Consider the following 144179-nt stretch of genomic DNA (forward strand, 5'->3'; position numbering starts at 1 on the left):
GGGGTCAGAGGGACCTCCCAATATATAGGAGAGTGTGAGAGGGGGGGTTAGAGGGGTCTCCCCAGATACAGGAGCACAATTTGGATCCTGTATGAAGTATTCACATTGAACTCCACGATAATCAGAGGGACCTGTCCAGTTTTGTGGGATTTAAAAATGTCATCCTTTTATTGATTGTGGAAGTATCTGCCTGTCAGGAATGCACAGCATGCCCGAGTCCCGGGACCAGTATCTAATGGTCGGTCTTATGTTCACTCTTTAAGTAATGTGAGTAATTATCAGTTTACCAACCCTTCATTTGCTTCACTGTCAGTGGTCAGGTTATTTTGGGGTTTACATCTGTAAGAGAGAGGATGTGTCAGTGAGACACACAGCAGAACACGAAAAGCAGAAGTTGCATCAAGATTTGTGCTGATCCATGTAGAATTAGTTCAGTGATTTTCACAATGGGAACCATGACCTGATCAGTACTGGGCGCTCGATCCAGATTTTGAATCGGACCATGTATCTGTACCTCGTTCTCCTCACGCTGCCTGTCGTCTCTCTGGCAGGTAGGAATGTAACTTTTTACATTTTCATTCCATCTCGTCTTTCTCTTCACTCGTACCTTCCCCCAGCTCTGACCGATTGTCCACTTTCCATTGCTCTGTGTGTGGATGACAGTGCAACTCTCACAGCCTGGAGAGACTGGAGAAGCTGGGATTGTTCTCCTTAGAGCAGAGAAAGTTTAGGGGAGATTTGATCGAGGTGTTCAAAATCATGAGGGGTTTTGATAGAGTGAATAAGGAGAATCTGTTTCCAGTGGCAGGAGGGTCGGTAACCAGAGGACACAGATTTAAGGTAATTGGCAAAAGAACCAGAGGGGAGATGAGGAGAATTTTTTTTACGCAGCGAGTTGTTCTGATCTGGAATGCGCTGCCTGAAAGGGCGGTGGAAGCAGATTCAATAATAACTTTCAAAAGAGAATTGGATAATTGCAGGGAAATATTTGCAGGACTATGGGGAAAGAGCAGGGGAGTGGGAGCCGGCACAGGCACGATGGGCCGAATGGCCTCCTCCTGTGCTGAATCATTCAATGATTCTATGAGTCTCTCCCTCTCTGCCACTTTGCTTCTCATGAACAGCCCAGCTCGGCTCAGCTCCCAACCTCCCTCCTTCTCCCAGGATAAGTAACTGTTCCATTCTCAATCCCGCTACAGCCAGCTCCAGCTGTTGCAGGGAACGGACAGTCAGACCCTGCTGCTTTTCCCCACCCTCTGTGGTGCAATGCGTTACTGTAGCAAGATAGAATCATAGATATTTACCGCGAGAAAAGGCGACCATTCAGCCCATTGTGCCTCTCGAAGAGCTCTGCCCTCAGCCCCATTCCCCTGCCCTTTTCCCCATTTAACCCATCGCCCCTGTGACCCTCTCTCTCGAAGAGCTCTGCCCTCAGCCCCATTCCCCTGCCCTTTCCCCATTTAGCCCATCGCCCCTGTGCCCTCTCTCTCGAAGAGCTCTGCCCTCAGCCCCATTCCCCTACCCTTTCCCCATTTAGCCCATCGCCCCTGTTCTCTCTCTCTCTCTCAACGAGCTCTGCCCTCAGTCCCTTCCCCTACTTTTTTAAATTCTTGTTTTTCAAATATTTATCTATGTCACTTTTATTGTGGATTCTGTTTCCCTCACTCTTTCCGGTCGGACATTCCAAGTCCTGACTGCCCTCGGTGTAAAAATAAATTCTCCGAACCTCTCCCTTCGTCCTTTTGGTGATCTGAATTGAAGCCTAGTCACCATTCAGTGGAAATAGTTTGTTTTGATTCATCGTTTCAAAACCTGTCATTATTTTGAACGCACGCATCAGATCCACCTCTTCAAAAGCGAAATACTGCGGATGCTGGAAACCTGAAATAAAAACAGAAAATGCTGGAAATACTCAGTAGGTCGGGCAGCATCCGTGGAGAGAGAAACAGAGTTAACTTTTCAGGTCAATGTCCCTTCGTCAGAACTGGAAGAAGTTAGAGATTTAAAAGTTTTTAAGCAAGTACAGAGCCAGGGAAAGGGGGAGGAGAGAACAAAATGAAAGGTCGGTGATAGGGTGGGGGGCAGGAGTGATTAAATGACAAAAGGGATGATGGTGAAAGACAAGGAGGGTGGGAATGGGACAAGTAAAGAAACAAAAGATGGGTCTCGAGGAGGTGTCAATGGCAGCAGCAGAACCATTACACTCAGAACCACTGCTCCCATATTTTTGGACAGCAGGTGCCGGAATTGTATAACTAGGGCGGTAGAGAGGGCTTTAAACTAAATAGTGGGGGTGAGGGATCAAGTCAGGCAAGATGTGATAAATTAAAGAAAGAAAACAAGGCAAGAGAGCAAGGTAGCAATAAGGGAAATGATAATCAGAGGGTGGCGGGAAGGGACAGAGCGTGCAAACTGAAGAGTGTGCCAACAGATAAGGTTAGAGGTTGCAAAAATAGTAAAAAGACAGGACTAAAGGCTTTGTATCTGAATGCACGGAGCATTTGTAACAAAATGGATGAATTGACAGCTCAAATAGAAATAAATATGTACGATCTGAGAGCCATGACAGAGACACGGCTGCAAGATGACAAAGGCTGGAACCTGAATATTCAAGGGTACTTGACATTTCGGAAGGACAGGAAGCTAGGAAAAGGTGGAGGGGTCGCTCTGTTAATGAAGGACATGAGTATAATAGAGAGAAATGACCTTAGTTCTAAAGACCAAGATGTAGAATCAGTTTGGAGAGAGATAAGAAATAGTAACGGCAAGTAGTCACTTGTGGGAGTTGTTTATAGGCCCCCTAACAGTAACCACACTGTAGGACAGGGTATACAGGATGAAATAATGGGGGCTTGTGAGAAAGGGACAACGATAATCATGGGTGATTTTAATCTACATATAGATTGGAAGAATCTGATTGGCAAAGGTAGCCTGGAAGATGAGTTCATAGAGTGCTTTCGGGAAAGTTTCTTAGAGCAGCACGTTCTACAGCCAACCAGGCTATTCTAGATCTGGTAATGTTTAATGAGACAGGATTAATTAATGACCTCATTGTAAAGGAGCCTCTAGGTAGCAGTGATCACAATATGATTGAATTTCACATTCAGTTTGAGGGAGAGAAGAGTAAGTCTAAGACTAGTGTTTTAAACTTAAATAAGGGCAATTATGAGGGCATGAAGACAGAGTTGGCTAAAGTGAACTGGGAAATTAGGTTAAGGGATATGTCAGTAGAGATGCAGTGGCAGACATTTAATGATATATTTCATAAAACTCAGCAAAGATACATTCCACTGAGAAAGAAAGACTCTAGGGGAAGGACTTACCATCCGTGGCTAACTCAGGAAGTTAAAGATAGTATCAAATTGAAAGAAAAAGCATACAATTCCGCAAAGATTAGTGGCAGGTCAGAAGATTGGACAGAATATAAAAAGCAGCAAAGAATGACTAAAAGAATAATAAGGAGGGAGAAATTAGAGTACGAGAGTAAGCTAGCTGGAAATATAAAAACAGAAAGTAAGAGTTTCTACAGGTATTTAAAAAGTAAAAGAGTAAGTAAAGTGAGCGTTGGTCCTCCAGAGAGAGAGTCTGGGGAATTAATAATGGAGAATAAGGAAATGGCGGATGAATTGAACAGATATTTTGCGATGGTCTTCAACTGTGGAGGATACAAATAAAATGCCAGAAATAATTGTGAATCAAGAGGTGAAAGGGAGGGAGGAACTTAAAACATTTACAATCACCAGGGAAAGGGTTTTGAAAAGATTATTAGAACTAAAAGCTGACAAGTCCCCAGGTCCTGACAGACTTCATCCTCGGGTCTTAAAAGAAGTGGCTGCAGAGATAGTAGATGCATTGGTATTAATTTTCCAAAATTCCCGAGATTCTGGAAGGGTCCCATCAGATTGGAAAATAGCGAATGTAATTCCTCTATTCAAGAAAGGAGGGAGTCAGAAAGCAGGAAACTACAGGCCAGTTAGCTTAACATCTGTCATAGGGAAAATGCTAGAATCTATTATTAAGGAGGTTATAGCAGGGCACTTAGAAAATCTCAATACAATCAGGCAGAGTCAACACGGCTTTGTAAAAGGGAAATCGTGTTTGACTAATTTATTAGAGTTCTTTGAGGAAGTAACAAGCAATGTGGATAAAGGGGATCCTGTGGATGTGGTGTACTTGGATTTCCAGAAGGCTTTTGATAAGGTGCCACATCAAAGGCTACTTCACAAAATAAGAGCTCATGGTGTAGGGGGTAACATATTAGCATGGATAAAGGATTGGTTAGCGAACAGGAAACAGAGAGTAGGCATAAATGGGTCATTTTCCGGTTGGCAAGATGTAACAAGTGGAGTGTCACAGTGATCAGTGCTGGGGCCTCAACTATTTACAATCTATATCAATGACTTGGATGAAGGGACCGAATGTATGGTTGCTAAATTTGCTGATGACACAAAGGTAGGTGGGAAAGTAAGTTGTGAAGAGGACATAAGGAGTCTGCAGAGGGATATCGATAGGTTAAGTGAGTAGGCAAAAATTTGGCAGATGGAGTATAATGTGGGAAAATGTGAACTTGTCCACTTTGGCAGGAGGAATAGAAAAGCAGTATATTATTTAAATGGAGAGATTGCAGAACTCTGAGGTACAGAGGGATCTGGGTGTCCCAGTACATGAATCACAAAAAGTTAGTATGCAGGTACAGCAAGTGATTAGGAAGGCAAATGGAATGTTGTCATTTATTGCAAGGGGAATGGAATATAAAAGTCGAGATGTTTTGCTCCAGTTGTACTGGGCGTTGGTCAGACCACATCTGGAATACTGTGTGCAGTTTTGGTCTCCTTATTTAAGAAAGGACATAATTGCTTTAGAAGCAGTTCAGAGAAGGTTCACTCGACTGATTCCTGGGATGAGGGGGTTATCTTATGAGGAAAGGTTGGACAAGTTGGGCCTGTTCACACTGGAGTTTAGAAGAATGAGAGGTGATCTTATTGAAACATATAAGATCCTGAGGGGACTGGAAGGGGTAGATGCTGAGAGGATGTTTCCCCTTGTGGGAGAGACCAGAACTAGGAGCCACAGTTTATAAATAAGGGGTCTCCCATTTAAGACGGAGATGAGGAGAAATTTTTTCTCTGAGGGTCGTGAGTCTGTGGAACTCCCTTCCCCAGAGAGCGGTGGAGGCAGGGTCATTGAATATTTTTAAGGCTGAGTTAGATAGATTCCTGATTAACAAGGGAGTCAAAGGTTATAGTAGGTAGACGGGAAAGTAGGGTTGAGGTCGCAATCAGACTAGCCATGATCTTATCAAATAGCAGAGCAGACTCGAGGGGCCGAATGGCCTACTCCTGCTCTTAATTCGTATGTTTGTATGTTCAGACTGTTCATGCTCCTCTTAATCCTTTTCCTTCTAATGAAAAGATCCTCAGTTTCTCTCGTCTCTCCTCCTAACTAAAGCTTCTCGTCACTGGGATCATCTCAGTAAATCTTTTCAGCACCCTCTCCATCGCCTTGACATCAATCCTAAAGTAGACTAGACACACTATTCTAACGATGGCATAACCAATGATTCGTATAGGTAATGAATGGAAATGACATCACCGAAACAGGCCATTCGGCCCAACAAGTCCGTGTCGGCGTTTACCCTCCACCAGTGAAAATAGTTCTAATCACATCCCCCCTCCCTGTTTCCCAGATTCCTTTATCTCCTTTTCCTTCATCCCCCTATCCAGTCTAATTCTGAACGTTGACACGGTTTCTGCCTCAATCACCAATCCTGGGGGTGATTGCACCACTCTCTCTGTGAAGAAGGAACATACTGCAGACGCTGGAAATCTGAAATAAAAACAGAAAGTTTCTTACCCTGTCCCATTCCCACCCTCCTTGCCTTGCACCATCATCCCTTTTGTCATTTAATCACTCCTGCCCCCCACCCGATCACAGACCTCCCCCTCCCCCCTTCCCCTGACTCTGTATTTGCTGAAAAACTGTGAACTCTTTAACATCTCCCAGTTCTGACGAAAGGTCTTCGACCTGAAACGTTAACTCTGTTTCTCTCTCCACAGATGCTGCCTGACTCGCTGAGTGTTTCCAGCATTTTCTGTTTTTATCTTTCTGTGAAGAAGTGTCTCCTGCCCTCTGTTCTAAATCTCTTACATTTAATCTTGAATCCATGGCTCCTCATTCCAGACCCTCAACTACCAGAAACAGTCTGACTCTATTTACCCTGTCCCGTTCTTTCCTCATTTTAAACATTTTACACGGAATTACAGAGAATGTACAGCACAGAAACAGGCCATTCGGCCCAACTGGTCTATCCCGGTGTTTATGCTCCACACGAGCCTCCTCCCTCCCTACTTCATCTCACCCTATCAGCCGATCCTTCTATTCCTTTCTCCCTCATGTGTTTATCTAATTTCCCCTTAAATGTATCTATACTATTCGCCTCAACTTCTCCTTGTGGGAGCGAGTTCCACATTCTCACCACTCTCTGGGTAAAGAAGTTTCTCCTGAATTCCCTATTGGATTTATTAGTGACTATTTTATATTTATGGTGTGGAGATGCCGGTGATGGACTGGGGTTGACAATTGTAAACAATTTTACAACACCAAGTTATAGTCCAACAATTTTTATTTGAAATCTACAAGCTTTCGGAGGCTTCCTCCTTCGTCAGGTAAATGTTCAGGAGCTCCTCGAAGCCTACGCATTTATACATATAGAACAATACATGGTGTTTACAGACTGCCCCTGCAACTGCCCGTTGCCAAGGCAATCACCGTGTTCAGACAGAGAGGTGTCACCTACAGAACCCCCGAATACACATTCAACAAAAAAACAAACAGGAAAAAAAACAGAGAGAGGCAGAAACATCCGGAAGGCAGAGAAAGCCAGCAAATGACCCATTATATTAAAAACAGATAGCTTTTGTTCGCTGGTGGGGTAACGTGTAGCGTGACATGAACCCAAGATCCCGGTTGAGGCCGTCCTCATGGGTGCGGAACTTGGCTATCAATTTCTGCTCGACGATTTTGCGTTGTCGTGTGTCTCAAAGGCCGCCTTGGAGAACGCCTACCAGAAGATCGGTGACTGAATGTCCCTGACTGCTGAAGTGTTCCCCGACTGGGAGGGAACCCTCCTGACTGGCGATTGTTGCGCGGTGTCTGTTCATCCATTGTCGCAGTGTCTGCATGGCCTCTATTTATGGCCTCCAGTTCTGGTCTCCCCACAAGTGGAAACATCTTCTCTATGTCTACCCTATCAAACCCTTTCATTATCCGAAAGACCTCTATCAGGCCACCCCTCAGCCTTCTCTTTTCTCGAGAAAAGAGCCCCAGCCTGTTCAATCTTTCCTGATAGTTATAACCTCTCAGTTCTGGTATCACCGTAGTAAATCTTTCTTGCACTTTCTCCAGTGCCTCTATATCCTTTTTATAATATTCTATCATATTGTCCCATTTTCTGTGATGTTCGAATGAAGAAAGCTCCAATTTTTCAAGTCTTTTTCGTATTTGTATTTCCTCATATCAGGCAGCATAGAGCCATAAAACCATAGAAAAGATACAGCACAGAAGGGGGCCATTCGGCCCATCGTGTCTGCGCCGGCTCTAAGAACAACCAGGTGCCCATTCTAATCCCACCTTCCAGCACCCGGTCCGTAGCCCTGCAGCTTACAGCACTTTAGGTGCAGGTCCCGGTACTTTTTAAAAGAGTTGAGGGTCCCTGCCTCTACCACCAATTCGGGCAGCGAATTCCATACACCCACCACCCCCTGGGTAAAAAAGTTTTTCCTCATGTCCCCTCTAATCCTTCCGCCAATCAGCTTAAATCTATGTCCTCTAGTTCTTGAACTCTCCGCTAGGGGGAACAGGTACTTCCTGTCTACTCTATCTAGGCCCCTCATAATTTTCTACACCTCAATCAAGTCTCCCCTCAGCCTCCTCTGCTCCAAGGAAAACAACCCCAGCCTATCCAATCTCTCCTCGTAGCTGCAATTTTCAAGCCCTGGCAACATTCTTGTAAATCTTCTCTGCACTCTCTCCAGAACAATTCCGTCCTTCCTGTAATGTGGTGACCAGAACTGCGCACAATACTCCAGCTGTGGCCTTACCAGTGTTTTATACAGTTCCATCATTACATCCCTGCTTTTGTATTCTATACCTTGGCTAATAACGGAGAACATTCCGTATGCCTTCTTCACAACTTTATCTACCTGTACTGCCACCTTCAGGGACCTGTGCACATGCACTCCAAGGTCTCTCACTTCCTCTACCCTCTCAATATATTCCCGTTTACTGTGTATTCCCTTTTACTGTTTGCCCTCCCTAAGTGCATTACCTCACACTTCTCCGGGTTGAACTCCATTTGCCACTTTTCCGCCCACTCCACCAACCCATTGATATCTTCTTGGAGTCTACAGCTATCCTCTTCACTATCAACTACACGGACAATTTTTGTGTCGTCTGCAAATTTGCCAATCATGCCCCCTACATTCAAGTCCAAATCATTAATATATACCACAAACAGCAAGGGACCCAACACTGAGCCCTGTGGCACACCACTGGAAACGGATTTCCATTTACAAAGACATCCATCGACTTTTACCCTTTGTTTCCTGTTCCTGAGCCAATTTTGGATCCAATTCACCACATTTCCCTGTATCCCATGGGCTTTTAACTTTCTGACAAGTCTTCCATGAGGGACCTTGTCAAATGCCTTACTAAAATCCATGTAAACAACATCCACTGCACTACCCTCATCAATCCTCCTTGTCACTTCCTCAAAGAATTCAATCAGATTTGTAAGGCATGACCTTCCCTGAACAAATCCATGCTGACTATCCCTGATTAAACCATGCCTTTCCAAGTGACAGTTTATCCTATCTCTCAGTATTGATTCTAATAGTTTGCTCACCACCGAGGTAAGACTGACCGGCCTATAATTGTTCGGTCTTTCCCTTGTACCCTTTTTAAACAATGGTACTATGTTTGCAGTCTTCCAGTCCTCCGGTACCTCCCCTGTATCGAGTGAGGATTGGAAAATGATCCTCAGAGCATCCGCTATTTCCTCCCTGGCTTCCTTCAATAGTCTAGGAAACAATCCATCCGGCCCTGGTGACTTATCAACTTTCAAGGATTCCAGTCCCTCGAGTACTTCCTCTCTCGTTATGTTTACCTTATCCAATATTTCACACCTCTCCTCTTTAACTACTATGTCCAGATCATCCCTTTCCTTTGTGAATACGGAGACAAAATATTCATTTAAAACCCTACCCACATCCTCTGCTTCTACACACAAGTTACCCTGATCATCCCTGATAGGTCCCACCTTTTCCTTAGCTATCCTCTTGTTCTTAATGTACTGATAAAACATCTTTGGGTTTTCTTTAATCTTACTAGCTAATATTTTCTCATGCCCTCTCTTTGCTTTTCTTATTTCCTTTTTTATGTCATCCCTGTACTTTCTATATGCCTCTTGGCTTTCTGCAGTATTTAGTTTTCTGTGACAGTCATAAGCTTTCTTTTTCTGCTTTATCTTGCCCCGTATACTCCTACACAACCAGGGGGCTCTAGATTTGGCAGTGCCACCCTTTTTCTTTGAGGGGACGTGTCTGCATTGTACCCGTAGAATTTCACATTTTAATGCCTCCCACTGGCTTGCCACTGATTTCTCCTCAAGTCGTTGTGTCCAGTCCACTTCTGCCAAATCACCTCTTAGTTCTATAAAATTTGCCTTCCCCCAATTTAACTCTGTCCTTTTCCATAATAATGCTAAAACTAACTGAATTGTGGTCACTATCCCCAATATGGTCACCCACTGTCACTTCACCCACTTGCCCATCTTCATTTCCCAGGACTAAATCTAGAATTGCATCCCCTCTTGTTGGGCTTGTCACGTACTGGCTAAAAAAGTTCTCCTGGACACTGATCAAGAATTTTGCACCCTCTGTGCCCCTCACATTGTTTGAATCCCAGTTGATGTTCGGGAAGTTGAAGTCCCCCACTATTATTGCCCTCTTATTTTTGCACTCAGAAATTTGCCTACATATTTGTTCTTCTATCTCCCTTTCACTATTCGGGGGTCTATAGTTCACTCCTAGTAGTGTGACTGCCCCTTTTTTATTTCTTATGGCCTCGATTGATGATCCATTTAGCAGATCATCCCTTCTCACAACTGGAATTGATTCTTTAACCAATAATGCTACCCCCCTCCTCTTTTATCACCCACTCTATCCTGCCTGAAAACTCTATATCCAGGGATATTGAGCTGCCAATTATCCCCCTCTTTAAGCCAGGTTTCCGTTATAGCAATGATATCGTGCTGCCATGTGTCTATCTGTGCCCTTAGCTCATCTGCTTTGTTTGTAATACTCCTTGCATTGAAGTATATACCCTTTAACCCCGTCAAATTCCTGTGCTGAACACTATTTAACCTTTGCTTCTTCTGCCTTTCTGAGTCACTAACTACGTCACTAACTGCTTTTCTGCTTCCCGTTTCCTGGTCTGAATTTGTCCAATCTGTACCTGCCCTTTGGTTCCCATCCCCCTGCCATACTAGTTTAAACCCTCCCCAACAGAACGAGCAAATGCCCCCGCGAGGATATTGGTCCCAGTTCTGCTTGGGTGCAACCCGTCCAGCTTGTACAGGTCCCGCCTTTCCCAGAATCGGTCCCAATGCCTCAGGAATTTAAACCCCTCCCTCCGACACCATCTCTCAAGCCACACATTCATCTGGTCTGCTCTACCTGCCTAGTCCTTTTACTCTGCCTGGCGGTCACCCATTTCCTTTCTACCTGCGTAATCTTTACCTGCGGTGTGACCACCTCACTGAACGTGCTATCCACGATAATCTCAGCATCGCGGATGCTCCACAGTGAATCCACCCGCAGCTCCAGCTCCGAAATGTGGTTAGCCAGTAGCTGCAGCTGGACACACTTCCTGTACACATGGTCGCCGGGGACACTGGTCGTGTCCATGACTTCCCACATAGTGCAGGAGGAGCAGATCACGGGGGTGAGCTGTGCTTCCATGACTTGCCTTCGATTAAACTCGTTAGTTACTCCCTTTAAGGAGTTTACTCCTTTAAATTACTCTTCATTTAGAGAATGTTAATTACACCAGGGACCTTGATTCAGTAAAAAACACTACTTGCAATAACTAAATTAAGTTTAGTTTTTAAAAAATAATTTAGTTTTATTCTCGAAGTTCCTGAGCCCACAGTCCTCAGAAAGAAAAAAACAGAAGAGATTCTCCCCACCGACCACCGACCTGCCTCACCTGTGACCTCACACTGCAGTTTGGTGTTGTTGTTGCTGTGACCCGTCCTCGGTCCCCCCCTCCCCGTCCTCGGTCCCCCCTCCCCGTCCTCGGTCCCCCCCTCCCCGTCCTCGGTCCCCCCCTCCCCGTCCTCGGTCCCCCCTCCCCCCTCTCGGTCCCCCCCTCCCCGTCCTCGGTCCCCCCTCCCCGCTCTCGGTCCCCCCCTCCCCGTCCTCGGTCCCCCCTCCCCCCTCTCGGTCCCCCCCTCCCCGTCCTCGGTCCCCCCTCCCCGCTCTCGGTCCCCCCCTCCCCGTCCTCGGTCCCCCCTCCCCCCTCTCGGTCCCCCCCTCCCCGCTCTCGGTCCCCCCCTCCCCGTCCTCGGTCCCCCCTCCCCGCTCTCGGTCCCCCCTCCCCGTCCTCGGTCCCCCCCCTCTCCGCTCTCTGTACGCCCCTCCCCGCTCTCTGTACGCCCCTCCCCGCTCTCTGTACGCCCCTCCCCGCTCTCTGTACGCCCCTCCCCGCTCTCGGTCCCCCCCTCCCCGCTCTCTGTACGCCCCTCCCCGCTCTCTGTACGCCCCTCCCCGCTCTCTGTACGCCCCTCCCCGCTCTCTGTACGCCCCTCCCCGCTCTCGGTACGTCCCTCCCCGCTCTCTGTACGCCCCTCCCCGCTCTCGGTACGCCCCTCCCCGCTCTCTGTACGCCCCTCTCCGCTCTCTGTACGCCCCTCCCCGCTCTCTGTACGCCCCTCCCCGCTCTCGGTACGCCCCTCCCCGCTCTCTGTACGCCCCTCTCCGCTCTCGGTACGCCCCTCTCCGCTCTCTGTACGCCCCTCTCCGCTCTCTGTACGCCCCTCTCCGCTCTCTGTACGCCCCTCTCCGCTCTCTGTACGCCCCTCTCCGCTCTCTGTACGCCCCTCCCCGCTCTCTGTACGCCCCTCCCCGCTCTCGGTACGCCCCTCCCCGCTCTCTGTACGCCCCTCTCCGCTCTCGGTACGCCCCTCCCCGCTCTCTGTACGCCCCTCTCCGCTCTCGGTACGCCCCTCTCCGCTCTCGGTACGCCCCTCCCCGCTCTCTGTACGCCCCCTCTCCGCTCTCTGTACGCCCCCTCTCCGCTCTCTGTACGCCCCTCTCCGCTCTCTGTACGCCCCTCTCCGCTCTCTGTACGCCCCTCTCCGCTCTCTGTACGCCCCTCTCCGCTCTCTGTACGCCCCTCTCCGCTCTCTGTACGCCCCTCCCCGCTCTCTGTACGCCCCTCCCCGCTCTCGGTACGCCCCTCCCCGCTCTCTGTACGCCCCTCTCCGCTCTCGGTACGCCCCTCCCCGCTCTCGGTACGCCCCTCCCCGCTCTCTGTACGCCCTTCTCCGCTCTCGGTACGCCCCTCCCCGCTCTCTGTACGCCCCTCTCCGCTCTCTGTACGCCCCTCCCCGCTCTCTGTACGCCCCTCTCCGCTCTCTGTACGCCCCTCTCCGCTCTCTGTACGCCCCTCCCCCTCTCTGTACGCCCCTCTCCGCTCTCTGTACGCCCCTCCCCCCTCTCTGTACCCCTCTCCCCGCTCTCTGTACGCCCCTCCCCCCTCTCTGTACGCCCCTCCCCGCTCTCTGTACGCCCCTCCCCCCTCTCTGTACCCCTCTCCCCGCTCTCTGTACGCCCCTCCCCCCTCTCTGTACGCCCCTCTCCGCTCTCGGTACGCCCCCTCTCCGCTCTCTGTACGCCCCTCTCCGCTCTCTGTACGCCCCTCCCCGCTCTCTGTACGCCCCTCTCCGCTCTCTGTACGCCCCTCCCCGCTCTCTGTACGCCCCTCTCCGCTCTCTGTACGCCCCTCCCCGCTCTCTGTACGCCCCCTCCCCCCTCTCTGTACGCCCCTCCCCGCTCTCTGTACGCCCCTCCCCCCTCTCTGTACGCCCCCTCTCCGCTCTCTGTACGCCCCTCGCCCCTCTCTGTACGCCCCTCCCCGCTCTCTGTACGCCCCTCCCCGCTCTCTGTACGCCCCTCCCCGCTCTCTGTACGCCCCTCCCCGCTCTCTGTACGCCCCTCCCCGCTCTCTGTACGCCCCTCCCCGCTCTCTGTACGCCCCTCCCCGCTCTCTGTACGCCCCTCCCCGCTCTCTGTACGCCCCTCTCCGCTCTCTGTACGCCCCTCCCCCCTCTCTGTGCGCCCCTCCCCGCTCTCTGTACGCCTCTCCCCGCTCTCTGTACGCCCCTCCCCGCTCTCTGTACGCCCCTCTCCGCTCTCTGTACGCCCCACCCCGCTCTCTGTACGCCCCTCCCCGCTCTCTGTACGCCCCTCCCCGCTCTCTGTACGCCCCTCCCCGCTCTCTGTACGCCCCTCCCCGTTCTCTGTACGCCCCCTCTCCGCTCTCTGTACGCCCCTCGCCCCTCTCTGTACGCCCCTCCCCGCTCTCTGTACGCCCCTCCCCGCTCTCTGTACGCCCCTCCCCCCTCTCTGTACGCCCCCTCCCCGCTCTCTGTACGCCCCTCCCCCCTCTCTGTACGCCCCTCCCCGCTCTCTGTACGCCCCTCCCCCCTCTCTGTACGCCCCTCCCCGCTCTCTGTACGCCCCTCTCCGCTCTCTGTACGCCCCTCTCCGCTCTCTGTACGCCCCTCTCCGCTCTCTGTACGCCCCTCCCCGCTCTCTGTACGCCCCTCCCCGCTCTCTGTACGCCCCTCTCCGCTCTCTGTACGCCCCTCCCCGCTCTCTGTACGCCCCCTCTCCGCTCTCCGTATTACGCCCCCTCTCCGCTCTCCGTACGCCCCCCGTCCCCGCTCTCTGTACGCCTCCCCGCTCTTCTGTACGCCCCTCCCCGCTCTCTGTACGCCCCTCTCTCCGCTCTCTGTACGCCCCCTCTCCGCTCTCTGTACGCCCCCTCTCCGCTCTCTGTACGCCCCCTCCCCGCTCTCTGTACGCCCCTCCCGCTCTCTGTACGCCCCTCCCCGCTCTCTGTACGCCCCTCTCCGCTCTCTGTACGCCCCCTCCCCCGCTCTCTGTACGCCCCCTCCCCGCTCTCTGTACGCCCTCCCCGCTCTCTGTACGCCCCTCTCCGCTCTCTGTACGCCCCTCCCCGCTCTCTGTACGCCCCCTCTCCGCTCTCTGTACGCCCCTCCCCGCTCTCGGTACGCCCCTCTCCGCTCTCTGTACGCCCCCTCTCCGCTCTCTGTACGCCCCCTCCCCGCTCTCTGTACGCCCCTCTCCGCTCTCTGTACGCCCCTCCTCCGCTCTCTGTACGCCCCTCCCGCTCTCTGTACGCCCCCTCTCCGCTCTCTGTACGCCCCCTCTCCGCTCTCTGTACGCCCCCTCTCCGCTCTCTGTACGCCCCTCCCCGCTCTCGGTACGCCCCTCTCCGCTCTCTGTACGCCCCTCCCCGCTCTCTGTACGCCCCTCCCCGCTCTCTGTACGCCCCTCCCCGCTCTCTGTACGCCCCTCTCCGCTCTCTGTACGCCCCCTCTCCGCTCTCTGTACGCCCCCTCTCCCGCTCTCTGTACGCCCCTCCCCGCTCTCTGTACGCCCCTCCCGCTCCTGACGCCCCTCCCCTCTCGGTACGCCCCTCCTCCGCTCTCTGTACGCCCCCCCGCTCTCTGTACGCCCTCCCCGCTCTCTGTACGCCCCTCTCCGCTCTCTGTACGCCCCTCCCCGCTCTCTGTACGCCCCCTCCCAGCTCTCTGTACGCCCCCTCCCCGCTCTCTGTACGCCCCTCCCCGCTCTCTGTACGCCCCTCTCCGCTCTCTGTACGCCCCTCCCCGCTCTCTGTACGCCCCTCTCCGCTCTCTGTACGCCCCCTCTCCGCTCTCTGTACGCCCCTCCCCCGCTCTCTGTACGCCCCTCCCCGCTCTCAGTACGCCCCTCTCCGCTCTCTGTACGCCCCCTCTCCGCTCTCTGTACGCCCCCTCTCCGCTCTCTGTACGCCCCCTCTCCCGCTCTCTGTACGCCCCTCTCCGCTCTCTGTACGCCCCCTCTCCGCTCTCTGTACGCCCCTCCCCGCTCTCTGTACGCCCCCTCCGCTCTCTGTACGCCCCTCTCCCGCTCTCTGTACGCCCCCTCTCCGCTCTCTGTACGCCCCTCCCGCTCTCTGTACGCCCCCTCCTCCGCTCTCTGTACGCCCCTCTCCGCTCTCTGTACGCCCCCTCTCCCGCTCTCTGTACGCCCCTCCGCTATCTGTAGCCCTCCCGCTCTCTGTACGCCCCTCTCCGCTCTCTGTACGCCCCTCCCCGCTCTCTGTACGCCCCTCTCCGCTCTCTGTACGCCCCTCTCCGCTCTCTGTACGCCCCTCCCCGCTCTCTGTACGTCCCTCCCCGCTCTCTGTACGCCCCTCCCCGCTCTCGGTACGCCCCTCTCCGCTCTCTGTACGCCCCTCTCCGCTCTCTGTACGCCCCTCCCCGCTCTCTGTACGCCCCTCCCCGCTCTCTGTACGCCCCCTCTCCGCTCTCTGTACGCCCCTCCCCGCTCTCTGTACGCCCCCTCCCCGCTCTCTGTACGCCCCTCCCCGCTCTCTGTACGCCCCCTCTCCGCTCTCTGTACGCCCCTCTCCGCTCTCTGTACGCCCCTCCCCGCTCTCTGTACGCCCCTCCCCGCTCTCTGTACGCCCCTCCCCGCTCTCTGTACGCCCCTCCCCGCTCTCTGTACGCCCCTCTCCGCTCTCTGTACGCCCCTCTCCGCTCTCTGTACGCCCCTCCCCGCTCTCTGTACGCCCCTCTCCGCTCTCTGTACGCCCCTCCCCGCTCTCTGTACGCCCCTCTCCGCTCTCTGTACGCCCCTCTCCTCTCTCGGTACGCCCCTCTCCTCTCTCGGTACGCCCCTCCCCGCTCTCTGTACGCCCCTCTCCGCTCTCTGTACGCCCCCTCTCCGCTCTCTGTACGCCCCTCCCCCCTCTCTGTACGCCCCTCTCCGCTCTCGGTACGCCCCCTCTCCGCTCTCTGTACGCCCCCTCCCCCCTCTCTGTACGCCCCTCCCCGCTCTCTGTACGCCCCTCCCCGCTCTCTGTACGCCCCCTCCCCCCTCTCTGTACGCCCCTCCCCGCTCTCTGTACGCCCCTCCCCGCTCTCTGTACGCCCCTCTCCGCTCTCTGTACGCCCCTCCCCCCTCTCTGTGCGCCCCTCTCCGCTCTCTGTACGCCCCTCCCCGCTCTCTGTACGCCCCCTCTCCGCTCTCTGTACGCCCCCTCTCCGCTCTCTGTACGCCCCCTCTCCGCTCTCGGTCCCCCCCCTCCCCGCTCTCTGTACGCCCCTCTCCGCTCTCTGTACGCCCCCTCTCCGCTCTCTGTACGCCCCCTCTCCGCTCTCGGTCCCCCCCCTCTCCGCTCTCTGTACGCCCCCTCTCCGCTCTCTGTACGCCCCTCCCCGCTCTCTGTACGCCCCCTCTCCGCTCTCTGTACGCCCCTCCCCGCTCTCTGTACGCCCCTCTCCGCTCTCTGTACGCCCCTCCCCGCTCTCTGTACGCCCCCTCTCCGCTCTCTGTACGCCCCCTCTCCGCTCTCTGTACGCCCCCTCTCCGCTCTCTGTACGCCCCTCCCCGCTCTCTGTACGCCCCCTCTCCGCTCTCTGTACGCCCCCTCTCCGCTCTCTGTACGCCCCTCCCCGCTCTCTGTACGCCCCCTCTCCGCTCTCTGTACGCCCCCTCTCCGCTCTCTGTACGCCCCTCTCCGCTCTCGGTACGCCCCCTCTCCGCTCTCTGTACCCCCCTCTCCGCTCTCTGTACGCCCCTCTCCGCTCTCTGTACGCCCCTCCCCCGCTCTCTGTACGCCCCTCCCCGCTCTCTGTACGCCCCTCCCCGCTCTCTGTACGCCCCTCCCCCGCTCTCTGTACGCCCCTCCCCGCTCTCAGTACGCCCCTCTCTGCTCTCTGTACGCCCCTCCCCCGCTCTCTGTACGCCCCTCCCCGCTCTCTGTACGCCCCTCTCCGCTCTCTGTACGCCCCTCCCCGCTCTCTGTACGCCCCTCTCCGCTCTCTGTACGCCCCCTCTCCGCTCTCTGTACGCCCCCTCTCCGCTCTCTGTACGCCCCCTCTCCGCTCTCTGTACGCCCCCTCTCCGCTCTCTGTACGCCCCTCTCCGCTCTCTGTACGCCCCCTCTCCGCTCTCTGTACGCCCCTCTCCGCTCTCTGTACGCCCCCTCTCCGCTCTCTGTACGCCCCTCCCCGCTCTCTGTACGCCCCCTCTCCGCTCTCTGTACGCCCCTCCCCGCTCTCTGTACGCCCCTCTCCGCTGTCTGTACGCCCCCTCTCCGCTCTCTGTACGCCCCCTCTCCGCTCTCTGTACGCCCCCTCTCCGCTCTCTGTACGCCCCTCCCCGCTCTCTGTACGCCCCCTCCCCGCTCTCTGTACGCCCCTCCCCGCTCTCTGTACGCCCCTCCCCGCTCTCTGTACGCCCCCTCTCCGCTCTCTGTACGCCCCTCCCCGCTCTCTGTACGCCCCTCTCCGCTGTCTGTACGCCCCCTCTCCGCTCTCTGTACGCCCCCTCTCCGCTCTCTGTACGCCCCTCCCCCGCTCTCTGTACGCCCCTCCCCGCTCTCTGTACGCCCCTCCCCGCTCTCTGTACGCCCCTCCCCGCTCTCTGTACGCCCCCTCTCCGCTCTCTGTACGCCCCTCCCCGCTCTCTGTACGCCCCCTCCCCGCTCTCTGTACGCCCCTCTCCGCTGTCTGTACGCCCCCTCTCCGCTCTCTGTACGCCCCCTCTCCGCTCTCTGTACGCCCCTCCCCGCTCTCTGTACGCCCCTCTCCGCTCTCTGTACGCCCCTCCCCGCTCTCTGTACGCCCCTCCCCGCTCTCGGTACGCCCCCTCTCCGCTCTCTGTACGCCCCTCTCCGCTCTCTGTACGCCCCTCCCCGCTCTCTGTACGCCCCTCCCCGCTCTCTGTACGCCCCTCTCCGCTGTCTGTACGCCCCTCCCCGCTCTCTGTACGCCCCCTCTCCGCTCTCTGTACGCCCCTCCCCGCTCTCTGTACGCCCCTCCCCGCTCTCGGTACGCCCCTCTCCGCTCTCTGTACGCCCCTCCCCGCTCTCTGTACGCCCCTCCCCGCTCTCGGTACGCCCCCTCTCCGCTCTCTGTACGCCCCTCCCCGCTCTCTGTACGCCCCTCCCCGCTCTCTGTACGCCCCTCCCCGCTCTCGGTACGCCCCCTCTCCGCTCTCTGTACGCCCCTCTCCGCTCTCTGTACGCCCCTCTCCGCTCTCTGTACGCCCCTCCCCGCTCTCTGTACGCCCCTCTCCGCTCTCGGTACGCCCCCTCTCCGCTCTCTGTACGCCCCCTCTCCGCTCTCTGTACGCCCCTCCCCGCTCTCTGTACGCCCCTCTCCGCTCTCTGTACGCCCCTCCCCGCTCTCTGTACGCCCCTCTCCGCTCTCGGTACGCCCCCTCCCCGCTCTCTGTACGCCCCTCTCCGCTCTCGGTACGCCCCCTCTCCGCTCTCTGTACGCCCCTCTCCGCTCTCGGTACGCCCCTCCCCGCTCTCGGTACGCCCCTCCCCGCTCTCTGTACGCCCCTCCCCGCTCTCTGTACGCCCCTCCCCGCTCTCTGTACGCCCCCTCTCCGCTCTCTGTACGCCCCCTCTCCTCTCTCTGTACGCCCCTCCCCGCTCTCGGTACGCCCCTCCCCGCTCTCTGTACGCCCCTCCCCGCTCTCTGTACGCCCCTCTCCGCTCTCTGTACGCCCCTCTCCGCTCTCGGTACGCCCCTCCCCGCTCTCTGTACGCCCCTCCCCGCTCTCTGTACGCCCCTCCCCGCTCTCTGTACGCCCCTCCCCGCTCTCTGTACGCCCCTCCCCGCTCTCTGTACGCCCCTCCCCGCTCTCTGTACGCCCCTCTCCGCTCTCGGTACCCCCCCTCCCCGCTCTCTGTACGCCCCTCCCCGCTCTCTGTACGCCCCTCCCCGCTCTCGGTACGCCCCTCTCCGCTCTCTGTACGCCCCTCCCCGCTCTCTGTACGCCCCTCTCCGCTCTCTGTACGCCCCTCCCCGCTCTCTGTACGCCCCCTCTCCGCTCTCTGTACGCCCCTCCCCGCTCTCGGTACGCCCCTCTCCGCTCTCTGTACGCCCCCTCTCCGCTCTCTGTACGCCCCCTCTCCTCTCTCTGTACGCCCCTCCCCGCTCTCGGTACGCCCCTCCCCGCTCTCTGTACGCCCCTCCCCGCTCTCTGTACGCCCCCTCTCCGCTCTCTGTGCGCCCCTCTCCGCTCTCTGTACGCCCCTCTCCGCTCTCTGTACGCCCCTCTCCGCTCTCTGTACGCCCCTCCCCGCTCTCTGTACGCCCCTCCCCGCTCTCTGTACGCCCCTCCCCGCTCTCTGTACGCCCCCTCTCCGCTCTCTGTGCGCCCCTCTCCGCTCTCTGTACGCCCCTCCCCGCTCTCTGTACGCCCCTCCCCGCTCTCTGTACGCCCCTCCCCGCTCTCTGTACGCCCCTCTCCGCTCTCTGTACGCCCCTCTCCGCTCTCTGTACGCCCCTCCCCGCTCTCTGTACGCCCCTCCCCGCTCTCTGTACGCCCCCTCTCCGCTCTCTGTACGCCCCTCCCCGCTCTCTGTACGCCCCTCTCCGCTCTCGGTCCCCCCCCTCCCCGCTCTCTGTACGCCCCTCCCCGCTCTCTGTACGCCCCTCCCCGCTCTCTGTACGCCCCTCCCCGCTCTCTGTACGCCCCTCCCCGCTCTCTGTACGCCCCTCTCCGCTCTCTGTACGCCCCTCTCCGCTCTCTGTACGCCCCTCCCCGCTCTCGGTACGCCCCTCTCCGCTCTCTGTACGCCCCTCCCCGCTCTCTGTACGCCCCTCTCCGCTCTCTGTACGCCCCTCCCCGCTCTCTGTACGCCCCCTCTCCGCTCTCTGTACGCCCCTCCCCGCTCTCGGTACGCCCCTCTCCGCTCTCTGTACGCCCCCTCTCCGCTCTCTGTACGCCCCCTCTCCTCTCTCTGTACGCCCCTCCCCGCTCTCGGTACGCCCCTCCCCGCTCTCTGTACGCCCCTCCCCGCTCTCTGTACGCCCCCTCTCCGCTCTCTGTGCGCCCCTCTCCGCTCTCTGTACGCCCCTCTCCGCTCTCTGTACGCCCCTCTCCGCTCTCTGTACGCCCCTCTCCGCTCTCGGTACGCCCCTCCTCGCTCTCTGTACGCCCCTCCCCGCTCTCTGTACGCCCCTCCCCGCTCTCTGTACGCCCCTCCCCGCTCTCTGTACGCCCCTCCCCGCTCTCTGTACGCCCCTCCCCGCTCTCTGTACGCCCCTCCCCGCTCTCTGTACGCCCCTCCCCGCTCTCTGTACGCCCCTCCCCGCTCTCTGTACGCCCCTCCCCGCTCTCTGTACGCCCCCTCTCCGCTCTCTGTGCGCCCCTCCCCGCTCTCTGTACGCCCCTCTCCGCTCTCGGTCCCCCCCTCCCCGCTCTCGGTACGCCCCTCCCCGCTCTCGGTCCCCCCCTCCCCGTCCTCGGTCCCCCCCTCCCCGCTCTCGGTCCCCCCCTCCCCGTCCTCGGTCCCCCCCTCCCCGCTCTCTGTACGCCCCCTCTCCGCTCTCTGTACGCCCCTCTCCGCTCTCTGTACGCCCCCTCTCCGCACTCTGTACGCCCCCTCCCCGCTCTCTGTACGCCCCCTCTCCGCTCTCGGTACGCCCCTCCCCGCTCTCTGTACGCCCCTCTCCGCACTCGGTACGCCCCTCCCCGCTCTCTGTACGCCCCCTCTCCGCACTCGGTACGCCCCTCCCCGCTCTCTGTACGCCCCTCCCCGCTCTCTGTACGCCCCTCCCCGCTCTCTGTACGCCCCTCCCCGCTCTCTGTACGCCCCCTCTCCGCACTCTGTACGCCCCCTCCCCGCTCTCTGTACGCCCCCTCTCCGCTCTCGGTACGCCCCTCCCCGCTCTCTGTACGCCCCTCTCCGCACTCGGTACGCCCCTCCCCGCTCTCTGTACGCCCCCTCTCCGCACTCGGTACGCCCCTCCCCGCTCTCTGTACGCCCCTCCCCGCTCTCTGTACGCCCCTCCCCGCTCTCTGTACGCCCCCTCTCCGCACTCGGTACGCCCCTCCCCGCTCTCTGTACGCCCCTCCCCGCTCTCTGTACGCCCCTCTCCGCACTCTGTACGCCCCCTCCCCGCTCTCTGTACGCCCCCTCTCCGCTCTCGGTACGCCCCTCCCCGCTCTCTGTACGCCCCTCTCCGCTCTCTGTACGCCCCCTCTCCGCTCTCTGTACGCCCCCTCTCCGCTCTCGGTACGCCCCTCCCCGCTCTCTGTACGCCCCTCTCCGCTCTCTGTACGCCCCTCCCCGCTCTCTGTACGCCCCTCCCCGCTCTCTGTACGCCCCTCCCCGCTCTCTGTACGCCCCTCTCCGCTCTCTGTACGCCCCCTCTCCGCTCTCTGTACGCCCCTCCCCGCTCTCTGTACGCCCCTCCCCGCTCTCTGTACGCCCCTCCCCGCTCTCTGTACGCCCCTCCCCGCTCTCTGTACGCCCCCTCTCCGCTCTCTGTACGCCCCCTCTCCGCTCTCTGTACGCCCCTCCCCGCTCTCTGTACGCCCCTCCCCCCTCTCTGTACGCCCCTCTCCGCTCTCTGTACGCCCCTCCCCGCTCTCTGTACGCCCCTCCCCCCTCTCTGTACGCCCCCTCTCCGCTCTCTGTACGCCCCCTCTCCGCACTCGGTACGCCCCTCCCCGCTCTCGGTACGCCCCTCCCCGCTCTCTGTACGCCCCCTCCCCGCTCTCTGTACGCCCCTCCCCGCTCTCTGTACGCCCCTCCCCGCTCTCTGTACGCCCCTCCCCGCTCTCTGTACGCCCCTCCCCGCTCTCTGTACGCCCCTCCCCGCTCTCTGTACGCCCCTCCCCGCTCTCTGTACGCCCCTCCCCGCTCTCTGTACGCCCCTCCCCGCTCTCTGTACGCCCCTCTCCGCTCTCGGTACGCCCCTCTCCGCTCTCGGTACGCCCCTCCCCGCTCTCGGTACGCCCCTCTCCTCTCTCGGTACGCCCCTCTCCGCTCTCGGTACGCCCCTCTCCTCTCTCGGTACGCCCCTCCCCGCTCTCGGTACGCTCCTCTCCGCTCTCTGGATGCTCCTCCCCGCTCTCGGTACGCCCCTCCCCGCATTCGGTACGCTCCTCTCTGCTGTCTAAACAAATGCACCTCACCCCTCACTGCACTGAATCCCCTCACTCACCACATTCCAAGTTATAGACTTTGTTGAAACCAGACTCGGTCGATAGCTGCCACTCCGTGTTCCCTCACTCCGAGTGAATCTGTGCTGCACTGTCTCGAAAGCCTCAATATCCTTCCTGCAGTGTGCAGCCCAACTGCACAGTACTCTGAGGTCTTATTAAGGTTTTATGTGGGCTCATCATTACCTCTTGACTTTTATACTCCATGCCCCAGTTGATAAATCCTGGGATCCCCGAAGCTTTTTAACAGCTTCACCAACTCGTGATCGCAGTGTTAAAGGTACAGTAACTCTGGGGGTTTTCCAAATACTTATCCATCCTGGCCTCATGCTGACAGATGCACACAGGCACTTTCCGACAGCTGCCACTTGGAGAGAGATCAGAGATGGGAACCCTGGCTAATTTACCCCTCTCCCTAACCCAGAGGCACTCGAAGCAAAGCCATTGTATTTATTCCTAGTGCCTATCACTGAGGGAGGGAATGTCATTAACGCAAAATCATGAAGGGTTTTGATAGAGTAAATAAGGAGAAACTGTTTCCAGTGGCAGGAGGGTCGGTAACCAGAGGACACAGATTTAAGGTAATTGGCAAAAAAGCCAGGGGGAGATGAAGAGAATTTTTTTTTACGCAGCGAGTTGTTCTGATCTGGAATGCGCTGCCTGAAAGGGCGGTGGAAGCAGATTCAATAATAACTTTCAAGAGGGAATTGGATAAATACTTGAAAGGGCAAAATTTACAGGGCTATGGGGAAAGAACAGGGGAGTGGGACTAATTGGATAGCTCTTTCAAAGAGCCAGCACAGGCACGATGGGCCGAATGGCCTCCTCCTGTGCTGTAAGATTCAGTGATTCTACAAACACAGCAGACACAATCATTCTTAACTCAGCTACTCTGAGCTGAGTAACAATAATTAATCTCTGCTATTACTCTGCTTTTAGCTCCACTATCTGAACAGTAAAGTTCAGTTGTGAGAAGAAACATTGATATTTATACAGAGCCTTGTCCCATCACTCGAGTGTCTGGCAGAGTGAACGCACTGACTGTCACACAGTCAACGTTGTGTTCGCAAAATGTCACAGGCGAGCGTGAGGTGAACGAAGAGTTAACCTGTTTCTTGGTAATGTTGGTTGAGGGAGGAATATTGGCCGGGACCCCGGGGAGATCTCCCCTGCTCTCCTTTCAATAGAGTCCATGCAATCTTTAAGAACAGGCAGATGGGGCCTTGGTTGAACGTCTCATATGAAGGACTGACCCTCCGACAGTGCAGCACTCCCTCAGTACTGACCCTCCGACAGTGCAGCACTCCCTCAGTACTGACCCTCCGACAGTGCAGCACTCCCTCAGTACTGACCCTCCGACAGTGCAGCACTCCCTCAGTACTGACCCTCCGACAGTGCAGCACTCCCTCAGTACTGACCCTCCGACAGTGCAGCACTCCCTCAGTACTGACCCTCCGACAGTGCAGCGCTCCCTCAGTACTGACCCTCCGACAGTGCAGCGCTCCCTCAGTACTGACCCTCCGACAGTGCAGCGCTCCCTCAGTACTGACCCTCCGACAGTGCAGCGCTCCCTCAGTACTGACCCTCCGACAGTGCGGCGCTCCCTCAGTACTGACCCTCCGATAGTGCGGCGCTCCCTCAGTACTGACCCTCCGACAGTGCGGCGCTCCCTCAGTACTGACCCTCCGACAGTGCAGCGCTCCCTCAGTACTGACCCTCCGACAGTGCAGCGCTCCCTCAGTACTGACCCTCTGACAGTGCAGCGCTCTCTCAGTACTGACCCTCCGACAGTGCAGCGCTCCCTCAGTACTGACCCTCCGACAGTGCAGCGCTCCCTCAGTACTGACCCTCCGACAGTGCAGCACTCCCTCAGTACTGACCCTCCGACAGTGCAGCGCTCCCTCAGTACTGACCCTCCGACAGTGCAGCACTCCCTCAGTACTGACCCTCCGACAATGCAGCGCTCCCTCAGTACTGACCCTCCGACAGTGCAGCACTCCCTCAGTACTGACCCTCCGACAGTGCAGCGCTCCCTCAGTACTGACCCTTCGACAGTGCAGCACTCCCTCAGTACTGACCCTCCGACAGTGCAGCGCTCCCTCACTACTGACCCTCCGACAGTGCAGCACTCCCTCAGTACTGACCCTCCGACAGTGCAGCGCTCCCTCAGTACTGACCCTCCGACAGTGCGGCGCTCCCTCAGTACTGACCCTCCGACAGTGCAGCGCTCCCTCAGTACTGACCCTCTGACAGTGCAGCGCTCTCTCAGTACTGACCCTCCGACAGTGCAGCGCTCCCTCAGTACTGACCCTCTGACAGTGCAGCGCTCTCTCAGTACTGACCCTCCGACAGTGCAGCGCTCCCTCAGTACTGACCCTCCGACAGTGCAGCGCTCCCTCAGTACTGACCCTCCGACAGTGCAGCGCTCCCTCAGTACTGACCCTCCGACAGTGCAGCACTCCCTCAGTACTGACCCTCCGACAATGCAGCGCTCCCTCAGTACTGACCCTCCGACAGTGCAGCACTCCCTCAGTACTGACCCTCCGACAGTGCAGCGCTCCCTCAGTACTGACCCTCCGACAGTGCAGCGCTCCCTCAGTACTGACCCTCTGACAGTGCAGCGCTCCCTCAGTACTGACCCTCTGACAGTGCAGCGCTCCCTCAGTACTGACCCTCTGACAGTGCAGCACTCCCTCAGTACTGACCCTCTGACAGTGCAGCGCTCCCTCAGTACTGCACTGGACTGTCAGGTTGGATTTTGTGTTCGAATGAGGCCGATTACTGCAGTATCTCCAGATCATCTCACAGGGTGTAACATCTGCTCATGGTCTCCATTATCCAGTCCTTTTAGAATCCAAAAACAGCATTCACATCACCTCTCAACCTTCTCTTTTTCCAGTGAGAACATGTCTAATTTACATAATTGCTTCCCATAATCCCATCCCTCCATCCCCTCCATCATTCTGATTGCTCTCCTCTGTATCCTTTCACTGGCTGTAATATCCCTTTGTACTGTGGAGACCACATCACTCAACCATGTTTACGCCATTTTCTCCCGATGTTTTGAGACTCTTATGTTGGAACAGCGGGGTAGATCCCCATGGGAATTCAACCCCAATTAATTCTCGGGTGTGTTGTTCATCATCTCAATCCCCTCTCTGCCTCCCTCAGTGGCACCAGGCCCTCTCTCCCCGTGTCACAGTGACAGGGAGGATGCCGATCCTTTATGAATGAACCCTTAGGATTCTGGACTTCTGGGACAAATGGGAAATGATCCCTAATTATTTCAATATTAAAGCGAAAAGGCAACAAGAGCAGGAAATGTTTTATCTGAGGGATTGGTTGTTGAAAATTACTTGTTGTTCACGTGGGTTTATTTGATCAGGTCCCAAGTGAGATTACAGCCTCTAAAATCACCCTCACTGCCCCGATCTTCTCCACACTGCATGTCAACAGTGACATTGGTGATCATCTTCCAAAATCCTATAGACTCTGGAACAGTTCCTACAGATTGGAGGGTGGCAAATGTAACCCCACTATTTAAAAAAGGAGGGAGAGAAAAAACAGGGAATTACAGACCAGTTAGCCTAACATCAGTAGTGGCAAAAATGCTAGAGTCTATTATAAAAGATGTGATAACAGAACACTTGGAGGGCATTAACGGGATTGGACAAAGTCAGCATGGGTTTATGAAAGGGAAATCATGCATAACAAATATACTGGAGTTTTTTGAGGATGTAACTAGTAGAATAGATAGAGGAGAACCAGTGGATGTGGTGTATTTGGATTTTCAGATGGCTTTTGATAAGGTCCCACACAAGAGGTTAGTGTGCAAAATTAAAGCACATGGGATTGGGGGAAATATACTGGCAAGGATTGAGAATTGGTTGACAGACAGGAAACAGAGAGTAGCAATAAACGGGTCTTTTTCCGGGTGGCAGGCAGTGACGAGTGGGGTACCTCAGGGATCAGTGCTTGGGCCCCAGCTATTCACAATATATATCAATGATTTGGATGAGGGAACTAAATGTAACATTTCCAAGTTTGCAGACGACACAAAGCTGGGGTGGAATGTGAGCTGTGAAGAGGATGCAAAGAGGCTCCAATGTGATTTAGACAAGTTGGGTGATTTTTTTTTATTCGTTCATGGGATGTGGGCATCCCTAATTGCCCTTGAGAAGGTGGTGGTGAGCCCCCTTCTTGAACCGCTGCAGTCCGTGTGGTGACGGTTCTCCCACAGTGCTGCTAGGAAGGGAGTTCCAGGATTTTGACCCAGCGACGATGAAGGAACGGCAATATATTTCCAAGTCGGGATGGTGTGTGACTTGGAGGGGAACGTGCAGGTGGTGTTGTTCCCATGTGCCTGCTGCTCTTGTCCTTCTAGGTGGTAGAGGTCGCGGGTTTGGGAGGTGCAGCCGGAGAAGCTTTGGCAAGTTGCTGCAGTGCATCCTGTGGATGGTACACACTGCAGCCACTGTGCGCCGGTGGTGAAGGGAGTGAATATTTAGGGTGGTGGATGGGGTGCCAATCAAGCGGGCTGCTTTGTCCTGGATGGTGTTGAGCTTCTTGAGTGTTGTTGGAGCTGCACCCATCCAGGCAAGTGGAGAGTATTCCATCACACTCCTGACTTGTGCCTTGTAGATGGTGGAAAGGCTTTGGGGAGTCAGGAGGTGAGTCACTCGCCGCAGAATACCCAGCCTCTGACCTGCTCTCGTAGCCACAGTATTTATATGGCTGGTCCAGTTAAGTTTCTGGTCAATGGTGACTCCCAGGATGCTGATGGTGGGGGATTTGGCGATGGTAATGCAGTTGAATGTCAAGGGGAGGTGGTTAGACTCTCTCTTGTCTAGGGCTCCTTGGTGCCACACTCGGTCAAATGCTGCCTTGATGTCAAGGGCAGTCACTCTCACCTCACCTCTGGAATTCAGCTCTTTTGTCCATGTTTGGACCAAGACTGTAATGAGGTCTGGAGCCGAGTGGTCCTGGCGGAACCCAAACTGAGCATCGGTGAGCAGGTTATTGGTGAGTAAGTGCCGCTTGATAGCACTGTCGACGACACCTTCCATCACTTTGCTGATGATTGAGAGTAGACTGATGGGGCGGTAATTGGCCGGATTGGATTTGTCCTGCTTTTTGTGGACAGGACATACCTGGGCAATTTTCCACATTGTCGGGTAGATGCCAGTCTTGTAGCTGTACTGGAACAGTTTGGCTAGAGGCGCAGCTAGTTCTGGAGCACAAGGCTTCAGCACTACAGCCGAGTGAGTGGGCAAGAACATGGCAGATGCAGTATAACGTGGATAAATGTGAGGTTATCCACTTTGGTTGTAAAAACAGAAAGGCAGATTATCTGAATGGTGATAGATTGGGAAATGGGGAGGTGCAACGAGACCTGGGTGTCCTTGTAAATCAGTCACTGAAAGCGAGCATTCAGGTGCAGCAAGCAGTTAGGAAGGCGAATGGTATGTTGGCCTTCATTGCAAGCGGATTTGAGTACAGGAGCAGGGATGTCTTACTGAAATTATACAGGGCCTTGGTGCGACCACATCTGGAGTATTGTGTGCAGTTTTGGTCTCCTTATCTAAGGAAGGATGTCCTTGCCATGGAGGGAGTGCAACGAAGGTTTACCAGACTGATTCCTGGGATGGCAGGACTGACGTATGAGGAGAGATTGGGTCAACTAGGCCTATATTCACTCGAGTTTAGAAGAATGAGAGGTGATCTCATCGAAACATATACAATTCTAACAGGACTAGACAGACCAGATGCAGGGAGGATGTTCCCGATGGCTGGGGAGTCCAGAACCAGGGGTCACAGTCTCAGGATACGGGGTATGCCATTTAGAACCGAGATGAGGAGAAATTTCTTCACTCAGAGGGTGGTGAACCTGTGGAATTCTCTACCACAGAAGGCAGTGGAGGCCAAGTCATTAGATGTATTCAAGAAGGAGATAGATATATTTCTTAATGCTAAAGGGATCAAGGGATATGGGGAAAAAGCAGGAACAGGGTACTGAGTTAGACGATCAGCCATGATCATTTTGAATGGTGGAGCAGGCCCGAAGGGCCGAATGGCCGACTCTTGTTTCTATTTTCTATGTTTCTATGTTTTTATTTTCATTTTCTGGGCTAGTTGTATTTTTTTGACCTTCCTTTTATCTTTCAGTTTTATAAAAATGGAAGTGAGATTTGATGTTAATATTTGTAGCTTTCACTTTCAGATCAAGTTGTGTTTTAAAAATCAAAACCAGTTGAAAGACTTGTTGAACAGTAAATGTTTGATTATAATTAATTATGAAAACACTAACCCTGCAGGTTTCTTGCTTTACTGTAATGTTTCCTCAATCAATGTATTAAGGAAGTGACACTTTGATTGGTGCATCACATTAGATTGTACGAGTAAATTACATCGATGAATAAAAGTTTGCTTATAGACAAGTTGAGAGAGCGACTTCGAAAACTTGCTCCACAGTGCCAAGTACTGGCCAGAGCCTGCAACTACACCGTTACAGGCAACTGTTTACATACAACAGCAAAAATAAATTGCATTTATATAGCGCCTTTAACATAGTAAAATGTCCCAAGGTGCTTTATAGGAGCATAATCAGTTCCAATTTGACACCGAGCCACATAAGGAGATATTAGGACAGGTGACCAAAAGCTTGGTCAAAGAGGTAGGTTTTAAGTAGCGTCTTAAAGGAGGGGGAGAGAGGTAGAGAGAGGCGGAGAGGTTTAGGGAGGGAATTCCAGAGCTTAGGGCCTAGACAGCCGAAGGCACGGCCGCCAATGGTGGAGCGATGAAAATCGGGGATGCGCAAGAGGCCAGAATTGGAGGAGTGCAGAGATCTCGGAGGGTTGTAGGGCTGGAGGAGGTTAGAGAGATAGGGAGGGTCGAGGCCATGGAGGGATTTGAACACAAGGATGAGAATTTTTAAACTGTGGCACTGCTGGACCGGGAGTCAATGTAGGTCAGCGAGCACAGGGGCACGTAAACAGGACTTGGTGCGAGCTAGGATACGAGCAACAGAGTTTTGGATGAGCTCAAGTTTATAGAGGGTGGATTTAAATGTTTACATATGCAGTTTGAATGTTAAGTGTTGATATAGAAACGTGACGAAAACATCAGGACCATAGCAGCAAAAGGCTTTTTATAATATATTATAATTTAAAAGTATCTCAGCTGAATTCAGAGACAATCTGTTTCTTTTGTAAATCATTCCTTTCTACCTTCGCCTGTTCGCCCATCAATCCCATTCCCTGTCCCACTCTCCTCAATCCATTCCATGTCCAACTCTCCTCAATCCCATTCCCTGTCCCACTCTCCTCAATCCCATTCCCTGTCCCACTCTCCTCAATCCATTCCCTGTCCCACTCTCCTCAATCCCATTCCCTGTCCCATTCTCCATCAATCCCATTCCCTGTCCCATTTCTCCTCAATCCATTCCCTGTCACACTCTCCTCAATCCCATTCCCTGTCCCACTCTCCTCAATCCCATTCCCTGTCCCACTCTCCTCAATCCCATTCCCTGTCCCACTCTCCTCAATCCCATTCCCTGTCTCATTCTCCTCAATCCCATTCCCTGTCCCACTCTCCTCAATCCCATTCCCTGTCCCACTCTCCTCAATCCAGTCCCTGTCCCACTCTCCTCAATCCCATTCCCTGTCCCACTCTCCTCAATCCCATTCCCTGTCCCACTCTCCTCAATCCCATTCCCTGTCCCATTCTCCTCAATCCCATTCCCTGTCCCACTCTCCTCAATCCCATTCCCTGTCCCACTCTCCTCAATCCCATTCCCTGTCCCACTCTCCTCAATCCATTCCTTGTTCCACTCTCCTCAATCCATTCCCTGTCCCAGTCTCCTCAATCCCATTCCCAGTCCCATTCTCCATCAATCCCATTCCCTGTCCCACTCTCCTCAATCCATTCCCTGTCCCACTCTCCTCAATCCCATTCCCTGTCCCACTCTCCTCAATCCCATTCCCTGTCCCACTCTCCTCAATCCATTCCTTGTTCCACTCTCCTCAATCCATTCCCTGTCCCAGTCTCCTCAATCCCATTCCCAGTCCCATTCTCCATCAATCCCATTCCCTGTCCCACTCTCCTCAATCCATTCCCTGTCCCACTCTCCTCAATCCCATTCCCTGTCCCACTCTCCTAAATCCCATTCCCTGTCCCACTCTCCTCAATCCATTCCCTGTACCACTCTCCACAATACATTCCCCGTCCCACTCTCCTCAATCCCATTCCCTGTCCCATTTCTCCTCAATCCATTCCCTGTCACACTCTCCTCAATCCATTCCCTGTCCCACTCTCCTCAATCCATTCCTTGTCCCACTCTCCTCAATCCCATTCCCTGTCCCATTTCTCCTCAATCCATTCCCTGTCACACTCTCCTCAATCCATTCCCTGTCCCACTCTCCTCAATCCATTCCTTGTCCCACTCTCCTCAATCCCATTCCCTATCCCATTCTCCTCAATCCATTCCCTGTCCCATTCTCCTCAATCCCATACCCTGTCCCATTCTCCTCAATCCCATTCCTTGTCCCATTCTCCTCAAACCCATTCCTTGTTCCACTCTCTTCAATCTGCCGATTCAATAATAACTTTCAAAAGGGAATTGGATAAATACTTCAAAAAATTTACTGGGCTATGGGGAAAGAGCAGGGGAGTGGGACTAATTGGATAGCTCTTTCAAAGAGCCGGCACAGGCACGATGGGCTGAATGGCCTCCTTCTGTGCTGTATCATTCTATGATTCTAATCTGACCCCTGTTCAGCAGTACAGTAGTAGTAATATTACTGATAGTAGGTGCTAGTAGTAGGTCACTGGCGATGGGGATCGGTCACTGGCGATGGGGATCGGTCACTGGCGATGGGGATTGGTCACTGGCGATGGGGATTGGTCACTGGCAATGGGGATTGGTCACTGGCGATGGGGATTGGTCACTGGCGATGGGGATTGGTCACTGGCAATGGGGATTGGTCAGTGGTGATGGAGATCACTCACTGGTGATGGAGATCGGTCAGTGGTGATGGAGATCGGTCAGTGGTGTGGAGATTGGTCACTGGTGATGGAGATCGGTCAGTGGTGATGGAGATCGGTCAGTGGTGATGGAGATCGGTCAGTGGTGTGGAGATTGGTCAGTGGTGATGGAGATCGGTCAGTGGTGATGGAGATCGGTCAGTGGTGATGGAGATCGGTTAGTGGTGTGGAGATTGGTCACTGGTGATGGAGATCGGTCAGTGGTGATGGAGATCGGTCAGTGATGATGGGAATCGGTCAGTGGTGATGGAGATCAGTCACTGGTGATGGAGATCAGTCACTGGTGATGGAGATCGGTCAGTGGTGATGGGGATCGGTCAGTGGTGATGGGGATCGGTCAGTGGTGTGGAGATCGGTCAGTGGTGATGGGGATCGGTCAGTGGTGATGGAGATCGGTCAGTGGTGTGGAGATCGGTCAGTGGTGTGGAGATCGGTCAGTGGTGATGGAGATCGGTCAGTGGTGATGGGGATCGGTCAGTGGTGATGGGGATCGGTCAGTGGTGATGGGGATCGGTTAGTGGTGATGGAGATCGGTTAGTGGTGATGGAGATCGGTCACTGGTGATGGGGGCAGTGATAGTAAATTGAGGCGATGAATTAACAGGGTGAAATTCAACTACGACAGGGGTACGAAACAGGCGATAGCCAATTGGCCGCTTGTTATACACACTGCCTGATTTTGGAAAGGGAGGTCAGGCCGGGTGTGTAACGGGTGGACTATCCGCACCGCCTGTTTTGCACCCCCGCTAAAGGTGAATTTCATCCCTGATTGGGCACTACAAGCATGGTTGACTCATAGACAATAAAAAGGCAGCTTCCATAAGCAAACCTCTGTGTGAGCCGGGGCCCAGTGGGTCGCACTCTCACCTCTGTCAGAAGGTCGTGGGTTCAAGTCCCCACTCCAGAGACTTGAGCACAAAATCCAGGCCGACACTCCCAGTGCAGTACTGAGGGAGCGCTGCACTGTTGGAGGGTCAGTACTGAGGGAGCGCTGCACTGTCGGAGGGTCAGTACTGAGGGAGCGCTGCACTGTCGGAGGGTCAGTACTGAGGGGAGCGCTGCACTGTCGGAGGGTCAGTACTGAGGGAGTGCTGCACTGTCGGAGGGTCAGTACTGAGGGAGAGCTGCACTGTCGGAGGGTCAGTACTGAGGGGAGCGCTGCACTGTCGGAGGGTCAGTACTGAGGGAGCGCTGCACTGTCGGAGGGTCAGTACTGAGGGAGCGCTGCACTGTTGGAGGGTCAGTACTGAGGGGAGCGCTGCACTGTCGGAGGGTCAGTACTGAGGGGAGCGCTGCACTGTCGGAGGGTCAGTACTGAGGGGAGCGCTGCACTGTCGGAGGGTCAGTACTGAGGGAGCGCTGCACTGTCAGAGGGTCAGTACTGAGGGAGCGCTGCACTGTCGGAGGGTCAGTACTGAGGGAGCGCTGCACTGTCGGAGGGTCAGTACTGAGGGAGTGCTGCACTGTCGGAGGGTCAGTACTGAGGGAGTGCTGCACTGTCGGAGGGTCAGTACTGAGGGAGTGCTGCACTGTCGGAGGGTCAGTACTGAGGGAGAGCTGCACTGTCGGAGGGTCAGTACTGAGGGAGTGCTGCACTGTCGGAGGGTCAGTACTGAGGGAGCGCTGCACTGTCGGAGGGTCAGTACTGAGGGAGCGCTGCACTGTCGGAGGGTCAGTACTGAGGGAGCGCTGCACTGTCGGAGGGTCAGTACTGAGGGAGTGCTGCACTGTCGGAGGGTCAGTACTGAGGGAGCGCTGCACTGTCGGAGGGTCAGTACTGAGGGAGCGCTGCACTGTCGGAGGGTCAGTACTGAGGGAGTGCTGCACTGTCGGAGGGTCAGTACTGAGGGAGAGCTGCACTGTCGGAGGGTCAGTACTGAGGGAGTGCTGCACTGTCGGAGGGTCAGTACTGAGGGAGCGCTGCACTGTCGGAGGGTCAGTACTGAGGGAGCGCTGCACTGTCGGAGGGTCAGTACTGAGGGAGCGCTGCACTGTCGGAGGGTCAGTACTGAGGGAGTGCTGCACTGTCGGAGGGTCAGTACTGAGGGAGCGCTGCACTGTCGGAGGGTCAGTACTGAGGGAGCGCTGCACTGTCGGAGGGTCAGTACTGAGGGAGCGCTGCACTGTCGGAGGGTCAGTACTGAGGGAGCGCTGCACTGTCGGAGGGTCAGTACTGAGGGAGCGCTGCACTGTCGGAGGGTCAGTACTGAGGGAGTGCTGCACTGTCGGAGGGTCAGTACTGAGGGAGCGCTGCACTGTCGGAGGGTCAGTACTGAGGGAGTGCTGCACTGTCGGAGGGTCAGTACTGAGGGAGTGCTGCACTGTCGGAGGGTCAGTACTGAGGGAGTGCTGCACTGTCGGAGGGTCAGTACTGAGGGAGTGCTGCACTGTTGGAGGGTCAGTACTGAGGGAGCGCTGCACTGTCGGAGGGTCAGTACTGAGGGAGTGCTGCACTGTCGGAGGGTCAGTACTGAGGGAGTGCTGCACTGTCGGAGGGTCAGTACTGAGGGAGCGCTGCACTGTCGGAGGGTCAGTACTGAGGGAGCGCTGCACTGTCAGAGGGTCAGTACTGAGGGAGAGCTGCACTGTGGGAAGTGCCGTCTTTCAGATGAGACGTTAAACCGAGGCCCCGTCTACCCTCTCAGGTGGAGGTAAAATATCCCATGGCCACTATTTGAAGAGGTTCAGGGGAGTTCTCCCCAGTGTCCTGGTGAATATTTATCCATCAACCAACAACTAAAACAGAATATCTGGTCATTGCTGTTTGTGGGATCTTGCTCTGCGTAAATTGGCTCCTGCGTTTCCTACATTACAACAGTACACTTCAAAAGTACTTCATTGGCCGTAAAGCACTTCGGGAAATCCTGGGGTCATGAAAGGAAATATATAAATGCACAATCTTTCTTTCTTTCTATGTCTCCTATGAACTGAAACTTGCAATCTTTAGTTTGATGTGACTGGAATACCAACCCACGGGGCTCAGAGCCTCCCTTTGCTGCGATGTTATTGGGGAGTAAATGGGCTGCCTGAACCTCTCACCTGTCTATTCTCATAGGTGGTAAAAACCGCACTGTCAGACCATCATGTTAACAGGCTAACACAATGAGTCGAGTTTATTGACAAACAGGGATAATGAGCAGAAACTTGCAGCAACCAGTTAACAGCACAACACGAAACGAGCAAACAATAACAAGTGTGGAATCTTTAGAAATCCGTTCCAACGACTTTTGAGCTGAGTGCCTGAAAAAACATGATCTGAACAACCGCCACCGCAGAGACTTGCTCATCACTTCAATGTGGAAACAGGCAGTCGGAACAGGGAACTGGCATTCCAGGGGAAGCTTGTACCTCTCACTCTCCAAATAACTGGTGTCCTCTTGAAGATTAACCATGTACTTTCTGAATAATTTGGCACTCAGAATATCAATTTGGACTCTAGGGGAATCAAGGGATATGGGGATCGGGCGGGAAAGTGGAGTTGAGGTCGAAGATCAGCCATGATCTGATTGAATGGCGGAGCAGGCTCGAGGGGCCGAATGGCCGACTCCTGCTCCTATTTTTTATGTTCTTATGGTCTCCCACTGATGTAGCTAAAGGAGCTGATTTACTGAATTGAGAGCGAAGGAGGTTCCTGCCCAGATTACACACTGACGACCCTGATGTATTCATTGAGGTCAGGCATCATTATACATTCCCTGTGAGCTCCTGAGTGTCTCATTCATCAGTGACTGGGGGCTCACCGTTACAGGAATAGGATATCCCGTTTAAAGCAGGAGGTTTCTATTCATTCTCGGGATGTGGCTAGACCCCATTTATTGCCCATCCTTAGTTGACCGTGAGAAGGTGGTGGTGAGCCGCCTTCTTGAACCGCTGCAGTCCGTGTGGTGAAGGTTCTCCCACAATGCTGTTAGGAAGGGAGTTCCAGGATTTTGACCCAGCGACGATGAAGGAACGGCGATATATTTCCAAGTCGGAATGGTGTGTGACTTGGAGGGGAACGTGCAGGTGGTGTTGTTCCCATGTGCCTGCTGCCCTTGTCCTTCTAGGTGGTAGAGGTCGCGGGTTTGGGAGGTGCTGTCGAAGAAGCCTTGGCGAGTTGCTGCAGTGCATCCTGTGGATGGTGCACACTGCAGCCACAGTGCACCAGTGGTGAAGGGAGTAAGTATTGAATCCAGAGGCAGCAGCACCAGTCAAGTGGACTTCTTTGTCCTGAATAGCCCCTCCCTATCTCTGTAACCTCCTCCAGCCCTACAACCCTCCGAGATCTCTGCACTCCTCCAATTCTGGCCTCTTGCGCATCTCCGATTTCCTTCGTTCCACCATTGGCGGTGTGGAAAACCATAAAGGAATGCCTGACTAAAATTAACTTTCTAATACAAGATAACCGTTTCTTTGTTTGAATTGAAGACGTAGCCTCAACCTTTGCTTGAGGTGCTCTTCCCTTGTATACAAGCTTCTTGGTAATAAATTCTTACTAATCTGAAAATAAGTGTTTGAAGTTAATACATTGTGTATAATAGGTAATTAAGTTTTCGACAGCGGCCGTGCCTTCAGCTGTCTAGGCCCTAAGCTCTGGAATTCCCTCCCTAAACCTCTCCGCCTCTCTTTCCTCCTTTGAATCGCTCTTAAAACCTACCTTGAGGTTGAAGATCAGCCATGATCTTATTGACTGGCGGAGCAGGCTTGAGGGGCCATGTGGCCTACTCCTGCTCCTATTTCTTATGTTCTACCTTATTGGTCACCTGTCCTAATATCTCCTTATGTGGCTCGGTGTTAAATTTTGTTTGATAATCGCTCCTGTGAAGCGCCTTGGGACGTTTCACTATGTTAAACGCGCTGTATAAATGCAAGTTGTTGTTGAGATTATTGAGTGTTGTTCGAGCTGCCCCCTCCGAGGCAAATGGAGAGCATTCCATCATAATCCTGAATTGTGCCTTGTAGGGAGTGGAGAGGCTTCGAGGGGTGGCATTAATAGGTGACAAGAAGTTTAGCATCGCTTGCTGAGAGGCTCCAAGTGCGAGAAAGGAGACACAGTGCCTGACAACAGCAGTTTGATGTAACGGTGAAAGTGCTGCTAGAAGTGGGGCTTGGAAGGGTGGCACTGTGTCGCACCCTAGGGAAGCACCAAATCACAGGAGAGAAGGCCAGAGAGCCAGGCAGGAGGGACACTCCCATATCCAATGCTGCAATCATCACCCAGAGCACCTAGAGTCAAAATCAAGAAAAATAAATACCCAATAAGGGATTTGATTGGGTGGATACAGATTCCCTTTGTTGGGGGAGTCCAGAACAAGGGGGCAGAACCTTAAAATTAGAGCCAGGCCGTTCAGGGGTGATGTCAGGAAGCATTTTTTCACACAAAGGGGAGTGGAAATCTGGAACTCTCTCCCCCAATGGCTGTGGGTGCTGGGGGTCAATTGGAACTTTCAAGACTGAGATCGACAGATTTTTGTTGGGTGAGGGTATCGAGGGATATGGAGCAAAGGCGGGTAAATGGAGTTGAGGTACAGATCAGCCGTGATGTGATTGAATGGCGGAACAGGCTGGAGGGGCTGAATGGCCTCCTCCTGTTATAAAAACAGAAAATGCTGGAGAAGCTCAGCATTTCAGGCAGCATCTGTGGAGAAAGAAACAGAGTTAATGTTTCAGGTCGAAGACCTTTCGTCAGAACTGGGAGATGTTAAAGAGTTAAAGTTTTTAAGCAAATACAGTGCCAGGAAAAGGAGGAGAGGAGGAAAGAACAAAAGGGGAAGGGTCTGTGATAGGGTGGGGGGCAGGATTGATTAAATAACAAAAGGGATGATGGTGCAAGACAAGGAGGGTGGGAATGGGACAGGTAAAGAAACAAAAGATTGGTCAGGAGTAGCTGTAAATGGCAACAGCAGAACCATTCCCAGCACCTGCTGACCGAAAAAAATGGGAGCAGTGGTTCTGATCTGAAGTTATTGAAATCAGTGTTGAGTCCGGAAGGTTGTAAAGTGCCTAAACGAAAGATGAGGGGCTGTTCCTCGAGCTTCCATTGAGCTTCATTGGAACAGAGTAAGAGGCCGAGGACCGAGAGGTCAGAGTGGGAGTGGGACGGGGAATTAAAATGGCCAATGACCGGCAGGTCAGGGTCACACTTGCGGACAGAGCGGAGGTGTTCAGGAAAGTGATCGCCCAATCTCTGTTTGGTTTCCCCAATGTAGAGGAGACTGCACTGTGAGCAGTGAACACAGTACAGTAAATTGAGAGAAGTACAAGTAAATCACTGTTTCACCTGGAAGGAGTGTTTGGGACCCTGGACAGTGGGAAGGGAGGAGGTGAAAGGGCAGGTGTTGCATCTCCTGCGCTCGGATGGGAAGGTGCCGTGGGGAGGAGAGCGGGTGTTGGGGGTGATGGATGAGTGGACCAGGGTGTCGCGGAGGGAACGGTCCCTATGGAATGCTGAAAGGGGAGGGGAGGGGAAGATGTGTTTGGTGGTGGGATCGCGCTGGAGGTGGCGGAAATGGCGGAGGATGATCTGTTGAATGTGGAGGCTGGTGGGATGGAAAGTGAGGACAAGGGGGACCCTATCATGGTTCTGGGAGGGAAGGGAAGGGGTGAGGACAGAAGTGCGGGAAATAGGACGGACACGGTCGAGGGCCCTGTCAAGGGAATCCTTGGTTGAGGAAAAAGGAAGACATATTGGAAGCACTGGTGTGGAAGGTGGCATCATCAGAACAGATGCAACAGATATGGAGAAACTTGGAGAAAGGAATAGAGTCCTTACAGGAAGTGGGGTGGGAGGAAGTGTAATCAAGATAGCTGTGGGAGTCGGTGGGCTTATAATAGATATTGGTTGACAGCCTAGCCCCAGAAATGGAGATAGAGAAGTCGAGGAAGGGAAGGGAAGAGTTGGAGATGGACCATGTGAAGGTGAGGGAAGGGTGGAAATTGGAAGCAAAGTTGATGAAATTTTCCAGTTCGGGGCGAGAGCAGGAAACGGCCCCGATACAGTCATCAGTACAGGAAAAAAAGGTGAGGGAGGGGACCTGAGTAGGACTGGAACAAGGAATGTTCCATGTATCCCACAAAAAGACAGGCAGAGCTGGGACCCATACGGGTTCCCATAGCGACAAGGGGAGAAAAAATAGAGTCGAGATAGGAGGAAATAAGTTCCGTGGGGCAAGAACAGGCTGAAACGAGGGGTCTCCCGGGGCAGTCCTGTTTGTGGGTCTTGGGAAGGAGGTAGAAGCGGGCAGTGTGGGTTGGGGGCCATGAGGTTGGAAGCTGCGGAGGGAAGATCTCCGGGGGAGATGAGGTCAGTGACGGTCTGGGAAACTATGGCTTGATGTTTGGTGGTGGGGTCATGGTCCAGGGGGAGGTAGGAGGAGGTGTCGGGGAGTCGGCGTTCAGCCTCCGCAAGGTAGAAGTCTGTTCTCTCCTGTTCCTATGACAGGGCTGTGCTTCTGTCACAAAGAATGACACAAGCTACAGTGCACTGGGATTATTGTGATGATTCCCAGAGCACGAGGGAGAAGAGTCACCAATACAACAAATCTTCACGGTGACACTATCGATAATGAGCTGCAATGACCTGCTGAGGGGGGACACTGAAACAATGCTCTCCTCAGCATCACTCTAAAAAATGCTTTGAAATCAAAACAGAAAATGCTAGAAATACACAGAGGGACAGGACAGGGGTGTGAGCCTACTGTCAATATTTTTAAATTCATTCTGGGGATGTGGGCGTCGCTGGCAAGGCCGGCATTTATTGCCCATCCCTAGTTGCCCTGAGAAGGTGGTGCTGGGCCGTCTTCTTGAACCACTGGTAACGGGTTTGATACAAACTGAGTTTCTCGCTGGGCCATTTCAGAGGGCAGTTAAGAGTCAACCATGTTGGTGTGGGACTGGAGTCACCTATAGGCCCAGACCGGGTAAGGACGGCAGGTTTCCTTCCCTAAAGGACATCAGTGAACCAGTTGGGTTTTTACGACAATCCGACAGTTTCACGGTCACTTTCACTGAGACCAATCTGACCTTCAGTCATCAATGCAGAAAGTTAGTGGCGGAATCACAAGTTATTTACAAGATCAAAATGGAAAGTATAAACCTTTTATAAATATCAGGTATAGCTCATGAAACAGACTTTGTATCTGTGTATGAGTCTGTGTGTGAGATAAACTTCCCTTTATATAGAATTACATAGAATTTACAACACAGAAACAGGCCATTCGGCCCAACTGGTCTATCCCGGTGTTTATGCTCCACACGAGCCTCCTCCCTCCCTACTTCATCTCACCCTATCAGCAAATCCTTCCATTCCTTTCTCCCTCATGTGTTTATCCAGCTTCCCCTTAAACCCATCTATACTATTCACCTCAACTACTCCTTGTGGTAGCGAGTTCCACATTCTCACCACTCTCTGGGTAAATCATAATATCAAACTATCGTAGTACGGTACAGCACAGGAGGAGGCCATTCGGCCCATCGTGCCTGTGCTGGCTCTTTGAAAGATCTATCCAATTAGTCCCACTCCCCCGCTCTTTCCCTGTAGCCATGTAAATTTTTCACCTCAACTATTTATCCAATTCCCTTTGAAAAGTTATTATTGAATCTGCTTCCACCGCCCTTTCAGGCAGCACATTCCAGATCATCACAACTCGCTGCGTAAAAAATGTTTCCCCATCTCCCCTCTGGTTCTTTTGCCGATCACCCTAAATCTGTGTCCTCTGGTTACCGACCCTCCTGCCACTGGAAACAGTTTCTCCTTAATTATTCTATCAAAACCCTTCATGATTTTGAACACCTCTATTAAATCTCCCCTTAACCTTCTCTGCTCTAAGGAGAACAATCCCAGCTTCTCCAGTCTCTCCACATAACTGAAGTCCCTCATCCCTGGAACCATTCTAGTAAATCTCCTCTGCACCCTCTCCAAGGCCTTGACATCCTTCCTAAAGTGCGGTGCCCAGAATTGGACACAATACTCCAGCTGAGGTCTAACCAGTGTTTTATAAAGGTTCAACATAACTTCCTTGCTTTTGGACTCTGTGCCTCTATTAATAAAGCCCAGGATCCCGTATGCTTTTTTAACAGCCTTATCAACTTGTCCTGCCACCTTCAAAGATTTGTGTACATTCACCTCCAGGTCTCTCTGTTCCTGCACCCCCTTTAAAATTGTACCATTTAATTCATATTGCCTCTCCTCATTCTTCCTACCAAAATGCATCACTTCACACTTCTCTGTGTTAAATTTCATCTGCCGTGTGTCTGTCCATTTCACCAGTCTGTCTCTGTCCTCCTGAAGTCTGTTACTATCCTCCTCACTGTTCATTACATTTCCGAGTTTAGTGTCATCTGCAAACTTTGAAATTATACCCTCTATACCCAAGTCCAGGTCATTAATATATATTAAAAAGAGCAGTGATCCTAATACTGACCCCTGGGGAACACCACTGTATACTTCCCTCCAGTCTGAAAAACAACCGTTCACCACTACTCTCTGCTCTCTGTCCCTTAGCCAATTTTGTATCCACGCTGCCACTGTCCCTTTAATCCCACGGGCTTTAATTTTGCTAACAAGTCTATTATGTGACACTTTATCAAATGCCTTTTGAAAGTCCATATACATAACATCAACCGCACTCCCCTCATCAACCCTCTCCGTTACTTCATCAAAGAGGTAAAGAAGTTTCTCCTGAATTCTCTATTGGATTTATTAGTGACTATTTTATATTTATGACCCCTAGTTTTGATCTCCCCACAAGTGGAAACATCTTCTCTACGTCTACCCTATCAAACCCCTTCATAATTTTAAAGACCTCGATCAGGTCACCCCTCAGTCTTCTCTTTTCTAGCGAAAAGAGCCCCAGCCTGTTCAGTCTTTCCTGATAGGTATAACCTCTCAGCTTTGGTACCGTCCTTCTAAAAATGTTGCACCTTCTCCAGTGCCTCTATATCCATTTTAATAATATGGAGACCAGAACTGTTCATAATACTCCAAGTGTGGTCTAACCAAGGTTCTGTACAAGTTTAACACAACTTCTCTGCTTTTCAATTCTATCCCTCTAGAAATGAACCCCAGTGCCTGATTTGCCTTTTTTTATGGCCTTATTAACCTGTGTCGCTACTTTTAGTGATTTGTGTATCTGTTCCCCCAGATCCCTTTGCTCCTCTACCCCATTTAGACTCTTATTATCCAAGCAGTGTGTGGCCTCCTTATTCTTTCTACTGAAATGTACCACCTCACACTTATCTATATTGAAATTCATTTGCCAATTACACGCCCATTCTGCAAGTTTATTAATGTCTTCCTGTATTATTAATCAAGTTATTTTATTGATGTCGATGTCAGACACTATCCTGAGCCTTGGTTGGGATTGGACTCGAATGAAAGAACATAAGAACATAAGAAATAGGAGCAGGAGTAGGCCAAACGGCCCCTCAAGCCTGCTCCGCCATTCAATAAGATCATGGCTGATCTGAAAGGCAGGGCCAATTCGCGATTGGGAAACCTGGTAAACGAAAAAAGGAGAACGAGGACAAAATAATTTTATATTTAAAGAAAAATCAATATTTGAGCCAAGTGAGACTGACCTAGTGTCCTGCTGGACTCGAACTAGTCACATCAGGGAAAGGGGCTTTAGAGCAGGAATCTCCCAGAACCTCCATCTTCTCTCAGTTAAAGCTCTTGTGCTCCCTAACTCCCGAAAACCATCTCCTTTGGCCATCTTTGCCCTGTGTGAGGTCACTGCCCTTTCGATTTTGCTGTTGATTTCCTCTTTTGCCCTTCCCTCGGTTATTTTTTTTTTCAAAGACAAGCCACTTCCAGGTTCCTGCCAAATTCTTCTTAAATTGCAAAAAAACAAACCCAAAAGATGTGTGCATTACCTCAGACAGACTCGCATCTTTAAATACTTCAGGGCCCCGATCGAGCGCAGATGGGCAGACGTGGCAATGACCAAATGCTGGAATTGTGGTCCAGGAGACAATACGTCATCTTGGAGTCAGAGCTCTGAAGCAGAAGTGGGATTGAGAAATGAGAAATGAAATTGCCGATTTTTTTAGATGTGTTTTAGATCACGTTTGCCTCGACATCAGCTTCTTCCAGACTTTTCTTGTTTTGCAACTCTGACACACTTTCACACATCATAATATGGTACAGCACAGAAAGAGGCCACTCGGCCCATCGAGCCTGTGCCGGCTCTTTGAAAGAGCTATCCAATTAGTCCCACTCCCCCCGCTTTTTCCCCGTAGGGCTGCAATTTTTTTTCCCCTTCAAGTATTTATCCAATTCCCTTTTGAAAGTTATTATTGAATCTGCTTCCACCGCCCTTTCAGGCAGCGCATTCCAGATCAGAACAACTTGCTGCGTAAAAAAATGTTCTCATCTCCCCTCTAGTTCTTTTACCGATCACCATAAATCTGTGTCCTCTGGTTACCGACCCTCCTGCCACTGGAAACAGTTTCTCCTTGTTTACTCCATCAAAACCCTTCATGATTTTGAACACCTCTATCAAATCTCCCCCTTAACCTTCTCTGCCCTAAGGAACATAGGAACAGGAGTAGGCCATTCAGCCCCTCGTGCCTGCTCCGCCATTTGATAAGATCATGGCTGATCTGTGATCTAACTCCATATACCTGCCTTTGGCCCATATCCCTTAATACCTTTGGTTGCCAAAAAGCTATCTATCTCAGATTTAAATTTAGCAATTGAGCTAGTATCAATTGCCGTTTGCGGAAGAGAGTTCCAAACTTCTACCACCCTTTATGTGTAGAAATGTTTTCTAATCTCGCTCCTGAAAGGTCTGGCTCTAATTTTTAGACTGTGCCCCCTACGCCTAAAATCCCCAACCAGCAGAAATAGTTTCTCTCTATCCTCCCTATCTGTTCCCCTTAATATCTTATAAACTTCGATCAGATCACCCCTTAACCTTCGAAACTCCAGAGAATACAACCCCAATTTGTGTAATCTCTCCTCGTAACTTAACCCTTGAAGTCCGGGTATCATTCTAGTAAACCTACGCTGCACTCCCTCCAAATCCTTGCTGGCTCTCTCTGATTAACTGAAAATTCACAAGGTGTTCAGTCACCCTATCCTTAATTATAGACTCCAGCATTTTCCCCACAACAGATGTTAGGCTAACTGGTCTATAATTCCCTGGTTTCCCTCTCACTCCTTTCTTAAAAAGCGGAGTGACATGTGCAATTTTCCAATCTAGAGGGACAGTTCCTGAATCTAGAGAACTTTGAAAGATTATAGTTAGGGCATCTGCAATGTGCTCACCTACTTCCTTTAAAACCCTGGGATGGAAACCATCTGGTCCTGGGGATTTGTCACTCTTTAGTGCTATTATTTTCTTCATCACTGTTGCTTTACTTATATTAATTTTATCGAGTCCCTGTCCCCGATTCAATATTAGTTTTCTTGGGATTTCCGGCATGCTATCCTCTTTTTCTACTGTAAATACTGATGCAAAGTAATTGTTCAACATGTCCGCCATTTCCCCATTGCCAATTACAATATCCCCACTTTCAGTTTTTAAGGGGCCAACACTGCTCCTGACCACCCTCTTTTTCCTAATGTAACTATAAAAGTTCTTTGTATTGGTTTTGATATCCCTTGCAAGTTTCTTTTCATACTCTCTTTTTGTAGCTCTTACTATCTGTTTTGTGACCCTTTGTTGATCTTTGTATCTTTCCCATTCGCCAGGATCTGTGCCATTTTTTGCCTTTTTGTATGCCCTTTCCTTATGTCTTATATTGTCCCTTACCTCTTCAGTTGTCCATGGCTGTTTTTTTTGGCAAGTAGAGTTCTTGCCCCTCAGGGGTATAAACCAATTCTGTATCACGTTAAATGTTTCTTTAAACATTTCCCACTGATCATCAGTCATTTTACCCATTAACAGATTTGCTCAGTTTACTGTGGACAGTCTCTGTCTCATCCCATTGAAGTCGGCCTTGCCCAAGTCTAGAATCTTAGCAGCTGATTCACTTTTTTCCCTTTCAAACACTACATTGAACTCGATCATGTTATGATCGCTATTGGATAGATGTTCACGCACAGTTAAGCCGTTAACTAAATCTGGTTCATTACTCATTACTAAATCTAGTATGGCTTGCCCCCTTGTTGCCTCTAGGACATACTGCTGCAGAAAACTATCCCGGACACACTCAAGAAATTCACTACCTTTCTGACAGTTGCTAGTCTGCTTTTCCCAATCTATGTGAAGGTTAAAGTCCCCCATTAAGACCACTATGCCTTTCTTACACGCTTGTCTAATCTCTGCATTTATACAATCTAGCACTTCAGAGCTGCTGCCAGGGGTCCTATACACAACTCCCACTATAGTCTTAGATCCTTTCCTATTTCTCAATTTCAACCCATAAGGTCTCTGTTGGCTGCTTACCTCTCGTTATATCCTCCTTTATCATTGAATTGATTTCATCTCTAATCACTAAGGCTACTCCTCCTCCTCTTCTATTTTCCCTATCTCTCCCGTAGACCTTATAACCTGGTATATTTAGTTCCCAATCCTGACCATCCTGCAGCCATGTCTCAGTAATAGCTATCATGTCATACCCTCCAATTTGAATTTGAACCTGTAGTTCATTTAATTTATTCCTTCTACTCCGTGCATTTGTATATAGAACTCTTAGTTGGGCCACACACCCTAGCCTGACCTTCAGCTTTGATGCTGGGTTAATCGCTTTACGCCTTCTAGTTTTCACTTTATCTGTAGTGTCTAAAGTACACTTTCTTTCTGCTGCTCAGAACAATCCCAGCTTCTCCAGTCTCTCCACATAACTGAACTCCCTCATCCCTGAAACCATTGTAGTAAAAGGGGCAAGGGATAAAAAAAGATCAAAAAGGGGAGAGGGATAAACCCGGCAATTACAGGCCAGTCAACCGAACGTCGGTGGTGGGGAGACATTTAGAGACAATAATCTTAGACAAAATAAATTGGCCCTTGGAAAAGTCTGGGCTAATAAATGAAAGTCAGCACATTTTTGCTAAAGGAAAATCATGTTTGACTAACTTGATTGAGTTTTTTGATGAGGTAACAGAGAGGGTTGATGAGGGTAGTGTGGTTGATGTTGTGTATATGGACTTTCAAAAGGCATTTGATAAAGTGCCACATAATAGGCTTGTCAGCATATTAAAGCCCATGGGAATAAAGGGACATAGATTTAAGGTAATTGGCAAAAGAACCAAAGGTGACATGAGGACAAATTTTTTTACGCAGCGAGTTGTTATCATCTGGAATGCGCTGCCTGAAAGGGCGGTGGAAGCAGATTCAATAATAACTTTCAAGAGAGAATTGGATAAATAGTTGAAGTGGAAACATTTGCAGGGAGTGGGGCTAATTGGATAGCTCTTTCAAAGAGCCGGCATAGGCATGATGGGCTGAATGGCCTCTTCTTGTGTTGTACCTACTATGATACTATAACATTTCTTCTGCACCCTCTCTAAGGCCTTGACATCCTTCCTAAATTGTGGGGCCCAGAATTGGACACAATACTCCAGCTGAGGCCTAACCAGTGTTTATAAAGGTTTAGCAAAACTTCCTTGCTTTTGTACTCTATGCCTCTATTAATAAAGCCCAGGATCCCATTTGCTTTTTTAAAAGCCTTCTCAACTTGTTCTGCTATCATCAAAGATTTGTGTACATACACCCCCAGGTCTCTCTGTTCCTGCACCCCCTTTAAAATTGTACCATTTAGTTTATTTTGCCTCTCATTCTTCCTACCAAAATGCATCACTTCCCACTTCTCAGCATTAAATTCCACCTGCCATGTGTCTGCCCATTTCACCAGTCTGTCTCTGTCCTCCTGAAGTCTGTTACTATCCTCCACACTGTTTAATAATTTCCAAGTTTCATGTCATCTGCAAACTTTGAAATTGTATCCTCTATACTCAAGTCCAGGTCATTATTGTATATCAAAAAGAGCAGTGGTCCTAATACTGACCCCTGGGGAACACCACTGTAAACTTCCCTCCAGTTTGAAAAACAACCGTTCACCACTACTCTCTGTTTCCTGTCACTGATCCAATTTTGTATCCACGCTGCCACTGTCCCTTTAATCCCATGGGCTTTAATTTTGCAAACAAGTCTATTATGTGACACTTTATCAACGCCTTTTGAAAGTCCATATACACAACATCAACCGCACTGCCCTCATTGACCCTCTCCGTTACTTCACCTCCAGTTAACTTGAAGACAACATCTTTCACTTCCCCCCTGTGTCATTTTGGTACAGATTGGGATTGGTTTCATCGTGTGTGTTTGAGTCGTTCAGTGGTGAGGGAGGAAATGAGTGGGTCCAATTCACATTGCTCCAGTTAATCAACAACAACAACAGCTTGCATTTATATAGCGCCTTTAACACAGTAAAACATCCCAAGGTGCTTCACAGGAGCGATTGTCAAACAAAATTTGACACCGAGCCACATAAGGAGATATTAGGACGGGTGACCAAAAGCTTGGTCAAAGAGGTAGGTTTTAAGGAGCGTCTTAAAGGAGGAGAGAGAGGCGGAGAGGTTTAGGGAGGGAATTCCAGAGCTTAGGGCCGAGGCAGCTGAAGGCACGGCCGCCAATGGTGGAGCGATGGAAATCAGGGATGCGCAAGAGGCCAGAATTGGAGGAGTGCAGAGATCGGGGAGTGTTGTAGAGATTGAGGAGGTTACAGAGATAGGGAGGGGCGAGAGCCATGGAGGGATTTGAAAACAAGGATGAGAATTTTAAAATCCTGCTGAAGAACATCTGCTACGGCTCATTAGTGACGGCTCCTCCCTGATCCTTGAGCTGAGTTCACTGGATCAGTTGCACTGGGAATAGTGACACCGCAGTTGGCCTCAGTACGCCTCGGTTAGGGTGGAACAAAACGAGCCAGCGTCCCTGCTCCTGATCATCCACAGGATGCACTGCAGCAACTCGCCAAGGCTTCTTCGACAGCACCTCCCAAACCCGCGACCTCTACCACCTAGAAGGACAAGGGCAGCAGGCACGTGGGAACAACACCACCTGCACGTTCCCCTCCAAGTCACACACCATCCCGACTTGGAAATATATCGGCCATTCCTTCATCGTCGCTGGGTCAAAATCCTGGAACTCCCTTCCTAACAGCACTGTGGGAGAACCGTCACCACACGGACTGCAGCGGTTCAAGAAGGCGGCTCACCACCACCTTCTCAAGGGCAATTAGGGATGGGCAATAAATGCCGGCCTCGTCAGCGATGCCCACATCCCGTGAACGAATAAAAAAAAAAACCATCCTGGGCTGGAACAAGCCTGTGGGTGTTGGGTGGGAGAACACCAGACTCGGCTGTGATGCTCTCACAGTGGAGCAGCCTTGTAGTGTCAGCTTTGGCTCAGTGGGTTGCACTCTCACTTATGATTTAGAAGGTTATAGGTGCAAGTCCCACTCCAGAGACTTGAGCTCATAATCTAGTCTCATAGAAAAGATACAGCAGAGAAGGGGGCCTTTCGGCCCATTGTATCTGTGCCAGCCCAAAAACAACCAGGTACCCATTCTAATCCCACCTTCCAGCACCCGGTCCATAGCCCTGCAGCTTACAGCACTTTAGGTGCAGGTCCAGGTACTTTTTAAAAGAGTTGAGGGTCCCTGCCTCTACCACCAATTCGGGCAGCAAATTCCATACACCCACCACCCTCTGGTCCCCTCTAATCCTTCCGCCAATCAGCTTAAACCTATGTCCTCTAGTTCTTGAACTCTCCGCTAGGGGAAACAGGTACTTCCTGTCTACTCTATCTGGGCCCCTCGTAATTTTGTACACCTCAATCAAGTCTCCCCTCAGCCTCCTCTGCTCCAAGGAAAACAACCCCAGCCTATCCAATCTCTCCTCATAGCTGCAATTTTCAAGCCCTGGCAACATTCTTGTAAATCTTCTCTGCACTCTCTCCGGAGCAATTCCGTCCTTCCTGTAATGTGATGACCAGAACTGCGCACAATACTCCAGCTGTGGCCTTACCAGCGCTTTATGCAGTTCCGTCATTACATCCCTGCTTTTGTATTCTATACCTTGGCTAATAACGGAGAACATTCCGTATGCCTTCTTCACAACCTTATCTACCTTCAGGGACCTGTGCATATGAACTCCAAGGTCTCTCACTTCCTCTACCCCTCTCAATATATTCCTGTTTACTGTGTATTCCCTTTTACTGTTTGCCCTCCCTAAGTGCATTACCTCACACTTCTCCGGGTTGAACTCCATTTGCCACTTTTCCGCCCACTCCACCAACCCATTGATATTTTCTTGGAGTCGACAGCTATCCTCTTCACTATCAACTACACGGCCAATTTTTGTGTCGTCTGCAAATTTGCCAATCATGCCCCCTACATTCAAGTCCAAATCATTAATATATACCACAAACAGCAAGGGACCCAACACTGAGCCCTGTGGCACACCAATGGAAATGGATTTCCATTCGCAAAGACATCCATCGACTTTTACCCTTTGTTTCCTGTTACTGAGTCAATTTTGGATCCAATTCGCCACATTTCCCTGTATCCCATGGGCTTTTGCCTTTCTGACCAGTCTGATACTCCAGTGCCGGTACTGAGGCAGTGCTGCAGTGTCTGAAGTGCCATCTTTCTGGTGTGATGTTAAACTGAGGCCCTGTCCACCCCCTCATGCGGACATAAAAGATTCAATGGCCACTCTTTCAAAGAAGAGTAGTGGAGTTCTCCCCAGTGTCCTGGCTAAAGTTTATCCCTCAACAATCATCACTGAAAAAACAGTCCTTACCCCGAATGAAGAATTAATTTTAAGAGAAGATCAACTATCTCAGCCCATGCTGAGCTGGAGCTCGGTCTTTACCCAGTCTCGTGTGCCTCAGGTCCCACACGTTTACACACGGAGCTACTGCTGTTTTTCTTGTTGTAATCAGGCCAAACATGCTGGATGGTATTTCCCATCTTCTGACATCACAGTGGTCGATGGCAGTGTTGTCTGTGGTTGGAATTTACTGTCACAAAATCACGTCCTTGTAATATTTTTCATGGAATTGTAGTTTTACCCGTAGAACGCCAACAGATTGAGCGAAATTTCAGTCTCCCGGGGGGAACCATTTTTGTTTGTTTCCAGCTTGTAAATGCTGAAACAAACACTAATATTACAGCAATAAATTTACTCAAACATCAAGGACAGATGTGTTGCTGAAATATTAACACAAAATATCTAAATGAAAAACTAACCACACAATTTTACAGAGAACGGTGGTGGGGGGCGGGGGGTAGATTTTGATTTTGTGCGATGGTGTGGAACGAGTGTTCGCGAGTCAGCAGCCCGATTTATATCGTTCCCCATTTTTGTTTCCATTGATTTCAAAATTGATTATTAATCAGGTGTTTCAGTATTTCCCTCTCCTCAAAGGGAAAGGATAAATAAAGTTCCTATAAACCCAACGTCTACAGCTGCCCCAATCAATAGATGAAAAGTGGCCTCATAGAATCATAGAATGGTTACAGCACAGAAGGAGGCCGTTCAGCCCGTCGAGCTCATGCTGGCTCTCTGCAAGAGCAATCCAGCAAATCCCACACCCCCACCCCATTCCGGTAGCCCTGCAAATTTTTTCCCTTCAAGTACTTATCCAATTCCCTTTTGAAAGCCACGATTGAATCTGCCTCCACCACCCCCTCAGGCAGCGCATTCCAGATCCTAACCACTCGTTGTGTAAAAAAGTTTTTCTACATGTCATCTTTGGTTCTTTTGCCAATCACCTTAAATCTGTGTCCTCTGGTTCTCGACCCTTCCGCCAATGGGAACAGTTTATCTTTATCTACACTGTCTAGACCCCTCATGTGCTAATGTGTTACTAGCACTCCATTTTCCTGAGTCAGTCCATTCACTGATGATTTATCATACTGCTCCATTCTTCAAATTTTTTTTTTATTTGTTCATGGGATGTGGGCGTCGCTGGCCAGGCCGGCATTTATTGCCCATCCCTAAGAACATAAGAACATAAGAAATTGGAGCAGGAGTAGGCCAATCGGCCCCTCGAGCCTGCTCCGCCATTCAATAAGATCATGGCTGATCTGATCCCAACCACAAATCTAAAGAAAACAAGAAGTCGGAGCAGGACCCGGCCACATAGCCCCTGGGCCCTCTCCGCCACCCACAGGGCATTGACCGATCCGAACTCAGCTTCATGTCCAATTTCCTGCCTGCTCCCCATAACCCCTAATTCCGTTTACTTCTAGGAAACTGTCTATTTCTGTTTTAAATTTATCTAATGATGTAGCTTCCACAGCTTCCTGGGGCAGCAAATTCCACAGTCCTACCACCCTCTGAGTGAAGAAGTTTCTCCTCATCTCAGTTTTGAAAGAGCAGCCCCTTATTCTAAGATTATGCCCCCTAGTTCTAGTTTCACCCATCTTTGGGAACATCCTTACTGCATCCACCCGATCAAGACCCTTCACAATCTTATATGTTTCAATAAGATCGCCTCTCATTCTTCTGAACTCCAATGAGTAGAGTCCCAATCTACTCAACCTCTCCTCATATGTCCGCCCCCTCATCCCCGGGATTAACCGAGTGAACCTTCTTTGTACTGCCTCGAGAGCAAGTATGTCTTTTCTTAAGTATGGAGACCAAAACTGTATGCAGTATTCCAGGTGCGGTCTCACCAATACCTTATATAACTGCAGCAATACCTCCTTGTTTTTATATTCTATCCCCCTAGCAATAAAAGCCAACATTCCGTTGGCTTTCTTGATCACCTGCTGCACCTGCATACCAACTTTTTGATTTTCTTGCACTAGGACCCCCAGATCCCTTTGTACTGCAGTACTTTCCAGTCTCTCGCCATTAAGAAAATAACTTGCTCTCTGATTTTTCCTGCCAAAGTGCATAACCTCACATTTTCCAATATTATATTGCATCTGCCAAATCTCCGCCCACTCACCCAGCCTGTCTATATCCCCTTGCAGGTTTTTTATGTCCTCCTCACTCTCTACTTTCCCTCCCATCTTTGTATCATCTGCAAATTTTGATATGTTGCACTCGGTCCCCTCCTCCAAATCGTTAATATAGATTGTAAAGAGTTGGGGACCCAGCACCGACCCCTGTGGAACACCACTGGTTACTGGTTGCCAGTCCGAAAATGAACCATTTATCCCAACTCTCTGCTTCCTGTTCGATAACCAATCCTCCACCCATGCCAGAATATTACCCCCAATCCCGTGATTTTTTATCTTAAGTAATAATCTTTTATGTGGCACCTTGTCGAATGCCTTCTGGAAGTCTAAATACACTACGTCCACTGGTTCCCCTTTATCCACCCTATACGTTATATCCTCGAAGAACTCAAGCAAATTTGTCAGACATGACTTCCCCTTCATAAAGCCATGCTGACTTTGTCCTATTAAATTATGCTTATCTAAATGTTCCGTTACTGTCTCCTCAATAATAGACTCTAAAATTTTACCCACCACAGATGTTAAGCTAACTGGCCTATAATTTCCAGCCTTCTGCCTACTACCCTTTTTAAATAACGGTGTTACATTAGCAGTTTTCCAATCTGCCGGGACCTCTCCTGAGTCCAGGGAATTTTGGAAAACTATCACCAAAGCATCCACAATCCCTACTGCCACTTCCCTCAAGACCCTAGGATGGAAGCAATCAGGTCCAGGGGATTTATCCGCCTTGAGTCCCATTATTTTACTGAGTACCATCTCTTGAGTGATTTTAATCGTATTTAGCTCCTCCCCCCCGAGAGTCCCCTGTTTGTCCAGTGTTGGGATATTCTTAGTGTCCTCTACTGTAAAGACTGAAACAAAATATTTGTTCAGCATTTTTGCCATCTCCATGTTTCCCACCATTAATTTCCCGGTCTCATCCTCTAAGGGACCTATGTTTGCCTTAGCCACCCTTTTTCTTTTTGTATAACTATAGAAACTCTTGCTATCTGTTTTTATATTTTTTGCTAATTTCTTTTCATAATCTAACTTCCCTTTCTTAATCAATCCTTTAGTTACTTTTTGCTGTCTTTTGAAGAATTCCCAATCTTCTATCCTCCCACTAAGTTTGGCTACCTTATATGTCCTTGTTTTTAGTCGGATACTATCCTTGATTTCTTTACTTAGCCACGGGTGGCTGTCATTTCTTTTACACCCTTTTTTCCTCAGTGGAATATATTTATTTTGAAAGTTGTAAAATAACTCCCTAAATGAACACCACTGCTCATGTACCGTCTTACCCTTTAATCTATTTTCCCAGTCCACTTTAATCAATTCCGCTCTCATACCATCATAGTCTCCTTTATTCAAGCTCAGTACGCTTGTTTGAGAATCAACCTTCTCACCCTCTAATTGGATATGGAATTCAACCATGTTGTGGTCGCTCGTTCCAAGGGGATCCTTAACTAGGACATTATTAATTAATCCTGACTCATTACACAGGACCAGGTCCAAGGTTGCCTGCCCCCTTGTAGGATCAGTTACATACTGCTCAAGAAATCCATCCCTGATGCACTCAATGAACTCGTCCTCAAGGCTGCTCTGCCCAATTTGATTTGTCCAGTTAATATGATAATTAAAATCCCCCATAATTATGGCTGTTCCCTTATTACATGCCCCGACTATCTCCTGATTAATACTTCTTCCAGCAGAGTTGCAACTATTAGGAGGCCTATATACTACGCCCACTAATGTTTTTTTTCCCTTATTATTCCTTATCTCCACCCAAACTGTTTCATTATCTTGATGCTTTGTCCCAATATCATTTCTCTGTATTACAGTGATTTCTTCCTTTATTAACATAGCCACCCCACCTCCCCTTCCTTCCTGCCTGTCCTTCCTGATTGTTAAATACCCTGGCATATTTAATTCCCAGTCGTTGTCACCCTGCAGCCATGTTTCTGTAATGGCCACAAGATCATACCCATACGTAGTTATTTGTGCCGTTAACTCGTCCATTTTATTACGAATGCTACGTGCATTCAGATAAAGAACTTTCAAATCTGTTTTGTGACGCTTAGTTCCTGCTTTTTCCTTTTTTAACACTTTACCTATTACTCCATACCTTCTGTCCCTTCCTGTTACGCTTTCCTCTCTCTCCCTGCTCAGGTTCCCAACCCCCTGCCACTTTAGTTTAAACCCTCCCCAACAGCACTAGCAAACACTCCTCCTAGGACAGCGGTCCCGGCCCTGCCCAGGTGCAGACCGTCCGGTTTGTACTGGTCCCACCTCCCCCAGAACCGTTTCCAGTGTCCCAGGAATTTGAATCCCTCCCCCTTGCACCATTCCTCTAGCCACGTATTCATTTGAAATATCCTCCTATTTCTACTCTGACTAGCACGTGGCACTGGCAGCAATCCTGAGATTACTACCTTTGAGGTCCTATTTTTTAATTTACCTCCTAACTCCCTATATTCTGCTTTTAGGACCTCATCCCCTTTTTTACCTATATCGTTGGTGCCTATGTGCACCACGACAGCTGGCTGTTCGCCCTCCCCCTCCAAAATGTTCTGTAGCCGCTCCGAGACATCCTTGATCCTTGCACCAGGGAGGCAACACACCATCCTGGAGTCTCGGTTGCGGCCGCAGAAACGCCTGTCTATTCCCCTTACAATTGAGTCCCCTATCACTATAGCTCTGCCACTCTTTTTCCTCCCAGCCTGTGCAGCAGAGCTACCCGTGGTGCCAGGAAGTTGGCTGCTGCTGCCTTCCCCTGATAAGTCATCCCCCCCAACAGCATCCAAAGTGGCATATCTGTTTGAGAGGGGGATGGCCACAGGGGACCCCTGCACTACCTGCCTGCATCTCTTACTCTTCCTGGTGGTCACCCATTCACTTCCTGCCTGTATACCCTTTACCTGCGGTGTGACCAACTCGCTAAACGTGCTATCCACGAGTTTCTCTGCATCGCGGATGCTCCACAGTGAGTCCACCCGCAGCTCCAGCTCCGAGATACGATCGGTCAGTAGCTGCAGGTGGACACACTTCCCGCACACATGGTCGGCAGGGACACTGGTAGTGTCCATGACTTCCCACATCTTGCAGGAGGAGCATATCACGGGTGCGAGGTCTGCTGCCATGACTTGCCTTAGCTGAGTTACCCCTTTTAAATTACGTTGAAATTAGAAAATGTTAACTATACGAGGGACCTAGGTTCACTAAAAAAAAACACTATCTGCTATAAAACCTGCAGATCTTCCCTTTCTTATTACTTTACTTACAGTAAAATGGTAGAAATACTCACCTGAACCTACTCACCAATCAGCTGCCTCCCCTGTGCCGCGTCACTTTCTGACTGGTGACGTCACCCCGAACTGCCGCTGGTCTCAGAGTCTCGCTCTCAGAGTAAGCTCTGGTCTCGCTCTCTCCGCGCTGTTTTTATCCCCGCTCTGGTCTCGCTCTCTCCCGCCGCTCACCGCTCTCAGGTCCACTACCGCTCTGCAAGAAAAGCAAGGCAAAGCAGCACCTCCTTCCCCCACTTCACCTAACTCCCACACGTACCGAACTCTCAGCACACTGTGTAATTGCCCTTGAGAAGATGGTGGTGAGCCGTCTTCTTGAACCGCTGCAGTCCGTGTGGTGAAGGTTCTCCCACAGTGTTGTTAGGTAGGGAGTTCCAGGATTTTGACCCAGCGACGATGAAGGAACGGTCAATGGTGGCCTCCAGGATGTTGATGGTGGGGGATTCGGCGATGGTAATGCCGCTGAATGTCAAGGGGAGGTGGTTAGACTCTCTCTTGTTGGAGATGGTCATTGCCTGGCACTTGTCTGGCGTGATTGTTACTTGCCACTTATCAGCCCAAGCCTGGATGTTGTCCAGGTCTTGCTGCATGTGGGCACGGACTGCTTCATGCTATGCATCCTACTTTTCCATCCTAGTAGGTGCTACAGAGTTATATTTTTGTTGGGCGAGGGGTTTAGTGCAGAGTGCTGGGTTGAACTAATGCAGCAATGGATACAGGTCCTGGTTTCTATAAGGGACAGGAATAACAGGACCACGTGTGATATGGTCCATCTCGGATGACATGATGACATTTGAGGCACAAAGACCTTTGATAGGAACAGGGGAGCTGCCAGATGAAAAAAAACCAAGGTCCATCCAGTTCACCTTCTCCCATCCTGGGAGTCGCATGATACAACCATAATGGAGTTGTTGATTAATTATAGTAATCAATCTCCATCAATTAGTCTACAACAGACCCAGACATGAGGTGGAGAGTTTTGGGAACCAGAGGTCCAAAGTCACCTGTTCCTCCCGAGCCTGTTACACTCACCACACGTCATGTCTCAAATGGTAAACAAGGAAAGTAACCCATCTTTGCTTCATGTCAAAGAAACTAAAACTTGTATTTCTAAGGTGTGGCTAAGGCAAACGTAGGTCCCTTAGAGGATGAGACCGGGAAATTAATGGTGGGAAACATGGAGATGGCAAAAATGCTGAACAAATATTTTGTTTCAGTCTTTATGGTAGAGGACACTAAGAATATCCCAACACTGGACAAACAGGGGGCTCTAGGGGGGGAGGAGCTAAATACGATTAAAATCACTAAGGAATTGGTACTCAGTAAATTAATGGGACTCAAGGCGGATAAATCCCCTGGACCTGATGGCTTACATCCTAGGGTCTTGAGGGAAGTGGCAGTAGGGATTGTGGATGCTTTGGCAATAATTTTCCAAAATTCTCTGGACTCGGCAAAGGTCCCGGCAGATTGGAAAACTGCTAATGTAACACCCTTATTTAAAAAGGGTAGTAGGCAGAAGGCTGGAAATTATAGACCAGTTAGCCTAACATCTGTGGTGGGTAAAATTTTGGAGTCTATTATTAAGAAGACAGTAGCAGAACATTTGGATAAACATAATTTAATAGGACAAAGTCAGCATGGCTTTATGAAGGGGAAGTCATGTCTGACAAATTTGTTGACTTCTTTGAGGACATAACGTACAAGGTGGATAAAGGGGAACCAGTGGACGTAGTGTATTTAGACTTCCAGAAGGCATTCGACAAGGTGCCACATAAAAGATTATTGCTCAAGATAAAGAATCACTGGATTGGGGGTAATATTCTGGCATGGGTGGAGGATTGGTTATCTAACAGGAAGCCGAGAGTTGGGATAAATGGTTCATTCTCGGACTGGCAACCAGTAGCCAGTGGTGTTCCGCAGGGGTCGGTGCTGGGTCCCCAACTCTTTACAATCTATATTAACTATTTGGAGGAGGGGACCGAGTGTAACATATCAAAGTTTGCAGATGATACAAAAATGGGAGGGAAAGTAGAGAGTGAGGAGGACATAAAAAACCTACAAGGGGATATAGACAGGCTGGGTGAGTGGGCGGAGATTTGGCAGATGCAATACAATATGGGAAAATGTGAGGTTATGCACTTTGGCAGGAAAAATCAGAGAACAAGTCATTATCTTAATGGCGAGAAACTGGAAAGTACTGCAGTACAAAGGGATCTGGGGGTCCTAGTGCAAGAAAATCAAAAAGTTAGTATGCAGGTGCAGCAGGTGATCAAGAAGGCCAACGGAATGTTGGCGTTTATTGCTAGGGGGATAGAATATAAAAACAGGGAGGTATTGCTGCAGTTATATAAGGTATTGGTGAGACCGCACCTGGAATACTGCATACAAGTTTTGGTCTCCATACTTAAGAAAAGACATACTTGCTCTCGAGGCAGTACAAAGAAGGTTCACTCGGTTAATCCCGAGGATGAGGGGGTGGACATATGAGGAGAGGTTGAGTAGATTGGGACTCTACTCATTGGAGTTCAGAAGAATGAGAGGCGATCTTATTGAAACATATAAGATTGTGAAGGGGCTTGATCGGGTGGATGCGGTAAGGATGTTCCCAAGGATGGGTGAAACTAGAACTAGGGGGCATAATCTTAGAATGAGGGGCTGCTCTTTCAAAACTGAGATGAGGAGGAACTTTTTCACTCAGAGGGTAGTAGGTCTGTGGAATTTGCTGCCCCAGGAAGCTGTGGAAGCTACATCATTAAATAAATTTAAAACAGAAATCGACAGTTTCGTAGAAGTAAAGGGAATTAGGGGTTACGGGGAGCGGGCAGGAAATTGGACATGAATTTAGATTTGAGGTTAGGATCAGATCAGCCATGATCTTATTGAATGGCGGAGCAGACTTGAGGGGCCGATTGGCCTACTCCTGCTCCTATTTCTTATGTTCTTATGTTCTTATAGTGTCTTTCATGAACTCAGGATGTCCCAAAGCGCTTTATTCCCAATGAAGTCATTTTGAAGTGTAGTCACTGTTGTAATGTAGGAAACGGGGCAGCCAATTTGAGCACAGCAAGATCCCACAAACAGCAATGAGATAAATGACCAGATAATCTATTTTTTTTTAGTGATGTTGGTTGAGGGATAAATATTGGCCCCAGGACACCGGGGAGAACTCCCCTGCTTGTCTTCCACTTGTGGCTGTGGGATCTTTCACATCCACCTCAGAGGGCAGATGGGGTCTTGTTTGAGCGTTCGACACCTGGTAAGGTAAAATGAAAGTGGTCCTCCCCCCAAACAAGTGAAGACAGACACAAGTCCTGTGGAGCCTCGCTCACGTTTATTCTGAGTTGCTTGAGGAGACGGCCTGAAGAGCTGGCTCTCACCTCGCTGATCTTTTTTTGTACAGGAACTTTGTGAAGTGGAACTTTCTGCCTGCGTTCCGATTAAACAGTTAATCATTTAGAAACATAGAAACATAGAAAATAGGAGCAGGAGTAGGCCATTCGGCCCTTCGAGCCTGCTCCGCCATTCAATATGATCATGGCTGATCCTCTATCTCAATACCATATTCCCGCTCTCTCCCCATACCCCTTGATGCCTTTTGTGTCTAGAAATCTATCTCGCTCCTTCTTAAATATATTCAGTGACTTGGCCTCCACTGCCTTCTGTGGTAGAGAATTCCACAGGTTCACCACCCTCTGAGGGAAGAACTTTCTCCTCATCTCAGTCCTACCCCGTATCCTGAGACTGTGACCCCTCGTTCTGGACCTCCCCCCAGCCAGGGGAAACATCCTCCCTGCATCCAGTCTGTCTAGCCCTGTCAGAATTTTATATGTTTCAATGAGATCCCCTCTCATTCTTCTGAACTCGAGTGAATACAAGCCGAGTCGACCCAATCTCTCCTCATACGACAGTCCTGCTATCCCAGGAATCAGTCTGGTGAACCTTCGTTGCACTCCCTCTATGGCAAGTATATCCTTTCTTAGGTAAGGAGACCAAAACTGCACACAATACTCCAGGTGTGGTCTCACCAAGGCCCTGTATTACTGCAGTAAGACATCCTTGCTCCTGTACTCAAATCCTCTTGCACTGAAGGCCAACATACCATTTGCCTTCCTAACTGCTTGCTGCACCTGCATGTTTGCTTTCAGTGACTGGTGTACAAGGACACCCCGGTCCCTTTGTACATTAACATTCCCCAATCTATAACTATTTAAATAATACTTTGCCTTTCTGTTTTTCCTTCCGAAGTGGATAACTTCACATTTATCCACATTATACTGCATCTGCCATGTATTTGCCCACTCACTCAACTTGTCTAAATCTCCCTGAAGCCTCTTTGCATCCTCCTCACAACTCACAATCCCACCTAGTTTTGTGTCGTCAGCAAACTTGGAAATATCACATTTGGTTCCTTCATCCAAATCATTGATATATATTGTGAATAGCTGGGGCCCAAGCACTGATCCCTGCGGTACCCCACTAGTCACTGCCTGCCACCCGGAAAAAGACCCGTTTATTCCTACTCTCTGTTTCCTGTCTGTTAACCAATTCTCAATCCATGCCAGTATATTACCCCCAATCCCATGTGCTTTAATTTTGCACACTAACCTCTTATGTGGGATTTTATGAAAGGCCTTCTGAAAATCCAAATAACCCACATCTACTGGTTCTCCCTTATCTATTCTACCAGTTACATCCTCAAAAAACTCCAGTAGGTTTGTCAAACATGGTTTCCCTTTCATAAATCCATATTGACTTTGTCTAATCCCGTTGATATTTTCTAAGTGTCCTGTTATCACATCCTTTATAATAGACTCTAGCATTTTCCCCACTACTGATGTTAGGCTAACCGGTCTGTAATTCCCTGTTTTGTTTCTCCCTTTTTTAAATAGAGGGGTTACATTTGCCACCCTCCAATCTGCAGGAACTGTTCCATAATCTATAGAATTTTGGAAGATGACAACTAATGCATCCACTATTTCCATGGCTACCTCTTTTAGTGCTCTGGGATGCAGATTATCAGGTCCTGGGGATTTATCGGCTTTCAGTCCCATTAATTTCTCCAGCACTATTTTTTTACTAATACTAATTTCCTTTAATTCCTCCTTCTCACTAGTCCCTTGGTTCCCTAGCATTTCTGGGAAGTTATTTGTGTCCTCTTCCGTGAAGACAGAACCAAAGTATTTGTTTAATTGCTCTGCCATTTCCTTGTTCCCCATTATAAATTCTCCCATTTCTAACTGTAAGGGACCTACATTTGTCTTCACTAATCTTTCTCTTTTTACACTTGTAGAAGCTTTTACACTCCACTTCTATGTTCCTTGCATTTCTGACACGGGAGCAGGAATGTGCATGGGGCGGGATCAATCTGCCAGTCATAATGTTCCCAAAGTCCCATCCAATACTTAATCTCTCATTCCCCTCTCGTTCCTTTCCGCCACAAAGTGTCTATCCAGCTCACTGTTGAATTTGCTGACATCGTCCGCTCCCTCCAGGACAGGGTGTTCCCCCCCCTTCACCCAATTCCCCACCCTCTGCACAAAGTGACTGACTCGAAACAGATTCCCACTCCTGACCTTGAGCCCCTGACCCCTACTTACAGTCTGTGATTGTGTCCGATTTATTTGGAGTTCATTATATCGACACCCCTTAGAATCTCACCATGGTCCCTGCCTTTAGTTGAATGTTTAAACAGTGATGCATTTTGGTAGGAAGAACGAGGAGAGGCAATATAAACTAAATGGTACAATTTTAAAGGGGGTGCAGGAACAGAGAGACCTGGGGGTGAATGTACACAAATCTTTGAAGGTGGCAGAACAAGTTGAGAAAGCTGTTAAAAAGCATACAGGATCCTGGGTTTTATTAATAGAGGCAGAGAGTACACACGCAAGGAAGTTATGTTGAACCTTTATAAAACACTGGTTAGGCCTCAGCTGGAGTATTGTGTCCAATTCTGGGCACCGCACTTTAGGAAGGATGTGAAGGCCTTAGAGAGGGTGCAGAGGAGATTTACTAGAACGGTTCCAGTGATGAGGGACTTCAGTTATGTGGAGAGACTGGAGAAGCTGGGATTGTTCTCCTTAGAGCAGAGAAGGTTGAGAGGAGATTTAACAGGGGTTCAAAATCATGAAGGGGTTTCCAGTCGCAGGAGGGTCGGTAACCAGAGAACTCAGATTTAAGATAATTGACAAAAGAACCAGAGGTGAGATGAAGAGAATTATTTTTACGCAGCGAGTTGTGATGATCTGGAATGCGCTGCCTGAAAGGGCGGTGGAAGCAGATTCAATAATAACTTTCAAAAGGGAATTGGATAAATACCTGAAGGGGAGAAAATTTGCAGGGCTATGGGGAAAGAGCGGGGGAGTGGGATTAATTGGATAGATCTTTCAAAGAGCCGGCACAGGCACGATGGGCCGAATGGCCTCCTCCTGTGCTGTATGACTCTAAGATTCTAAGATTCTTTGTTCATTTTCAGGGTTGCAGCTGGACCTCGACACCAGAGAACACCATCGAGTGAGAGGCGAGTCCTTCGCCATTAACTGCACTGCACATTCTGAATCCCTGTTTCTGTCCGTGGATTGGGCCCGTCCCCCGGGCTCTGTGAGTTCATGATTTTCTCGCTTCTTTTTTTTTGCAGTTCTGTTTTATTTTACTTTGAGCTTGTTTTCACTCCTCTTCTCCGTCTGCTCGACCCAATTGCCGAATTGATCAATTGCACTTTGCGAGCGTTTTGGTTTCTGTAGCATGGGCGAGCTCGCCAAGGCCGAGCGGCCTCCTCACACCCCTGACTCGAGCTGTCGAGTCGCAGGACAGATTATGTGGGAGCAGTGGCACAGTCCCGCGGGGATGGTCGGTCAGGGGGGGGGTGCCGCGGAGGGAACAGGGTGTCAGCTGATATCCGGATACACCAGGCCCATGGCCATTCCTGGAGGGGTCTGTTTGGGCAGAACCTACCCAATCACCTTTCTGCTATAGCGCAGACAGAACACTGGGGTCAAACCTTGTCATCAAATCCCTCCATGGCCTCGCCCCCTCCCTATCTCTGTAACCTCCTCCAGCCCTACAACCCTCCGAGATCTCTGCACTCCTCCAATTCTGGCCTCTTGTCCATCCCCGATTTTAATCGCTCCACCATTGGCGGCCGTGCCTTCAGCTGCCTGGGCCCGAAGCTCTGGAATTCCCTCCCTAAACCTCTCAGCCTCTCTCTCCTCCTTTAAGACGCTCCTTAAAACCTAGCTCTCTGACCAAGCTTTTGGTCACCTGCCCTAATATCTCCTTATGTGGCCCGAGGTCAAATTTAGTCTGATAATCGCTCCTGTGAAGCGTCTCGGGATGTTTTACTGTGTTAAAGGCGCTATATAAATGCAAGTTGTTGTTGTTGAACCAGAAGCACCGGCCGATCGAATGGCATCTCAGCCTGGAGCCTGACCAAAATCAGTCATTGACCTGAAACGTTAACCCAACCTTTCCCTCTCCACAGACGCTGCCTGACCCGCTGAGTGTTTCCAGCATTTTCTGTTTTTATTCCCTATCCAAAATGGCAGCTTGACTTTCTCTAAAGGGGGCCGACAGGAGAGGGAAAGGAACTCTCATTGGCCTGGTGGGGACAGATGTGTCACGGGTGGCTGCCCAGAGCTGAATTTTTGTACTCATTATTCTGGCACCATCGGGAGTGAAGATTATTTTGGGGGGAGCCCCTCAGGGGCTGTTTCTTGAAATGAAATTTGGTGGGTGATTAGATAGTCCATGATAGGGGAGAGTGTACATGGGCTGTGGAAGGAGCTAGTTTGATAGGAAAAGTGGCATTTTCCTGTCCTGCAAGTGCTAATGAATTTAGTCATGATGTGGAGATGCCGGTGATGGACTGGGGTTGACAATTGTAAACAATTTTACAACACCAAGTTATAGTCCAGCAATTTTATTTTAAATTCACAAGCTTTCGGAGGCTTCCTCCTTCGTCAGGTAAATGTGTTAAAGGCGAGAGAGCTAGGTTTTAAGGAGCGTCTTAAAGGAGGAGAGAGAGGTGGAGAGGTTTAGGGAGGGAATTCCAGAGCTTAGGGCCTAGGCAGCTGAAGGCACGGCCGCCAATGGTGGAGCGATTAAAATCAGGGATGGACAAGAGGCCAGAATTGGAGGAGCGCAGAGATCTCGGAGGGTTGTAGGGCTGGAGGAGGTTTCAGAGATAGGGAGGGAGCGAGGCCATGGAGGGATTTGATGACGAGGTTTGACCCCATTTACCTGACGAAGGAGGAAGCCTCCGAAAGCTTGTGAATTTAAAATAAAATTGCTGGACTATAACTTGGTGTTGTAAAATTGTTTACAATGAATTTAGTGACAGTTTTAAAACCATTTCCAATGTTTTTCTCTCTCCAGAATGCCAGAGTTACTTTGAACCGTGGTATTGATGGCAACTCTTTCCAGATAATCGCCACACTGCAAATTCAGGCTGTGAAAGGAACCGATTCAGGAAACTTCACCTGTACCGCGAAAATAGATCAACACGGGAAGGAGGAGAACCAATCCGCTGTGACCTCATTGCGTGTTTTTGGTAATAACCGTGTGTCCTGCTTATAGCACCTCATGGGGGCCGGGGGAGAGGAGGGACGGGGAGTGGAGGGGGGAGTGGAGAGGGGAGTGGGGGGGAGAGGAGGGACGGGGAGTGGAGGGGGGAGTGGAGAGGGGAGTAAAGGGTAGGGAGTGGAGGGGCGGGAAGTGGAGGGGCAGGGATGGAGGGGGAGTGGAGGGACGGGGAATGGAGGGGGGAGTGGAGAGACGGGGAGTGGGGAGGGGAGTAGAGGGGAGCTTGGAGGGACATAGTGGTGGGACAGGGAGTGGAGGGGAAGCGGAGGGGGAGGGAGGGACGAGGAGTGGAGGGACAGAGTGGGGGGGGTGGGGAGCGAATGGAGGAGTGGAGGGTTGGAGTGGAGGGATGGAGGGGAGGGATGTGTGGAGTGGAGAGGGAGTGGAGGGGCGAGTAGAGTGGAGGGAGAGTGGAGGGGGGAGTGGAGGGAACATGTGTAGTCGGTAGTGACTGACCCTCAGTTCCACCCTCTAACTGTCTTCATTAATTGGATCTAAACTGTCTGAGGGCACAGGAAACTCTGCCAAGTCACTACAGACACGATGGGCCGAATGGCCTCTTTCTGTGCCATAAATTTCTCTGATTCTATGATTACGAAATGATAACAGGGATGAGGGACTTCAGTTATGTGGGACTAGGGAAGCTGGGATTGTTCTCCTTAGAGCAGCAACAACAACAACTACTTGCATTTATATAGCGCCTTTAATATAGGAAAACGTCCCAAGACGCCTCGCAGGCAGAGAAGGTTAAGGGGAGATGCAATCGAGGTGTTCAAATTCATGAAGAGTTTTGACAGAGTAAATAAGGAGAAACTGTTTCCAGTGTCAGGAGGGTCGGTAACCAGAGGACACAGATTTAAGGTAATTGGCAAAAGAGCCAGAGGGGAGATGAGGAGAATTTTTTTTACGCAGCGAGTTGTGATGATCTGGAATTCACTGCCTGAAAGGGCGGTGGAAGCAGATTCAATAATAACTTTCAAAAGGGAATTGGATAAATATTTGAAGGGGAAAATTTGCAGGACTATGGGAAAAGAGCAGGAGAGTGGGACTAATTGGATAGCTCTTTCAAAGAGCCGGCACAGGCACGATGGGCCGAATGGCCTCCTCCTGTGCTGTAAGATCCTATGAACCTATGATTGTCACCTGTTAAAATGCAACTTCAGGTATCTTCCCCCACCTTTGCAAATCTGCTGTTTCAAGTCTTTTTTGTGACAGACTTACCTCACTGATAGCAAAGGGTTAGTATTATAGAATCATGGAGTTTGAAGGTTGAGGCAGGAGTGCTGCCCTCGGCCATTGCTGGTGTTTCTCTCAGAGCGGGGCTGTCCCCTCCTATATAGCCCACACTTTTTGTTCCTTCTTGTTTCTCTTGCCGCTGTTTGGTTGTTTTGATCCCAGCTGGGGTTAAGGTCGTGCTTTGCTCGTGGGCTGGGTTCTATCTACATTTTGGGAGTTAGGTTTGCCCCTATTGGGATGGGGTATAGTGTCAGGAGTTGGGGTTAGGGGTGGGAATGGGGATATGTTTAAGGGGCAGGGCTTGGGGGTTCTGGGCTCGAGGCTAAGCCTTAGGGTTTGACCTTAGAAGTAGGACTTTGGTCTCAGATTTACGATCAGGATTTGAGTTTAGGGTCAGCATTTGGTTAGGATTAGGATCTCCTTCTCTCCATCGCTGAGAGAGAAAGGTTCATGTTTAGGTTCGGGTCTCTATCTCTCCATTGGTATCAGGAAGGGATTAAGGTTGGGGTTAAGGTTCGGGGTTAAAGGTTCGGGGTTAAGGTTCAGGGTTAAGGTTTGGGGTCAGGGTCTCCATCTCTCCATTTGTGTCCAGTTGAGCAGCCTCTGTGGTGGAGAGCTTCCATTGTTTCTAATGGACGCTGCAGCTTTGGGCTGGCCTGAGAACTGACGGGGAACCGACCGGCCCTGTGAAAACATCGCTCCGTCTGGTCACGCTATTCCATTGAGTGTTATCTCCCAGACAGCTTCCTTTGGACAGCCTCCCTGCCCAGTCTGAAGCTGTGACCCTCACTCAGATTTTCCCAGTTTTCTTTTTATTGTATCATTGTCAGGTATGGGATTAAGCTCACACCAATAAGGTTCCCCCTCTTGCTGGGCAAGAGAGGGGCAAAGAGCGGAGAGACAACCCCAATGGTAGGACAGGGGGGGAGACTGGAGATGCTGCTATCGTAGCGTCAGAAGGTGGACAACACAGAATATCGCACCAAGGCTCACGGGTCTTAGGGTCATCAAACTCAATAGGGAATTTTTAAAAATTCATTCTCGGGATGTGGGCATCGCTGGCCAGGCTGGCATTTATTGCCCATCCCTAATTGCCCTTGAGAAGGTGGTGGTGAGCCGCCTTCTTGAACCGCTGCAGTCCGTGTGGTGAAGGTTCTCCCACATTTCCGATAGGCAGGAATTTTCTTTGTCGCGCTTTTGATACGAACTGAGTTTCTCGCTGGGTCACTTCAGCGGGCAGCTAAGAGTCCACCACATTGGTGTGGGGACTGGAGTCACCTATAGGCCCGGACCGGGTAAGGACGGCAGGTTTCCTTCCCTAAAGGACATCAGTGAACCAGTTGGGGTTTTTAACGACAATCCGACAGCTTCACGGCGACTCCACCTTTTTATTCCCGGATTTTATATAAAGAACTGAATCCAAATTCTCAAACTGCCCAGAGTGGGATTTGAACTCATGTTCTCTGGATTATTAGTCCAGGCCCCTAGATTACTAGTCCACTGAGGGGATGGGACAGCGAATCCTGGAAACTTACCTGCCCTGCGCCCATCACAATTCCTGCGCTGGTAAAATTTTGTTCAGGAGGCAGGTTAACCCCCGGAATTCACTCGATTCCTTATCCTGTGTCGACAGACCGAGGTTACGTGCAAATCTTTACCAAACAGAAGACCACCCTGGAAGCAGACAGCGGGGTGAATCTACAACTCCACGTGAGAATCAAGGCCTATCCTAAACTGAGAGAGCATGGCTGGATCTACGACAGGAGGAACAACACCTCTGATCACAAGGCGACACTCACTGAGGGACACAATATGTAATGTATCAAAGAGGCTGTAACAAACAATATAAGGGGCAGACGGGGGCAGTGCCCGTCCGTGGTCTGAGCTCAGTTAGACCGTCTATTTTTATATTTGCTTTTGGCATGTTGGGCAATTTATTCAGCCGTAGCATTCCCACCTCTGAGTCGGAAGGTGCAGGGTTCAAACTCCACTCCAGATAGCGAGACTGCAGACCGGAGCTCCAGACAGTCCCGGGGAGTGGAGACCGGAGCTCCAGACAGTCCCGGGGAGTGGAGACCGGAGCTCCAGACAGTCCCGGGGAGTGGAGACCGGAGCTCCAGACAGTCCCGGGGAGTGGAGACCGGAGCTCCAGACAGTCCCGGGGAATGGAGACCGGAGCTCCAGACAGTCCCGGGGAGCGGAGACCGGAGCTCCAGACAGTCCCGGGGAGTGGAGACCGGAGCTCCAGACAGTCCCGGGGAGTGGAGACCGGAGCTCCAGACAGTCCCGGGGAGTGGAGACCGGAGCTCCAGACAGTCCCGGGGAATGGAGACCGGAGCTCCAGACAGTCCCGGGGAGCGGAGACCGGAGCTCCAGACAGTCCCGGGGAGTGGAGACCGGAGCTCCAGACAGTCCCGGGGAGTGGAGACCGGAGTTCCAGACAGTCCCGGGGAGTGGAGACCGGAGCTCCAGACAGTCCCGGGGAGCGGAGACCGGAGCGCCAGACAGTCCCGGGGAGCGGAGACCGGAGCTCCAGACAGTCCTGGGGAGTGGAGACCGGAGCTCCAGACAGTCCCGGGGAGCGGAGACCGGAGCTCCAGACAGTCCCGGGGAGTGGAGACCGGAGCTCCAGACAGTCCCGGGGAGTGGAGACCGGAGCTCCAGACAGTCCCGGGGAGTGGAGACCGGAGCTCCAGACAGTCCCGGGGAGTGGCGACCGGAGCTCCAGACAGTCCCGGGGAGTGGAGACCGGAGCTCCAGACAGTCCCGGGGAGCGGCGACCGGAGCTCCAGACGGTCCCGGGGAACGGAGACCGGAGCTCCAGACAGTCCCGGGGAGTGGAGACCGGAGCTCCAGACAGTCCCGGGGAGTGGAGACCGGAGCTCCAGACGGTCCTGGGGAGCGGAGACCGGAGCTCCAGACAGTCCCGGGGAGTGGCGACCGGAGCTCCAGACAGTCCCGGGGGGAGGAGACCGGAGCTCCAGACAGTCCCGGGGAGTGGCGACCGGAGCTCCAGACAGTCCCGGGGAGTGGAGACCGGAGCTCCAGACAGTCCCGGGGAGTGGAGACCGGAGCTCCAGACTGTCCCGGCCTATAGTTCTGTTGTTCTTTGGTTTAAATCACTCAGCACCTCCTATCCCCTCTGCACCTAATTCCCACACTCACCAAATTCCCAGTTGAATTTCCTCACTCTGTTGCTCTTCACTCTGTTACAGGTTCACTCTCTGTCATTCCCAACCTCTGTGCTCTGTTTTATATTCATGACCTCTAGTTTTGGTCTCCCCACAAGTGGAAACATTTTCTCTACGTCTACCCTATCAAACCCTTTCATAATCTTAAAGACCTCGATCAGGTCACCCCTCAGTCTTCTCTTTTCTAGAGAAAAGAGCCCCAGCCTGTTCAGCCTTTCCTGATAATTATATCCTCACATAGTTCTGGTGGTATCCTTGTGAATCTTTTTTGCACCTTCTCCAGTGCCTCTATATCCTTTCTATAATATGGAGACCAGAACTGTTCACAATACTCCAAGTGTGGTCTAACCAAGGTTCTGTACAAGTTTAACATAACTTCTCTGCTTTTCAATTCTATCCCTCTAGAAATGAACCCCAGTGCTTGGTTTGCCTTTTTTATGGCCTTATTAACCTGTGTCGCTACTTTTAGTGATTTGTGTATCTGTTCCCCCAGATCCCTTTGCTCCTCTATCCCATTTAGACTCTTATTATCCAAGCAGTATGTGGCCTCCTTATTCTTTCTACTGAAATGTACCACCTCACACTTAACTATATTGAAATTCATTTGCCAATTACACGCCCATTCTGCGAGTTTATTAATGTCCTCTTGTATTTTGACCCATTCTCCCTTTGTATTAACCACACCCCCCAATTTGGTGCCATCCGCAAATTTTGAAATTGTACTTCCGATTCCTGAGTCCAAATCATTGATGTAAATTGTGAACAACAGTGGTCCCAGCACCGATCCCTGTGGAACACCACTTCCCATCTTTTGCCAGTCTGAGTAACTACCCTTAACCCCTACTCTCTGTTTTCTGTTTTGTAGCCAGCTTGCTATCCATTCTGCTACCTGACCCCTGACTCCACACGCTCTGACCTTAGTCATGAGTCTACAATGCGATACCCTATCGAAGGTCTTTTGAAAATCCAAATATATTACATCTACTACATTACCCTTGTCTACTCTTTCTGTTACTTCTTCAAAGAATTTGATAAGTTTGGTCAGGTATGATCTTCCCTCCTGAAATCCGTGCTGACTATTCTTTATTATATTTTCATTCTCTCGATGTTTTTCCATTACATCTTTGAGTAAAGATTCCATTATCTTTTCTACCACGGACGTTAAGCTAACTGGTCTATAGTTCCCTGGACTGGTTCTATCTCCCTTTTTAAATATGGGAATCACATTATCTGTCCGCCAGTCCTCTGGCACTATTCCCTTTTCCAGTGAATTTTTATATATATGTAATAGTGCCTCTGCTATCTCTTCTCTGACTTCTTTTAAAATGTGCGGGTACAATCCATCCAGACCAGGGGTTTTATCCTCTCTAAGTTTGATTAGTTTTTCAATTATTTATTTATTTATTTTTTTTATTCGTTCACGGGATGTGGGCGTCGCTGGCGAGGCCGGCATTTATTGCCCATCCCTAATTGCCCTTGAGAAGGTGGTGGTGAGCCGCCTTCTTGAACCGCTGCAGTCCGTGTGGTGACGGTTCTCCCACAGTGCTGTTAGGAAGGGAGTTCCAGGATTTTGACCCAGCGACAATGAAGGAACGGCGATATATTTCCAAGTCGGGATGGTGTGTGACTTGGAGGGGAACGTGCAGGTGGTGTTGTTCCCATGCGCCTGCTGCCCTTGTCCTTCTAGGTGGTAGAGGTCACGGGTTTGGGAGGTGTTGTCGAAGAAGCCTTGGCGAGTTGCTGCAGTGCATCCTGTGGATGGTACACACTGCAGCCACAGTGCGCCGGTGGTGAAGGGAGTGAATGTTTAGGGTGGTGGATGGGGTGCCAATCAAGCGGGCTGCTTTATCTTGGATGGTGTCGAGCTTCTTGAGTGTTGTTGGAGCTGCACTCATCCAGGCAAGTGGAGAGTATTCCATCACACTCCTGACTTGTGCCTTGTAGATGGTGGAAAGGCTTTGGGGAGTCAGGAGGTGAGTCACTCGCCGCAGAATACCCAGCCTCTGACCTGCTCTCGTAGCCACAGTATTTATATGGCTGGTCCAGTTAAGTTTCTGGTCAATGGTGACCCCCAGGATGTTGATGGTGGGGGATTCGGCGATGGTAATGCCGTTGAATGTCAAGGGGAGGTGGTTAGACCCTCTCTTGTTGGAGATGGTCATTGCCTGGCACTTATCTGGCGCGAATGTTACTTGCCACTTATCAGCCCAAGCCTGGATGTTGTCCAGGTCTTGCTGCATGCAGGCACGGACTGCTTCATTATCTGAGGGGTTGCGAATGGAACTGAACACTGTGCAGTCATCAGCGAACATCCCCATTTCTGACCTTATGATGGAGGGAAGGTCATTGATGAAGCAGCTGAAGATGGTTGGGCCTAGGTCACTGCCCTGAGGAACTCCTGCAGCAATGCCCTGCGGCTGAGATGATTGGCCTCCAACAACCACTACCATCTTCCTTTGTGCTAAGTATGACTCCAGCCACTGGAGAGTTTTCCCCCTGATTCCCATTGACTTCAATTTTACTAGGGCTCCTTGGTGCCACACTCGGTCAAATGCTGCCTTGATGTCAAGGGCAGCCACTCTCACCTCACCTCTGGAATTCAGCTCTTTTGTCCATGTTTGGACCAAGGCTGTAATGAGGTCTGGAGCCGAGTGGTCCTGGCGGAACCCAAACTGAGCATCGGTGAGCAGGTTATTGGTGAGTAAGTGCCGCTTGATAGCACTGTCGACGCCACCTTCCATCACTTTGCTGATGATTGAGAGTAGACTGATGGGGCGGTAATTGGCCGGATTGGATTTGTCCTGCTTTTTGTGGACAGGACATACCTGGGCAATTTTCCACATTGTCGGGTGGATGCCAGTGTTGTAGCTGTACTGGAACAGCTTGGCGAGAGGCGCAGCTAGTTCTGGAGCACAAGTCTTCAGCACTACAGCTGGGATGTTGTCGGGGCCCATAGCCTTTGCTGTATCCAGTGCACTCAGCCGTTTCTTGATATCACGTGGAGTGAATCGAATTGGCCGAAGACTGGCTTCCGTGATGGTGGGGATATCGGGAGGAGGCTGAGATGGATTATCCACTCGGCACTTCTGGCTGAAGATGGTTGCAAACGCTTCAGCCTTGTCTTTTGCACTCACGTGCTGGACTCCGCCATCATTGAGAATGGGGATGTTTGCAGAGCCTCCTCCTCCCGTTAGTTGTTTAATTGTCCACCACCATTCACGACTGGATGTGGCAGGACTGCAGAGCTTTGATCTGATCCGTTGGTTGTGGAATTGCTTAGCTCTGTCTATAGCATGTTGCTTCCACTGTTTAGCATGCATGTAGTCCTGAGTTGTAGCTTCACCAGGTTGGCACCTCATTTTTAGGTACGCCCGGTGCTGCTCCTGGCATGCTCTTCTACACTCCTCATTGAACCAGGGTTGATCCCTTGGCTTGTTGGTAATGGTAGAGTGAGGAATATGCCGGGCCATGAGGTTACAGATTGTGCTGGAATACAATTCTGCTGCTGCTGATGGCCCACAGCGCCTCATGGATGCCCAGTTTTGAGCTGCTGGATCTGTTCTGAATCTATCCCATTTAGCACGGTGGTAGTGCCACACAACACGTTGGATGGTGTCCTCAGTGCGAAGACGGGATTTCATCTCCACGAGGACTGTGCGGTGGTCACTCCTACCAATACTGTCATGGACTGATGCATTTGCGACAGGTAGATTGGTGAGGACGAGGTCAAGTAAGTTTTTCCCTCGTGTTGGTTCGCTCACCACCTGCCACAGGCCCAGTCTAGCAGCTATGTCCTTCAGGACTCGGCCAGCTCGGTCAGTAGTGGTGCTACCGAGCCACTCTTGGTGATGGACATTGAAGTCCCCCACCCAGAGTACATTTTGTGCCCTTGCTACCCTCAGTGCTTCCTTCAAGTGGTGCTCAACATGGAGGAGGACTGATTCATCAGCTGAGGGAGGGCGGGAGGTGGTAATCAGCAGGAGGTTTCCTTGCTCATGTTTGACCTGATGCCATGAGATTTCATGGGGTCCAGAGTCAATGTTCAGGACTCCCAGGGCCACTCCCTCCTGACTGTATATCACTGTACCGCCACCTCTGGTGGGTCTGTCCTGCCGGTGGCACAGGACATCCCCAGGGATGGTGATGGAAGAGTCTGGGATGTTGGCTGAAAGATATGATTCTGTGAGTATGGCTATGACAGGCTGTTGCTTGACTGGTCTGTGGGACAGCTCTCCCAATTTTGGCACAAGTCCCCAGATGTTAGTAAGGAGGACCTTGCAGGGTCGACTGGGCTTGGTGTTTTGCCGTTGTCGTGTCCGATGCCTGGTGGTCCGATGCCGGGTGGTCCGTCCGGTTTTATTCTTATTATGACTTTTCGTAGTGAGATATTACAACTGAGTGGCTTGCTAGGCCATTTCAGAGGGCAATTAAGAATCAACCACATTGCTGTGGGTCTGGAGTCACATGTAGGCCAGACCGGGTAAGGACGGCAGGTTTCCTTCCCTAAAGGACATTAGTGAACCAGATGGGTTTTTACGACAATCCGGTAGTTTCATGGCCACCATTACTGATACTAGTATTTTAATTCCAGATTTTATTTTAATTAATTGAATTTAATTAATTAATTGAATTTAAATTCGCCATCTGCTGTGGCAGGATTTGAACTCATGACTCTGGATTTTAGTCCAGGCCTCTGGATTACTAGCCCAGTAACATAACCACTATGCTACCGTCCCCCCTTTCTATCGTAAATGTTTTATTATCTTTTTTGATCTCTTCCTCTAATGTCCTGCCCACCGTGTTAGTCTCCCCGGTAAATACTGCGACAAAGTAATGATTCAATATTTCTGCCATTTCGCTGTCATTCCCTGTGAGTTTATTGTGTGTATCCCTGAGTGGCCCAATCCCTATCCTGATTTTTCTTTTGTTATTTATGTGTCTTTAGGATACTTTACTATTTCTTTTTATATTCCTCGATAATTTAATCTCATAATTCCTCTTTGCTTTCCTAAATGTTTTTTGATTCTTTCTTAACCTCTCTGTATTCCCTTTAGTCATCCTCTCCTCTATTGTCTGTGCATTTAGTGAATGACGCAGTCTTAGTGGAGGGAGAGATCTCGGCTAGGACACCTCATTGCTCTTTTTAAATAGCGTCTTGGGATCATTAACACGCAGCTAAACCAATGGAACAGGCAGGCAGATTAACATCTCATCTAAAAGACGGCACCTCCGACAGTGCAGCACTCCTTCAGTATTGCAATGCGAGTGTCGGCCTGGATTTAACCTTCTGATTGAGAGGCAAGAAAAGCCCGGACTAATCAAGGACAGTCAGCATGGATTTGTTAAGGGGAGGTCGTGTCTGACTAACATAATTGAATTTTTCGAGGATAAGAAGGATTGATGAGAGTAGCACATTTGATGTAGTCTACAGGGATTTTAGCAATGCTTTTGACAAGGTCCCACATGGCAGATTGGTCAAAAAAGTAAAAGCCCATGGGATCCAAGGGAATGTGGCAAATTGGATCCAAAATTGGCTCAGTGGCAGGAAGCAAAGGGTAATGGTCGACGGGTGTTTTTGTGACTGGAAGGCTGTTTCCAGTGGGGTTCAGCAGGGCTCGGTACTTGGTCCTTTGCTTTTTGTGGTTACATTAACGATTTGGATTTAAACGTAGGGGGCATGATTAAGAAATTTGCAGATGACACAAGGATAGGCTGTGTGGTTGATAGTGAGGAGGAAAGCTGTAGACTGCAGGAAGATAGCAATGGACTGGTCAGGTGGGCAGAAAAGTGGCAAATGGAGTTCAATCCGGAGAAGTGTGAGGTAATGCATTTGGGGAGAGCAAACAAGGCAAGGGAATACACAATAAATGGGAGGATACTGAGAGGTGTAGAGGAAGTGAGGGACCTTGCCGTGCATGTCCACAGATCCCTGAAGGTAGCAGGACAGGTAGATAAGGTGGTTAAGAAGGCATACGGGATACTTTCCTTTATTCACCGAGGCATAGAATATAAGAGCAGGGAGATTATGCTGGAACTGTATAAAACACTGGTTAGGCCACAGCTTGAGTACTGTGTACAGTTCTGGTCACCACTTTACAGGAAGGATGTGATTGCACTAGAGAGGGTACAGAGGAGATTTACGAGGATGTTGCCAGGACTGGAGAATTTTAGCTATGAGGAAAGATTGGATAGGCTGGGGTTGTTTTCCTTGGAAGAGGAGGCTGAGGGGAGATTTAATTGAGGTGTACAAAATTATGACAGGGCTAGATAGAGTGGATAGGAAGGACCATTTGCCACTTTTCTGCCCATCTGACCAGTCCATTGATATCTTCCTGCAGTCTACAGCTTTCCTCCTGACTATCAACCACACGGCCTATCCTTGTGTCATCCACAAATTTCTTAGCAGAGGGGTCAGTAATCAGGGGGCATAGATTTAAAGTGATTGGTAGAAGGATTAGAGGGGAGCTGAGGAAAACATTTTTCACCCAGAGGGTGGTGGGGTCTGGAACTCACTGCCTGAGAGGGTGGGAGAGGCAGAAACCCTCAACTCATTTAAAAAGTACCTGGATGTGCACCTGAAGAGCCGTGACCTACAGGGCTACGGACCAAGTGCTGGAAAGTGGGATTAGGCTGGGTGGCTCATTTCTCAGCCGGCACAGACACGATGGGCCGAATGGCCTCCTTCTGTGCCATAAATTTTCTATGATTCTGTGATTCAAGAGTGCTATAAACTGAGCCAAGCTGACAGCTGGAGTACTGTTTCCAATTCTGGGCACCGCACTTTAGGAAGGATGTGAAGGCCTTAGAGAGGGTGCAGAGGAGATTTACTGGAATGGTTCCAGGGATGAGGGACTTCAGTTATGTGGAGAGACTGGAGAAGCTGGGGTTGTTCTCCTTAGAACAGAGGCGATTAGGGGGAGATTTAATAGAGGGGTTCAAAATCATGAGGGGTTTTAACAGAGGAAAGAAGGAGAATCTGTTTCCAGTGGCAGGAGGGTCGTTAACCAGAGGACACAGATTTACGGTAATTGGCAAAGGAGCAGAGGGGAGATTTTTTTTACACAGTGAGTTGTTCTGATCTGGAATGCACTGCCTGAAAGGGCGGTGGAAGCAGATTCAATAATAAGTTTCAAAAGGGAATTGGATAAATAGTTGAAGGGGAAAAATTTGCAGGACTATGGGGAAAGAGCAGGGGAATGGGACTAATTGGATAGCTCTTTCAAAGAGCCGTCACAGGAACGATGGGCCGAATGGCCACCTTCTGTGCTGTATGAGTCTGTGATTCTATGACTCTATGACGCACTGAAAAGGATATTCAATAATCAAAGGATTAAACATTTTGTGTCCCTGTGACCCTGTCGGTAAACGCACTGAGCTGCACAGCAAGATCCCAGCTCCTCCCCTGGTCTGTGTTGAGTTCTCTGATCTGAGCCAGATTGGCACGGTGTGCAAAAATTAGCCTCATTGGTCCTGGGTTAGAGAGAGATAAAATCAGCCTGGGTCCCTGCTCCTGATTGCTATCCAGTGACTCCCGCTGATATGTGCAATGGTGGGGTGGGGGGGCAGGGGGCGTGGGGGGACGGGGGGGGCGGGGGGGGCGCGGGGGGGGCGGGGGGACGGGGGGGGCGGGGGGGCGGGGGGAGCGAGGACAGGAGTCGACACGATTATGATGTCCCCCACATTGGAAAAGCCAACTGTGATTTACTCTCTAGGCTCACACATGAAGACCACTTGATTTGGGAGCGGCCAGTCGGGTTGGAACTGTAACCAGGGACACTTCAACTCCTTATAGAGAGGAGGGGGAAGGTGAAAGGGGAGGGGAGGAGAGGGAAAGGAGAGAGAGGGAGGGGAGGAGGAGGGGGAAGGGGAAAGGAGAGGAGAGAGGGGAGGAGGAGAGGGAAGGGGAAAGGAGAGAAGAGGAGGAGAGGGAAGGGGAAAGGAGAGAAGAGGAGGAGAGGGAAGGGGAAAGGAGAGGAGAGAGAAGAGGGGAGGGGGATAGAGAAAGGAAGGGAGGAAAGGGAAGGGGAAAGGAGAGTGGAGGAGTGGAAGAGAGGGAAGGGGAACGAAAGGAGAGGAGAGGAATGGAGAAGGGGAAATGAGAGGAGAGAGAGGGGAGGAGGAGAGGGAAAAGAAGTGGGAGAGAAAAAAGGAAGGGGAAAGGAGAGAGAGAGGAAGGAAGGAGTGGGAAGGGGAAAGAGGAGAGGAAAGGGGAAAGGAGAGGAGGGGAGGAGGAGAGGGAAGGGGAAAGGAGAAGGAAAGGGAAAAGGGGGCATGGGAGAAAGGCAAAAAATGGCACAGATCCTGGCGACTGGGGGAGATACAAAGAACAGCAAATGGTGACAAAACAGACAGTAAGAGCTACAAAAAGGGAGTTTGAAAAGAAACTTGCAAGGGATATCAAAATCAACACAAACAATTTTACAATTATATTAGGAAACAGAGGGTGGTCAGGAGCAATGTGGGCCCCTTAAAAACTGATAATGGTGAGATTATAAATGAAAATAAGGAAATGGCGGACATGTTAAATAATTACCCGAACTATAATCTTCCAAAGTTCTCTCGATTCAGGAACCGTTCCTTTAAATTGGAAAATTGCACATGTCACTCCGTTATTTTAAGAAAGGAGAGAGAGGGAAACCAGGGAATTATAGACCAGTTAGCCTAACATCTGTTGTGGGGAAAATGCTGGAGTCTATAATTAAGGATAGGGTGACTGAACACCTCGAGAATTTTCAGTTAATCAGAGAGAGCCAGCATGGATTTGTGAAAGGTAGGTCGTGCCTGACAAACCTGATTGAATTTTTTGAAGAGGTGACTAAAGTAGTGGACAGGGGAATGTCAATGGATGTTATTTATATGGACTTCCAGAAGGCATTTGATAAACTCCCTCATAAGAGACTGTTAGATAAAGTTGGAACTCATGGAATTGAGGGCAAATTATTGACCTGGTTAGGAAGTTGGCTGAGCGGCAGGAGACAGAGAGTAGGGATAATGGGCAGGTACTCACATTGGCAGGATGTGACAGCACAGAGATATTAATAGATTAAGTGAATGGGAAAAACTGTGGCAAATGGATTTCAATGTAGGCAAGTGTGAGGTCATCCACTTTGGACCTAAAAAGGATCAATCAGAGTACTTTCTAAATGCTGAAAAGCTCAGAACAGTGGATGTCCAAAGAGACTTAGGGGTCCACGTACATAGATCATTAAAATGTCATGGACAGGTACAGAAAATAATCAATAAGGCTAATGGAATGCTGGCCTTTATATCCAGAGGACTGGAGTACAAGGGGGCAGAAGTTATGCTGCAGCTATACAAAACCCTGGTTAGACCGCACCTGGAGTACTGTGAGCAGTTCTGGGCACCGCACCTTTGGAAGGACATATTGGCCTTGGAGGGAGTGCAGCGTAGGTTTACTAGAATGATACCCGGACTTCAAGGGTTAAGTTACGAGGCGAGATTACACAAACTAGGGTTGTATTCTCTGGAATTTAGAAGATTAAGGGGTGATTTGATTGAAGTTTTCAAGATATTAAGGGGAACTGATGGGGTAGATAGAGAGAAACTATTTCCGCTGGTTGGGGATTCTAGGAGTAGGGGACACAGTCTAAAAATTAGAGCCAGAACTTTCAGAAGGGAAGTCAGGAAACACTTCTACACACAAAGGGTGGTAGAAGTTTGGAATTCTCTTCCGCAAACGACAGCTGATGCTAGCTCAATTGTTAATTTTAAATCTGACTTAGATTTTTGTTCACAAAAGGTATTAAGGGATAAGGGGGCTAAGGCGGGTATATGGAGTTAGGTCACAGATCAGCCATGATCTCACTGAATGGCTGAACAGGCTCGAGGGGCTGAACGGCCTCCTCCAGTTCCTATGTTCCTGTGGTCCTATGAGAGCAGAAGGGGGAGAGGGGAAAGGGGAGGAGAGAGAGGAGGGAGAAGGGGAAAGGGGAGGAGAGAGAGGAGGGAGAAGGGGAAAGGGGAGGAGAGAGGAGGGGAAGGGGAAACGAGAGGAGAGAGAGGAGGGAGAAGGGGATAGGAGAGGAGAGAGAGAGGAGGGAGAAGGGGAAAGGAGAGGAGAGGAGAGAGAGGAGGGAGAAGGGGAAAGGAGAGGAGAGGAGAGAGAGGAGGGGAAGGGGAAAGGAGAGGAGAGGAGAGAGAGGAGGGAGAAGGGGATAGGAGAGGAGAGAGAGAGGAGGGAGAAGGGGAAAGGAGAGGAGAGGAGAGAGAGGAGGGGAAGGGGAAAGGAGAGGAGAGAGAGAGGAGGGGAAGGGGAAAGGGGAGGAGAGGAGAGAGAGGAGGGAGAAGGGGAAAGGGGAGGAGAGAGAGAGAGGAGGGAGAAGGGGATAGGAGAGGAGAGAGAGAGGAGGGAGAAGGGGAAAGGGGAGGAGAGGAGAGAGAGGAGGGGAAGGGGAAAGGGGAGGAGGGAGAGGAGGGGAAGGGGAAAGGGGAGGAGAGAGAGAGAGGAGGGAGAAGGGGATAGGAGAGGAGAGAGAGAGGAGGGAGAAGGGGAAAGGGGAGGAGAGGAGAGAGAGGAGGGGAAGGGGAAAGGGGAGGAGGGAGAGGAGGGGAAGGGGAAAGGGGAGGAGAGAGAGGAGGAGAAGGGGAAAGGAGAGGAGGGAGAGGAGGGGAGAGGGAGAGGAAGGCAGGAAGGAAGAGGAGTAGAGAATGGAAGAGGGGAAAGATTCATGCTGTGATTCTGTGGCTTTAATTTATTTTGCAGATACGAGAGTTCTCTCAGCTTGGTGCGACTGAAGGGAGTGGAGAGTGGGCCATACACGGTTTTTGCATCCAATGCAGACGCAAACTCGACCCTGACCTTTCACGTATTAATATATCGTAAGTAACGACTCACTAAAGTGACCGAGAAATCCTCCAACCCGGCAGTAACATTACTTGTACGAGAAACTCCCCATTAGGAGAGAGTGGAGTGTGTTTCAGACTCCTGGCCCCTGACCATCAGCCTCTCCCAACACCTTCAATCCCCTCCCCCTTCCCGCAAGCCTCACCTCCTCCAGCCCTTTATTCTCTCCGCTCTACCTCCGAGAGCCTTTCCTGAGAATCAGGTTGTCCCGGAGCCCCCTGGCAGTAACCATCTTCTCCCACGCTGGGACTTCTCAAACTGTACAGCTCTTCCACTCCCTCACTCTCCCCTCCCACCCGCAGTCTGAAGGCCCTGTGTGTGTCTGTGTGTGTGTGTGTGTGTCTGTGTGTGTCAGTGTCTGTCTGTGTGTCTGTGTCTGTCTGTGTGTGTCTGTGCGTGTCTGTGTGTGCCTGTGTTTGTCAGTGTCTGTCTGTGTGTGTGTGTCAGTATGTGTCTGTGTGTGTGTCAGTGTCTGTCTGTGTGTGTCAGTGTGTCTGTGTGTTTGTCAGTGTCTGTCTGTGTGTGTGTGTCAGTGTGTGTCAGTATGTGTCTGTCTGTGTGTGCCTGTGTTTGTCAGTGTCTGTCTGTGTGTGTGTGTCAGTGTGTGTCAGTATGTGTCTGTCTGTGTGTGCCTGTGTTTGTCAGTGTCTGTCTGTGTGTGTGTGTCAGTGTGTGTCAGTATGTGTCTGTCTGTGTGTGCCTGTGTGTGTCAGTGTCTGTCTGTGTGTGTGTCAGTGTCTGTCTGTGTGTGTGTTTTCTTTTTGAATCTTTGTTGCTTCATGGCCGTTGTTTAGGATGAAATAACTTTTTTTTCCTTCTCCCCGCTCAGAAAAGCCGACAGTGACCATTCGGAGGGACGAAGTGTTCCGCTGCCTGGCCTCTGGGTTTCCCGCACCGACCATTCTCTGGTACCAGTGCCCAGCGCACACAGACAGGTAGACGGGAGAACATGAATCTACCGATTCCTGGAGCAGGAGGGAGTTAGCACAGTGACGATACAGGGACTGAGGAGGCCTAGAAATGCATTAATGCCCGCCATATTGGTTAAGGCTCCGGTATAACCGTCCAGGGCCTGTGCCTGAAACGGGTGTTAAGACACCTTCCTGAAATTGGGCTGGCCCTGAATGCCTCCTGCTGGGCCTGTGGCATTCAGGAAAACCTGGTCTAAATGCGGCCTACCTGAAAGTGGAGCCGGGAGATTCAGGAGTTCTTCCCCCAAGTCCTGAAGACCATTTCTGACCCCCCCACCAACCCTGGCTCGGCCCCCGCCCAAGGTGGAGGTCCAAGACTTTTAGTTGGCTGCCTGTCGTGTGACCTGTGGCCCAGTGGGCAGCACTCTCACCTCTAAGTCAGAAGGTCATGGGTTCAAGTCTGATTCCAGGGACAAAATCCAGGCCGACACTCCCAGTGCAGTAATGAGGGAGTGCTGCACTGTCAGAAGGTGCCGTCTTTCAGACGAGACGTTAAACCGAGGCCCTAGCTACCCTCTCAGGTGGATGTGAAAGATCCCACAGCCACTGTTTTGAAGAAAAGCGGGGGAGTTCTCCCCAGTGCCCTGAGGCCAATATTTATCCCTCAAACAACCCCACTAAAAAACAGATTATCTGGTCATTTATCTCATTGCTGTTTGTGGGATCTTGCTGTGCGCAAAATTGGCTGCCGCGTTTCCTACAACAGTGACTGCACTTCAAGAAGTATTTCAGTGGCTGTAAAGCGCTTTGGGACGTCCTGAGGTCGTGAAAGGTGCTACATAAATGCAAGTACTCTCGTTCACTGTCAATTTTGTGAATGAGAATCTGGAGCCATTTGGAAATAGGCTCCACCCCTCGACCACCTGCAGACCCCCAGGGGGTTGCCAACTCTGGTGGGACGTGTTCCTGGAGGTTTCATCGTTTGACCTCCAGCCCTCGAACCGCCCTGCCCCCACACTCCCGCCATTGGTCGCCCGACACGCCCATCCTCAAGAAGCCCCGCCTCCCCTCCCCCCACACACTCCTGCCATTGGTCCATCCTCCAGGCGCTACCGCCTTCCCATGGCCAATCGGAAAGAGAACAGACTCCTTGTTACCCGATTGGATTAATCTTGACCGTTAGTGAAACGCTATTTTTACAGCAAATAAATGGGGAAAAAAAACACGCAGTTTTGTTTAAGGCCCCGGTGATTTTTCTGCCCTGTGCCCTGGAGACTAATCTTCAATTCCTGGAGACTCCAGGACAATCCTGGAGGGTGTTGGCGACTCCACATCCGGCGGATTAGATTAACCTGAACATTCGAACTCTTCTTCAAACACAGGTGTGCGGAAAACGGAACCGCCAATCCCAGCTACCTGATCTCCGTGTCGAACTCGTCCACCATCACCACGACTCTGTACGGGCCGAGCGAGGTGCAGAGTGCGATTCCGCTGGGAGACGTGAATCCCGACTCCCGGTTGGAATGCTGCGCTTTCAATAAAGCCGGAGAGAGTTCCTTTTCCATCACAATCCCGGGTGAGTGTCCGTCTCCGGTGAGGTCGTCCACTTTGGACCTCAGAAAGATAGATCAGGGTATTTTCTAAATGGCGAGGATCTAGGAACTGTGGAGGAGCAGAGTGATTTAGGGGCCCACGTACAGAAATCACTAAACGCTGGTGGACAGGTACAAAAAATAATTTTAAAAGGCTAATGGAATGTTGGCCTTTATCTCGAGGGCTGGAATACAAAGGGGAGGAAGTTATATTCCAGATTCTATAAAGCTCTGGTCAGACCCCATCTGGAGATACTGTGTTCAGTTCTGGGCACCGCACCTCAGGAAGGATATATTGGCCTTGGAGGGGGTGCAGTGCAGATTCACCAGAACGATACCGGGGCTAAAAGGGTTAAATTATGAGGCCAGGTTGCAGAGACTGGGCTTGTGTTCTCTCGAGTATAGAAGGTTAAGGGGGGGATCTAATTCCTCTGGTGGGGGGAGTCCAGAACAAGGGGGGATAATCTTAAAATTAGAGCCAGGCCGTTCAGGGGTGATGTCAGGAAGCACTTCTTCACACAAAGGGGGAGTGGAAATCTGGAACTCTCTCCCCCAAAAAGCTGTTGAGGCCGGGGGTCAATTGAAAATTTCAAAACTGAGATTGATGGATTTTTGTTGGGTGAGGGGATTAAGGGTTACGGAACCAAGGCGGGTAAATGGAGTTAAGATACAGATCAGCTATGATCGAATTGAATTATGGAACAAGCTCGAGGGGCTGAATGGCCTCCTCCTGTTCCCTATGTTCTTATGGCTCATTGCACAGGACAAGTTGCCATGGTGTCTGCATGTGCTGAAAGGCCTCAGGCTCATTGCTGGATAAAGTGAGCGAAAGGTTTACATTGAGACGTTGACTTCTCTCAGAATCGTCTCAAAGAGCTTCTCATGCAATTCATCACGTTGAGGTGCAGTAGGTGTTGTTTTGTTGGCAAACAGAGCAGAAGCCATTTTGAACACAGCAAGATCCCATGAGCAGAATGCAATGAGTAAAGGAGGGACGTCAGCCAGGATATATCTTTCTTGCTCTTCTACAAATGGCCCTTTAACATAGAATCATAGAAAAGTTACAGCACGGAAGGAGGCCGTTCAGCCCATCGAGTCCATGCCAGCTCTATGCATGAGCAATCCAGCTAATCCCACTCCCCCGCCCTTTCCCTGTAGCCCTGCAAATTTTTTCCTTTCAAGTACTTATCCAGTTCCCTTTTGAAGGCCATGATTGAATCTGCCTCCACCAGGACCCCGAATGCTTTTTTAACTGCTTTCTCAACCTGTCCTGCCACCTTCAAAGATTTGTGCACATATACCCCCAGATCTCTCTGTTCCTGCACCCCTTTTAGAGTTGTGCCCTCTAGTTTATATTGCCTCTCCTCATTTTTCCTGCCGAAAAGCATCACCTCGCATTTTACCACGTTAAATTTCATCTGCCACGTGTCTGCTCATTCCACCAGCCTGTCTCTATCGTCTTGAAGTCTATCACTATCCTCCTCACTGTTCACTACACTTCCAAGTTTTGTGTCATCTGCAAATTTTGAAATTGTGCCCTGTACACCCAAGTCCAAGTCAATAATATATATCAAGAAAAGCAGTGGTCCCAGCACTAACCCCTGGGGAACACCACTGTACACCTCCCTCCAGTCCGAAAAACAACCGTTCACCACTACTCTCTGTTTCCTGTCATTTAGCCAATTCTGTATCCATGTTGCTACTGCCCCTTTTATTCCATGGGCCGCAATCTTGATGATAAGCCTACCGTGCGGCACTTTATCAAACGCTTTTTGAAAGTCCATATACACCACATCAACTATATTGCCCTCATCTACCCTCTCTGTTACCTCATTAAAAAACATCCACCTGAACCAGTAGACAAGGCCTGAGATCAACATTTCATCTAAAGAATGGCACCTCTGATAAAGCAGAGGACCATGCACTCCTCCCCCCTTGCGCCCATATCCAATCCTTCATCCCTCTAACCCCGGCCTCCTGTGAAATCCCGCTCCTACTGTCCCATTTCTTGTGTTCAAATCCCTCCATGGTCTCGCCCCTCCCTATCTCTGTAACCTCCTCCAGCCCTACAACCCTCCGAGATCTCTGCGCTCCTCCAATTCTGGCCTCTTGCACATCCCTGATTTTAATCGCTCCACCATTGGCGGCCGTGCCTTCAGCTGCCTGGGCTCTAAGCTCTGGAATTCCCTCCCTAAACCTCTCCGCCTCTCTCTCTCCTCCTTTAAGACGCTCCTTAAAACCTACCTCTTTGACCAAGCTTTTGGTCACCTGTCCTAATATCTCCTTATTTGGCTCGGTATCAAATTCTACCTGGTTACGGTCCTGTGAAGCATCTTGAGACATTTTACCACGTTAAAGGTGCTATATAAATGCAAGTTGTTGTTGTAGAAAGTCAGGTGCTGTTCCCAGTATTTGTTAATCTGTAATTCTAACATGTTCTATGTTTCCACAGGTCGCCCTGTCCGAAGCGCCTTGTTCACCCCCATGCTCTGGAGCGCAGTGTCAGTGGCAATTCTGCTTCTGTTCTTCCTTGCTCTTTTGCTCTACAAATACAAACAGGTCAGAGCTGCCTCCTTTTTCACTGCTGCTTGTGAAATGCCTGAGCTTTTCCAACTCTTGTTCATCGTCAACCTCTTGCCATCGTAGAAACCAACTTACGAGATCCGCTGGAAGATTATCGAGGCCGTCAATGGGAATGATTACACTTTCATCGACCCCACACAGCTTCCATACAGCCAGAAATGGGAGTTCCCCAGAGACAAGCTTCGGCTAGGTAGGAACGAGGCCTCCTCAAAGTGCTTTTCATCAATATTCATGAATTTTTATTCTGGTTTTCTCCCCTCCAGCCCTCAAGTACCACACTTGGAGCACCGTGCACAGTTCTGGTCACCATATAGAATATAAAAACAGGGAGGTATTGCTGCAGTTATATAAGGTATTGGTGAGACCGCACCTGGAATACTGCATACAGTTTTGGTGTCCATACTTAAGAAAAGACATACTTGCTCTCGAGGCAGTACAAAGAAGGTTCACTCTGTTAATCCCGGGGATGAGGGGGCGGACATATGAGGAGAGGTTGAGTAGATTGGGACTCTACTCATTGGAGTTCAGAAGAATGAGAGGCGATCTTATTGAAACATATAAGATTGTGAAGGGTCTTGATTGGGTGGATGCGGTAAGGATGTTCCCAAGGATGGGTGAAACTAGAACTAGGGGGCATAATCTTAGAATAAGGGGCTGCTCTTTCAAAACTGAGATGAGGAGAAACTTCTTCACTCAGAGGGTGGTAGGTCTGTGGAATTTGCTGCCCCATGAAGCTGTGGAAGCTGCATCATTAAATAAATTTAAAACAGAAATAGACAGTTTCCTAGAAGTAAAGGGAATTAGGGGTTACGGGGAGCGGGCAGGAAATTGGACATGAATTTAGATTTGAGGTTAGGATCAGATCAGCCGTGATCTTATTGAATGGCGGAGCAGGCTCGAGGGGCCGATTGGCCTACTCCTGCTCCTATTTCTTATGTTCTTATACCTTGGTTAGACCACACTTGGAGCACTGTGCACAGTTCTGATCACCATATTATTAAAAGGATATAGAGGCACCGGAGAAGGTTCAAAAAAGATTTACAAGAATACCAAAACTGAGAGGTTACACCTATCTGGCTGGGGCTCTTTTGTCTGGAAAAGAGAAGGCTGAGGGGTTAAGATTATGAAAGGGTTTTGTAGGGTAGACGTAGAGAAGATGTTTCCATTTGCGGGGGAAACCAGAACTCGAGGCCTCTGGGTATCACACTGTGCCCTCTGAACCTTCTCTGTAACCCTGGAACTAACTGCGAGGACCTTTCTCTTCCCAGGTAAGATTCTCGGAGCCGGAGCGTTTGGGAAGGTGGTCGAGGCCACGGCCTACGGGCTGGGCAATGGCGACACGGTCACCAAGGTGGCAGTGAAGATGCTGAAACGTAAGTGTCCAACCCTTGCCTCACCTGATACTGGGGGTCGAGACCCCCTCTCCCCCCCAACACTGGGGGTCGAGACCCCCTCTCCCCCCCAACACTGGGGGTCGAGACCCCCTCTCCCCCCCAACACTGGGGGTCGAGACCCCCTCTCCCCCCCAACACTGGGGGTCGAGACCCCCTCTCCCCCCCCAACACTGGGGGTCGAGACCCCCTCTCCCCCCCAACACTGGGGGTCGAGACTCCCTTTCCCCCCCAACACTGGGGGTCGAGACCCCCTCTCCCCCCCAACACTGGGGGTCGAGACCCCCTCTCCCCCCCAACACTGGGGGTCGAGACCCTCTCTCCTCTCCAACACTGAACTTGTTACCCTCTCTCCCCTCCAACACTGAGGGTCATGACCCTCTCTCCTCTCCAACACTGAACTTGTTACCCTCTCTCCCCTCCAACACCGAGGGTCATGACCCCCCCTAATGTTGGGGAGAGAGGGGTCATGACCCTCTCTCCCCCTCCAACACTGGGGGTCGTGACCCTCTCACCCTCCAACACTGAGCTGGGGCAAGTGATTGAAAACAAACCCATTTGCAACAGTATTGTTTCAGAAACCATGAGCCTCCCTGAGATGTGTGAGATGGAGACGAGCAGTCCCACTTATGTTGTTTGTGTTCGATTTCAGAGAGTTTCAAGCTGAATTTGACCCAGATTTTGAATCCAATGTCCTTCTCTTTAACCTGGAGTTTATATAAAATCACCGCCTTCTTCCTCACTGCCGATCGGATATCCAGACACCAGGCTGTCCGGGTTTCCCAATAAGCTGCGGGAGGGTGAGGCTCCCCACGGGAAAGTTGGAAAATTATCCCTAATAATTTGGAGTAAGAGAAAGAGATTTTCATTGATTATGAATCGTACTGTATCTCTCAAGTCCTTCACACAATCTATTACTTTGAACCGTGCTCACTGTTACTATGTAGGGAAATACGGCAGCCATTTTGCCCATAGCAAGATCCACAAACAGAAATGAGGTGAATTTCCAGCTCCTGTTAACCTGCTATTCAGCAATGGGGGCAGCACAGCGGAGACCAATCCTGTTCTCACCTGATCACCCTCTGTGATCATATCCAGGACCCTTTCTCGGAATGCGGGTGTCGCTGGCAAGGATGGAATTTATTGCCCATCCCTAGTTGCCCTGAGAAGGTGGTGGTGTAACTGAGTGGAACTTCAGAGGCCACAAATAAGAGTCACCTATAGGCCCAGACCGGGTAAGGACGGCAGGTTTCCTTCCCTAAAGGACATTAGCGAACCAGATGGGTTTTTACGACAATCCGACAGTTTCACGGTCACTTTTACTGAAGGCGGATCCCTGGTCTGTATGGATCAGTATCTTGACCCTCTGACCCATCGAGGAAGCTCCTTTGCTTGTTTTGGTTGAGTGAGTTGGACAGTTCCCAGTCTGAACACTAGATGGAGCGAATGGGGAAAGAAAAAACTGACACGACAAGTGCGATCCCGCGGACTCGGGGTCAGTATTAGGACCACTGCTCATTCGGATATATATTAATGACCTGGACTTGGGTATAGAGGGTATCATTTCAAAGTTTGCAGATGACACGAAACTCGGAAATGTAGTAAACAGTGTGGAGGATAGTAACGGACTTCAGGAGGACAGAGACAGACTGGTGAAATGTGCAGACACATGGCAGATGAAATTTAACACAGAGAAGTGCGAAGTGATACATTTTGGTAGGAAGAATGAGGAGAAGCAATATAAACGAAATGGTACAATTTTAAAGGGGGTGCAGGAACAGAGAGACCTGGGGGTGTATGTACACAAATCATTGAAGGTGGCAGAACAAGTTGAGAAGGCTGTTAAAAAAACACATGGGATCCTGGGCTTTATTAATAGAGGCACAGAGTACAAAAGCAAGGAAGTTATGCTGAACCTTTATAAACACTGGTTAGGCCTCAGCTGGTGTATTGAGCACTTTAGGAAGGATGTGAAGGCCTTAGAGAGGGTGCAGAGGAGATTTACTAGAATGATACCAGGGATGAGGGACTTCAGTTACATGGAGAGACTGGAGAAGCTGGGATTGTTCTCAGAACAGAGAAGGATAAGGGGAGATTTAATAGAGGTGTTCAAAATCATGAACAGTTTTGATAGAGTAAATAAGGAGAAACTGTTTTCAGTGTCAGAGGGAATTGGTAAAAGAACCAGAAGGGAGATGAGGAAACATTTTTTTTACGCAGCGAGTTGTTCTGATCTGGAATGCGCTGCCTGAAAGGGCGGTGGAAGCAGATTCAATAATAACTTTCAAAAGGGAATTGGATAAATACTTGAAGGGAATAAATTTACAGGGCTATGGGGAAAGAGCAGGGGAATGGGACTAATTGGATAGCTCTTTCAAAGAGCCGGCACAGGCACGATGGGCCGAATGGTCTCCTCCTGTGCTGTACCTACTGTGATACTATGATACTCAGCCAATGTGAGGACACCACTGACATTGGCGGCGAGATTCTGGTGTCGTGTTATCTGCTTCTCTCCCCTTCCCCACGTCCGCCCGTCTGAAACAGGAATGTAGAGTGGGCTCGTGTCCAATGGGGCAAACACTAAAGGCCAATTATCTCACAGCATTGGAGCCCCGTCTCCAACCTGCCTCTTGCACATCTAGTGGAGACTCCGAGCTTCCAATCTCCACGTTGTTTAAAAATGAACAAATTGCAGATAAGTGTGAGGTGATGCATTTTGGTCGGAAGAATAAGGAGGCCACACACTGCTTGGATAATAAGAGTCTAAATGGGATAGAGGAGCAGAGGGATCTGGGGGAACAGATACACAAATCACTAAAAGTAGCGACACAGGTTAATAAGGCCATAAAAAAGGCAAATCAAGCACTGGGGTTCATTTCTAGAGGGATAGAATTGAAAAGCAGAGAAGTTATGTTAAACTTGTACAGAACCTTGGTTAGACCACACTTGGAGTATTGTGAACAGTTCTGGTCTCCATATTATAGAAAGGATATAGAGGCACTGGAGAAGGTGCAAAAAAGATTCACAAGGATGATTACAGAACTGAGAAGTTATAATTATCAGGAAAGATTGAACAGGCTGGTGCTCTTTTCTCTGGAAAAGAGAAGACTGAGGGGCGACCTGATAGAGGTCTTTAAGTTTGGGTTAAGGGTTTGATAGGGTAGACGTAGAGAAGATGTTTGCACTTGTGGGGGAGACCAAAACTAGAGGTCATAAATATAAAATAGTCATTAATAAATCCAATAAGGAATTCAGGAGAAACTTCTTTACCCAGAGAGTGGTGAGAATGTGGAACTCGCTCCCACAAGGAGTAGTTGAGGCGAATAGTGTAGATGCATTTAAGGGGAAGCTGGATAAACACATGAGGGAGAAAGGAATAGAAGGATATGGTGATAGGGTGAGATGAAGTCGGGAGGGAGGAGGCTCGTGTGGAGCATAAACACTGGCATGGACCAGTTGGGCCGAATGGCCTGTTTCTGTGTTGTACATTCTATGTATAGAATCATAGAAATTTACGATACAGAAGGAGGCCATTTGGCCCATCGTGTCTGTGCCGGCCGATAAAGAGCCACCCAGCATAATCCCACCTTTCGAGCTCTTAGTCCGTAGCCCTGTAGCTCACGGCACTTCAAGTGCGCATCCAAGTACTTTTTGAATGGGTTGAGGGTTTCTGCCTCTACCACCCTCTCAGGCAGTGAGTTCCAGACCCCCATCACCCTCTGGGTGAAAAAATTCTCCTCAGCTCCTCTCTAATCCTTCTACCAATTACTTTAAATCTATGTTCCCTGGTTATTGACCTCTCTCCTAAGGGAAATAGGTCCTTCCTATCCACTCTATCTGTCCCGTCATAATTTTATACACCTCAATTAAATCTCCCCTCAGCCTCCTTTGTTCCAAAGAGAACAACCCCAGCCTATCCAATCTTTCCTCATAGCTAAAATTCTCCAGTTCTGGCAACTTCCTCGAAAATCTCCTCTGCACCCTCTCCAGTGCAATCACATCTTTCCTGTAATGTGGTGACCGGAACTGTATGCAGTACTGAAGCCTGGGCCTAACCGGTGTTTTATACAGTTCTAGCATAACCTCCCTGCTCCATGCCTTGGCTAATAAAGGAAAGTATCCTATATGCCTTCTTAACCTGCCTTATCTCCCTGTCCTGCTACCTTCAGGGATCTGTGGACATGCACTCCAAGGTCCCTCTGTTCCTCTACACCTCTCAGTATCCTCCCATTTATTGTGTACTCCCTTGCCTTGTTTGCCCTCCACAAATGCATTACCTCACACTTCTCCGGATCGAATTCCATTTGCCACTTTTCTGCCCACCTGACCAGTCCATTGATATCTTCCTGCAGTCTCCAGCTTTCCTCCTCACTATCAACCACACGGCCAATTTTTGTATCATCTGCAAGCTTCTTAATGATGCCCCAACATTTAAAGTCTAAATCATTGATATATACCACAAAAAGCAAGGGACCTCATACTGAGCCCTGCGGAACCCCACTGGAAACAGCCTTCCAGTCGCAAAAATACCCGTCGACCATTACCCTTTGCTTCCTGCCACTGAGCCAACTCTGGATCCAATTTGCCACATTCCCTTGGATCCCATGGGCTTTTACTTTTCTGACCAGTCTGCCATGTGGGACCTTGTCATACGCCTTGCTAAAATCCGTGTAATTCTATGTAATTCTATGTAAGCGGTCACGCGACACCATCGTACGCTTCTGAGCCCTCTCCCCTCATCTCCATTTTTAGCCCGTGCCCATTCCACCGAGAAGGAGGCCTTGATGTCAGAGCTGAAGATCCTGAGTCACCTCGGACAACACACGCACGTTGTCAACCTTCTGGGGGCTTGCACGCACGGAGGTGAGTCACTGAGGAAATGCTCACTGTTAGTGCACGACACCAACAACCTGCATTTGTATAGCGCCTCTAACGTAGTAAAACGGCCCAAGGAGCTTCACAGGTGCGTAAATCAGACAAAAAAAAAATTGACAGCGAGCCACACGAGGAGATATTAGAACTAGAAACAGGAAGTGCTACTCGGCAGGTCAGGCAGCATCTGTGGAGAGAGAAACGGAGTTAACGTTTCAGGTCGAAGACCTTTCGTCAGAACTGCAGGAGGGCAGAGATTTAACCAGTTTATAAGCAGGTACAGAGCCAGGGGAATTGGGGGTGGGCGGGGGGTTGCAGAAGGGGAGGGGAGGAAAGAACAAAGGGGAAGGTCTCAGATAGGGTGGAGGGCAATTTGATTAAATGACAAAAAGGGATGATGGTGCAAGGCAAGGGACAAGTAAAGAAACAAAAGATGGGTCTAGAGGAGGTGTCTGAAAAATGGGAGCAGGGGTTATGATCTGAAGTTATTGAAATCAATGTTGAGCCCACACGGTTGTAAAGTGTCCAATGGAAAGATGAGGGGCTGTTCCTCGAGCTTCCGTTGATTTTGTGTAAGGAGATATTTGGACAGGTGACCAAAAGCTTGGACAAAGAGCGTCTTAAAGGAGGAGAGAGAGGCGGAGAGGTTTAGGGAGGGAATTCCAGAGCTTAGGGCCCAGGCAGCTGAAGGCACGGCCGCCAATGGTGGAGCGATGGAAATCGGGGATGGATGAGGCCAGAATTGGAGGAGCGCAGAGATCGCGGAGGGTGCGAGGCCATGGAGGGATTTGAAAACAAGGATGAGAACTTTAAAATTGAGGCGTTGCCGGACTGGGAGCCGATGTAGGTCAGCGAGCACAGGGGGTGATGGGTGAACGGGACTTGGAGTGAGTTATGATGCGGGAACAGCAGAGCTCTGGATTACAAAAATACTTCTTGGCCATGAGTGAAATGGACTCTCCACAGACATTTCCACCCTGCTCCTCCCTTTTCTTTAATGTGATTTGCCTTTTAATTGTAGGCCCAGTTTTTGTCATCACGGAATACTGTTGCTATGGCGATTTACTGAACTTCCTGAAGCACAAGGCCCAGCACTTGACTTCTTGCGACGCTGTGAATAATTACAAGAACCTGTCCCTGGACAAGAAGTTGCTAAGGTGGTGACCTTTCACATCTCTAAGGGAAGTTTCAGACAACACTGTCAGTCCATCACAAAACCCACCTCTGGGAAACTCGAAACTCGATCTTCTGCTTTGCTCCAAGGGCTTCTTCTCTCCTCAACGATACTTAAATCTCTGTAAAGCCCAACTCCATCCAAGACTTGGTCTGCCTTGACTTTTCTAACCCCTTCCTCACACTCCTAGCCTGATAGACTCTCTCTCTCTCTGACCTCTCATTCCTTCACAACTTCCCTTTCTGTTTAATCGATACTGAGGTCAATGCTCCTTTGAATTTTCTCCGCTTGCTCCTCCATCCTAAACACTTCCTGGGGGTTGCCGACCCAGAGTCTCCGAGAATTGAAGATTAATCTCCAGGACACTGTTATGAGCAAAAACCCGGGGAGAAAAATCATCGGGGCTTTAAACGAAAATTTTTTATTTTTCCATTCTCATTGAACATTTTTGTTTATTGGTTATAAAAAATTTTGGAGATGAGGGAAAAAAGCCTGTTGACTGAGTGTAAAGAATCATCCAATCAGGTAAAGAAGAGTCTGTTCGCTTTCCAATTGGCCATGGGAAGGCGGAGCACCATGAGGATAGACCTGACAGGCGACCAATGGTGGCAGTGTGGAGGCGGGGCACCGTGAGTATAGACCTGACGGGCGACCAATGGTGGCAGTGTGGAGGCGGGGCACCGTGAGTATAGATCTGACGGGCGACCAATGGTGGCAGTGTGGAGGCGAGGCACCGCGAGGATGGGCGTGTCGGGCGACCAATGGTGGCAGAGTGGAGGCGGGGCACCGCGAGGATGGGCGTATCGGGCGGCCAATGGTGGCAGTGTGGAGGCGGGGCACCGCGAGGATGGGCGTGTCGGGCGACCAATGGTGGCAGAGTGGAGGCGGGGCACCGCGAGGATGGGCGTATCGGGCGGCCAATGGTGGCAGTGTGGAGGTGGGGCATCGCGAGGATGGGCGTGTCGGGCGACCAATGGTGGCAGTGTGGAGGCGGGGCACCACGAGGATGGGCGTGTCGGGCGACCAATGGCGGGAGGGTGGGGGCGGGGCAGTTGGCAGCAGGAGATCATGTGATGAAACCTCCAGGAATATGTCCAACCAGAGTTGGCAACCCTGAACTGACCCTCCTCCCTACATCTTGTCTTCAAACCAAGGCCCATTGCACGATCTCTTACCCTCACCCATTCTTTTCCACGACCTCCCACTCATCGGCACTCCCTCCTACGAGCTGTCGGCTTTTTTTGAAACCCAACCTTGGCGTCACCTTCTCTGCTGCTCTTGTCAACTTCAGTGCTTTCCTGCTCAGAACTGATTTAAAGGAGTCCTCCTGTCTTTCCCGCAGTGACTGCTCCGAAGGCTACATGCCCATGAGACCCAGTATGTCCAGTACCAGCCCGATGATTTCTGACACAGATCTCCGAGACACTGAAGGTAAACTTGAAACAATTCAGATCATTGTTAATTTATTTTTGATATATCTTCATTCTGGGGGTGTGGGCGTCGCTGGCGAGGCCGGCATTTATTGCCCGTCCCTCGTTGCCCTAAGGTGGTGGTGAGCCGTCTTCTTGAGCCACTGGTGGCGGTTTTGATGCAACTGAGGGGCTCGCTGGGCCACTTCAGGGGGCAGTTAAGAGTCAAATGCTTTGGTGTGGGACTGGAGTCACCTATCGTAGTATCATAATAGGTACCGCACAGGAGACGGCCATTCGGCCCATCCTGCCTGTGCCGGCTCTTTGAAAGAGCAATCCAATTAATTCCATTCCCCCGCTCTTTCCCCGTAGCCCTGCAAATTCTTTCCCTTCAAGTATTTATCCAATTCCCTTTTGAAAGTTATTATTGAATCTGCTTCCACCGCCCTTTCAGGCAGCGCATTCCAGATCAGAACAACTCGCTGCGTAAAAAAAATGTTTCCTCATGTTGCCTCTGGTTCTTTTGCCGATCACCTTAAATCTGTGTCCTCTGGTTACCGACCCTCCTGCCAGTGGAAACAGTTTCTCCTTATTTACTCTGCCTAAACCGTTCATGATTTTGAACCCCTCCAGAGCAGGTTAGGACAATATCTCTGACTGGCGATCACTCCATTCCTCCTGTCCCACTGTGGATTTGTTCACTCTGAGGGCGATTGTTTATTCAGAATTTTTTCCCTCGCTGGTTTGGCTACCTTCACCACAACTATTGTCTTGACATCGTGAGGGGACTTCTTCAGGAAGAAAATCGATCTCCCTCACTGACTCCCCCCTCTAACCAGATCATGTTCTTCAAGCAGAGGAGGGAGACCCATTGCCCTTGGACGTCGGGGACCTTCTCAGCTTCTCCTACCAAATTGCGACTGGGATGGACTTCCTGTCCTCCAGAAACGTGAGTACGGCTCAAAGTCGCCCAGTGTGTTACTGAGCAACGCACACCGTGATAGGCGTCAGCTTCACTCCTTGGACTGGGCCGAGATAACCGATCACATCCAGGTGGAGGGGCTAGAATTGGGCTCAGCGCCCTTGGGCTAGGGAGCAGGAAAAGTTGCTCAGGGTTCCCACTCCTGATCCTATCCAGTAATTCTATCTGATCTGTCCATTCCCCTCCCTCTGACTACAGTATTTCTATCAGATATTGTGAGAAGGTGGGTAGGTGGGATTGAGGGATATGGTGAGAAGGTTGGGTAGGTGGGATTGAGGGATATGGGGAGAAGGTGGGTAGGTGGGATTGAGGGATATGGTGAGGAGGTGGGTAGGTGGGATTGAGGGATATGGGGAGAAGGTGGGTAGGTGGGATTGAGGGATATGGGGAGAAGGTGGGTAGGTGGGATTGAGGGATATGGTGAGAAGGTGGGTAGGTGGGATTGAGGGATATGGAGAGAAGGTGGGTCGGTGAGATTGAGGGATATGGTCGGTGGGATTGAGGGATATGGGGAGAAGGTGGGTAGGTGGGATTGAGGGATATGGGGGGGAAGGTGGGTCGGTGGGATTGAGGGATATGGTGAGAAGGTGGGATTGAGGGATATGGTGAGAAGGTGAGTAGGTGGGGTTGAGGGATATGGTGAGAAGGTGGGTAGGTGGGATTGAGGGATATGGTGAGAAGGTGAGTAGGTGGGTCGAAGGATATGGTGAGAAGGTGGGTAGGTGGGTCGAAGGATATGGGGAGAAGGTGGGTAGGTGGGTCGAGGGATATGTGTCGGGTTAAGTTCAGTCTGAAAAGGGTGACCCTCCTGGGTCTAACGGCCTCTTCCTGATACTAAAGCTCCTTCTGATCAATAATGTGAAATTAATCGTTTGAATTTCTCATCAGAAGATGGATTAACCTGGGGACCTGATAGAACTCAGTGAGCACTAGTAATAAACTGAGAGACCAGGTTTGGTGAGATTCCCTCTTTGGAGAGAAATGATTGGTGGGTTTTTTGTTCCAGTGCATTCACCGTGATTTGGCTGCGAGGAACATTCTCCTGACGCACGGGCGGATTGCGAAGATATGTGACTTCGGACTGGCGAGGGATATCATGAACGACTCCAACTATGTGGTTAAAGGCAACGTGAGTACACAAATCACCGTGTGCCCCCAACAGTAACTCCCCTCTGACTAGTGAGTCACCCAGTGTGGTCCTGTGTCTCGTGGACCAGGAACATCCCAACTCCGAATCCTGAACCTTTTTTAAAAATTCATTCTCGGGATGTGGGCGTCGCTGGCGAGGCCGGCATTTATTGCCCATCCCTAATTGCCCCTTGAGAAGGTGGTGGTGAGCCGCCTTCTTGAACCGCTGCAGTCCGTGTGGTGAAGGTTCTCCCACAGTGCTGTTAGGAAGGGAGTTCCAGGATTTTGACCCAGCGATGATGCCCTTGACCTTCTAGGTGGTAGAGGTCATGGGTCTGAGCCACCTGGGGTGGGGGAGAGGTTTATAATTAGCTTCAGTGCCCCTGGCTAAGGGAATGTGGGGTAATCAGCCAGACCTCCTCCTCAGTGGGCAGCAGTCTCGCCTCTGAGTCAGAAGGTCGTGGGTTCAACCCCCACTCCAGAGACAAGAGCCCGTAATCCAGGCCGACGCTCCCAGTGCAGTGCTGACGGACTGCTGCTGTGTCGGAGGTGCCGTTAAATCGAGGCCCCGTCTACTCTCTCAGGTGGATGTAAACGATCCCACGGTCACTATTGGAAGAAGAGCAGGGGGGAGTTCTCCCCGGTGTCCAGGGTCAATATTTATCCCTCAACCAACATCACTAAAAAACAGATGATCTGGTCATTATCACATTGCTGTTTGTGGGATCTTGCTGTGCGTAAGTTGGCTGCCGCGTTTCCTACATTACAACAGTGACTACACTTCAAAAAGTGCTGCATTGGCTGTAAAGTGCTTTGGGATGTCTTGAGGTCGTGAAAGGCGCTATATAAATGCAAGCCTTCTCTTTCTCCTCACCATCCACTGACTCTTACAATGGATGTAGAGTGAGCTCAGGATCGAGCTCGCCCTCTGAGAAAACACACTCCGAGTCGGTACAGAATCATTGTACGTGTGGGATTATTCATCATCCCCATTAAACACATCCGTTGGATTGATGAGAGAAAACCTGCAACCACTGGAAATTGGCCAGATGTTGCGAGTTGGACCCTTCATCAGTCCGAAAGATGTGAATCTGTGCCCTCCTCCCCCTCTCACAGCCCACCTGCCCCACTGGGTAGGTCCAGTGTGTTCTCTTCCTATTCTTGTGAAACCAATCAGTCTCCTGCCCTCTCTATCAGCGATTGCTGTAACCCACTCTCTGTTTGCAGGCGCGTCTCCCGGTGAAGTGGATGGCTCCAGAGAGTATCTTCGATTGTGTTTACACCGTGCAGAGTGACGTCTGGTCTTACGGGATTCTGCTGTGGGAGATCTTCTCACTGGGTAACCATGCCATTCATTCTTTGACAAGTGATAACTCCGCCCTGTTCCTGGCAAAATGCAATGACTGAACAAACGCCAGTAACTGGTAGCAATTCCTAAATGGGGGATCCCCATCACTCCCAGAGTCCCCCTGAAAATACCGACATCCTCCCGGGGACCCCCTGTAAATACTGACACACTCCCCGGGGACCCCCTGTAAATACTGACACACTCGCAGGGACCCCCTGTAAATACTGACACACTCCCGGGGACCCCCTGTAAATACCGACACATTCCCGGGGACTCCCTGTAAATACTGACACACTCCCGGGGACCCCCTGTAAATACTGACACACTCCCGGGGACCCCCTGTAAATACCGACACATTCCCGGGGACTCCCTGTAAATACTGACACACTCCCCGAGACCCCCTGTAAAGACTGACACGCTCCCCGGGGACCCCCTGTAAACACTGACACACTCCCGGGGACCCCCTGTAAATACTGACACACTCCTGGGGACCCCCTGTAAATACTGACACACTCCCGGGGACCCCCTGTAAATACTGACACACTCCCGGGGACCCCCTGTAAATACTGACACACTCCCGGGGACCCCCTGTAAATACTGACACTCCCAGGGACCCCCTGTAAATACTGACACACTCCCAGGGACCTCCTGTAAATACTGACACACTCCCGGGGACCCCCTGTAAATACTGACACACTCCCGGGGACCCCCTGTAAACACTGACACACTCCCGGGGACCTCCTGTAAACACTGACACACTCCCGGGGACCCCCTGTAAATACTGACACACTCCCGGGGACCCCCTGTAAATACTGACACACTCCCCGAGACCCCCTGTAAACACTGACACACTCCCGGGGACCCCCTGTAAATACTGACACACTCCCGGGGACTCCCTGTAAATACTGACACACTCCCAGGGACTCCCTGTAAATACTGACACACTCCCAGGGACCCCCTGTAAACACTGACACACTCCCGGGGACCCCCTGTAAATACTGACACACTCCCGGGGACCCCCTGTAAATACTGACACACTCCCGGGGACCCCCTGTAAATACTGACACACTCCCGGGGACCTCCTGTAAACACTGACACACTCCCGGGGACCCCCTGTAAATACTGACACACTCCCGGGGACCCCCTGTAAATACTGACACACTCCCCGAGACCCCCTGTAAATACTGACACACTCCCGGGGACCCCCTGTAAATACTGACACACTCCCGGGGACCCCCTGTAAACACTGACACACTCCCGGGGACCCCCTGTAAATACTGACACACTCCCGGGGACCCCCTGTAATTACTGACACACTCCCCGAGACCCCCTGTAAATATTGACACACTCCCGGGGACTCCCTGTAAATACTGACACACTCCCCGAGACCCCCTGTAAATACTGACACACTCCCGGGGACCCCCTGTAAATACTGACACACTCCCGGGGACCCCCTGTAAACACTGACACACTCCCGGGGACCCCCTGTAAATACTGACACACTCCCGGGGACCCCCTGTAATTACTGACACACTCCCCGAGACCCCCTGTAAACACTGACACACTCCCGGGGACCCCCTGTAAATACTGACACACTCCCGGGGACCCCCTGTAATTACTGACACACTCCCCGAGACCCCCTGTAAATATTGACACACTCCCGGGGACCCCCTGTAATTACTGACACACTCCCCGAGACCCCCTGTAAATACTGACACACTCCCGGGGACCCCCAGTAAATACTGACTGTATATTTATTTTCCCTGTAGGTTCAAGTCCTTACCCAGGAATCCCTGTGGACACCAGGTTCTACAAATTGATAAGAGGCGGATTCCAGATGGACAAACCTGAATCTGCAACTCCAGAATTGTAAGGGAGATTCTCCTCGTTGTGTTTTCTGTTCTGGATTCACTAGAGAAAGGTTTTGAGCTGATATCACACACAATCTAAGCTGGGGTACAGCAGTGTGGTCGTTATGTGCCTGGACTAGTCAGCTTGTCAGCAAAATTGAAGCCCATGGAATAAAAGGGGCAGTGGCAGCATGGATACAGAATTGTCTAAGTGACAGGAAACAGAGAGTAGTGGTGAATGGTTGTTTTTCGGACTGGAGGGAGGTGTACAGTGGTGTTCCCCAGGGGTCGGTACTGGGACCACTGCTTTTCTTGATATATGTTAATGACTTGGACTTGGGTGTACAGGGCACAATTTCAAAATTTGCAGATGACACAAAACTTGGAAGTGTAGTGAACAGTGAGGAGGATAGTGATAGACTTCAAGAGGATATAGACAGGCTGGTGGCATGGGCGGACACGTGGCAGATGAAATTTAACGCAGAGAATTGCAAAGTGATACATTTTGTTAGGAAGAACGAGGAGAGGCAAAATAAACTAAAGGGCACAATTCTAAAGGGGTACAGGAACAGAGAAACCTGGGGGTATATGTGCACAAATCATTGAAGGTGGCAGGACAGGTTGAGAAAGTGGTTAAAAAAGTATACGGGATCCTGGGCTTTATAAATAGAGGCACAGAGCACAAAAGTAAGGAAGTCATGATGAACCTTTATAAAACACTGGTTCGGCCACAGCTGGAGTATTGTGTCCAGTTCTGGGCACCGCACTTTAGGAAAGATGTGAAGGCCTTAGAGAGGGTGCAGAGGAGATTTACTGAAATGGTTCCAGAGATGAGGGACTTTAGTTACACGGATAGACTGGAGAAGCTGGAGTTGTTCTCCTTGGAACAGAGAAGGTTAAGAGGAGATTTGATAGAGGTATTCAAAATCATGAAGGGCTTAGATAAAGTAAATAAAGAGAAACTGTTCCCATTGGTGGAAGGGTCAAGAACCAGAGGACATAGATTTAAGGTGATTGGCAAAAGAACCAAAGGTGACATGAGGAAAAACTTTTTTACACAGCGAGTGGTTAGGATCTGGAATGCACTGCCTGAGGGGGTGGTGGAGGCAGATTCAATCATGGCCTTCAAAAAGGAACTGGATAAGTACTTGAAGGGAAAAAATTTGCAGGGCTACGGGGAAAGAGCTGGGGAATGGGACTAACTGGATTGCTCTTACAAAGAGCCGGCACCAGCTCAATGGGCCGAATGGCCTCCTTCTGTTCTGTAACCATTCTATGATAGGATAAGTACTTGAATGGAAAAAGTTTACAGGGCTACAGTGAAAGGGCGAGAGAGTGGGACGAGCTGGATTACTCTTGCATAGAGCCAACACGGGCTCGATGGGTCGAGTGGCCTCCTTTCGTGCTGTAACCTTTCTATGATCCTATGATTCTAGTAATCCTCAGAACGTGAGTTCAAATCCGAACCTGCAGTTTTAGAATTTGAATTTAGTTTAAAAATGAAACCTGGAAATAAAAATCTGGTCTCAGTAAAAGTGACCCTGAAACTGTCGGATTGTCGTAAAAACCCAACTGGTTCACTGATGTCCTTTAGGGAAGGAAACCTGCCGTCCTCACCCGGTCTGGGCCTATAGGTGACTCCAGTCCCACACCAACGTGATTGACTCTTAACTGCCCTCTGAAGTGGTCCAGCGAGAAACTCAGTTTGTGTCAAAACCATTGTAAACAAAGGATTACTGATAAAGTGCAGCCAAGAGTCTCATTGGATCATTTATGTCCACCTGAGAAGGCAGTCAGGGCCTCAGTTTAATGTCTCATCAGAAAGATGGCACCTCCAACAGTGCAGCACTCCCTCAGTACTGACCCTCCGACTGTGCAGCCCTTCCTCAGTGTTGACCCTACGACAGTGCAGCGCTCCCTCAGTACTGACCCTCCGACTGTGCAGCCCTTCCTCAGTGTTGACCCTCCGACAGTGCAGCGCTCCCTCAGTACTGACCCTCCGACAGTGCAGCACTCCCTCAGTACTGACCCTTCGACAGTGCAGCGCTCCCTCAGTGTTGACCCTCCGACAGTGCAGCACTCCCTCAGTGTTAGCGCTCCCTCAGTGTTGACCCTCCGACAGTGCAGCGCTCCCTCAGCACTGACCCTCCGACAGTGCAGTGCTCCCTCAGTACTGACCCTCCGACAGTGCAGCGCTCCCTTAGTACTGACCTTCCGACAGTGCAGCGCTCCCTCAGTACTGACCCTCCGACAGTGCAGTGCTCCCTCAGCACTGACCCTCCGACAGTGCAGCGCTCCCTCAGCACTGACCCTCCGACAGTGCAGCGCTCCCTCAGTACTGACCCTCCAACAGTGCAGCGCTCCCTCAGTGTTGACCCTCCGACAGTGCAGCACTCCCTCAGTACTGACCCTCCGACAGTGCAGCGCTCCCTCAGTGTTGACCCTCCGACAGTGCAGCGCTCCCTCAGTGTTGACCCTCCGACAGTGCAGCGCTCCCTCAGCACTGCCTCTCCGACAGTGCAGCGCTCCCTCAGTACTGCCCCTCCGACAGTGCAGCGTTCCCTCAGCACTGCCCCTCCGACAGTGCAGCGCTCCCTCAGTACTGCCCCTCCGACAGTGCAGCCCTCCCTCAGTACTGACCCTCCGACAGTGCAGCGCTCCCTCAGTACTGACTCTCCGACAGTGCAGCGCTCCCTCAGTACTGACCCTCCGACAGTGCAGCGCTCCCTCAGTACTGACCCTCCGACAGTGCAGCGCTCCCTCAGTACTGACCCTCCGACAGTGCGGCACTCCCTCAGTACTGACCCTCCGACAGTGCAGCACTCCCTCAGCACTGACCCTCCGACAGTGCAGCGCTCCCTCAGTACTGACCCTCCGACAGTGCGGCACTCCCTCAGTACTGACCCTCCGACAGTGCAGCACTCCCTCAGTACTGACCCTCCGACAGTGCAGCACTCCCTCAGTACTGACCCTCCGACAGTGCAGCACTCCCTCAGTACTGACCCTCCGACAGTGCAGCACTCCCTCAGTACTGACCCTCCGACAGTGCAGCACTCCCTCAGTACTGACCCTCCGACAGTGCAGCTCTCCCTCAGTACTGACCCTCCGACAGTGCAGCGCTCCCTCAGTACTGACCCTCCGACAGTGCAGCGCTCCCTCAGTACTGACCCTCCGACAGTGCAGCACTCCCTCAGTACTGACCCTCCGACAGTGCAGCACTCCCTCAGTACTGACCCTCCGACAGTGCAGCACTCCCTCAGTACTGACCCTCCGACAGTGCAGCGCTCCCTCAGTACTGACCCTCCGACAGTGCAGCGCTCCCTCAGTACTGACCCTCCGACAGTGCAGCGCTCCCTCAGTACTGACCCTCCGACAGTGCAGCGCTCCCTCAGTACTGACCCTCCGACAGTGCAGCGCTCCCTCAGTACTGCCCCTCCGACAGTGCAGCGCTCCCTCAGTACTGCCCCTCCGACAGTGCAGCGCTCCCTCAGTACTGACCCTCCGACAGTGCAGCGCTCCCTCAGTACTGACCCTCCGACAGTGCAGCGCTCCCTCAGTACTGACCCTCCGACAGTGCAGCGCTCCCTCAGTAGATTTTGTGTTCAAGTCTCTGAAGTGTGGCTTGAACCCACGACCTTCTGACTCAGCGGTGAGTCACACTAACTGAGCCAAGCTGACAGGTGGAGCAGTGGGGATTGGAGAATGGGTTCAGTCACCTGAAGGTAATGACTTGGGGTCATGACCCTGAGTGTGAGGGACTTGGGGTCATGACCCTGGAACGAGGGAGCTCCAGAATTAACCCAGGCTTGTAGCTGACCTTTGAACTCCGTTTCCAATAGGTATGACATCATGACACAATGCTGGAAGCTGGAACCCACACAGCGTCCGACCTTCAGTCAGATCGTGAAGATCATCAATATGCAGAGAGGTGACACCACAGAGCAGGCGAGTGGGATCTTACTGTGTATTTACCGAGAAACTGGCGGGAAGGGTCCAAGGACCCAAAGTAAAGGCGGTCAGGTTTGGGGCGTTGATGGAACGCGATCCCTGAAACACCAGTAAACCCCTGGAAACAAGTGAATTCTACTCACCCTGGAATTATGAACCAGTCACCCAGTGCACAGTGCAGGACACCAGCAAGGTTGAAATGATTTATAATCATATTAGAAGAAAAAGGGCAGTCAAGGGTAATGTGGGCCCTTTAAACACAGATGCGGGTAATACTGCAAATGAAAATAAGGAAATGGCAGACTTGTTGAATAATGACTTTGTGTCAGTCTTCACAGTCGAGGAAGAGGATAATATACCCGACATTCCAGGGAAACTAATAATGAATCAAGGACTGGGGTCAGTATTAGGACCACTGCTCTTATTGATATATATTAATAGCATAATGGTGAGGTAACCACAAGTTTGGGTTTTAAACCCTATTCGAACAGGAGAAAGGGGAAGACTGAGGGAGGTGAGGAGTTCCATAGTTTTGGGGTCCTGGAAAAGATTGAGTTCAAGTAGAGTCTTGATTTCAACACAGTGATGACGCAGCGAGGAGGGAGAGTTCTTCCCACATCACAGCAGTGACTACACTTCAAATAGTACTTCATTGCTGTGAAGCCTTTTGGGAACTTTCCTTCTTTCTTATTTTCTTTCCTTCTCTTCTCTTCTGTTCTTTTCTCTTCTCTTTTCTTCTCTGTCCATTGAGCCCTGGTTCTGTTCCTCACGCTATGTGTCTGCTTCTTTAGGACTATGCAAACATGCCCATAGAGAGAGAGGCCCCAGTGTCACCAACCTGCCAGTCTCCAGAACACAGCCACTGCTCACCGGAGGCAGGAGATGAAACCGTGCTACTGATCAACCCTTACTGCAAGATGTGAAACCGGCTGAGACATCACCACCACCAATATCACACAAAGCCAACCGATTAAACCATGGCCATGCCTCGCTCTCTGAGGGGACCTCGTGACCGAGCTCGCGTTTCTGTGCGCGGGACTTGATGTTTTTTTCCATTTCCATCGATGTTTTGTACATCATTCGCAGAATGCATTGTTACAGTTTTTTTTAACAGCACAGAAGGGATTTAATTGAAGGATAACACGGAAAATTGAAGGGAGAATTTGAGGGAGGGAGGTTATTTTTTGAAGGGGAGGGCGGGGGGCTGGATGTTCTGGAGAATTTATCCCCAGTCCTGTTCTTTCCTGCGAAGTGAACTTCGTTTAATGCTGGACGTCGTCAGGACTTGTAACCAGTGATAGCAAATTCCGAGATTGTTATGGAGCCTGGGTTCTGGGGAAATTGTCACCAAATCCCAGGGTCACTTCACGCTGCAAAGTTTCTGTTGCATTAAAAGCGAATCCAGGTAAGGGGGTAGTTACCTGGCAACACAGGTGGACTGCACCTGGATTTTAACCCTTTCACTAACACGGCTTAGGCAACAAAGTAGTTTGAACTACCGTATTACCTTGTTTATAGGCTGCATTAATTAACTGTTAAAAAAAAAACTCAGTGTGATATGGGGTGCGATTTATACTTGGATTAATAGTTTTTTTTACACAGGGGGGCTCGAGTCTGGGTTAGATTCCTGCCTGTGCTATTTAAACCCGGCCAATAACTTGAATATTTCAGAATCCTATCATTAACTTCCTCGACAACTGAGCTGTAGTGAAGTTAGGACGAGGGAGCAGAGAAGGGGAGAGGGACTAATTGGATAGCTCGTTCAAAGAGCCAACACAGGCACGATGGGCCGAATGGCCTCCTTCTGTGCTCTATGATTCTATGAACCATCACTCCAAAATTTTGATACAATGAGATAATTCCAATCAGATCAAGATTAAAGCACAAAGACTGTTGATTGGTGATTAATGAGTGAATATTAAAGATTGCTCTTGCCCCTCATTCACTCCCTGCAGAATTATTATTGGCTAAACTGGAAATCAGTGTGAAAATATTTCTCTATTTTGGCAGCTGCCTGACTCACTGGGTAGAGGTTTCAGTAATTATTGTTCACTAACTACTTCATGTTAAAAACTTGAAAACTTTTTCATTCAAAAAGCAGAAGAGATATGGAGGGAAGTTTTTAAACTTTGTTCACAGATTGTTGTTTTTGTAAAATGGTTTTGAACTGTTTGTTTAGGATGACTTTACTAATAATGATCGCTGTAAGGAATGTAACTAATTTAACCAGTGTAACTAACTAGTACATTTTATTGTTGAATCTCAATTGATATAATTTTCCTGATGCATTAAACCTTGGAGCTAAAGTCCAACAGCACTGTAATATTAGGTATTTTTGTTTGGAATAAACATTCATTAACATTTCCTGCCTCTCTGTTTTATTTTTACTTCTTCCTTTAGCTCTAATTTCCCCGACTCCTTTACTAAACTCAGGGGTTAATGTCTGAGTTGAAATGATGCACAGGAATTTGCTCCGTGTTCAATCACTGCAGAGCCGAGGCCCCGATTCAGCCCAGACAGATGAGGTGAAACTTTGCTTTGTGTCCTAGCTGGAGGGTCTTACACAGGGGTCGGTTTTAACCCTAACCACCCGCCGGACATTGGACAGATAACTTACCCACTCAGATCCTGATCATTTCCGATGTTAGCCTGAGGGTTTTGCAGACAAATGCAGCAATTGAACCCTAGTGTAGTTTTAGCCTGGACTATGGCCTCGATATTACACACCGTGCAGGGGAACAAAACTTGACACAGTATACGAGACTACATTGGCTCCTGGTCCAGCAACACCTCGATATTAAAATTCTCCTCCTTGTGTTCGAACCCCTCCATGGCCCTCGCCCCCTCCCTATCTCTGTAACCTCCACCAGCCCTACAACCCTCCGAGATCTCCGCGCTCCTCCAATTCTGGCCTCTTGCGCATCCCCCGATTTTCATCGACCCACCATTGGCGGCCGTGCCTTCAGCTGCCCGGGCCCTAAGCTCTCAAATTCCCTCCCTAAACCTCTCTCTCTTCCTCTCTCTTTAAGACGCTCCTTAAAACGTACCTCTTATGACCAAGCTTTTGGTCACCTATCCTAATATCTCCTTATGTGACTCGGTGTCAAATTTTGTTTGATAATCGCTCCTGTGAAGCACCTTGGGACGTTTTACTACGTTAAAGGCGCTATATAAATGCAAGTTGTTGTACATGTGGCCTCACCATGGCCTTTTACAGAGAGAGCATAGAGTTTCTTGTGAGTTTGGAGTGAGGGAGGTGAAAACCCTTGAATCATTTGAGAAAGATTTAGATGCAGGAGTGAAGGATTGTTCGGGATGAATGAATTAAGGGGAAAGGCCACCCGCAACCGTAAATAACTTCTCAATTCACTGACAGCTGTAGGGTGTTCCGTTCCCTTCTGCCTTACACCCGTTCTGGACCTCAGAATTACAAGAACAAAATTGCACACGACAAACAGGCTTTGGCTCAACCCAAAGTTGTTCGTTTATTAGACCAACAAAACCCCAGTCCAAACCCTCCTGTGATTTGCCTGAAACTTACAATCACCCACATGGCCGGTCGTTACTGATGTTGATCGTGGGCCTGGATCTGGAGGTGACTGGTCTTCGTCCGTCTTCACCTGACTGCAGCCTCCACGTGCTGCTCTTGTACCTTCTCGTGGTGTTCCAGTCACGCAAACCCCCACCTGGGCCTCGTCCGTGGTTTCAGCGATCAATCTGTTGGATTGTTTCACATTCACACCTCTTCATCGGGCCTCTCGATGATTCAAAACTCCTTAGTTGGTGCAGAGCTGTGAGGCCGAGAGACAACTCCTTATCTCCTCCACAGTATCAGGACAATGCTGTATTCCTCACTGTGACGGGCCCTCGGCTCACAGCATTGTTTAGGTGTGAAAGGCCTTCCGTTCTTGTCCGAGACTGAGCATGGCTCAGAGGCTCAGTTTGATTAGACATTGTCTCGATGTTAATGTGTCTTCACCAGGGGATCATCGTTTGATGTAAACGAGTCTCCGAAACTGATCATGGGCTGGAGTCTCTTTGACCGGGACCTGGGGTTAACTGTTTCATATCTCTCAGCCTGTTTCATGTCTTGCTGATTTACAGTGTTTTTAACAGTATTTCCCATAATTTTAATCTTACACAGGATAAATGAAATAAAGGATGGAAATTTCCTCAGTGTCAAAGCAATTTAGGATTTCCACGGCTACTCCCACTCTGTAAATAAATCTGTTAAGTCCAGGAGTAAATTACACTTTGATGGGTTTTGGGTGAAAAAGAGTGTGATCTGGACACTAATAATATCTGGGACCCTCACCCCCCCATCACCTGTAATATCAGGGACCCTCACTCCCCCCATCACCTGTAATATCAGGGACCCTCACTCCCCCCATCACCTGTAATATCAGGGACCCTCACTCCCCTCCCCCATCACCTGTAATATCTGGGACCCTCACTCCCCCCATCACCTGTAATATCAGGGACCCTCACTCCCCCCATCACCTGTAATATCGGGACCCTCACTCCCCTCCCCCATCAACAATAATATCAGGAACCCTCACTCCCCTCCCCCATCACCTGTAATATCTGGGACCCTCACTCCCCCCATCACCTGTAATATCAGGGACCCTCACTCCCCCCATCACCTTTAATATCCGGGACCCTCACTCCCCCCATCACCTGTAATATCAGGGACCCTCACTCCCCCCATCACCTGTAATATCCGGGACCCTCACTCCCCCCATCACCTGTAATATCAGGGACCCTCACTCCCCCCATCACCTGTAATATCCGGGACCCTCACTCCCCCCATCACCTGTAATATCCGGGACCCTCACACCCCCATCACCTGTAATATCAGGGACCCTCACTCCCCCCATCACCTGTAATATCTGGGACCCTCACTCCCCCCATCACCTGTAATATCCGGGACCCTCAGTCCTCCATCAATCCAGACCTATTCTGAGGCAGCTGATAGGTAGACCCATCGACCTATCAGCAACAGCTGATCTGCAGTTTGACCCATAAACATATGTCAAAGGTTTTGAAAAGACCAGGATTTTAAATGGTTGGAGAAAGTGATCGATGGAGAGTGAGATCGAGAACAGAAACCTGACAGAATAAAAGGTGTAAAAGATTTTTGAAAAAGGACTAGAAAAGTTAGAACAGGTTCGATTAGGTACGAAAGTTTAAATTATAAAAAGTGGACATGGAGAGTTAGAGGCAGACAGAGAAAGACAGACATGGAGAGAGAAAGACAGAAATTGAAACAGACAGAGACGGAGAGAGAGAGAGAGACAGACAGAGAGAGAGAGAGACAGAGAGAGAGAGAGAGAGACAGACAGAGATTGAAACAGACAGAGACAGAGAGAGAGAGAGACAGAAAGAGAGAGAGAGAGACAGAGAGAGAGAGAGACAGACAGAGAGAGAGAGAGACAGAGAGAGAGAGAGAGACAGAAAGAGAGAGAGAGAGACAGACAGAGATTGAAACAGACAAAGACAGAGAGAAAGAGAGACAGAGAGAGAAAGAGACAGATGGAGAAAGACAGAGATTGAAACAGATAGAGACAGAGAGAGAAATAGGGACAGAGAGAGACAGCGAAAGAGACAGAGACAGAGAGACACAAACAGACAGAGAGAGAGAAACAGAGAGAGAAAGACAGAGAGAGAGAGAGTAAGAGGGGCAGAGAGAGAGAGAGCGAGCCAGAGAGACATAAAGAAACCGACAGAGAGAGAGAACTGGAAAAAATAGAAGGAAGGGTAGAGAGACAGAGCAATCAGAACTGGGAGGCACTGGACAGCAATCAGCGTGGGAACATTATGGCAAAATTTGCCCCCTTTATCAAAGGTCCTGAGGCCAATTGTGATGCCCCTGACTCGCTGAAATCAACCAAATCCGCTTAAGGATGGAATGTGGGATCTTCCTGGTCAGACTGGCTCAGCACCGCATCGAGCAGTGGGTCGATTGAGGTGTCCTGTTCTGACTTTAATAGCTCTCGTGGTTGGGGACTTTATCTGGAGACAGTCAATAGCATTTTATATGTAACTGGAATAAAAATGCAGAAGAAAGAGAAAAGAACAGAGTGCTGACACCATCGAAACACCAGCCGATACACTCACAGAGGAAGGAAAATCTCAAAAAAAGAGCTTTCACTAAATACTTCCTCACTGAGAATGTCATAGAAAAAAATCCCAAAATCAGAGCTGATGTGAAACCTAATACTTGGATCCGGACACGAACAGGCAGTGGGAAAAATATGCTCGGGAACAGAGTCTTGTGTACAAGTTGTGATGGAAATGATGCTCGGTTCAGTTCTGGGACCGTGCCTCGGGAAGGATAGATTGGCCTTGGAGGGGGTGCAGCCCAGATTCACCAGAACGATACCAGGGATAAAAGGGTTAAATTACGAGGACAGGTTGTACAGACTGGGCTTGTATTCCCTCGAGTATAGAAGATTAAGGGGTGATCTAATCGAGGTGTTTAAGATGATTAAAGGATTTGATAGGGTCGATAGAGAGAAACTATTCCCTCTGGTGGGGGGAGTCCAGAACAAGGGGGCAGAACCTTAAAATTAGAGCCAGGCCGTTCAGGGGTGATGTCAGGAAGCACTTCTTCATACAAAGGGGAGTGGAAATCTGGAACTCTCTCCCCCAAAAAGGCTGTTGAGGCCGGGGGTCAATTGAGAACGATAGATTTTTGTTAGGCCAGCGTATTAAGGGTTACGGAACCAAGGCGGGTAGATTGAGTTAAGATACATCGAGAAACATCGAAACTACAGCACAGAAACAGGCCATTCGATCCATCTGGTCTATGCCAGCATTTATGCTCCACATGAACCTCCTCCCTCCCTACTTCCTTTAGCCTTATCCCTTTCTCCCTCATGTGTTTATCCAGCTTCCCCTTAAATGTATCTACACTATTCGCCTCAACTACTCCTTGTGGTAACGAGTCCCACATTCTCACCACTCTCTGGGTAAAGAAGTTTTTCCTGAATTCCCCATTGGATTTATTCGTGACTATTTTATATTTATGACCTCGAGTTCTGGCCTCCCCAACAAGTGGGAACATCTTCTCTACGTCTACCCTATCAAACCCTTTCATAATCTTAAAGACCTCGATCAGGTCACCCCTCAGTCTTCTCTTTTCCAAAAGAGCCCCAGCCTGTTCAGCCTTTCTCTCAGTTCTGGTATCATCCTTGTGAATCTTTTTTGCACCTTCTCCAGTGCCTCTATATCCTTTCTATAATATGGAGACCAGAACTGTTCACAATACTCCAAGTGTGGTCTAACCAAGGTTCTATACAAGTTTAACATAACTTCTCTGCTTTTCAATTCTATCCCTCTAGAAATGAACCCCAGTGTTTGATTTGCCTTTTTTATGGCCTTATTAACCTGTGTCGCTACTTTTAGTGATTTGTGTATCTGTTCCCCCAGATCCCTTTGCTCCTCTATCCCATTTAGACTCTTATTATCCAAGCAGTGTGTGGCCTCCTTATTCTTCCTACCAAAATGCACCACCTCACACTTATCTATATTGAAATTCATTTGCCAATTACACGCCCATTCTGCACGTTTATTAATGTCCTCCTGTATTTTGACCCATTCTCCCTTTGTATTAACCACACCCCCCAATTTGGTGCCATCCGCAAATTTTGAAATTGTATTTCCGATTCCTGAGTCCAAATCATTGATGTAAATTGTGAACAACAGTGGTCCCAGCACCGATCCCTGTGGAACACCACTTCCCACCTTTCACCAGTCTGAGTAACTACCCTTAACCCCCACTCTCTGTTTTCTGTTTTGTAGCCAGCTTGCTATCCATTCTGCTACCTGTCCCCTGACTCCACATGCTCTGACCTTAGTCATGGGTCTACAATGCGGTACCTTATCAAAGGCCTTTTGAAAATCCAAATATATTACATCTACTACATTACCCTTGTCTACTCTTTCTGTTACTTCTTCAAAGGATTTGATAAGTTTGGTCAAGTACGACCTTCCCTTCTGAAATCCGTGCTGACTATTCTTTATTATATTTTCATTTTCCAGATGTTTTTCTATTACATCTTTGAGTAAAGATTCCATTATCTTTTCTACCACCGACGTTAAGCTAACTGGTCTATAGTTCCCTGGACGGGTTCTTTCTCCCTTTTTAAATATGGAAGTCACATTATCTGTCCACCAGTCCTCTGGCACCATTCCCTTTTCTAGTGAATTTTTATATATATGTAATAGTACCTCTGCTATCTCCTCCCTAACTTCTTTTAAAATGTGCAGATGTAAACCATCTGGACCAGGGGTTTTATCCTCTCTAAGTTTGATTAGTTTATCAATTATCTCCCCCTTTTCTATCTTAAATGATGCAGATCAGCCATGATCTGATTGAATGGCGGAACAGGCCTGAGAAGCTGAATGGCCTCCTCCAGTTCCTATGTTCCCATGGAGACCCCATCGATACTTTGCACACAGCCCTTCCTGCAGAATGTTCCAGATTTCAATAGATTTTCAGGTGAGTTTTTCTGTGGAAAGACCGTCACAATCACAAGCAGTGATTCCCAGGCTCATAGTCCCTTTGTGAAAAAGAAAGATTTGCATTTCTACAGTGTCTTTCACGAACTCCAGGCGTCCCAAAGTGCTTTACAGCCGATGAAGTACTTTTTGAAGTGTAGTCACTGTTGTAATGTAGGAAACGCGGCAGCCAAACTGTGCACAGCAAGATCCCACAAACAGCAATGTGATAATGTCCAGATAATCTTTTTTTTAGTGATGTTGGTTGAGGGATAAATATTGATCAGGTCACTGGGCAGAACTCCCCTGCTGTTCTTCAAAGTAACAGCCATGGGATCTTTTACATCCACCCAAGAAGGCAGATAGTGCCTCGGTTTAACGTCGCATCTGAAAGACGGCACCTCTGGCAGTGCAGCACTCCCTCAGTACTGGCACCGGGAGTGGCAACCTGGATTATGGGCTCAAATTCAAAAACCCCATTAGTGATTTGGGGGGGATGAAGTAAGGTGGGAGGAGGCTCGTGTGGAGCCTAAACACTGTGCACGGACCAGTTGGGCTGAATGGCCTGTTTCTGTGCTGAACATTCTATGTAAGTCTCTGGAGTGGGAACTTGAACCCACAACGCTCTGTCTCAGAGGTGAGAGTGCGTCTCACTGAGCCACGGCTGACACCTCCCTGCTGTTGGTTTCCAATTCCCCCTCACACCCTCTACCCTGCTCCACCCCATCACTCTACGGCCCCGCCACTTTGCAATGTTGTCAGGAGGCGCCGCTCAGATTGTTTGTTGTGAGTCCGATATCGCTGGTTTCTCCACTCTCATCACTTCTTAATCTGGCGGTTTTGCTCTTCCCTCTCTGCTTCCTCCGTTCTTCCCTTTCCTTCTGCCCTCTTCCTGCTTTCTATAATTTTCCCACTTCTAATTCTCTTAAATTTGCTCTCTGACAAAATTGTTGCAAATTGTGTCCTTGGGAAGACTTGAAATTACATTTTTAAAAATTTGATCCATCCGACGAGGTGCAGAACACGTTGGGGGCCAATATAGAAATTTAAATAAAGAGGTTCACGGACTCTCCGCAAATGGGCCCCGAGTTTTTTCAGGGTCTTTCCCTGTAACTCAGTCGCCCGTCTCCGCCCCTGCCTCAGCTCATCTGCTGCTGAAACCCTCATCTGTGCTTCTGTCACCTCCAAACTCGATTATTCCAATCCTCTCCTGGCCGACCTCCCTCCGTAAACTTGAGCTCACCAGAAACTCTGCTGCCCGTATCCTAACTCGCACCAAGTCCCGTTCTCCCATGACACCTGTGCTCGCTGACCTACATTGGCTCCCAGTCCCGGAACACCTTGATTTTAAAATTCTCATCCTCGTGTTCAAATCCCTCCATGGCCCTCGCCCCTCCCTATCTCTCTAACCTCCTCCAGCTCTACAACCCTCCGAGATCTCTGCGCTCTTCCAATTCTGGCCTCTTGCGCATCCCCGATTTTAATCGCTCCACCATTGGCGGCCGTGCCTTCAGCTGCCTGGGCCCTAAGCTCTGGAATTCCCTCCCTAAACCTCTCCGCCTCTCTCTCCTCCTTTAAGACGCTCCTTAAAACCTACCTCTTTGACCAAGCTTTTGGTCACCTGTCCTAATATCTCCTTATGTGACTCGGTGTCAAATTTTGTTTGATAATCGCTCCTGTGAAGCCCTTGGGACGTTTTACTATGTTAAAGGCGCTATATAAATGCAAGTTGTTGTTGTTGTCTCGTGGAGCCCACCAGAATAAGGCAGACCCTTGGTTGCACTGGGTCCCCCACTAGCCTCTGGGGTTTCCAGTCGATCTCATAAGGGGCAGGACCTCCACCCACCCCTCACAAGGCCAACCAAAATCGGGAGCACTTCCAGATTTTTTGTTTAAACAGAGTTCAAATTTTCAAACTGCAATGGTGGGATTTGAACTCACGTTCTCTGGATTATTCGGTGAGAGCCGTGCCTCAGTGGGCAGCAATCTCTCGCCTCTGAGTCACGAAGGTCGTGGATTCAAGGCCCACTCCAGAGACTTGAGGCCATAATCCAGGCTGACACTCCCGGTGCCAGTACTGAGGGAGTGCTGCACTGTCAGAGGTGCCGTCTTTCGGATGAGACATTAAACCAAGGCCCCGTCTGCCCTCTCAGGTGGACGTAAAAGATCCCATGACACTATTTTGAAGAAGTTCTCCCCGGTGTCCTGGGCAATATTTATCCCTCAACCAACATCACTAAAACAGATTATCTAGTGATTACCACATTGCTGTTTTGTGGGATCTTGCTGTGCGCAAATTGGCTGCCGTGTTTCCTACATTACAACGGCGACCACACTTCAGAAGTATTTAATTGGCTTTGCGATGCCCTGAGGTTATGAAAGGCGCCATGTAAATCCAACTTCTTTCTTTAATGGTGGCAAGTGCTAGATTTTCCAGTTCGAACGGGCTGGATGGCACCAAAGATTCCTCCAGTGGTACTGGCGCCCATCAGCCCGATGTACATGAGGTGCCTTCCCCCTCCTGACCCCACAAGCTCTGGTGGGAGTCAGCGTTGGAGGGCACCAATGGGCATGAACCCAGCGGAACAGCCAGGGTCGCGGCCCCTGAATTTTGGAGGTCATGCGTGGCTTGCCTCTGGATTTTGTATTGGGCAATGAAGGAGATGTTCGCCATTTTGAAAGGAGCCGAGTGGTTATTTTAATAGACTAATAATCCAGTAGGACGAGAGTTCAATTCCCACCATGAGCATTTCGAGAATTTGAATTCAGCTTCAAAAATCTGGAAATATAAATTTGCTGGTCAGTAAAAGTGACCGTGATCTGGAATGCGCTGCCTGATGGGGAAAGAGCAGGGGAGTGGGACTGATTGGGTAACTCTTTCAAAGAGCCGGCACAGGTACAATGGGCCGAATGGCCTCCTTCTGTGCCGTATAATTCTATGATTATATGATTCTAGACCATGACGAGCTGTTTCACCTTGTCCAGGACAGTAGAACCCGAGGTCACGGCTTGAAAGGAGGATAAATTCAAAACTAATCTGAGGAAAGACTACGTCAGTGAGCGAGGTCAATCTATGGAACAGGCTCCCTGGGGAGGCGGTGAAAGCAGATAGTATTGATTCATTCATAGAATCATAGAATCGTAGAATGGTTACCGCACGGAAGGAGGCCATTCGGCCCGTCGAGCCCAAGCCGGCCTCTGCAAGAGCAATCCAGCTAGTCCCACTCCCCTGCCCTTTACCTGTAGCCGTGATTGGAAGATTATGGTCAGCACCTCAGCAATTTCCCCCCTTACTTCCCTCAGCAACCTAGGATGCATCCCATCCGGACCGGGTGACTTATCTACTTTAAGTACAGCCAGCCTTTCCAGTACCACCTCGATCAATTTTTAGCCCATTCAGTATTTCAACTACCTCCTCTTTTACTGTGACTTTGGCAGTATCTTCTCCCTTGGTAAAGACAGACGCAAAGTCCTCATTTAGTACCTCGGCCATGCCCTCTGTCTCCATGCGTAGATCTCCTTTTTGGTCCCTAATCGGTCCCACCCCTCCTCTTACTACCCGTTTATTATTTATATGCATAGAGAAGACTTTTGGATTCCCTTTTATGTTGGCCGCCAGTCTATTCTCATACTCTCTCTTTGCCCCTCTTATTGACTTCCCCTCTGAACTTTCTATATTCAGCCTGGTTCTCACTTGTATTATCAACCTGGCATCTGTCATACGCCCCTTTTTTCTGCTTCATCTTACTAAACATTGAAAATTTACGGCTCAGAAGGAGGCCATTCGGCCCATCGTGTCCGTGCTGGTCAAAATAGAGCCATCCAGCCTAATCCCACTTTCCAGCACTCGGTCTGTCGCCTTGTAGGTGATGGCACTTCAAACAAGGCAAGGAAAGACACAATAAATGGGACTATACTGAGAGGTGCAGAGGAACAGGGTGGCCCCGGTGCGCATGTCGACAGATACCGAAGGCAGCAGGACAGGTAGATAAATGAGTTGAGGGTTTCTGCCTCTACCACCTTTTCAGGCAGTGAGTTCCAGACCCCCACCATCCTCTGGGTGAAAAAAATTCTCCTCAGCTCCCCTCTAATCCTTCTACCAATTACGTTAAAACTCTCTATCTCTTTTGTCATCCAGGAAGCTCTGGCTTTGGTTGCCCTATCTTTCTCCGAGACTGTACCTGAACCATCTCCTCTTTAAAGGCCGCCCATTGTTCAATTACAGTTTTGCCTGCCAATCTTTGATTCCAATTTACCCGGGCCAGATCCGTTCTCAACCCACTGAAATTGGACCTCCTCCAGTTAAGTATTTTTACTCTAGATTGCTCCTTGTCCTTTTCCATAGCTAATCTAAATCTTATGATACTATGATCACTATTGCCTAAATGTTCTCCCACTGACACTTGCTCCACTTTTTTTTTATTCATTCAAGGGATGTGGGCGTCGCTGGCGAGGCCGGCATTTATTGCCCATCCCTAATTGCCCCTTGAGAAGGTGGTGGTGAGCCGCCTTCTTGAACCGCTACAGTCCGTGTGGTGAAGGTTCTCCCACAGTGTCGTTAGGAAGGGAGTTCCAGGATTTTGACCCAGCGACGATGAAGAAATGGCCGATATATTTCCTAGTCGGGATGGTGTGTGACTTGGAGGGGAACGTGCAGGTGGTGTTGTTCCCATGCGCCTGCTGCTCTTGTCCTTCTGGGTGTTGGAGGTCGCGGGTTTGGGAAGTGCTGTCGAAGAAGCCTTGGCGAGTTGCTGCATTGCATCCTGTGGATGGTACACACTGCAGCCACAGTGCGCCGGTGGTGAAGGGAGTGAATGTTTAGGGTGGTGGATGGGGTGCCAATCAAGCGGGCTGCTTTATCTTGGATGGTGTCGAGCTTCTTGAGTGTTGTTGGAGCTGCACTCATCCAGGCAAGTGGAGAGTATTCCATCACACTCCTGACTTGTGCCTTGTAGATGGTGGAAAGGCTTTGGGGAGTCAGGATGTGAGTCACTTGCCGCAGAATACCCAGCCTCTGACCTGCTCTTGTAGCCACAGTATTTATATTGCTGGTCCAGTTAAGTTTCTGGTCAATGGTGACCCCCAGGATGTTGATGGTGGGGGATTCGGCGATGGTAATGCTGTTGAATGTCATGGGGAGGTGGTTAGACTCTCTCTTGTTGGAGATGGTCATTGCCTGGCACGTATCTGGCGCAAATGTTACTTGCCACTTATCAGCCCAAGCCTGGATGTTGTCCAGGTCTTGCTGCATGCGGGCTCGGACTGCTTCATTATTGAGGGATTGCGAATGGAACTGAACACTGTGCAATCATCAGCGAACATCCGCATTTCTGACCTTATGATGGAGGGAAGGTCATTGATGAAACAGCTGAAGATGGTTGGGCCTAGGACACTGCCCTGAGGAACTCCTGCAGCAATGTCCTGGGGCTGAGATGATTGGCCTCCAACAACCACTACCATCTTCCTTTGTGCTAGGTATGACTCCAGCCACTGGAGAGTTTTCCCCCTGATTCCCATTGACTTCAATTTTACTAGGGCTCCTTGGTGCCACACTCGGTCAAATGCTGCCTTGATGTCAAGGGCAGTCACTCTCACCTCACCTCTGGAATTCAGCTCTTTTGTCCATGTTTGGACCAACGCTGTAATGAGGTCTGGAGCCGAGTGGTCCTGGTGGAACCCAAACTGAGCATCGGTGAACAGGTTATTGGTGAGTAAGTGCCACTTGATAGCACTGTCGACGACACCTTCCATCACTTTGCTGATCATTGAGAGTGGACTGATGGGGCGGTAATTGGCCGGATTGGATTTGTCCTGCTTTTTGTGGACAGGACATACCTGGGTAATTTTCTACGTTGTCGGGTAGATGCCAGTGTTGTAGCTGTACTGGAACAGCTTGGCTCGAGGTGCAGCTAGTTCTGGAGCACAAGTCTTCAGCACTACAGCCGGGATTTTGTCGGGGCCCATAGCCTTTGCTGTATCCAGTGCACTCAGCCGTTTCTTGATATCACGTGGAGTGAATCGAATTGGCTGAAGACTGGCTTCTGTGATGGTGGGGATATCGGGAGGAGGCCGAGATGGATCATCCACTCGGCATTTCTGGCTGAAGATGGTTGCAAACACTTCAGCCTTGTCTTTTGCACTCATGTGCTGGACTCCGCCATCGTTGAGGATGGGGATGTTTGCAGAGCCTCCTCCTCCCGTTAGTTGTTTAATTGTCCACCACCATTCACGACTGGATGTGGCAGGACTGCAGAGCTTTGATCTGATCCGTTGGTTGTGGAATCGCTTAGCTCTGTCTATAGCATGTTGCTTCTGCTGTTTAGCATGCATGTAGTCCTGAGTTGTAGCTTCACCAGGTTGGCACCTCATTTTTAGGTACGCCTGGTGCTGCTCCTGGCATGCTCTTCTACACTCCTCATTGAACCAGGGTTGATCCCCTGGCTTGTTGGTAATGGTAGAGTGAGGAATATGCCAGGCCATGAGGTTACAGATTGTGCTGGAATACAATTCTGCTCCTGCTGATGGCCCACAGCGCCTCATGGATGCCCAGTTTTGAGCTGCTGGATCTGTTCTGAATCTATCCCATTTAGCATGGTGGTAGTGCCACACAACACGTTGGATGGTGTCCTCAGTGCGAAGACGGGACTTCATCTCCACGAGGACTGTGCGGTGGTCACTCCTACCAATACTGTCATGGACAGATGCATCTCCGACAGGTAGATTGACCCACCTCATTCCCTCGAAGCAGATCCAGCAATGCCTCCTTCAACTAAAATAGGATAGATTTTTTTCAGAGAATAATATTTTGGGAGAGAGTATATGAGTAATTTGAGAGATGACATATGGTGAGTGTAACAGGCTCGGGAGGAACAGGTGACTTTGGACCTATGGTTCCCAAAACTCTCCTCCACTGGGGGTTCTCCTCACCTCATGTCTGGGTCTGTTGTCGACTAATTGATGGAGATTGATTACTATAATTAATCAACAACTCCATTATGGTTGTATCATGTGATTCCCGGGGTGGGAGAAGGTGAACTGGATGGACCTTTGTCTATTTTCGTCTAGTAATTCCTATGTTCCCATGAAAAGAAGGCAAACCTATATTAAGGTTTTTATATACAAACATTCGAAGTATTAAGATGACAGAAGGGGAAGCTGCTGTGGCAGTCTGGGATTGCAATGTGGTGGAAACGTCAGAACGATGAGTAATTCCCGGGGACAGATAGAGATAGACAAAGAGATAAAGTTGATCAGAGAAAACAAAGCAGAAAAAGAGGAGAGAGAGAGATACACGAACAGACAGAGGGAGACCAGACAGTCAGAAAGAGAGAAACAGAGAGAGAGAGGGAGGGGGAAAGAGAGAGAGAGACAGAGAGAGAGAGACAGAGAGAGATAAACAAACAGACAGAGAGAGAGAACTGGAGAAAATAGAAGGAAGAAATAGAGAGACAGAGCAATCAGAACTGGGAGGCACTGGACAGCAATCAGCGTGGGAACATCAGCAGTGAGTCGATTGAACATAAGAACATAAGAAATAGGAGCAGGAGTAGGCCAATCGGCCCCTCGAGCCTGCTCCGCCATTCAATAAGATCATGGCTGATCTGATCCCAACCACAAATCTAAAGAACACAAGAAGTCGGAGCAGGACCCGGCCACATAGCCCCTGGGCCCTCTCCGCCACCCACAGGGCATTGACCGATCCGAACTCAGCTTCATGTCCAATTTCCTGCCCGCTCCCCATAACCCCTAATTCCCTTTACTTCTAGGAAACTGTCTATTTCTGTTTTAAATTTATCTAATGACGTAGCTTCCACAGCTTCCTGGGGCAGCAAATTCCACAGACCTACCACCCTCTGATTGAGGTGTCCTGTTCTGACTTTAATAGCTCTCGTGGTTGGGGACTTTATCTGGAGACAGTCAATAGCATTTTATATGTAACTGGAATAAAAATGCAGAAGAAAGAGAAAAGAACAGAGTGCTGACACCATCGAAACACCAGCCGATACACTCACAGAGGAAGGAAAATCTCAAAAAAAGAGCTTTCACTAAATACTTCCTCACTGAGAATGTCATAGAAAAAAATCCCAAAATCAGAGCTGATGTGAAACCTAATACTTGGATCCGGTCACGAACAGGCAGTGGGAAAAATATGCTCGGGAACAGAGTCTTGTGTACAAGTTGTGATGGAAATGATGCTCGGTTCAGTTCTGGGACCGTGCCTCGGGAAGGATAGATTGGCCTTGGAGGGGGTGCAGCCCAGATTCACCAGAACGATACCAGGGATAAAAGGGTTAAATTACGAGGACAGGTTGCATCGTCTGGGCTTGTATTCCCTTGAGGTTAGTAGATTAAGGGGTGATCTGATCGAGGTGTTTAAAATGATTAAAGGATTTGATAGGGTCGATAGAGAGAAACTATTTCCTCTGGTGGGAGCTCATAAGAACATAAGAAATAGGAGCAGGAGTCGGCCATTCGGCCCCTCGAGTCTGCTCCGCCATTCAATAAGATCATGGCTGATCTTCGACCTCAACTTCACTTTCCCACCCGATCCCCATATCCCTTGATTCCCTTAAAGTCTAAAGAATTCCAAAGATTCACAACCCTCTGAGTGAAGAAATTCCTCCTCATCTCAGTCCTTAATGGCTGACCCCTTCTCCTGAGACTATGTCCCCTAGTTCTAGACTCTCCAGCCAGGGGAAACAGCCTCTCAGCATCTACTCTGTCAAGCCCCCTCAGAATCTTATTCGTTTCAATGAGATCACCTCTCACTCTTCTAAACTCCAGAGAGTATAGGCCCATCCTACTCAATCTCTCCTCATTGGACAACCCTCTCATCTCAGGAATTAATCTAATGAACGTTCATTGCACCGCCTCTAAGGTAAGTATATCCTTCCTTAGATAAGGAGACCAAAACTGTACCCAGCACTCTAAGTGAGGTCTCACCAAAGCTCTGTACAATTGCAGTAAGACTTCCTTACTCTTGTACTCCAACCCCCTTACAATAAAGGCCAACATTCCATTTGCCTTCCTAATTGCTGTTCCTGCATGTTAACTTTCTGTGATTTGTGTACAAGGACACCCAAATCTCTCTGAACACCAACATTTAATAGCTTCTCACTGTTTAAAAAATGTTCTGTTTTTCTATTCTTCCTACCAAAGTGAATAACCTCACATTTCCCCACATTATACTCCATCTGCCCCCTTCTTGCCCACTCACTTAACCTGTCTATATCCCTTTGCAGACTCTTGGTATCCTTCTCACAGCTTACTTTCCCACCTAGCTTTGTATCATCAGCAAACTTGGATACTTTACACTCAGTCCCCTCATCTACCCTCCCCCCCACCACCCTCCCTTTTCCATTTTGCCTGTCTTTTCGAAAAGTCAAGTACGCTGGAATATTTCGTTCCCAACCTTGGTCACCCTGCAACCAAGTCTCAGTAATGGCCACTAGATCGAACCTATTAATCTCTATTTGTGCCATTAATTCGTCCATCTTGTTATGAACGCTTCGTCCATTCAGATAAAGCGCCTTTAATTTTTAACTTTTTACTATTTTTCCCTGATTTGACCTCATTCCCGTTAAACTCTCTGTCCCTTCCTGACGCACTCTGCTTATCTTTACCCAAATCGCTGCCCTGCTCTACGGCCTTGACTTTTCTCTTTAGATTCATAAATTCACCCTTAACTGAAACCTCCCCCCTCCTTTTTTAGTTTAAAGCCCTGTCTACCACCCTAGTTATTCGATTCACCAGGACACTGATCCCAGCCCGGTTTAAGTGGAGCCCGTCTCGATGGAACAGCCCCCTCTTTCCCCAGTACTGGTGCCAGTGCCCCGTGAATTTAAACCCCTGTCTCCCACACCACTCTTTGAGCCACACATTTAACTCTCCGATCTGTTTGACCCGAAGCCAATTTGCACGTAGCTCAGGTCCAGAACAAGGGGGCATAACCCTAAAATTAGAGCCAGGCCGTTCAGGGGTGATGTCAGGAAGCACTTCTTCACACAAAGGGGAGTGGAAATCTGGAACTCTCTCCCCCAAAAAAGCTGTTGAGGCTGGGGGTCAATTGAAAATTTCAGAACTGAGATTGATGGATTTTTGTTGGGTGAGGGGATTAAGGGATACAGAACCAAGGCGGGTAAATGGAGTTAAGATACAGGTCAGCCATGATCTAATTGAATGGCTGAACAGGCTCGATGGGCTGAATGGCCTACTGCTGTTCCTATGTTCCTATGGAGACCCCATCGATACCTTGCACACTTCCCGACCTGCAGAATGTTCCAGATTTCAGCAGATTTTCAGGTGAGTTTCCATGTGGGAAAAATGCCACAATCACAAGCAGTAATTCCCAGGCTCACATTCCCTTTGAGAAAAAGAAAGATTTGCATTTCTACAGCGTCTTTCACAAACTCCAGGCGTCTCAAATCGCTTTACAGCCAATGAAATATTTTTGAAGTGTAGTCACTGTTGTAATGTAGGGAAACATGGCAGCCAATTTGTGCACAGCAAGATCCCACAAACAGTAATGTGATAATGTCCAGATAATCTTTTCTTTTGTGATGTTGGTTGAGGGATAAATATTGGCCCCAGGACACATGAGAACTCCCCGCTAGTCTTCAAAATAACATCATAGGATCTTTCATGTCCACCTGAGAGGGCAGATGGGGCCTCGGTTTAACATCTCATCCAAAAGACGGCACCTCCGACAGTGCAGCACCCTCTCAGTAATGGCACTGGGATTGTCAGCCTGGATTTTATGCTGTAAGTCTCTGGAGTGGGAACTTGAACCCACAACGCTCTGACTCAGAGGTGAGAGTGCGTCTCACTGAGCCACGGCTGACACCTCCCTGCTGTTGGTTTCCAATTCCCCCTCACACCCTCTACCCTGCTCCACCCCATCACTCTACGGCCCCGCCACTTTGCAATGTTGTCAGGAGGCGCCGCTCAGATTGTTTGTTGTGAGTCCGATATCGCTGGTTTCTCCACTCTCATCACTTCTTAATCTGGCGGTTTTGCACTTCCCTCTCTGCTTCCTCCGTTCTTCCCTTTCCTTCTGCCCTCTTCCTGCTTTCTATAATTTTCCCACTTCTAATTCTCTTAAATTTGCTCTCTGACAAAATTGTTGCAAATTGTGTCCTTGGGAAGACTTGAAATTACATTTTTAAAAATTTGATCCATCCGACGAGGTGCAGAACACGTTGGGGGCCAATATAGAAATTTAAATAAAGAGGTTCACGGACTCTCCGCAAATGGGCCCCGAGTTTCCTTGGGGAGTCCGCCAGAATCTCGCTGTAAATCTGTCGTGGATCTACTGGAAACTACCACAAAAAACTGTTGGATTGTCAGAATCACCCAACTGGTCCTTTGGGGAAGGAAACCTTCCACCCTTACCCGGTCTGGGCCTATATGTGACTCCAGTCCCCACACCAACATGGTTGACACTAACAGCTCTCTGAAATGGCCCAGCGAGACACTCTGTTGTATCAAACCACGAGTTAGAAAAACAAGAACCTCTCGGCTGAGGCCCAGGCATCGAATCAGGACATAAGGAAGGTCCAGCCCAGTCGGACCTACAAAGTCTCCCTCACTAACATCTGGGCACTGGGGCCCAAAGTTGGGAGAGCTGTCGCACAGTCTAGTTAAACAACAGCCTGACATAGTCACACTCACAGGACCGTAGAATTGATCAAGGTTTTGAGAGAGTTGACGGGGAGAATCTGTTTCCGTCGGCAGGAGGGTCGGTAACCAGAGGGCACAGATTTAAGATAATTGGCAAAAGAACCAGAGGGGAGACGAGGAGAATTTTTCTACTCACCGAGTTGTGATGATCTGGAATGCGCTGCCTGAAAGGGCGGTGGAAGCAGATTCAATAATAACTTTCAAAAGGGAATTGGATAAACACTTGAAGGGGAAAAATTTGCAGGGCTCTGGGGAAAGAGCAGGGGGAGTGGGACTAATTGGATAACTCTTTCAAAGAGCCAGCACAGGCACGATGGACCGAATGGCCTCCTACTATGTTGTAAGATTCTATGATTCTATACCTATCAGCCATTGTCCCAGACTCCTCCATCACCATCCCTGGGTTTGTCCAGTCCCACTGGCAGGACAGACCCACCTGAGGTGGCGGTACAGTGGGATATATGGAGGTGGGGGGGGTAGTGGCCCTGGGAGTCCTCATCGTTGACTCCGGACCCCATGATGTCTCATAGCTTCAGGTCAAACATGGGCAAGGAAACCTCCTGCTGCTTACCACCTACCGTCCTCCCTCAGCTGATGAATCAGTCCTCCTCCATGTTGAACACCACTTGGAGGAAGCACTGAGGGTAGCAAGGGCACAGAATGTACTCTGGGTGGGGGACTTCAATGTTCGTCACCAAGAGTGGCTCGGTAGCACCACTACTGGCCGAGCTGGCCGAGTCCTGAAGGTCAGGTGGTGAGAGAACCAACCTGGGGGAGTTTTTTTTGAAAAAATATACTTTATTCATAAAATTTGCAGCAATACATACAATACAGTTGTCATATCACATTCTAAATGTACACAATACAGATTATACAATTTGCAGGTTACATCAAGTACAGTTCAATGAAGACATTGTACATAATTACAGTTCATGACACTCTGGGGTGGCTCATTGCATTACACTCAATACAGATTATTGATTACAGATTCATTACAGGTACATTACATCAATTTGAATAACTTACTTGACCTCGTCCTCACCAATCTACCTGTCGCAAATGCATCTGTCCATGACAGTATTGGTAGGAGTGACCACCGCACAGTCCTCGTGGAGACGAAGTCCCGTCTTCGCACTGAGGACACCATCCAACGTGTTGTGTGGCACTACCACCGTGCTAAATGGGATAGATTCAGAACAGATCTAGCAGCTCAAAACTGAGCATCCATGAGGCGCTGTGGGCCATCAGCAGCAGCAGGATTGTATTCCAGCACAATCTGTAACCTCATGGCCCGGCATATTCCTCACTCTACCATTACCAACAAGCCAGGGGATCAACCCTGATTCAATGAGGAGTGTAGAAGAGCATGCCAGGAGCAGCACCAGGCGTACCCAAAAATGAGGTGCCAACCTGGTGAAGCTACAACTCAGGACTACATGCATGCTAAACAGCGGAGGCTGCCCCCCCCCCCCCCCAATGTTAACCTACTCAATGAGTGACCCCCCCCCAGTGTTAACCTACTCAATGAGTGACCCCCCCTCAGTGTTAACCTACTCAATGAGTGACCCCCCCCCAGTGTTAACCTACTCAATGAGTGACCCCCCCCCAGTGTTAACCTACTCAATGAGTGACCCCCCCCCAGTGTTAACCTACTCAATGAGTGACCCCCCCCCCCAGTTTTAACCTACTCAATGAGTGACCCCCCCCAGTGTTAACCTACTCAATGAGTGACCCCCCCCCAGTGTTAACCTACTCAATGAGTGACCCCCCCCCAGTGTTAACCTACTCAATGAGTGACCCCCCCCCAGTGTTAACCTACTCAATGAGTGACCCCCCCCCAGTTTTAACCTACTCAATGAGTGACCCCCCCCCAGTGTTAACCTACTCAATGAGTGACCCCCCCCCAGTGTTAACCTACTCAATGAGTGACCCCCCCCCAGTGTTAACCTACTCAATGAGTGACCCCCCCCCCAGTGTTAACCTACTCAATGAGTGACCCCCCCCAGTGTTAACCTACTCAATGAGTGACCCCCCCCCAGTGTTAACCTACTCAATGAGTGACCCCCCCCCAGTGTTAACCTACTCAATGAGTGACCCCCCCCCAGTGTTAACCTACTCAATGAGTGACCCCCCCCCCAGTGTTAACCTACTCAATGAGTGACCCCCCCCCAGTGTTAACCTACTCAATGAGTGACCCCCCCCCAGTGTTAACCTACTCAATGAGTGACCCCCCCCCAGTTTTAACCTACTCAATGAGTGACCCCCCCCCAGTGTTAACCTACTCAATGAGTGACCCCCCCCCAGTGTTAACCTACTCAATGAGTGACCCCCCCCCAGTGTTAACCTACTCAATGAGTGACCCCCCCCCCAGTGTTAACCTACTCAATGAGTGACCCCCCCCCAGTGTTAACCTACTCAATGAGTGACCCCCCCCCCAGTGTTAACCTGCTCAGAATTCAGGCCACTAATCTCGCACAGTCCTGGTTCAGCCCATTTACAGACAGTCGCTCCCTCGGAACAGCAAAAACAGTGAGTTTGCAACATTTATATAAACTGAGGGTAAATTTATTTCACTTCCTGTTGTTATTATTACTCTCTGATATTTTGAGATTTCTCCCCCTCCCTGTGCTTCCCCCTCCCCCCAGAACAGTTCGTGGAATAATTCATGGAGTCAGCGAGAAACCCAACTCCATAGGAAGTGACTGACAGTAAGTTTCCTTCATCGCCTGTTCCTGCAGATCTGACTGGTGCGTGTGTGGCAGTGGGTGTGGGTGTGCACGTGTGTACACGTGTGCGTGTGTGTGTGTTTGTGTGTGTGGGGTGTGGGTGTGTGTGGGGTGTGTGTGGGGTGTGGGTGTGTGTGGGTTGTGTGTGGGTGTGTGTGCTAGTGTGTGGGTGAGTGTGTGTGGGTGTGTGTGTGTTTGGGGGTGTGTGTCACACTCGCCGTCACACCCGCCGTCACACCCACCGTCACATCCACCGACACAACCACCGTCACACCCACCGTCACACCCACCGTCACACTCACCGACACACCCAACATCACATCCACCAACACACTCACCGACACACCCACCGTCACACCCACCGTCACACTCACCGACACACCCACCGTCACATCCACCTACACACCCGCCATCATACTCACCAACACATCCACCAACACACCCACCGTCACACCCACTGTCACACCCACCGTCACACTCACCGACACACTCACCGACACACCCACCATCACATCCACCTACACACCCGCCATCACACCCCCAAGTCACACTCACCGGCACACCCACCGTCACATCCACCAACACACCCACCGACACACCCACCGAGACACTCACCATCACATCCACCAACACACCTGCCGTCACACCCACTGTCACACTCACCGACACATCCACCGTCACACTCACTGGCACACCCACCATCACATCCACCAACACACCCACCGACACACCCACCATCACACTCACCGACACACCCACCGACACACCCACCGACACACCCACCGACATACCCACCGTCACACTCACCGTCACACTCACTGGCACACCCACCATCACATCCACCAACACACCCACCGACACACCCACCGACACACCCACCATCACACTCACCGACACACCCACCGACACACCCACCATCACACTCACCGACACACCCACCAACACACCCACCGACACACCCACCGACACACCCACCGACACACCCACCGACATACCCACCGTCACACTCACCAACACACCCACCGACACACTCACCAACACACCCACCGACACACCCACCGACACACCCACCGACACACCCACCGACACACCCACCGACATACCCACCGACACACCCACCGACATACCCACCGTCACACTCACCAACACACCCACCGACACACCCACCAACACACCCACCGACACACCCACCGACACACCCACCGACACACCCACCGACATACCCACCGTCACACTCACCAACACACCCACCATCACACCCACCGACACACCGACCGTCACACTCACCAACACACCCACCGTCACACTCACCGACACACCCACCGTCACACTCACTGGCACACCCACCGACACACTCACCAACACACCCACCGACACACCCACCGACACACCCACCGACATACCCACCGTCACACTCACCATCACATGCACCAACACATCCACCGACACACCCACCGACACACCCACCGACACACCCACCGACACACCCACCATCACACTCACCATCACATGCACCAACACACCTGCTGTCACACCCACCAACACACCCACCGACACACCCACCATCACACTCACCAACACACCCACCGTCACACTCACCGTCACACCCACCGATACACCCACCATCACATCCACCAACACACCCGCCGTCACACCCACCGACACACCCACCGTCACACCCACTGTCACACTGAACGTCACACCCACCATCGCACCCACCGACACACCGACTGACCGTCACACCTATCGACACACCCACTGACACACTCACCGTCACACTGACTGTCACACCCACCGTCACACTGACCATCACACCCACCGTCACACCCACTGTCACACCAACCACCACACCCACCGTCACACCCACCGGCTCACCCACCGACACATCCACCGACACACCCACCATCACACCCACCGACATCGCCCACCGACACACCCACCGTCACACCCACTGTCACACCGACCACCACACCCACCATCACACCCACCGACACACCCACCGACACACACACCATCACAACCACCGACCGCCACACCCACCGACACAACCACCGACACACCGACTGTCACACCGATCGGCCATCACACCAACTGTCACACCCACCGTCACACCGATCGACCGTCAAACCCACCGTCACACCGATTGACTGTCAGACCAACCGACACACCCACTGTCATACCCGCCGACAGACCCACCGTCACACCCACCGACACACTGATTGACTGTCACACCCACTGTCACACCAACTGACCATCACGCCCACTGTCACACCCACCGACGCCACACACACCGACACACCGACTGTCACACCGACTGTCACACCGACTGTCACACCAACCGACCGACATATGGACCATCACACCCAGAATCTCACCAACTGTCACAGCGACCGTCTCACTGACCGTGTAACAGAGAGAAACACAGAGAGAGATTTGCAAGTATCGGCCTCTTAAAAACATCGATTGCAAAGGAACATTTCGGACCCCCACCTTATGAGTTACTTTGCACCTGGAATAAAAATAGACTGGAATAAGCGAATGCTGGGGGCCGATTGCCCCATTACATCCGAACACCGCAGATTATAAAATAGAAACCCCCCCCATTCAGGGCCAGGGGGTCCCACAGACTTACTCTTTAAGGTAGTCTCCAAAACTTCAGCCAGACCTGCCTACAACTCAAGCTGAGATTGGATGACTCAGCACAGGGTAATTCACCTCCTGACTCCCCAAAGCCTTTCCACCATCTACAAGACACAAGTCAGGAGTGTGATGGAATACTCTCCACTTGTCTGGATGAGTGCAGCTCCAACAACACTCAAGAAGCTCGACACCATCCAGGACAAAGCAGCCCGCTTGATTGGCACCCCATCCACCACCCTAAACATTCACTCCCTTCACCACCGGCGCACCGTGGCTGCAGTGTGTACCATCCACAGGATGCACTGCAGCAACTCGCCAAGGTTTCTTCGACAGCACCTCCCAAACCCGCGACCTCTACCACCTCGAAGGACAAGGGCAGCAGGCACATGGGAACAACACCACCTGCACGTTCCCCTCCAAGTCACACACCATCCCGACTTGGAAATATATCGCCGTTCCTTCATCGTCACTGGGTCAAAATCCTGGAACTCCCTTCCTAACAGCACTGTGGGAGAACCTTCACCACATGGACTGCAGCGGTTCAAGAAGGCGGCTCACCACCACCTTCTCGAGGGCAATGAGGGATGGGCAATAAATGCCGGCCTCGCCAGCGACGCCCACATCCCATGGACGAATAAAAAAAACAGATCAGTGATGGCACCTGGGGCCATTTGGGATGTTTAAGAGAAAGTTGTATTCTACTGATCAATAAACAAGTGCTGATTGGATGTGAGGCACTGACCTGTTACTGGGGAGAGACAGTCTAAGGGACGCCTGTATTTCAAAATTACAGATTGATTATCCCGATCAGTCCATCAGTTCAGACTGTGCTTCCTCCTTCTGGCTGCAGTGTGTTAGTGCAGTGCTGTGGTATTCAGTCCATGAGGCTCAGTCCCTCAGACCGGTAGAGTAACTCCCTCAAACCGGCAGTGTAACTCCTTCAAACCGGCAGTATAACTCCCTCAGACCGGTTGTGGAACTCCCTCAAACCGGCAGTGTAACTCCCTCAAACCGGCAGTATAACTCCCTCAGACCGGTTGTGGAACTCCCTCAAACCAGCAGTATGTCTCCCTCAGCCCGGCAGTATATCTCCCTCAGCCCGGCAGTATATCTCCCTCAGCCCGGCAGTATGTCTCCCTCAGCCCGGCAGTATAACTCCCTCAGACCAGCAGTATATCTCCCTCAGACCGGCAGTATGTCTCCCTCAGCCCGGCAGTATGTCTCCCTCCGTTTTTCTCTCTCCCTCTCTCTCATTCACTCCCCTTCTCTCCATGCCCAAGAATCTCACTCTCCGTATCCCTTTTTCTCCTTCTGTTCCTCTCGCTGACACCGTTTTGGCTCTGACTTCCTGTCCCTCCCTCCCTGACTACCCCTCACCATCTCTGCCTCTCCCCCTCTCTCTCTGTCTCTCTCTCTCTCTCCCTGTCCCTCTCTCTGTTCTGCTGTCTCTCTCTCTCTCTCTGTCAGTCTCTCTCTCTCTCTCTCACTCTCTCTCTCTCTCTCTGTCTGTCTCTGTCTCTCTCTGTCTGTCTGTCTGTCTCTCTCTCTCTGTCTCTCTCTCTGTCTGTCTCTGTCTCTGTGTCACTCTCTGTCACTCTCTCTCTGTCACTCTCTCTCTCTGTCTCTCTCTCTCTGTCACTCTCTCTCTCTCTCTCTCTGTCACACTCTCTCTCTGTCTCTCTCTCTCTGTCACTCTCTCTCTCTCTGTCTGTCTCTGTCTGTCTGTCTCTGTCTCTCTGTCACTCTCTCTCTCTCTCTCTCTGTCTCTGTCTCTCTCTGTCACTCTCTCTCTGTCACTCTCTCTCTCTCTGTCCCTCTCTCCCTCTATTGAGTTGCATTGAGTCTATAGCACAGAAACAGGCCATTCGGCCCAACGAGCCTCCTCCCTCCCTATTTCATCTCACCCTATCAGCATATCCTTCTATTCCTTTCTCCCTCATGTGTTTATCGAGCTTCCCCTTAAATGTATCAACACTATTCACCTCAACTACTCCTTGTGGGAGCGAGTTCCACATTCTCACCACTCTCTGGGTAAAGAAGTTTCTCCTGAATTCCCCGATTGGATTTATTAGTGACTATTTTATATTTATGACCCCTAGTTCTGGTCTCCCCACAAGTGAAAACATCTTCTTTACGTCTACCCTATCAAACCCTTTCAGAATCTTAAAGACCTCTATCAGGTCACCCCTCAGTCTTCTCTTCTCTAGAGAAAAGAGCCCCAGCCTGTTCAATCTTTCCTGATAATTATAACCTCTCAGTTCTGGTATCATCCTTGTGAATCTTTTTTGCACCTTCTCCAGTGCCTCTATATCCTTTCTATAATATGGAGACCAGAACTGTTCACAATACTCCAAGTGTGGTCTAACCAAGGTTCTGTACAAGTTTAACATAACTTCTCTGCTTTTCAATTCTATCCCTCTAGAAATGAACCCCAGTGTTTGGTTTGCTTTTTTTATGGCCTTATTAACCTGCGTCGCTACTTTTAGTGATTTGTGTATCTGTTCCCCCAGATCCCTTTGCTCCTCTATCCCATTTAGACTCTTATTATCCAAGCAGTGTGTGGCCTCCTTATTCTTCCGACCAAAATGCATCACCTCACACTTATCAATATTGAAATTCATTTGCCAATTACACGCCCATTCTGCAAGTTTATTAATATCTTCCTGTATTTTGACCCATTTTTCCTTTGTATTAACCACACCCCCCAATTTGGTGTCATCTGCAAATTTTGAAATTGTACAGCACAGGAGGCCATTCAGCCCATTGTGCCTGTGTCGTCTCTTTTGAAAAGCTATCCAATTTAGTCTCACTCGCCCCCCCCTCCCCCCGTCATTCCCCATAGCCCTACAAATGTTTTACTCTCACTCTGTCCCTCTCGCTCTCTCTGTCACTCTCTCTGTCTCTCTCTCCCTCTCTAACTCTCTGTCCCCCTTTCTTTCTGGCATCCATCTCTCCCTCTCTCTCTCTGTCTTTGTCTCTCATCGTTCTCTGCCTCTCTTTCTCTTTCCCCCTTTCTCATCCCTCACTCCCTCTCTCTCTATCCCTCTCTCTCATCCCTCACTCCCTCTCTCTCTGTCCCACTCTCTCATCTCTCACTCCCTCTCTCTCTGTCCCTCTCTCTCATCCTTCACTCCCTCTCTGTCCCTCTCTCTCATCCCTCTCTGCCTCTCTCTCTGTCCCCTTTCTTTCATCTCCCTCTCCCTCTATACCTCTCTCTCAGGCCCCTCTCTGTTTTTCTCCCTCCCTCTCCCTGTCTCTCAGTCTCTCTCTCTCTCCCCTAATCTCTCTGTCTCTCTCGTTTTCTGTCTCTCTCTCTCCCTCTCTTTCTCTGTCTCTCCCTCTCATCTCTCTCTCCCCCACCTCTCATCTCTCCATCTTTCTCCATGCCGCTGTGTCTCTCCCCTTCTCTCTCTGTCTTTCTCGGATTCTCTTCATCTCTTCCCTTCTCTGTCTCTCTCTCTCTCTCTTTCGCTCGCTCTCTCTCCCACACACTCTCATTTCTCTCTCTGCGTCTCTCAATCTCTCTCTCCCTCTCTCACACATCCCTCTCTCTCTCTCCCTCTGTCTCTCTATGGGTGATGACATTAAACCCCTGAGTGGAAAAACTGTTTGAACTGAATATTTGTCCAGATATTGCAGCCCTCTGCGAACATCAGACCCAGATCTCCCTCTGCTGGCAGCAAGAACAACAACAACGTGCATTTATATAGCGCCTTCAACGGGGTAAAATGTCCTAGTGCGTTTCACAGGAGCAATAATCAAATAAAATTTGACACCGAGTCACATAAGGGGTTATTAGGACAGAGGGTCCCCGGGAGTGTGTCAGTATTTACAGGGGGTCCGCGGGAGTGTGTCAGTATTTACAGGGGGTCCCCGGGAGTGTGTCAGTAATTACAGGGGGTCCCCGGGAGTGTGTCAGTATTTACAGGGGGTCCCCGGGAGTGTGTCAGTATTTACAGGGGGTCCCTGGGAGTGTGTCAGTATTTACAGGGGGTCCCCGGGAGTGTGTCATTATTTACAGGGGGTCCCCGTGAGTGTGTCAGTATTTACAGGGGGTCCCAGGAGTGTGTCATTATTTACAGGGGGTCCCTGGGAGTGTGTCAGTATTTACAGGGGGTCCCCGGGAGTGTGTCAGTATTTACAGGGGGTCCCGGGAGTGTGTCATTATTTACAGGGGGTCCCTGGGAGTGTGTCAGTATTTACAGGGGGTCCCGGGAGTGTGTCAGTATTTACAGGGGGTCCCCGGGAGTGTGTCAGTATTTACAAGGGGTCCCCGGGAGTGTGTCACTATTTACAGGGGGTCCCCGGGAGTGTGTCAGTATTTACAGGGGGTCCCCGGGTGTGTGTCAGTAATTACAGGGGGTCTCGGGGGGGTGGGTCAGTATTTACAGGGGGTCTCGGGGAGTTTGTCAGTATTTACAGGGGGTCCCCAGGAGTGTGTCAGTATTTACAGGGTATCCCGGGGAGTGTTTCAGTATTTTAGGGGTCCCCGGGAGTGTGTCAGGATTAACAGGGGGTCCCTGGGAGTGTGTCAGTATTTACAGGGGGTCCCCGGGAGTGTGTCACTAATTACAGGGGGTCCCTGGAAGTGTGTCAGTATTTTCAGGGGGTCTCGGGGAGAGTGTCAGTATTTACATGGGGTCCCCGGGAGTGTGTCAGTATTTACAGGAGGTCTCGGGGAGTGCGTCAGTTTTTACAGGGGGTCCCCGGGAGTGTGTCAGTATTTACAGGGGGTCTCGGAGAGTGTGTCAGTATACACAGGAGGTCTCGGGGAGTGTGTCAGTATATACAGGAGGTCTCGGGGAGTGTGTCAGTATTTACAGGAGGTCTCGGGGAGTGTGTCAGTATATACAGGAGGTCTCGGGGAGTGTGTCAGTATTTACAGGGGGTCTCGGGGAGTGTGTCAGTATTTTCAGGGGGTCTCGGGGAGTGTGTCAGTATTTACAGGGGGTCTCGGGGAGTGTGTCAGTATATACATGGGGTCCCCAGGAGTGTGTCAGTATTTACAGGCGGTCCCCGGGAGTGTGTCACTATTTACAGGGGGTCCCTGGGAGTGTCAGTATTTACAGGGGGTCCCTGGGAGAGTGTCATTATTTATCGGGGGTCCCTGGGAGAGTGTCGTTCTTTAAAGGTGGTCCCCGGGAATGTATCAGTATTTATAGGGTATACCTGGGAGAGTGTCAGTATTTACAGGGGGTCCCTGGGAGTGTCAGTATTTACAGGGGGTCCCTGGGAGAGTGTCATTATTTATCGGGGTTACCTGGGAGAGTGTCGTTATTTAAAGGTGGTCCCCGGGAGTGTGTCAGTATTTACAGGGGGTCCCTGGGAGTGTGTCAGTATTTACAGGGGGTCCCTGGGAGTGTGTCAGTATTTACAGGGGGTCCCCGGGAGTGTGTCAGTATTTACAGGGGGTCCCCGGGAGTGTGTCAGAATTTACAGGGGGTCCCCGGGTGTGTGTCAGTAATTACAGGGGGTCCCTGGGAGTGTGTCATTATTTACGGGGGTCCCTGGGAGAGTGTCGTTATTTAAAGGTGGTCCCCGGGAGTGTGTCAGTATTTACAGGGGGTCCCGGGAGTGTGTCATTATTTACAGGGGGTCCCTGGGAGTGTGTCAGTATTTACAGGGGGTCCCGGGAGTGTGTCATTATTTACAGGGGGTCCCTGGGAGTGTGTCAGTATTTACAGGGGGTCCCCAGGAGTGTGTCATTATTTACAGGGGGTCCCCGGGAGTGTGTCAGTATTTACAGGGGGTCCCAGGAGTGTGTCATTATTTACAGGGGGTCCCTGGGAGTGTGTCAGTATTTACAGGGGGTCCCCGGGAGTGTGTCAGTATTTACAGGGGGTCCCCGGGAGTGTGTCACTATTTACAGGGGGTCCCCGGGAGTGTGTCAGTATTTACAGGGGGTCCCCGGGTGTGTGTCAGTAATTACAGGGGGTCTCGGGGGGGTGGGTCAGTATTTACAGGGGGTCTCGGGGTGTTTGTCAGTATTTACAGGGGGTCCCCAGGAGTGTGTCAGTATTTACAGGGTATCCCGGGGAGTGTTTCAGTATTTTAGGGGTCCCCGGGAGTGTGTCAGGATTTACAGGGGGTCCCCGGGAGTGTGTCAGTATTTACAGGGGGTCCCCGGGAATGTGTCAGTATTTACAGGGGGTCCCCGGGAGTGTGTCAGTATTTACAGGGGGTCCCCGGGAGTGTGTCAGTATTTACAGGGGGTCCCCGGGAGTGTGTCAGTATTTACAGGGGGTCCCCGGGAGTGTGTCACTATTTACAGGGGGTCCCCGGGAGTGTGTCAGTATTTACAGGGGGTCCCCGGGTGTGTGTCAGTAATTACAGGGGGTCTCGGGGGGGTGGGTCAGTATTTACAGGGGGTCTCGGGGAGTTTGTCAGTATTTACAGGGGGTCCCCAGGAGTGTGTCAGTATTTACAGGGTATCCCGGGGAGTGTTTCAGTATTTTAGGGGTCCCCGGGAGTGTGTCAGGATTTACAGGGGGTCCCTGGGAGTGTGTCAGTATTTACAGGGGGTCCCTGGGAGTGTGTCAGTGTTTACAGACAGTCCCTGGGAGTGTGTCAGTATTTACAGGGGGTCCCTGGGGGTGTGTCAGTATTTACAGGGGGTCCCTGGGAGTGTGTCAGTATTTACAGACAGTCCCTGGGAGTGTGTCAGTATTTACGGGGGTCCCTGGGTGAGTGTCGTTATTTACAGGGGGTCCCCGGGAGTGTGTCAGTAATTACAGGGGGTCCCCGGGAATGTGTCATTATTTACAGGGGGTCCCCGGGAGTGTGTCAGTATTTACAGGGGGTCCCCGGGAGTGTGTCAGTAATTACAGGGGGTCCCCGGGAATGTGTCAGTATTTACAGGGGGTCCCTGGGAGTGTGTCAGTATTTACAGGGGGTCCCCGGGAGTGTGTCAGTATTTACAGGGGGTCCCCGGGAGTGTGTCAGTATTTACAGAGGGTCCCCGGGAGTGTGTCAGTATTTACAGGGGGTCCCCGGGAGTGTGTCAGTATTTACAGGGGCTCCTGGGAGTGTGTCAGTATTTACAGGGGGTCCCCGGGAGTGTGTCATTATTTACAGGGGGTCTCGGAGAATGTGTCAGTATTTACAGGAGGTCCCTGGGATTGTGTTAGTATTTTCAGGGGATCCCTGGGAGTGTTTCAGTATTTACAGGGGGTCCCTGGGAGAGTGTCAGTATTTACAGGGGGTCCCTGGGAGTGTGTCAGTATTTACAGGGGGTATCTGGGAGTATGTCAGTACATATGCAGGGTCCCCGAGAATGTGTCAATATTTACACGGGGTCCCCGGGTGTGTGTCAGGAATTACAAGGGGTTTCGGTGAGTGTGTCAGTAATTACAGGGGGTCTCTGGGAGTCTGTCAGTAATTTCAGGGGGTCTCGGGGTGTGTGTCAGTATTTACAGGGGGTCCCTGGGAGTGTGTCAGTAATTACAGGGGGTCCCTGGGAGTGTGTCAGTATTTACAGGGGGTCTCGGGGAATGTGTCAGTATTTACAGGGTGTCCCTGGGAGTGTGTCACTAATTACAGGGGGTCCCTGGAAGTGTGTCAGTATTTTCAGGGGGTCTCGGGGAGAGTGTCAGTATTTACATGGGGTCCCCGGGAGTGTGTCAGTATTTACAGGAGGTCTCGGGGAGTGCGTCAGTTTTTACAGGGGGTCCCCGGGAGTGTGTCAGTATTTACAGGGGGTCTCGGAGAGTGTGTCAGTATACACAGGAGGTCTCGGGGAGTGTGTCAGTATATACAGGAGGTCTCGGGGAGTGTGTCAGTATTTACAGGAGGTCTCGGGGCGTGTGTCAGTATATACAGGAGGTCTCGGGGAGTGTGTCAGTATTTACAGGGGGTCTCGGGGAGTGTGTCAGTATTTACAGGGGGTCTCGGGGAGTGTGTCAGTATTTGCAGGGGGTCCCCGGGAGTGTGTCAGTATTTACAGGGGGTCCCCAGGAGTGTGTCAGTATTTACAGGCGGTCCCCGGGAGTGTGTCACTATTTACAGGGGGTCCCTGGGAGTGTCAGTATTTACAGGGGGTCCCTGGGAGTGTGTCATTATTTATCGGGGTTACCTGGGAGTGTGTCAGTAATTACATGGGATCCCAGGAGTGCGTCAGTATTTACATGGGGTCCCCGGGTGTGTGTCAGTATTTACAGGGGGTCCCTGGGAATGTGTCAGTATTTACAGGGGGTCCCTGGGAATGTGTCAGTATTTACAAGGGTTCCCAGGAGTGTGTCAGTATTTACAGGGGGTCCCTGGGAGCGTGTCAGTATTTACAGGGGGTCCCTGGGAATGTGTCAGTATTTACAAGGGTTCCCAGGAGTGTGTCAGTATTTACAGGGGGTCCCTGGGAGTGTGACAGTATTTACAGGGGGTCCCTGGGAGTGTGTCATTATTTACGGGGGTCCCTGGGAGAGTGTCGTTATTTAAAGGTGGTCCCCGGGAATGTATCAGTATTTATAGGGTATACCTGGGAGAGTGTCAGTATTTACATGGGGGTCTCGGCGAGTGTATCAGTATTTATATGGGGTATCTGTGAGTTTGTCAGTACATATGCAGGGTCCGCGGGATTGTGTCAGTAATTACAAGGGGTCTCGGGGAGAGTGTCAGTATTTACATGGGGGTCTCGGGGAGTGTGTCATTATTTGCAGGGGGTATCTGGGAGTGTGTCAGTACATATGGAGGGTCCCCGGGAATGTGTCAGTATTTACAAGGGGTCCCTGGGAGTGTGTCAGTAATTACAGGGGGTCCCCGGGAGTGTGTCAGTAATTACAGGGGGTACCTGGGAGTGTGTCAGTATTTACAGGGGGTCTCGGGGATTCATAGAATCATAGAAGTTACAACATGGAAACAGGCCCTTCGGCCCAACATGTCCATGTCCCCAGTTTATACCACTAATCTAGTCCCAATTGCCTGCACTTGGCCCATATCCCTCCATACCCATCTTACCCATGTAACTGTCCAAATGCTTTTTAAAAGACAAAATTGTACCCGCCTCTACTACTGCCTCTGGCAGCTCATTCCAGACACTCACTACCCTTTGAGTGAAAAAATTGCCCCTCTGGACCCTTTTGTATCTCTCCCCTCTCACCTTAAATCTATGCCCCCTCGTTATAGACTCCCCTACCTTTGGGAAAAGATTTTGACTATCTACCTTATCTATGCCCCTCATTATTTTATAGACTTCTATAAGATCACCCCTTAACCTCCTACTCTCCAGGGAAAAAAGTCACAGCCTGTCTAACCTCTCCCTATAAGTCAAACCATCAAGTCCCGGTAGCATCCTAGTAAATCTTGTTTGCACTCTTTCTAGTTTAATAATATCCTTTCTATAATAGGGTGACCAGAACTGTACACAGTACTCCAAGTGTGGCCTCACCAATGCCCTGTACAACTTCAACAAGACATCCCAACTCCTGCATTCAATGTTCTGACCAATGAAACCAAGCATGCCGAATGCCTTCTTCACCACCCTATCCACCTGTGACTCCACTTTCAAGGAGCTATGAACCTGTACTCCTAGATCTCTTTGTTCTATAACTCTCCCCAACGCCCTACCATTAACGGAGTAGGTCCTGGCCCGATTCTATCTACCAAAATGCATCACCTCACATTTATCTAAATTAAACTCCATCTGCCATTCATCGGCCCACTGGCCCAATTTATCAAGATCCCGTTGCAACCTTCTTCACTGTCCACAATGCCACCAATCTTGGTGTCATCTGCAAACTTACTAACCATGCCTCCTAAATTCTCATCCAAATCATTAATATAAATAACAAATAACAGCGGACCCAGCACCGATCCCTGAGGCACACCGCTGGTCACAGGCCTCCAGTTTGAAAAACAACCCTCTACAACAACCCTCTGTCTTCTGTCGTCAAGCCAATTTTGTATCCAATTGGCTACCTCGCCTTGGATCCCGTGAAATTTAACCTTATGTAACAACCTACCATGCGGTACCTTGTCAAAGGCTTTGCTAAAGTCCATGTAGACCACGTCTACTGCACAGCCCTCATCTATCTTCTTGTTTACCCTTTCAAAAAACTCAATCAAATTCGTGAGACATGATTTTCCTCTCACAAAACCATGCTGACTGTTCCTAATTAGTCCCTGCCTCTCCAAATGTCTGTAGATCCTGTCCCTCAGAATACCCTCTAACAACTTACTCACTACAGATGTCAGGCTCACCGGTCTGTAGTTCCCAGGCTTTTCCCTGCCGCCCTTCTTAAACAAAGGCACAACATTTGCTACCCTCCAATCTTCAGGCACCTCACCTGTAGCGGTGGATGATTCAAATATCTCTGCTAGGGGACCCGCAATTTCCTCCCTAACCTCCCATAACGTCCTGGGATACATTTCATCAGGTCCCGGAGATTTATCTACCTTGATGCGCGTTAAGACTTCCAGCACCTCCCTCTCTGTAATATGTACACTCCTCAAGACATCACTATTTATTTCCCCAAGTTCCCTAACATCCATGCCTTTCTCAACTGTAAATACCGATGTCATTCAGGATCTCACCCATCTCTTGTGGTTCCGCACACCTTGTTGATCCTTAAGAGGCCCTACTCTCTCCCTAGTTACTCTTTTGCCCTTTATGTATTTGTAGAAGCTCTTTGGATTCTCCTTTGCCTTATCTGCCAAAGCAATCTCATGTCCCCTTTTTGATTTCTCTCTTAACTCTACTCCGGCAATTCTATACTCTTCAAGGGATCCACTTGATCCCAGCTGCCTATGCATGTCATATGCCTCCTTCTTCTTTTTGACTAGGGCCTCAATCTCCCGAGTCATCCAAGGTTCCCTACTTCTACCAGCCTTGCCCTTTACTTTATAAGGAATGTGCTTACCCTGAACCCTGGTTAACACACTTTTGAAAGCCTCCCACTTACCAGATGTCCCTTTGCCTGCCAACAGACTCTCCCAATCAACTTCTGAAAGTTCCTGTCTAATACCATCAAAATTGGCCTTTCCCCAATTTAGAATTTTAACTTTTGGGCCAGACCTATCATTCTCCATAGCTATCTTAAAACTAATGGAATTATGATCACTTGTCCCAAAGTGATCCCTCACTAACGCTTCTGTCACCTGCCCTTCCTTATTTCCCAAGAGGAGGTCAAGTTTTGCCCCCTCTCTAGTCGGGCCATCCACATACTGAATGAGAAATTCCTCCTGAATACACTCAACAAATTTCTCTCCATCCAAGCCCCTAATGCTATGGCTGTCCCAGTCAATGTTGGGAAAGTTAAAGTCCCCTACTATTACCACCCTATTTTTCTTGCAGCTGTCTGTAATCTCCTTACATATTTGCTCCTCAATTTCCCGTTGACTATTTGGGGGTCTGTAGTACAATCCTATCAAAGTGATCTCTCCCTTCTTATTTTTCAGTTCTACCCATATAGACTCAGTGGGCGAACCCTCAGATATATCCCCTCTCACTACTGCCGTGATGTTCTCCCTAATCAAGAACGCAACTCCCCCTCCTCTCTTACCTCCTGCTCTATCTTTCCTATAGCATCTGTACCCTGGAACATTGAGCTGCCAGTCCTGCCCCTCCCTTAGCCATGTTTCAGTAATAGCTATAACATCCCAGTCCCATGTACCCATCCATGCCCTGAGTTCATCTGCCTTGCCCATCAGACTTCTTGCATTAATTGTGTCAGTACTTACAGGGGGTCCCTGGGAGTGTATCAGTAATTACAGGGGGTCCCTGGGAGTGTGTCAGTAATTACAGGTGGTCCCTGGGAGTGTGTCAGTATTTACAGGAGGTCTCGGGGAGTGTGTCAGTATTTACAGGGGGTCCCCGGGAGTGTGTCAGTATTCACAGGGGGTCTCGGAGAGTGCGTCAGTTTTTACAGGGGGTCCCTGGGAGTGTGTCAGTGTTTACAGGGGGTCCCCGGGAGTGTGTCAGTATTTACAGGGGGTCCCCAGGAGTGTGTCAGTATTTACAGAGGGTCTCGGAGAATGTGTCAGTGTTTACAGGGGGTCCCTGGGAGTGTGTCAGTGTTTACAGGGGGTCCCCGGGAGTGTGTCAGTATTTACAGGGGGTCCCCGGGAGTGTGTCAGTATTTACATGGGGGTCTCGGGGAGTGTTTCAGTATTTACAGGGGGTCCCTGGGAGAGTGTTGGTATTTATTGGGGATACCTGGGAGTGTGTCAGTTTTAACAGGGGCCTGAGGGAGTGTGTCAGTATTTACAGGGGGTCTCGGGGAGTGTCAGTATTTACAGGGGGTCTTGGGGAGAGTGTCAGTATTTACAGGGGTTATCTGGGAGTGTGTCAGTATTTACATGGGGGCTCAAGGAGTCTGTCAGTAATTACAGGGGGTCCCTGGGAATGTGTCAGTATTTACAGGGGGTCCCCGGGAGTGTGTCAGTGTTTACAGGGGGTCCCCGGGAGTGTGTCAGTATTTACAGGGGGTCCCCGGGAGTGTGTCAGTATTTACATGGGGGTCTCGGGGAGTGTTTCAGTATTTACAGGGGGTCCCTGGGAGTGTGTTGGTATTTATTGGGGATACCTGGGAGTGTGTCAGTTTTAACAGGGGCCTGAGGGAGTGTGTCAGTATTTACAGGGGGTCTCGGGGAGTGTCAGTATTTGCAGGGGGTCTCGGGGAGTGTGCCAGTATTTACAGGGGGTCCCCGGGAATATGTCAGTATTCACAGGGGGTCTCGGGGAGTGTGTCAGTATTTACAGGGGTTATCTGGAAGTGTGTCAGTATTTACAGGGGGTCTCAGGGAGTCTGTCAGTATTTACAGGGGGTCCCTGGGAGTGTGTCAGTATTTACAGAGGGTCCCTGGGAATGTGTCAGTATTTACAGGGGGTCCCCGGGAGTGTGTCAGTATTTACAGGGGGTCCCCGGGAGTGTGTCAGTGTTTACAGGGGGTCTCGGGGAATGTGTCAGTATTTACAGGGGGTCTCGGAGAGTGCGTCAGTATTTACAGGGGGTCCCTGGGAACGTGTCAGTATTTACAGGGGGTCCCTGGGAACGTGTCAGTATTTACAGGGGGTCTCGGAGAGTGCGTCAGTTTTTACAGGGGGGTCCCTGGGAATGTGTCAGTATTTACAGGGGGTCTCGGAGAATGTGTCAGTGTTTACAGGGGGTCCCTGGGATTGTGTCAGTATTTACAGGGGGTCCCTGGGAGTGCTTCAGTATTTATCGGGGTCCCCGGGAGTGTGTCAGTATTTACATGGGGGTCTCGGGGAGTGTATCAGTATTTACAGGGGGTATCTGGGAGTGTGTCAGTATTTACAGGGTGTCCCCGGGAGTGTGTCAGTATTTACATGGGGGTCTCGGGGAGTGTATCAGTATTTACAGGGGGTATCTGGGAGTGTGTCAGTACATATGCAGGGTCCCCGGGAATGTGTCAGTAATTACAAGGTGTTTCGGTGAGTGTGTCAGTATTTACAGGGGGTCCCTGGGAGTGTGTCAGTGTTTACAGGGGGTCCCCGGGAGTGTGTCAGTATTTACAGGGGGTCCCCGGGAGTGTGTCAGTATTTACATGGGGGTCTCGGGGAGTGTTTCAGTATTTACAGGGGGTCCCTGGGAGAGTGTTGGTATTTATTGGGGATACCTGGGAGTGTGTCAGTTTTAACAGGGGCCTGAGGGAGTGTGTCAGTATTTACAGGGGGTCTCGGGGAGTGTCAGTATTTACAGGGGGTCTTGGGGAGAGTGTCAGTATTTACAGGGGTTATCTGGGAGTGTGTCAGTATTTACATGGGGGCTCAGGGAGTCTGTCAGTAATTACAGGCGGTCCCTGGGAATGTGTCAGTATTTACAGGGGGTCCCCGGGAGTGTGTCAGTGTTTACAGGGGGTCCCCGGGAGTGTGTCAGTATTTACAGGGGGTCCCCGGGAGTGTGTCAGTATTTACATGGGGGTCTCGGGGAGTGTTTCAGTATTTACAGGGGGTCCCTGGGAGTGTGTTGGTATTTATTGGGGATACCTGGGAGTGTGTCAGTTTTAACACGGGCCTGAGGGAGTGTGTCAGTATTTACAGGGGGTCTCGGGGAGTGTCAGTATTTACAGGGGGTCTCGGGGAGTGTGCCAGTATTTACAGGGGGTCCCCGGGAGTATGTCAGTATTCACAGGGGGTCTCGGGGAGTGTGTCAGTATTTACAGGGGTTATCTGGAAGTGTGTCAGTATTTACAGGGGGTCTCAGGGAGTCTGTCAGTATTTACAGGGGGTCCCTGGGAGTGTGTCAGTATTTACAGAGGGTCCCTGGGAATGTGTCAGTATTTACAGGGGGTCCCCGGGAGTGTGTCAGTATTTACAGGGGGTCCCCGGGAGTGTGTCAGTGTTTACAGGGGGTCTCGGGGAATGTGTCAGTATTTACAGGGGGTCTCGGAGAGTGCGTCAGTATTTACAGGGGGTCCCTGGGAACGTGTCAGTATTTACAGGGGGTCCCTGGGAACGTGTCAGTATTTACAGGGGGTCTCGGAGAGTGCGTCAGTTTTTACAGGGGGGTCCCTGGGAATGTGTCAGTATTTACAGGGGGTCTCGGAGAATGTGTCAGTGTTTACAGGGGGTCCCTGGGATTGTGTCAGTATTTACAGGGGGTCCCTGGGAGTGCTTCAGTATTTATCGGGGTCCCCGGGAGTGTGTCAGTATTTACATGGGGGTCTCGGGGAGTGTATCAGTATTTACAGGGGGTATCTGGGAGTGTGTCAGTACATATGCAGGGTCCCCGGGAATGTGTCAGTAATTACAAGGTGTTTCGGTGAGTGTGTCAGTATTTACAGGGGGTCCCTGGGTGTGTGTCAGTATTTACAAGGGGTCCCTGGGTGTGTGTCAGTAATTACAGGGTGTCTCGGGGAATCTGTCAGTAATTTCAGGGGGTCTCGGGGTGTGTGTCAGTATTTACAAGGTGTCCCCGGGAGTGTGTCAGTAATTACAGGGTGTCTCGGGGAGTGCGTCAGCATTTACAGGGGGTCCCTGGGAATGTGTCAGCATTAACAGGAGGTCTCGGAGAGTCCGTCAGTTTTTACAGGGGGGTCCCTGGGATTGTGTCAGTATTTACAGGGGATCCCTGGGAGTGTTTCAGTATTTACAGGGGGTCTCAGGGAGTGTGTCAGTATTCACAGGGGGTCTCGGAGAGTGCGTCAGTTTTTACAGGGGGTCCCTGGGAATGTGTCAGTATTTACAGGGGGTCCCCGGGAGTGTGTCAGTATTGACAGGGGGTCTCGGAGAATGTGTCAGTGTTTACAGGGGGTCCCTGGGAATGTGTGAGTATTTACAGGGGGTCCCTGGGAATGTGTCAGTATTTTCAGGGGATCCCTGGGAGTGTGTCAGTATTTACATGGGGGTGTCGGGGAGTGTGTCAGTATTTACAGGGACTCCCCGGGAGTGTGTCAGTATTTACAGGGGGTCTCAGGGAGTGTGTCAGTATTTACAGAGGGTCCCTGGGAGTGTGTCAGTATTTACATGGGGGTCTCGGGGAGTGTTTCAGTATTTACAGGGGGTCCCTGGGAGAGTGTTGGTATTTATTGGGGATACCTGGGAGTGTGTCAGTTTTAACAGGGGTTTGAGGGAGTGTGTCAGTATTTACAGGGGGTCTCGGGGAGTGTCAATATTTAAAGGGGGTCTCGGGGAGTGTGCCAGTATTTACAAAGGGTCCCTGGGAGTATGTCAGTATTCACAGGGGGTCTCGGGGAGAGTGTCAGTATTTACAGGGGTTATCTGGGAGTGTGTCAGTATTTACAGGGGGTCCCCGGGAGTGTGTCAGTGTTTACAGGGGGTCTCGGGGAATGTGTCAGTATTTACAGGGGTTCCCTGGGAGTGTGTCACTAATTACAGGGCGTCCCTGGGAGTGTGTCAGTATTTACAGGGGGTCCGTGGGAATGTGTCAGTATTTACAGGGGATCCCCGGGAGTGTGTCAGTATTTACATGGGGGTCTCGGGGAGTGACTAGGCGTGTGGATGAGGGTAACGCAGTGGATGTGGTATACATGGATTTCAGTAAGGCCTTCGATAAAGTCCCCCACAGGAGACTGGTCAAGAAGGTACGAGCCCATGGAATCCAGGGTGCCTTGGCACTTTGGATACAAAACTGGCTTAGTGGCAGAAGGCAGAGGGTGATGGTCGAAGGTTGTTTTTGTGACTGGAAGCCTGTGGCCAGTGGGGTACCACAGGGATCGGTGCTGGGTCCCTTGCTGTTTGTGGTCTACATTAATGACTTGGATATGAATGTAAAAGGTATGATCAGTAAGTTCGCTGATGGTACAAAAATTGGTAGGGTGGTAAATAGCGAGGAGGATAGCCTCAGTCTGCAGGACGATATAGATGGGTTGGTCAGATGGGCGGAACAGTGGCAAATGGAATTTAACCCGGAAAAGTGCGAGGTGATGCACTTTGGAGGGACTAACAAGGCAAGGGAATACACAATGAATGGGAGGACCCTAGGCAAGACAGAGGGTCAGAGGGATCTTGGTGTGCAAGTTCACAGATCCCTGAAGGCGGCGGAACAGGTAGATAAGGTGGTAAAGAAGGCATATGGGATACTTGCCTTTATTAGCCGAGGCATAGAATATAAGAGCAAGGAGGTTATGATGGAGCTGTATAAAACACTGGTTAGGCCACAGCTGGAGTACTGTGTGCAGTTCTGGTCGCCACACTACAGGAAGGATGTGATCGCTTTGGAGAGGGTGCAGAGGAGATTCACCAGGATGTTACCAGGGCTGGAGCGCTTCAGCTATGAAGAGAGACTGGGAAGATTGGGTTTGTTTTCCTTGGAGCAGAGGAGGCTGAGGGGGGACATGATTGAGGTGTACAAAATTATGAGGGGCACAGATAGGATGGATACTAAGGAGCTTTTTCCCTTCGTTGAGGGTACTATAACAAGGGGACATAGATTCAAGGTAAAAGGCGGGAGGTTTAGAGGGGATTTGAGAAAGAACTTTTTTGTGTCAGTGTTTACAGGGGGTCCCTAGGAGTGTGTCAGTATTTATTGGGGATACCTGGGAGTGTGTCAGTTTTAACAGGTGTCTGCGGGAGTGTGTCAGTATTTACAGGGGGTCTCGGGGAGTGTGCC

General features: G+C 50.4%; 1 protein-coding gene across 2 annotated transcripts; it reads left to right on the top strand.

The window, feature by feature from the left end:
• Positions 1 to 421: 421 nt before the first annotated feature.
• LOC137332251 (macrophage colony-stimulating factor 1 receptor 1-like) lies at positions 422 to 103971 on the top strand. Of its 2 annotated transcripts, none has more exons than XM_067995946.1 (19): positions 422 to 551; positions 61025 to 61149; positions 62923 to 63097; positions 65999 to 66179; positions 78280 to 78395; positions 79250 to 79355; positions 80714 to 80907; positions 83376 to 83482; positions 83570 to 83696; positions 84775 to 84879; positions 89650 to 89760; positions 90791 to 90926; positions 92286 to 92374; positions 93192 to 93301; positions 94341 to 94463; positions 95690 to 95801; positions 97580 to 97679; positions 101500 to 101605; positions 102400 to 103971. In XM_067995946.1, the coding sequence occupies exons 1-19, from the start codon at positions 503 to 505 to the stop codon at positions 102529 to 102531; spliced, it is 2304 nt and encodes a 767-aa protein (XP_067852047.1). In that variant the 5' UTR covers positions 422 to 502; the 3' UTR covers positions 102532 to 103971. The 2 variants fall into 2 exon arrangements, with proteins under 2 accessions (XP_067852047.1, XP_067852048.1); XM_067995947.1 differs by having other exon boundaries at positions 93210 to 93301.
• The last annotated feature ends 40208 nt before the right edge of the window (positions 103972 to 144179 follow it).

This window comes from Heptranchias perlo, chromosome 14, assembly GCF_035084215.1.
Source record: "Heptranchias perlo isolate sHepPer1 chromosome 14, sHepPer1.hap1, whole genome shotgun sequence".
Classification (NCBI taxonomy): Eukaryota; Metazoa; Chordata; class Chondrichthyes; order Hexanchiformes; family Hexanchidae; genus Heptranchias; species Heptranchias perlo.

Bases quoted from the DNA above. Each gene is read 5' to 3' on its own strand.
- LOC137332251 (XM_067995946.1), top strand. From the start codon at position 503: ATGTATCTGTACCTCGTTCTCCTCACGCTGCCTGTCGTCTCTCTGGCA. The intron at 66,180-78,279 runs GTAATGTATCAA...TTTATTTTGCAG, and splicing joins CTCACTGAGGGACACAATAT to ATACGAGAGTTCTCTCAGCT. The intron at 89,761-90,790 runs GTGAGTCACTGA...TTTTAATTGTAG, and splicing joins GGGGGCTTGCACGCACGGAG to GCCCAGTTTTTGTCATCACG.